Source organism: Ovis aries, chromosome 2 (genome assembly GCF_016772045.2).
Source record: "Ovis aries strain OAR_USU_Benz2616 breed Rambouillet chromosome 2, ARS-UI_Ramb_v3.0, whole genome shotgun sequence".
Taxonomy (NCBI): Eukaryota; Metazoa; Chordata; class Mammalia; order Artiodactyla; family Bovidae; genus Ovis; species Ovis aries.
This window is the reverse complement of record NC_056055.1, coordinates 167,743,297-167,887,475: the sequence shown is the minus strand read 5'-3', so window position 1 is coordinate 167,887,475 and position 144,179 is coordinate 167,743,297.

Sequence of the window (144,179 nt, the reverse complement as noted above, 5' to 3'; positions counted from 1 at the left end):
TGCAATAATTGAGTGAAATATTTTGGATCAATTTTCATTTGGAAACTACTCACTTGGTTAATTATAGATAAGAGGATGAGAAGTTTCAACAGCATATTGAAAATATCAGATATTTTGGTCTATATCCTTCCAGGTTAATATGAGAAATATTTATCAAGATTTTTATTGGTAGTTTTTCAGCCAAGGCTTTCATATTTACTGTTTTAGAAGCAACATGTTTTATTGTATATACTCCAAGGTTTATTCATGAATATTCTCCATGGATTAATAGCATAAAATAATTAGACTAAATAACAATAAGAAATCCTCTGGACTTCACATCCTGGTGGTAGGACTTTTAAGTTATCAACCTTATGAATTGGACAAGTCTCAGATTCTTTGGGCTTTCTTTACCTGTCAACTATAAATGATACTGTATAATGCTACTCCTCAAACTTAATATGAGGATCAAAATAAATACTGAATATACGAGTACTTTGTAAAATGCAAAAACATATGCAAATGTCAGTCATTATATTATGATATTCTTCGACTATTTCAATGAGCTGCATAATGTATAATACATGTCAAAATGTGTATATTTTATGTTATACTTATGAATTGTATCTCTGTATTCATTTGTATATGTACTGCTGATGGACATCTAATGTCATGGCTATGTACATCATAATTATAATGAGTGATGTCATATGTGTTTTGTTAGCCATATGAGAAATGTATATTTTTGAGATTAGTTGTTTTGTCAGTTGCTTCATTATACAGAGTGAAGTAAGCCAGAAAGAAACACCAATACAGTATGAATGCCATTCTAACATGTATACTATCATGTGAACAAATAAAAAGTATAAAATAAGAAAATGAATAAAATCTTGTGAACAAATTTGAAATTCAAGGATTGATTTATCTAAAAAGTGAATCACTGAGGCTTCTTTCCATCAAACTGACTACAATACCTTTCTCTTAACCCTCAGGTTCAAAAATACCATTCTTTCATATCTCATAAACATTGCTTAATGATGTACTCAAATAAAAGAAAGAATTCAATAAATGAAGTGATGAGTCTGATCCATGAAGAGAATTGCAGAGTTCTTAAAAAAAATCTACTTCTAGAGAAATGGATTCCAGCATCAGACAGTTATCAGTTAACAGTTTCCAGAAGTTCAAATCCAGTGATTAGCAACAAAAATCAGAGGTGAAAAATAGATTTGTAAAACCTCATAGTTTTAGTGAATTTTTTTCAAATGAATAAATGATTAAAATGGCTCAATGAGGATCACACACAAAAGGGTGAGATATAATGACTATCTGATCTGTTAAAAGGAAAAAGCTTTTAAACTAATCGATCTTTTCCACAATTTATGTCATAGCTTTTAAGATGATCCCATCTTAAATGGGGCAGTGACAAAGAATTATGTATCTAATATGCTTGCTCATTGGATAGATTTTCAGTACCCTAAGAAAATGCATTTAAGAGCTTTCATTTTTAAAGGAGACTACACATTGAATTCTTGTAGATGATATTATGCTTAGTTTTATCCTTATTATTGCTAAGGGTTAGAAAGTAGGAAATTGAGACCAATACCTTTTGTTGTTGTTGTTGTTGTTGTTGTTGTTGTTAGGCTTGATGGGCAATCATGTAGTGATCATTTAACCTCCATGTGCTTCACTGTTAGCATTCCTCAAAGAACACTAATGTATGTCACACTAATGCTTGCCATCCATCTACTTCATGGTTATATTACAAGGGTTAACTAATAAGGCTGATAAGCACTTTGCAAATTCAAAGCACAAGGCATAAATGCTAAGTAAGCTGAACAGAAAAGATCCACCTTATGGTCGACTGATTTGAATCATCAATGATTATGGATCTCATGAATACTTTCTTCCATTCTACAATAAAGCGAAGTCATATTGGTATTGTTTTAAACTTACCTTGAAGACATAAGGAATAAACACTTTGCATCATTTCTTACATAAAAATATTATTCAAGTGTTTTAGTTTTCAAGATATGTTACAATTATGGCATTTTTATATAGGATTATAAGGTGTTTATATTCCTTTGCTGTGATATTATCTTGTGGTAGAATATGTCATAATAACATAAGAATAAAATACTCTAATAGGCCAGAAAACCAGGGTGGCTAAGAATAAGTTTCCTTTGGCTTCTAAGAAACAATATCCTAACCATAGGATAAGATAGATAAGCTCTGGGGAAAAGAGCAGGTTTCTGCATCTGGATTTAATATTCAATCCTAGTCATACCTACTTTAGTTGGCTGTCAAGGAGGAGAGTAATTAGCACCAGAGTTGATGGGAGGTTTTGTGATGCCAATTTTTGTCTTTTAAGAACTGGATTAAACTCAAAATCATTTCCCACATTCTGCAAAATGAAATGCTTGACGATGTCTCAGCAAAGTCACAGATGAAATAATTCCCATCAGACTTTGACAATGACATGACAACTAGAGGTGGACAGTGAAGTGCAAAGCAGGGTAATTATCTAAGGTAGTACAGACCAATCACACTTTGCTATGTGGATTTGTCTGCCTGGGCTGCCACAACAAGGTACTAAAGACTGGATGGTTTAAATAGACATTTATTTTCTCACAGTTTGGAGCTTAGAAGTCCATGATCAAAGTGCAAGGAAATTCAGTTTGAGAGGAAAGTTCTCTTCCTGACTTGTAGCCAGTTACCTTCTTGCTGTGTCCTCATGTGGCCTTTCCTCTGAACTCGTGTAGAAACAGAGAGAAACAGAGCTCTGGTGTCTCTTTTCTCACAGGGATAGTTCCGTCTGAGTAGTCCGCCTGCTTCCTCATGATCTCATTTAGTCTCAAATACCTCGCGAGGTATCTGAGACTATCTCCAAATACAGTAACGCTGGGGGTTAGGGCTTCGAAATATGCATTTTGGGGGAAACAATTCAGTCTATAACACTATAACGTATTAGATAACTGATGCTCAAATGTTCTTTACTTCACTGTTCTAGGTAATTTCAGAACCTAGTATCCCTGTGTACTTTATGTGTGTAGCCTAAGCATGCTGCTGCTGCTGCTGCTGCTAAGTCGCTTCAGTCGTGTCCGACTCTGTGTGACCCCATAGACGGCAGCCCACCAGGCTCCCCCGTCCCTGGGATTCTCCAGGCAAGAACACTGGAGTGGGTTGCCATTCCCTTCTCCAATGCATGAAAGTGAAAAGTGAAAGTGAAGTCGTTCAGTCGTGTCTGACTCTTTGCGACCCCATGGACTGCAGCCTACCAGGCTCCTCCATCCATGGGATTTTCCAGGCAAGAGTACTGGAGGGGGGTGCCACTGCCTTCTACTAAATTATTCCTCTTGTATTAATTTCCTAAATAATGTTTGTTCTAATTGAAAAACAATTATATAGTGAAGAACAGTATATTAAAATTAAGCTATCTATAAGCAGCTGTTGAGAGACAGTAAAAAAGCCCCTCCTTGATCCTTCTCAGGATCAGTCATAGAGCCAGCTGGAAAAACTGACTGAGTGATACAATAATAGGAATGTCACTTTTCTCACTCCGATAAGTAACACATAGTATGTGGTTTTCTTGAAATTTAACCAGAAAGAACATAATTTCAGCCCATAATCCTGACTAAAATAAAAACCTTTTATGATGTAAAAAAGTACCACCCAAGAAACCCTAGCATTGATTTAAATTATGAAAGATATAAGAATACTATCCATTCTTCAGCTTTTGAACTCTAACATCCTCATCTGAACCCCAGAGCAGCATCAAGGGTCTTTGAAGATGAAATTAAGTTAAGGATGTTGAGATGGAGTCATCCTGGATTAGAGTGGTCACCAAATCCATTGCCAAGTGACTTTATAAGCAGAGGAAGATTCAGAGAGCAGGTTACATGTGGATGGAGACAAAGATTATAGTGATAAAGCCACAGCCAAGGAATGCATGGAATCACCAGAAACTGGAAGAATAAGGAAAGAATTTGCCCCAAGAGACTTCAGAGGTAGTGTAGCTCTGCTAACCTTGATTTTGGATTCCTGGCTTCCAAACTATTGAACAATAAATTCCTGTTGTTTTAAGCCTCCTAGTGTGTGGCAATTTATTACAGCAGCTCTAGGAAAGTCATATAATCAGCGAGCTAGATAAATGATTTGGTAATAGATACCATGGCCATGAGCCATGGATGAAAGAGTCCAGAGGAGAACTGCATTAATCCTGTGCCCAGGAGCCAGGCTGATTACAGGGTCCTCATTGGCCAGTTAACTAACTGCCCAGGTGTCAAGCATGTGAGAACTTTGGCTTTTGCCAAAAGCCTCCATGAGGAATCCCCAGAGGGGGCATGTCCTTGTTCCAGATTTTGAACTTTGCTTTGTTGCTCTCTGTCACCAGAGTGTGAAAGTTTAGTAGAAGGGTAAGCCGAAAGTATTATATTTACAATGATTACAAAATAAACCAGCTTCTCTGAGCTGCTTCAGTACTTACTATAGCACAAACCAAGAACAGGGTAAGAGTTAAGAGTTAAAAGGATATGTGTAAAGGATATGAAAGTCCCTTGGACTGCAAGGAGATCTAACCAGTCCATTCTGAAGGAGATCAACCCTGGGATTTCTTTGGAAAGAATGATGCTGAAGCTGAAACTCCAGTACTTTGGCCACCTCATGAGAAGAGTTGACTCATTGGAAAAGACTCTGATGCTGGCAGAGATTGGGAGCAGGAGGAGAAGGGGACGACAGAGGATGAGATGGCTGGATGACTCGATGGATGTGAGTCTGAGTGAAACTCCAGGAGTTGGTGATGGACAGGGAGGCCTGACGTGCTGCGATTCATGGGGTCGCAAAGAGTCAGACACGACTGAGCGACTGAACTGAACTGAACTGAAAGAATATGAATAGCTACCAGAAACTGAAACTTACCCGGGGAAATACTGTACAAACCTGAAAAGCACTGATCCTTTGAGATGTCATGACCAAACAGATGGAGTGGAACTTGGCTATATGGGCTCAAGAGCGGTAAAAAGAAGAAATATCTTTAAATAAGTAAAAACATCATTTTAAGGTCAGTGCAGAGGCATATTCTGCTTACCCAGACAGTCAGCTCACTTGTTCCTACACTCCGTGTTTCTGCTTTAAGACATAGTTGGGAGGGATGAGGAAAAATCTCAAGGGTAATCTGTCAAAGAGTATTAGGGGACTTTCACTAAAAAAAAAAAAAAAAAAGAAAAGAAAAATAGGTTTCAAATTTCACATTTAGTAACTTAAAAGAATATTTTTGCCCTTCATATGTCCTAGAGACATTAAGGAATAACACACATGCAGTAGATTCCCACATAAAACCATCTGCACATCTACTTCTAACTTCTAAAAAGTTAACTTCTACTTAAAACACATAGAGTAAATCTATTTGTGACCCCCCCCGCCCCTGCTTTTTTTTTTACTTTGGTTCTACATAGCTGCTGTTCTGGAGCCTACCTCTAATCTTATGTGTCTTGTATGCCTTCAAAAGGCATTAAAAAAGCCATAGGGCTTGTTTCTGTCCAGAAATTATCTTAAAGTCTATGAGAGTCCATGCTGTATAGCTCAACTGTTACTCCCAGCACTGCCCTGAGGATGCAAGGAAAATAGATTTCTTTGTTCCCAATTGATTTCACCCAATTCTTAATAATATTCCATTTGTCTATAACATTTTTATCTTTTAAAAGAAACTTTCAAGTTTTTCTCATTTCATTCTCACAAAGGGTCAAGTTCAAGGCCAAACTGTTCTCCGTATTGCCAGCTGGCTCCTTAAATTTATGGCTTTGACTTTCCTTGTGCCACTAAATATTGGACAGGGAAGTTAAACAGGGACTTCTTAAGACTAATTATTTCTGTGCCAGGCAATGGCAACTCACATTCTACTATAATTTGTTCTTCTCACATATGAGAAAAGAAACAACTTTTGCTCATTAAGTGAGTCCTAACTTGGACTTAATATGTCAGAGGATCAATCTGATTAAGAAACAGAAGTAAATACATGACTATAGGAGTGATTCTGCGGTGAGAAACAGACTTTGCCAATTTTCCCATTACTCCTTCCTTTCTAAGGAAAGTGTTATCTGGGACCTTTACTTGCCATTAGGGCGAATAAAGCCAGGCATCATGTATCACATTTTTAGGAAGCAGTTTGCTGTAACATCTTGCAATATGCTTGGATGTCTTGGATATCAGAAGACCAACCAGAAGGTCAGAAACTGAAAATTGTTTTGCCGAATAGTTTGAATGACTGTCTTAAGGTTATAAAGGTAAAATGTTATAATTTTTTTTTGTATATGGCAACCTTTAGAAGTGAAAATATAATGGAAATGAAAGTAGAGAGAGCAGCGAAAGTCTGATTTTGCCTTTGTATTGTTATGTTTTAAGCACTCTTTCAAAAATCTTAAAACTGATATTTTAGAATGTTCCAAATGAAATGAAATACTTTCAAAGTTTTGTTTTTGCTTAAGACTACAGATATATCTAAGATAAAACTTAGGATTCCCTGAGAAGTTAATTGTTTTGTCAAGATAACTAAAATATTATTCATTTATATTGGTATAGAAAATTATAAGAGTCAGAGTAGATGGTACATATTTGAGACCAAAATATAAACTAGATCAAAAATTTAATAGTTCAAAAAATAAATGGCCCAGAAATAATCTTATAAATAGAATATAGAAGATAAAACTTTTTCAAAGTCTTATGATACAAATGCTATGAAATCTATTTAATCAAATGGATATGCTTCCTCTACACTGGACACTTACTATGTAAACTCTCCAAAAGGTAATTCCATTTAGGATTAAGAAACAGGTCACAGATGGGAAAATATCTGCCTTCAAATTCTTGGGGAGAGCATAAATAGTGACTTTGGAATGAAATTTAGCAATAAATATAAAGAGTTTTTAAAATGTTCATACCTTGACATCCAGGAATTATCCTCCAAGAAACTAATTATAAAATAATCCAAAATATAATTAGGAACTGAAAGCCTTATAAATATCCAACATTAGGGAATCACTTAGCACTTTATAGTACATGTCACATAATTACACAATGTAATTATATGTAATGGAATACTAAAAGTATGCATATGCCTTGCAACTTTCACAACATGACCAATGCTTATAACATAATATTTACAAAATATTAGAAAATGAAATTGCATGAAACATATGACTCCAGATAAAATATTTTAACAATTTATATTTGTGATAATGGAATTATAAATGACTTTTGGAAACTATTGATTGACTTTCATTGCTGAAGTTTGCCAATAACTTAATTTGTAAATTACTAGAAAATTCTCTGGAAAATAATGGATTTCATGTATAAAAATTCCTTTGAGAGTTAAGCTTGTAAGTATCAGGATAGTGAGAGTGAAGATGACCAATTTTAACATACATTAAATAGACTTCTGAAATACTGCTTCAAATTCTATAGAAAACTGAACTTACCAAGGGGGTTTTCTCAGAGTGAAGCAACAGTTCATAGTGGCCTTTTATTTCAAATCTCAAGTCTTTTCAGAAGTGGCAGATCTGTCAAAATTCATGACTGTACTTTAGCCCTCACCAAAGAACGATTATCCCTGAAGAATAATCTTGCTGTGACCATTCAGGAACCTAGTGCTCTCCACAATGCAAGAAAGAACTGTGTTGACTGTTTTCCATTTGCAATACTTTCTGAGAAACTGTATTTAGGTTTTTGAACATGAAGCTTTCACAATACAAAGAAAAAAATCTGAATATCTGATATGATATTTTAAATGCTTTATTTTACATTATTAAAGGACTCATAGACAAACAAAAGACTCACTAAACTGTACAGGTTAACATTTTCTTATTAGCTAGGTGAGAAAGTTTCCAGGAAGGAAAGGAAATATGTGATTGGAAGAAGATGAGAAGCCAGGAAGTTAGAGGAAGCAAGCTGAGTTCCCTAGCTGTGATGGCAAGGAGACATCACAACATTTTAATCTAGATGTCATATCTTTCCTTGCTAAAGTGCTATCATGGGATGCATTTGGCTCACAGTAATGTAGGACAGGGGCTTCCCAGATGGCACTGGTGGTTAAGAACACACTTGATGGTACAGGAGACATAAGAAATGGGAGTTTGATTCCTGGGATTGGGAAGACCCCTGAAGGAGGGCATGGCAACCCCCTCCAGTATTCTTGCTTGGAGAATTCCATGGACAAAGGAGCCTGGCGGGCTACAGTACATAAGGTCACTAAGAGTTGGACACGACTGAAGGGACTGAGCACACTTGCAATGGAGGACAGACTGAGTAAGACCTCTTGCTGAAAATAGATTCCATATCCAAACAAGGAAACCGAGAAGAAATTTCAAAGGAAACCAACAAGACTTAGTAAAGAATCTAGAGGTAGTAATATGGGAAACAATTCAGTTCAGTTCAGTTGCTCAGTCATGTTCAACTCTTTGCGACCCCATGAATCGCAGCACGCCAGGCCTCCCTGTCCATTACATAGTTCTAAATTTGAAGCCAAGAAGAAGGAGTAATTATTTGAAAATCAGATAAGATAGCTACCAGAATAGGACACATGAAAGGAGACAGAAGCTTTTATCTGCTGTGATCTGTCCAGGAGAATCAGTAAACTTACCTTAGTCTTCCTTATCTCTCATTGACCAAATCTCAAGTCTTAAAGAAAGAAAACTTGTTAATACAGTCAACAAAGTTTAGCCTCAAGGGCACAGAACAAGATGGTGAAGGAATGGTGAGTAGTTCCAAACAATTAAGAATGATTCAGCCCACATATTTTTAGTGGCAATACTTTTTTAATTGAATCCTCACCCTCCTTCCTCACAGGATAAATTACAGCTACCAATAAGAATAAAAATCAAGTATTGTAACTGGAAAATAAGGATTGATAAACAGCATGAAATGGCAAAAAGCTAGGACACTGAAAGATGAACTCCCCAGGTCAGCAGGTGCCCAATATATTACTAGAGGTCAGCGGAGAAATGAGTCCGGAAAGAATGAAGAGATGGTGCCAAAGTAAAAACAACACCCAGTTGTGTATGTGACAGATGATGGAAGTAAAGTCTGGTGCTCTAAAGAACAATATCGCATAGAAACCTGGAATATTAGGTCCATGAATCAAAGCAAATTGAAATTGGTCAAACTGGCAAGAGTCAACATAAAATTTTAGGAATCAGAGAACTAAAATGGACTGGAATGGGTGAATTTAATTCATATGACCATTATATCTACCATTGTGGGCAAAAATCCCTTACAAGAAATGAGTACCTATCATAGTCAACAAAAGAGTCCAAAATGCAGTACTTGAATGCAATCTCAAAAACGACAGATCTCAAAAACAGAATGATCTCTGTTCATTTACAAGGCAAACCATTAGAAATGATGGTAATCCAAGTTTATGACCAGACCAGTAATGCTGAAGAAGTTGAAGTTGAATGGTGCTATGAAGACCTACAAGAACTTCTAGAACTCACACCCAAAAAAGATGTCCTTTTCATTATAGGGAACTGGAATGCAAAAGTAGGAATTCAAGAAACACCTGGAATAACAGGCAACTTTGGCCTTGGAGTAGAATGAAACAGAGCAAAGGCTAATGGAATTTTGCCAACAAAATGCACTGGTCATAGTAAACACCCTCTTCCAACAATACAAGAGAAGACTCTACACAAAGACATCACCAGGTGGTCAATACCAAAATCAGATTGAGTATATTCTTTGCAGTCAAAGATGGAGAAGCTCTATACAGTCAGCAAAAACAAGAACAGAAGCTGACTGTGGCTCAGATTATGAACTCCAAATTCAGACTTAAATTAAAGTAGGGAAAACCACAAGACCATTCACCTATAATCTAAATCAAATCCCTTATGATTATACAGTGAAAGTGACAAATAGATTCAATGGATTAGATCTGGTAGACAGAGTGCCTGAAGAACTATGGAGGGAGGTTTGTGACATTGTACAGGAGGCAGTGAACAAGACCATTCCCAAGAAATGCAATAAGGCCAAATGGTTGTCTGAGGAGGCCTTACAAATAGCTATGAAAAGAAGAGAAGCAGAAGTGAATGCAAAGGATAAATGGAAAGATATACTCATTTGAATGCAGAGTTCCAAAGAATAGCAAGGAGAGATAAGAAAGCCTTCCTCAGGGTTCAGTGTAAAGAAAAAGAGGAAACAATAGAATGGGAAAGACTAGAGATCTCTTCAAGAAAATTAGAGATACCAACGGGATTTTTCATGCTAAGATGGGCAAAATAAAGGACAAAAATGGAATGGACCTAGCAGAAGCAGAAGATGTTAAGAAGATGTGGCAAGAATACACAGAAGAATTATACAAAAAAGATCTTCATGACCCAGATAATCACGATGGTGTGATCACTCACTTAGAGCCAGATATCCTGGAATGCAAACTCAAATAAGCCTTAGAAAGCATCACTAGGAACAAAGCTAGCGGAGGTGATGGAATTCTAGTGGAGCTATTTCAAATCCTAAAAAATTATGCTGTGAAAGTGCTGCACTCAATATGCCAGCAAATTTGGAAAACTCAGCAGTGGCCACAGGACTGGAAAAGGTCAGTTTTCATCCCAGTCCCAAAGAAAGGCAATGCCAAAGAATGCTCAAACTACCACACAATTGCACTCATCTCACACACTAGCAAAGTAATGCTCAAAGTTCTCCAGGCCAGGCTTCAACAGTATGTTAACTGTGAACTTCCAGATGTGCAAGCTGGATTTAGAAAAGGCAGAGGAACCAGAGATCAAATTGCCAACATTTTCTGGACCATAAAACAAGCAAGAGAGTTCCATAAAAACATCTACTTCTGTGTTACTGACTATGTCAAAGCTTTTGACTGTGTGGATCACACAAACTGTGGAAAATTCTGAGAGATATGGGAATACCAGACAATCTGACCTGCCTCCTGAGATATATGTGTGCAGGTCAAGAAGCAACAGTTAGAACTGGACGTGGATCAACAGACTGGTTCCAAATTGGGAAAGGAGTATGTCAAGGCTGTATATTGTTATCCTACTTATTTAACTTATATGCAGAGTACATCATAAGAAATGCTGAACTGGATGAAGCACAAGCTGGAATCAAGATTGCTGGAGGAAATATCAATAACCACAGATATGCAGAAGACACCACCCTTATGGCAGAAAATGAAGAAGCACTAAAGATTCTCTTGATGAAAGTGGAAGAGGAGAGTGAAAAAGTTAGCTTAAAACTCAACACTCAGAAAACTAAGATTATGGTATCTGATCCCATCACTTCATGGCAAATAGATGTGGAAACAGTGGAAACAGTGACAGACTATTTCGGGGTGCTCCAAAATCACTGCAGATGGAGACTGCAGCCACAAAATTAAAAGATGCTTGCTCCTTGAAAGAAAAGTTATGACCAACCTAGACAGCATATTAAAAAGCAGAGACATTATAACAAAGGTCCTATTAGTCAAAGCTATGGCTTTTCCAGTAGTAATGTATCAATGTGAGAGTAAGACTATAAAGAAAGTTGAACACCGAAGAACTGATGCTCTTGCACTGTAGTGTTGGAAAAGACTCTTAGAAATCACCTGGACTGCAAGAAGATCAAACCAGTTCACCCTAAAGGAAATCAATCCTGAATTTCATTGGAAGGACTGATGTTGAAGCTGAAACTCCAATCCTTTAGCCACCTGATGCAAAGAACTAGCTCATTGGAAAAGACCATGATGCTAGGATAGTTTGAAGGTCGGAGGAGAAGAGGACAACAGAGGGTGAGATGGTTGGATGGCATCACCGACTCAATGGAATGAGTTTGAGTAAGCTCCAGGAGTTGGTGATGGACAGAGAAGCTTGGAGTGCTGCAGTCCATGGGGTCACAGAGTCGTACATGACTGAACAACTGAACTGTACAAATATGAATAAAAATTAAGTATTTTAACTGGAGTAAAATGAATAATGAGAACTTAGGAAGAGAGATTAAAAAATGATGTTGCTGGTATCTTATCTATTTCAAGAGTTCTGTTGGCAGGTTCATTCTCTGCAGTAGGAAGTAAAAGAGCCAGAATATGGTGGAAAAAAATTTTTATTGAGTTTTGGTGAGATTTTAGACACAAGCAGAATACCTTCAAGAACCAGGTGACAAAGTGTGGCTAAAAATTGGGGGCCAAGATCTCAACAGCTCTTCTTAGAACCCAGACAGTTCAATAGAGTGTTTCATAGTTCACATTTTTGTTGAATTGTTCATGGCAAGCAGAGTCCTCAGTAAGACTTCACTAGTAGTTTACACAAGGTGAAAACAAGGCATGGTTTGCAGATTAGGGCAAGCAATATTTGATGACTGATTTTGGCAAAAGATGCCATTACAAAAGAGCAGCGACGGAACTGAATACCGAAGAAGAGCAGCTACAGAAATGACTCAATGAGACTTCTGTGACATAGTCAGTTTCTGGAAAAGGTAATTCATTTAAAATAGTATCTTTAAAGCATTGATAGGACACAGATACAGAGGGAAGAGTATGTAAGGGCATGGAAAGGTGGCATTTATAGGTGAAGGAGAGGTCTCAAAACAAATACTGACAGCACCATTTTTCATGGCCATACCACCCTGAACACACCTGAGCTTGTCTGATCTTGAAAGCTAAGCAGAGTCAGGCCTGGTTAGTACTTGGATGGGAGACAACACCTGGATCTTGGACTTTCAGACTCTGTTACTGTGAGGAAATAAATTTCTGTTTTTCAAGTTATTCAGTTTTGGTATCTTGTTATGGCAATCTTGCACTCAGCGCAAGCAGCTGGGATGGCCGGTGCACCCAGCACGGCCGAGAGGAGCTACCCCAAGTCCCAGATCAGGGGCAGCGGCTGAGAGTGCCAGGCTGCAATGGCACAGGAATGGCTGAGAAGAACCACCCCACGTACGAGGCCAGGGTCAGGGGCTGGGAAGATCAACCCACATCCAAGGAGTGGTGGCTGCGCTGGTGCAGGAGGGCCTAGAGGAGCTATCCCACATTGAAGGTCAGGAAGGGCAGCGGTGAGGAGATACCCTTCATCCAAGGTAAGGAGCAGTGGCTGCGCTTTGCTGGAGCAGCCCTGAAGAGATTCCCCACGCCCAGGGTAAGAGAAACCCAAGTAAGATGGTAGGTGTTGCAAGAGGGCCTCAGAGGGCAGACACACTGAAACCATCCATACTCACAGAAAACTAGTCAATCTAATCACACTAGGACCAAAGCCTTGTCTAACTCAATGAAACCAAGCCATGCCTGCAGGACACCCCAAGATGGGCGGGTCATGGTGGAGAGGTCTGACAGAATGTGGTCCACTGGAGAAGGGAATGGCAAGCCACTTCAGTATTCTTGCCTTGAGAACCTCATGAACAGTATGAAAAGGCAAAATGATAAGATACCAAAAGAGGAACTCCCCAGGTCATTAGGTGTCCAATATGCTACTGGAGATCAGTGGAGAAATAACTCCAGAAAGAATGAAGGGATGGAGCCAAAGCAAAAACAATACCCAGCTGTGGATATGACTGGTGATAGAAACAAAGTCCAATGCTGTAAAGAGCAATATTGCATAGGAATCTGGAATGTTAGGTCCATGAATCAAGGCAAATTGGAAGTGGTCAAACAGGAGATGGTAGAGAGAATATCGACATTCTAGGAATCAGCGAACTAAAATGGACTGGAATGGGTGAATTTAACTCAGATGACCATTATATCTGCTACTGCAGGCAGGAATCCCTCAGAATAAATGGAGTAGCCATCATGGTCAACAAAAGAGTCTGAAATGCAGTACTTGGATGCAATCTCAAAAACGACCGAATGATCTCTATTCGTTTCCAAGGCAAATCATTCAATATAACTGTAATCCAAGTCTATGCCCCAACCAATAACGCTGAAGAAGCTGAAGTTGAAGGGTTCTATGAAGACCTACAAGACCTTTTAGAACTAACACCCAAAAAAGATGTCCTTTTCATTATAGGGGACTGGAATGCAAAAGTAGGAAGTCAAGAAACATCTGGAGTAACAGGCAAATTTGGCCTTGGAATGCCAAATGAAGCAGGGCAAAGACTAATAGAGTTTTGCCAAGAAAATGCAGTGGTTATAGCAAACACCCTCTTCCAACAACACAAGAGAAGACTCTACACATGAACATCACCAGATGGTCACCACCCAAATCAGATTGATTATATTCTTTGCAGCCAAAGATGGAGAAGCTCTATACAGTCAACAAAAACAAGACCAGGAGCTGACTGTGGCTCAGATCATGAACTCCTTATTACCAAATTCAGACTCAAATTGATGAAAGTAGGGAAAACTGCTAGACCATTTAGGTATGACCTAAATCAAATCCCTTATGACTATACAGTGGAAGTAAGAAATAGATTTAAGGGCCTAGATCTGATAGAGTGCCTGATGAACTATGGAATGAGGTTCGTGACATTGTACAGGAGACAGGGATCAAGACCATCCCCATGGAAAAGAAAGGCAAAACAGCAAAATGGCTGTCTGGGGAGGCCTTACAAATAGCTGTGAAAAGAAGAGAAGCAAAAAGCAAAGGAGAAAAGGAAAGATATAAGCATCTGAATGCAGAGTTCCAAAGAATAGCAAGAAGAGATAAGAAAGCCTTCTTCAGTGATCAATGCAAAGAAATAGAGGAAAACAATAGAATGGGAAAGACTAGAGAACTCTTCAAGAAACTTAGAGATACCAAGGGAATATTTCATGCAAAGATGGGCTCGATAAAGGACAGAAATGGTATGGACCTAACAGAAGCAGAATATATTAAGAAGAGGTGGCAAGAATACACGGAAGAATGGTACAAAAAAAGATCTTCATGACCCAGATAATCATGATGATGTGATCACTAATCTAGAGTGAGATCTTATCCAGGAGTAAATAAATTGGAGGAAAAATAAAACTTTCTTTGCTTATCCTGGGTGAAGACCTATGCACACAATGTTAAGATTATGTTGCAAATCTACATTTATGCTAGACACCTTTATGAAAGTTGATTCCAAACATTATGCACTACTCTTAGTAAGTACTTGGAAAATTCTGGAGAATCAAACTGAAAGCAATTATTCCCATTAATATATACTATGTCATTTGATCATTATAGAAGCTCTGCAAAATTCTATTTTATAATTATATAACATCAAGATAACTCCCCAATTTCTTCCAGCTTATAAATAAAAGAGCTTGAAATTCAATTGAACCACAATTGAAATTTGAATTTGAATTGAAATTTGAAATTTGAATGAACCACATATGTCTGCTACCGAAGTCCATACAGATTTAACTATGTTTGACTTTATTCGCTTCTACAATTTGATAAGTTCTCAATAAGCAGTTTTAAAAAGAAAAGTGAATACAGCATACTAATGCATATATATGGAATTTAGAAAATGGTAATGATAACCCTGTATGTGAGACAGCAAAAGAGACACAGATGTATAGGACAATATTTTGGACTTTGCGGAAGAGGGAGAGGGTGGGATGATTTGGGAGAATGGCATTGAAACATGCATATTATCATATGTGAAATGAATCGCCAGTCCAGGTTCTACGCATGAGACAGGATGCTCTGGGCTGGTGCACTGGGATGACCCAGAGGGCTGGGAAGGGGAAGGATATGGGAGGGGGGTTCAGGATGGGGAACACATACACACCGTGGCAGATTCATTTCAATGTATGGCAAAACCACTATAATATTGTAAAGTAATTAGCCTTCAATTAAAATAAATATATTTACATTAAAAAATAAATAAAAATAAAAGTGATATACAATGACTCCACAATTAAGAATATTAACTGAACAGAGCTTTAACATTTTAATAATGTGACTATTTAATTAATTCATAAATCAATATGCCACTTACTATGGTTTGTTTAAACAACAAAAACAACTATTAACATCAAAAAACTCACAGTTTAGGATGATAACATTTTATAATGTGATACATTTAAAGAACAGCTCAGATAACTCATAAAACACTTTTTTGAGGAGTATTCACATGGACTAAGACAAGAAAAGGTTTAAACTAATTTGAAAGGCATGGAAGATTTGCCAATATCTGATAAAATATAGAATTTATATTAGAAAGTCTAGATGTTTGAATATATTGCAAAATGCTTTTTAAAAAGAAAATTAAATGTATGGCAAAACCAATACAGTATTGTAAATTAAAATTAAAAAAAAAACTAAAAAAAAGATATATTGGACATTAGAAATATCTCAATCAAGCATTTGTATTTAAAAAGTAAAATGCATGACTTGTGCTTTTTAAAAGATCATTTTCTGTGGAATTAATACATCATTTAGGAATAGGAAAGTATTTAATTTTGTGCATAATCTCTTTTCACCCTATCTTTAGTTTTCAAAGCTATAAAATAAAGTTATGTACATGTCAAATATTACCACATATATGTTTACATTCTAATAATATTGAAGCTAAGAAGTCACTCTCTTTACTATTACACAGCAATATAACAAAGGCATACTTATATCTTTCAAAACTTTATTTCTTAATTGGTGTTTAGCAAATCAGTACATATACTTGTGTTTATGCAAATCAGTACAACCTGATAGATATTATCAGGTTTTACACACCAAAAATGCACTGAAAGATTTCAGAGTCAGTAACTCAGTAAAATTGAATTAAACAAACTTTAAAAAGTGCACCTCTTAAATATATTTAGAATATTTCACACAGAATTGTGAATTGTGACCTTCCCTGAGAATGTGTCCTCTTCAGCTTTTCAAAACATCATTTGAATCTGAATATTTTTGTAAGATCTTCTGATATCCTAACAAGTTTAACTGTATATTAATCAAAGTGGTAGTTTTGAATTCCATACCAATTATAAAGTAGTTTATTAAACTATATAAAATGTCACTAAAATGACAAATTCTGCTGACAAAACAAGCTTAATTATTTAAAGATATTTGGACTAAGATGGCTAACATTATCATAATGCCAAAGACAAATGGAACCAGAGTTGTGAAATTTCATAATACTTTTCACAGATTTGTAGCAGTTAGAAGTAACATTTACTTCTATACTTCATTGACTACACTAAAGCCTTTGACTTTGTGGATCACAACAAACTGGAAAATTCTTCAAGAAATAGGAATATCAGACCATCTCACCTGCCTCCTGAGAAACTGGTATGCAGGTCAAGAAGCAACAGTTAGAACTGGACATGGAACAATGGGCTGGTTCAAAATTGGGAAATAAGTACATCAAGGCTGTATATTGTTAACCTTCTTATATTCAGAGTATATCATGCACAATGCCATGCTGGTTGAATCACAGGCTGAAATCAAGACTGTCAGGAGAAATATCAATAACCTCAGATATGAGGATTATACCACCCTAATGATAGAAAGCAATGACGAACTAAAGAGCCTGTTGATGAAGGTAAAAGAGCGTGAAGAAAAGCTGGATTAAAACTCAATATTAAAAAAAAAAATGAGATCATGTTAGCCAGTCTCATCACTTCATGGCAAATAGATGGGGAAACAATGGAAACAGTGAAAGACTTTATTTTCTTGGGCTCCAAAATCACTGCAGATGGTGCCTGCAGCCATGGAATTAAAAGATGCTTGCTCCTTGGAAGTAAAGCTTTGATAAACCTAGACAGCATATTAAAAAAGCAGAGACATTACTTCATCAAGTGTCCGTATAGTCAAAGCTACGGTTTTTCCAGTAGTTGTGTAAAGGTGTGAGAGTTGGACCATAGAGAAGGCTGAGTGCTAAGAAATTGATGCTTTCTAATTGTGGACCTGGAGAAGACTCTTCAGAGTCCCTTGGACAGCAAGGAGAGCAAACCAGTCCATCCTAAAGAAAATCAACCTTGAATATTCACTGGAAGGACTGATGCAGAAGCTGAAGCTCTAGTACTTTTCCCAACTCAGGAGAAGACTGAAGGTAGCAGGAGAAGGGAACGACAAAGGATGAGATGGTTGGATGGCATCACCGATTCAATGGACGTGAGTTTGAGCAAACTCCAGGAGATAGTGAAGGGCACGGAGGCCTGGAATGCTTCCACGCAGTCTCAAACTGAATGAATGAACAGCAACGACTACAGTGAGAATGAGATACCTCAGGTGAAAAGTTTAAGGGAATATAAAACTCAGTAATCAGAGGAATCATATGTAATTAAATATTTTAAAAAAAGTTAATTTGAAAGTCTATAATAAAGAAAATATCAAAATTTTAAATACAAATAGAATAGCATTACTGAATTCTCCTTTTGTGTTAGGTTTTAGTATGACTGATCATGGTACTGATTCTTTGCCATGGTTTTCTCCACAGTTTAGGTAAAAATGACCTAAAATAAATTGTTTTATATTAAGATTTAAACATAAAATTAGTCTCATGGAAAATAGCATCGAATTTGCTGGATTCCCCATTAGTGATCTTATTTTTATTATTATAGTAATGAGAAAAATGCAACTAACAATAAAAATCTCTGAAAGTTTTTTTTTAAGGGGAAATGACAAATCTAACTTTTCCACTGATTTTTAGAAAGTTTCCTTCAGTTTCAGAGACTTCTTTCCCAAATTATTTGTGTGCTTTCAAACCAATATGCATTGGGAAAACTTATTTATATTGGAAGGATAAAAATCTCATTATCCAAAATCTATCTTTTGTGGCACCAGTTATTACAATAGCTTAAGTTTAGTGGTTTTGACAGAATATTTATGCTATTTTGTAGGTAACTAGAACACATGGAAAATTTCTTCAGTAACATTTGGTTGGCGTCTGGTGGCATTAAGGAAAAAAAAAAATCTAGAACCTATTAAGGCAGTCATTTTCAATTTGCCCACTAGAAAAATCTGTTTTGTGCAGATTGTGTATTTACTTGAGCAGTATAACAGATGTAGAGTATATTTTGCCTTACGCTATTTTTCCTTATGTTTAATTGTAACTTAGAGCCAGAAAGAAGATGTAAAATACAATGAAGTAGGGGAGAAAAACACATTCAGAAAAGCAATTTTGATCATAAGCATGTGGTATCTATAGAAACTGTTATTTTGGAAAAGGGTTTGCCATTTCAGTAATCGAGTTAATGAAGATTTCATTTAGACCTCTATTTTAACATAGTAATTTCAATACATACTACACTTTATGCAGTTGAGCTGTTATATTGCTAATTAGGATTTTCAGAGTATTGGAATAAGAAATTCTTTTATCTCACAGGGAACAAACAAAATACTTAATATTTGAGATAAACATTTTTTTGTTAAATTTAGAAACAAACTACATTATTGTGGAGAGAAATTTTGATGAGTAGATTCCTCAACGACAGCCGTGTGTTCTACCTCTCCTAGGAAAGGCAAGCATAATCCATAAACCTACCAGACCTGGCTATATTCTGGGAGAATATAAAGGTTTTAAGTTAGTTAGAGGAAGCATCCTTCAGTTTCTGAAGCTAAGCACCATATGGAATATTACAACATTTCTTAAACAAACATTGAAAAAAAACAACAACAACAAAAAAACTAAGTGGGAGGAAGAAGAAAAGGAAGAAAAAAAGCTACATGGTTCATTCCAAGCTGTTTTCTAACTTATTCATAAATTTCTGTATACCAAGCGAACAGTTTTCTGAGACTATGGATTAACTAACCCTTTCTTCAATTTGTATGCAAAATTTCTATCTATTATGTACAATCTTTACTGTTACTGCGAGAAGAAGAATTTCCTATGTCACAGCTCCGTGTGTTCTAGGTAGTGGCACTTGAGGGCCTGAGCCCTGATCTACCACCCATCTTCCCACCACACTCTGACTATAATGCGTGTGTGTCAGTTGCTCAGTCGTATCTGACTCTTTGCGACCCCATGGACTTCAGCCCACTAGACTGCTTGGTCCATGGGATTACTCCAAGAAGAATACTGGAGTGGGCACACATTCCCTTCTCCAGGGGATCTTTCTGACCGAGGGGTCGAACCCCAGTCTCCTGCATTGCAGGCAGATTCTTTCCTGTCTGAGCTTTCAAGGAAGCCAAGCTATAATAAAACAAGGTAAAAGGATGATGCTTATTGAATCATTTTATCCTCACCTTGATTTTCCTCAGGTCAAACACAAAGAATGAGTTTTCTACAATGCCAAGTGTGATTCTATTAATATCTTCAAATTAAACTGCATTATATCAATCACCTTTATCATTTTCAGAGTGAGCTGTAGTTGGATTTACCATTTCAATGTATTAATGTTATCCTTCCAATAAATTAATATGGCTATCACAGAACAAAAAAAATAAAAAGCTATCTTTATGAGAACACTGAGAGAATATAGTTGGCTCTCTGTAGTCTTGAGTTCTACATCTTTCTATTCAACCAACAATGGATTAAAAAAAAAAAAAATTCCAAAAGAGAAATTCCAGAAGTTGCCAAAAGCAAAACTCTAATTTGCCACTGCAACAATTATTTATATAGCATTTACATTTTATTATATATAATAATCTAAAGATTATACAAAGTATACAGAAAAATATGCAATAAGTTGTATGCAAATATTATACCAGTTTATACAAGAAACTTGAGTATCTTAGAATTTTGGTTTTATGTGAGTCTTGAAATCAATCTCCCACAGATACTGAGGGGCCAACACACTGAGAAGTATATTTTCCCATCTGTGTCATCATTTCAGAGGGCCACTATAATTTCTTAGAGAGATTTTTAAATATATTTTTCTTCTACTTGGTACCTCAGTTTAAGAAGTTATATTTAGCAAGAGTTTTCAAGCCAAAGGATTTATATAAGCATGCTGCATGATGTAAATTCAATAATCCAGAATGCATGTGAATGACAAACAGAAAAACAAAATAATATGTTTCAAATTTAAAAGAGCCATTGGAAAATATGTCCCAGGACAGACTTTCAATTCTCCTGTTACCCTTTCTCTTTCTGTGATGATAATTTGGTTTTTCTTCTCCTCTGTATTATCCCACTGTTCCCTCTTGATTTCTATTTACATATGAAGGGCTTCCCTGGTGGTTCAGATGGTAAAGCATCTGCCTGCAATGCAGGAGACCCAGGTTTGATCCCTGTGTTGGGAAGATCCTCTGGAGAAGGAAATGGCAGCCCACTCCAGTTCTCTTGCCTGTAAAATCCCATGGATGGTGAGCCTGGTAGTCTATAGCCCACGGTGTCACAAGGAACTGGACTTGACTGAGTGACTTCACTTTCACTTTTTCATGATAGCAAATCTAATATCCAAGCTGTACAAATCTAATGTTCTTGCTGCCAAACGAGTGGTCTTCAGGAAATTATATTTAAGCTAGCTACCACCAACAAAGGACACTCAATTTTTTGGAGGTTTGATTTATTGCCCTCACTGTGTCCATATAGTCAAAGCTATGGTTTTTCCAGTAGTCATGTATGGATGTGAGAGTTGGATCATAAAGAAGGCTGAGTGCCGAAGAACTGATGCTTTTGAACTATGGTGTGGGAGAATGCTCCTGGGAGTCTCTTGGACTGTGAGGAGATCTAACTAGTCACTCCTAAAGAACATCAATCCTGAATATTCATTGGAAGGACTGACACTGAAGCTGAAGCTCCAATACTTTGGCCACCTGATGTGAATAGCTGACAGATTAGAAAACTCTGATGCTGGGAAAGGTTGAAGGCAGGAGGAGAAGGGGACAAGATGGTTGGATGGCATCACTGATTCAATGTACATGAGTTTGAGAAAGCACTGGGAGATGGTGAAGGACAGGAAAGCCTGGTGTGCTGTGTTTCATGGGGTTGCAAAGTGTCAGAGAAGATTGAGCAACTGAACAACAACAGCAACTATGCAAAAGAAAAGACCTGTTCTCCACTCTTTTCAAAAGAAAATTTCTGTTCACTCTAAATGGTGGACATTGAAATATTTCTTGTCATTTTGGGCTGAATTTACAACAATAACCAAAAGAAATCATAAGGATTGAAAATATAATATATATAGAATATATTTATTGATTTAACTATTTACCTTGCCAGGCACTATGCTAGCCTATGAAACATAGATTTAATTATGTTTCATATAACACCCTGGAGGAACTCAGCTTTCTTGGTCGGAGGGGGGAAGCATGTATTGGTTAGGGTCCTGCTGGAAATAAATGTCACAATCAAAAAAGTGAATGACGAAAGTTTAATGAAGGGACTACCTGAAAGGGAATGGGCAGAAGAGAGAGCAGGTGAGTAGGGCCAATTAGAGCAGGAAGCATTTAACACCATGTACTAGATAAGCAGAAGAGAGTTGACTTGAAGGGGCAAAATGAAAATATCCACATAGCACCAGAAAATTATATGGTAAGTAAAATATGGAACTGCGTAGAAAATTTTAAGAGTCATACAGCATTGGTGGGTAGGGACTGAGAAGTGGATAGAAACAGATGGGAATAGTATCACTGTATGATGGTCCCTGGGGGTGGTGGTTTAGTCATTAAGCCTTGTCTGACTCTTGCAACCCCATGGACTGCAGCCCACCAGGCTCCTCTTTGTATGGAATTTTCCAACAAGCATAATGCAATGGGTTGCCACTTCCTTCTCCAAGGGATCTTCCCAAAGCAAGGATTGAACCTGGGTCTCCTGCATTGCAGGCAGATTCTTTCTCAAACGAATCAGGGAAGTCCTATGATGATCTCTAACATTATCCATAAATACTGTGTACTGACTTCACTTCTAGTTCAGGCACAAGGTGGTAATACTGATCAGATCATGACTTGTTTTACATTAAAACAATAGAACAAATAGTATTGTATTTTTTTTAATATAGGATAGTTATTTTTGGATAGATACTTTTCTTTGCAATAAACCTACCCAAAATAGTAGCTTCCATAAATTCTCACAGTAGCTTTACCTACCAGAGTCCCTGTCATTTGCCTCTCTGCAACCCTCTTTTGCATCCCAAGGTGAATACTTATTTGAACAATGTTAAGTAAGAATATGGGAGTGATTTTATTCAAATAACCAGAAGTTCATCTCTTTTGTTCTCTGATTCTAAAGGGATTACTTAAATAACCTGTTATAGACTGAATGCTTGTATCCTCCTAAAATGTATATGTTGAAATCCTAACTCCAAATATGACAGTTTTGGGAGATGGAGCCTTTAGGGAAGTATGAAAGGTCAAGGAGGTCTTAAGAACAGAGCCCTCATTTAGCAGCATTAGTGTATTTTCAAGATGAAACCCTAGGGAGCTTTACTTTTCTCTCTCCCTCCCTCTCCCTTCACTTTCTCTCTTCACCATGTGAGCACACAGTGAGACAACAGCACCTGCAAACCACAAAGCAGAGCCTCTTAACAATGATCTAATCAGCCAGTACTTTGATCCCAGACTTTTTCACTTCAAGAACTGAGAGAAAATAAATTTATGTAGTTTAAGTCACCTAGGCTGTGGTATTTTATAATGGCAGCCTGAGCTGCTAATATAGAACCAAAAAAGTCTGCTAATATATTGGCTTATATTCTCTATTATTTTACTAAAAAGGAAAGAATGAGGGGAATAAAAGAACCAAAACCTAAATTCTTAACTAGAATTTGGATTAAAATCAAATATGCTTTGATCAGGGGAAATTTCCTTGAGTAAGGTTATGGCCTCTGTTTTAAAGAATGAAAAAGAGGTTAGTTAGGCCAAGATGAAAAAAAAAAAAAAGCCGGGGGGTGGGGGGTAGGAATCATTTTATGAACCAGGGTCACATGAAGAAGACATAAAAGTGAAAACAGTATAATGACTCAGAAAAACAATATAATAGCTCAGAAAAATAAGACGTGGATGAAGGAAGAAGTTTGAAGCAAAGAAGGATGGGGGATGAGGTCATTTGGGAGCCGATCAACTGGTTAAAGAATATTTGAAAAATTGCAATATAAATATCTACTGAAAATCTTTGAAATATAAAGATTTGTGGGTGTTTGTTCTTTGTGTGTGCTCTGATCACAATTGCTTATGTGGAACTTAGAGGACTCAGTAAGAAATACTACCATATAGTTTCTATTTTTAATAGAACGTCCTAAGTTGGCCTTTGTCCGAAATTTCCTATTCATTGTATGAGAGAGAAAAGCCTTGGCACATAAGAAGGTCAGCTTCAGACATTTCCTGTGTAGTTATTTCAGCAAACATCAAAAACTCCCTGCAGATTAAATATAGTATTTATAAAGGGGGTATATAGGGAGGGAATATACAGCAGTAGAAGGTAAAACTCAAATTAGTTTACTCTTAGGCTGGAAAATTCGCCAAAATTTTGATCTTGGCTTTTATTTTTGAAATAGAGTCCATAATAATAATTTCCAATGAATGGGTTATTTCAAGAAATGAAAACAACCCAAAATGTTGTGTTAGGTAGTGAATAAACAAAAGTGCCACACACAATGATGTTTATCTAGAAGCATGGCTCCTTTTTCAAGAAATTTGTGTGCTTACCTTCTGGTTAAAAAATAAATAAATATTTAATAACATTTTAATTATACTAATAAACATATTTCAAACATAAACATTTCTAAATTAAAGAAGATCCTTAAAATTGATAAAGCTTACCAGGCAAAAGTTACAATTTAGCTATTATTGCCTCAGCAAGCCTGAAATTAATCATAGTTGTTCATATGGTCCTCACATCAATTGAGTTATGTGCATTATTTGTACTGAATGTGTTGCACTTAATTGCAGCTTAAAATAACTCCTAAAATTTTGAAACTGTGATCCAGCATGGAAACAAAAATGTGTGTGAGTAGAATAGTATGGCAATATAGCAGATTAATATATGATTAAAAAAGAACTCCATGGCAAGACAGAAGAAAAGTTTATTAGCAATAGCTGTTGAAAACAAATTTCAAGTGATTTTTTAAAGCATTGTATTACATGTGAATTAACTATATTTCTACTTTCTTGATGTTCCTTAAAAGAATAAGGAGGTGAATGGATGGCATCACCAACTCAATGGACACGTGTTTGAGCAAATTCTGGGAGATAGTGAAGGACAGAGAAGCCTAGCATGCTACAGTTCCTGGGGTCCCAAAGAATCGGATACAACTTAGCAACTAAACAATGACAACTGATGATGTCTTAGATGTATTGAAGTAAAAGTACGAGATTTTTTTCCCCCTAAACTGTGTTATTATAAAAAAACAATTATAACCAGCTTTTACAATGTCTGGGACCATGTTTGAAAATTTAAAAATAGATATCACTCTATGTAGATGGTCTTAAGAAATAACAGAAAATTATCCAAGCATTATTTTTACATTGTAATACAATTCTGTCATTGTTATGGTTTAGTTGCTAAGTCATATCTGACTCTTTTGCAACCTCATAAACTGTAGCTTCTCAGACTCCTCTCTCCATGGGATCTCCCAGGCAAGATCACTGGGGTGCATCACCTTTTCCTTCTCCAGGGGATCTTCCTGACCCAGGGATCAAACCCACATCTCCTGCACTGGTGGGTGGATTCTTCACTACTGTGTCACCTGGGAAGCCCAATATAATTCTGGAGTTGCTAAAGTAAACAAGAATTTAGCAATGATTTTAAAATCTGAAGTCTAGATACATGGTTTGTTTATGCCAAAGAGATACATGATGCTTAGGGAAAACAAAATACTGGAAAATTAAGAAACAGTAAATTTGGAAAACTCAGCAGTGGCCACAGGACTGGAAAAGGTCCATTATCATTCCAATCCCAAAGAAAGGCAATGCCAAAGAATGCTCAAACTACCACACAATTGCACTCATCTCACATGCCAGTAAAGTAATGCTCAAAATTCTCCAAGCCAGGCTTTGGCAATATGTGAACCATGAACTTCCTGATGTTCAAGCTGGTTTTAGGAAAGGCAGAGGAACCAGAAATCAAACTGCCAACATCTACTGGATCATGGAAAAGGCAAGGGAGTTCCAGAAAAACATCTATTTCTGCTTTATTGACTATGCCAAAGCTTTTAACTGTGTGAATCACAATAAACTGTGGAAAATTCTGAAAGAGATGGGAATACCAGACCATCTGACCTGACTCTTGAGAAACCTGTATGCAGGTCAGGAAGCAACAGTTAGAACTGAACATGGAAGAACAGACTGGTTCCAAATAGGAAAAGGAGTACATCAAGGCTGTATATTGTCACTCTGCTTATTTAACGTATATGCAGAGTACATGAGAAATGCTGGACTGGAAGAAGCAAAAGCTGGAATCAAGATTGCTGGGAGAAATATCAATAACCTCAGATATGCAGATGACACCACCCTTATGGCAGAAAGTGAAGAGGAGCTAAGGAGCCTCTTGATGAAAGTGAAAGTGGAGAGTGAAAAGGTTGGCTTGAAGCGCAACATTCAGAAAACGAAGATCATGGCATCTGGTCCCATCACTTCATGGGAAATAGATGCAGAAACAGTGGAAACAGTGTCAGACTTTATTTTGGGGGGCTCCAAAATCACTGCAGACGGTGACTGCAGCCATGAAATTAAAAGATGCTTACTCCTTGGAAGAAAAGTTATGACCAACCTAGATAGCATATTCAAAAGCAGAGACATTACTTTGCCAACCAAGGTCCGTCTAGTCAAGGCTATGGTTTTTCCTGTGGTCACGTATGGATGTGAGACTTGGACTGTGCAGAAGGCTGAGCACCGTAGAATTGATGCCTTTGAACTGTGGTGTTGGAGAAGACTTTTGCGAGTCCCTGGACTGCAAGGAGATCCAACAAATCCATTCTGAAGTAGATCAGCTCTGGGATTTCTTTGGAAGGAATGATGCTAAAGCTGAAACTCCAGTACTTTGGCCACCTCATGCGAAGAGTTGACTCATTGGAAAAGACTCTGATGCTGGGAAGGATTGGGGGGTAGGAGGAGAAGGGGACGGCAGAGGATGAGATGGCTGGGTGGCATCCCTGACTCCATGGACATGAGTCTGAGTGAATTCTGGGAATTGGTGATGGACAGGGAGGGAGGCCTGGTGTGCTGCAATTCTGGGGTCGCAAAGATTCGGACACGACTGAGCTACGGAACTGAACTGAACTGAACTGAACTGATCACCTATACTTGCATTGATGATGATGATATCTCAACAGTGCGGAATCATAGGATCTAGCCTGGGTAGCTAAGTAAATACCACGTGTTTTTATACAATCTCTTCTTTCTCTCACTACAAATCTTAGTTAAAATAGATAGAACAGAGAGTCTGTTACCAATAGGACAGAGTGAATGCTGGATCTTCGCACAAGTATCAGTTATAAACTCTGGTTCCGTTCTTATGCAAATGAGGGTTATATACTCTGAACAAAATATATTAAACTACTATCTAGGGCTCTGGAAAGTTTTAAAGTAAAGGTAGTCAAATATTGAAAGTAAGTCAAAATTTGGAGTAACAAAAATATATTGAAGTAAATTTCGCAGTTTTATTTTTGTTCCCCTGAGGGTGGCCATAAATTTCTGACCATGATGGCAGAGTATGAGGGGCACACTTTTGGAAAAAAGAGTCTAAATCTGTTTGCTTGAAAAATCAATGGAAGGAATTCAGGACAATAAAATTCTGCTAGAGATTTAGGAAAACCCTAGAAAGGAGACAGCCAAAAAAGAGGGGAAAAGTCCATGTGTATCAGCCCAGATTTACAGCTGACTCCAAATCTGCATGGGTCGAACTGAAAGCAGCTTTCTGCTAGGGCTGAAAGCACCGAACTGAGATGTGAACTGCCATATAATCACTGCATGCCATTTTAAAGTTTGAGTTTAGGCAATTTAATTGCCCAATAAAACAAAAACATGCATACTTTGGGTGGATATATGGAGAATTCATGGTCTACACAACATAATATATAAAGTGTTCAGGATAAAATTGACATCCTTAACATACAGGAAGCAAGATTGTATTACTCTGTTTTAAGAATAGGCAATAAACTTGTGCAAAACTTGAGATGACCAGGAAGTAGAATTATCAGAAGCTGATATAAATATGTTTAGTGGTCAGGTAAAGTAAAATATGAAGAAAGCTGAGCACCAAAGAATTGCTTTTGAATTGTATTATTGGAGAAGACTCTTGAGAGTCCCTTGGACTGCAAGGAGATCCAACCAGTCCATTCTAAAGGAGATCAGCCCTGGGTGTTCTTTGGAAGGAATGATGCTAAAGCTGAAACTCCAGTACCTTGGCCACCTCATGCGAAGAGTTGACTCATTGGAAAAGACTCTGATGCTGGGAGGGATTGGGGGCAGGAGGAGAAGGGGACGACAGAGGATGAGATGGCTGGATGGCATCACTGACTTGATGGACATGAGTTTGAGTGAACTCTGGGAGATGGTGATGGACAGGGAGGCCTGGCGTGCTGCGATTCATGGGGTCGCAAAGAGTCTGACATGACTGAGCCACTGAACTGAACTGAACTCAAAGTAAAATATGCTCATGAAAAAACGGATAGGAATATTAGAAAAGAGGTAGAAAATATAAGAAATAACCAAATGTAATGTCTAAAGAAAAATAACAACATTTAAAATAAGAAATATACTAGCTTTACTTATTAATAAAAGAAATAGAAGAAAAAGTAAAATTGAAGGAAGATTATATATATAAGTATAAATATATAAATATATATGTATATAAATTATCCATTGAGAAGAATAGATAAAAGATTACAAGATGTACAAAGTTTTAGAAATCTAAGCAAGGTTAATCAAAAAATTCTCCTTTCTCAAAAGGGGATGAGAGAAAGACTAAAGATAACAATATATTTGAATAAACAGAGGCAGGAAAGTCTCCAAATGTGATAAAACATATAAATTCACAGACTTAAGAAACTTAGTCCATTAGTGCAAGAAAACTATTAAAACCTAAATTAGATAAATTTGAAAAAATTCACATCTAGGCATATAAGAGTCGTATACTAAAAACTAATATGAAAATAAAATTTTGCAAAACAATAAAAAAGACAATAGAAAAATTACATATTAAGCATAAGGAAAATACAGTCTAAACCATTATAGACTTCTAAAAAAAAACATGAAGAATATAAGATAACTGAAAACCTTTGAAGGGACTGAAAGCAAAACAAGACAAACAAAAAACAAACATTAACAAAGAAAGAATTCTGTGTTCAGTGAACATATCCCGCAAGAATTAGGTTTATAGGCATTTTTCATGTAAATGAAAAATTAAGGGAATTTGCTAACTTCAGACTGATACGGAAATACAGTCTAAAATAAATTCTGTAGGTTGAAGAAAAATGATAGCAGAGGACACTTGAATACTCAAGAGAAAATAAAGAGCATTAGAAATAATAAACGTGTGTAAATAAAGCTATATTTGCTCCCAATTTATTTAAATACATATATTTGCATAAAAGGTATATTTTTGCATAAATACATGAAAAACATGGTGATGCCAATGAGAGTTCCAGAAAAACATCTACTTCTGCTTTACTGAGTATTCCAAAGCCTTTGACTGTGTGGATCACAACAAAATGTAGAATATTCTTCAAGAGAAGGGAATATCAGACCACCTATCCTGCCTCCTGAGAAATCCATGTGCAGGTCAAGAAGCAATAGTTAGACATGGAACAATGGGCTGGTTCCAAATAGGGAAAGGAGTACGTCAAGGCTGTATATTGTTACCCTGCTTATTTAACTATATGCAGAGTACACCATGTTAAATGCTGGGCTGGAAGAAGCACAAGCTGGAATCAAGAATAACAGGAGAAATATCAATAACCTCAGATACTCAGATAATACCATCCTTACGGCAGAAAGTGAAGAACTAAAAAGCCTCTTGATGAGGGTGAAAGAGGAGAGAGAAAAAGTTGGCTTAAAACTCAGCATTCAAAAAATGAAGATCATGGCATCCAGTCCCATCACTTCATGGCAAATAGACAGGGAAACAATGGAAACAGTGACAGACTTTCTTTTCTTCGGCTCCAAAATCACTGCTGATGGTATCTGCAGCCATGACATTAAAAGATACTTTTGCTCCTTGTAAGAAAAGTTATCACCAGCCTAGACAGCATATTAAAAAGCAGAGACATTATAACAAAGTCCATCTAGTCAAAGCTATGGTTTTTCCAATAGTATGTATAGATGTGAGAGTTGAACTATAAAGAAAGTTGAGGACCGAAGAACTGATGCTTTTGAACTGCGATGTTGGAGAAGACTCTTGAGAGTCCTTTGGACAGCAAAGAGATCAAACAAGTCAATCCTAAAGGAAATCTGTCCTGAATATTCAATGGAAGGACTGATACTGAACCTGAAACTCCAATCCTTTGACCACCTGATGCGAAGAACTGACTTGTTGGAAAAAGACCCTGATGCTGGGAGAGACTGAAGGTGGGAGAAGGGGACGACAGAGGGTGAAATGGTTGGAAGTCATCATTGACTCCATAAACATGAGTTTGAGCAAGCTCCAGGAGTTGGTGATGGATGGGGAAGCCTGGTGTGTTACAGTCCACCAGGCTCCCCTGTCCCTGGGATTCTCCAGGCAAGAACACTGGAGTGGGTTGCCACTTCCTTCTCCAATGCATGAAAGTGAAAAGTGAAAGTGAAGTCGCTCAGTCTTGTCCAACCCTCAGCGACTCCGTGGACTGCAGCCCACTAGGCCCCTCCACCCATGGGATTTTTCAGGCAAGAGGACTGGAGTGGGGTGCCGTTGCCTTCTCCGAAAATATTCTTAACTTGAATATTTTACTTTTAAATCTGTATTTTTCTTTAAGAAAAAATAACAAACTAATATTTTACCTCAGGAATCTAGAAGAAGAAAAGGGAAATAACTCCAAGGCAAGAAATAATAAAAAATGAGTAGAAGAACCCAACTAGAAGAAGAACAATAAAGAAAATTAACTGTTTAAAAGCTGGTTCTTTGAAAATAATCAATGAATTTGACAAAGAACTAGCTGGATCAATCAATGAAAATCAGAGAATATAAATCACCAGTATCAGGAAGAAAACAGGATTGTTACTAAAGTTCCTATGGACTACTAAAGATCCTGAAGGGACATAAAAGAATATTATGAACAAGTTTATACCAATGAATTAGCAATTCATATGACAGAGAAAATTCCTTCAAAGACACAGGTTCAAGAATCACTAAGGTACTAACAGACAAACTGGATAGCTATCTTTAGGTCTACTAATGAAATTTAGTTCAAAGCTACAAAACTTTTCCACAAAACAAACAGAAACACACATTAGCCCTCTAAACAGAAAAAAAAAAATCTCTCTAAACTCAGATGATTCAATCAGATGATGGCAAATTCTATCAAATACTTCAGGAAGAAGTAATACCATACAGACAAAAAGTGTTTTACACAAACTCTTCCAGAGACTAGAAAGGCAGAGTAATATTTTCCAATGAGTTTTATAAGAACAACATTACCAAAAGCAAAAAATTTACAAGTAAATAAACCTGCAGATCATCTATACCCCTAATAAACATAGGCACAAGTACTCACAGAAGATATTAGCAAAGCAAATACAGCAATATATACATATATTTAAAGAAAGATAATGAACAAGTGGGATCTATCCCAGGAATGCAAATATTAGGCCAATTTGAAAATGAATCTCTAATTTATCATAATAATAGAATAAAGATAAAAGTCTGCAAGCCAATTTAATAGATGCAATAAAAATCTTCAGAAAGATACATTAAAATATCTCAGAAAAGTAGTAATTAGTAAGAACTTCCTCATTCTGATAAAAAGAATTAAAAAAATACACTAGCTCAGAAACAGTCATAGAGTTTTAACATGATTGTAAATTCAAAATACTAGTGATAGAACACTAGGACAATGGAAATACAGTCAGAGTGTCTTAGAGCTTTTCTTTGTGTACTATGTTACTTCAGTCTACTCAGAAACTAACACTTCAGCTAACAAGTACTCATGCCATATATATTCTAGACTTAAGATACCCCACACTCTACTAAGTTTTCCTCACCTATAAAAAGATGACAGTAAAGAATTTTAAAATTAAAAAGAAACAATATTGTTTATCTCACAATGCTTTGGTAGGATGAAAGGAGTTAATTTATGAGAGAGGCTTAGAATAGTACCTGACAATTCCCTGGTGGCTCAAACGGTAAAGCGTTTGCCTGCAAGGCGGGAGACCCGGCTTCGATTCCTGGGTCGGGAAGATCCCCTGGAGAAGGAAATGGCAATCCGCTCCAGCACTCTTGCCTGGAAAATCCCATGAACGGAGGAGCCTGATAGGCTACAGTCCATGGGGTCCTGAAGAGTTGGACATGACCAAGCGACTTCACTTTCACTTTCACATAGTATTTTGTGTATTATTTATTATTAAAACTGGGCTTCCCTGGTGGCTGAGACAGTAAAGAGTTTTCCTGCGATGCTGGAGACCCAAGTTTGATCCCTGGGTCAGGAAGATCCCTAGGCGAAGGGAATGGCAACTCACGCCAGTATCCTTGCCTAGAGAATCCATGGACAGAAGAGCCTGGTTGCTACAGTCCATGGGGTTGCAAAGAGTCGGACATGACTAAGCAACACAGAATAATATTATTAAATATATAACATCTTATGAAACTAATCATTTTTATATTATAACTATAGATAAGAATCCCACATATTATGTTTTAGCCAGAATGTTGACATTTTAATGTCTCCTAACTGTTATTTTTGGGGAATATATCGTCACTCAAATTGATTTCATTTAAAATGATTATTTTATTTATTGTAATAAGGGGATCTCCTGAGTAAAACTTTAGTGACACAACTTCAAATATTCATAATATTTATATTTAGTTGATAACAACCTGTCTGAGCTGTAAAAACATTTTGTGGAGCCCAATACCATACAACGAACAAAGCTAGTGGAGGTTATGGAATTCCAGTTGAGCTATTTCAAATCCAAAAAAATGATGCTGTGAAAGTGCTGCACTCAATATGCCAGCAAATTTGGAAAACTCAGCAGTGGCCACAGGGCTGGAAACTATAAGTAAGGTGAAAAGACCGCCTTCTGAATGGGAGAAAACAATAGCAAATGAAGCAACTGACAAACAACTAGTCTCAAAAATATACAAGCAACTTATGCAGCTCAACTCCAGAAAAATAAATGACCCAATCAAAAAATGGGCCAAAGAACTAAATAGGCATTTCTCCAAAGAAGACATATGGATGGCTAACAAACACATGAAAAGATGCTCAAAATCACTCATTATCAGAGAAATGCAAATCAAAACCACAGTGAGGTACCATTTCACACCAGTCAGAATGGCTGCCATCCAAAAGTCTACAAGCAGTAAATGCTGGAGAGGATGTGGAGAAAAGGGAACCCTCTTACACTGTTGGTGGGAATGCAAACTAGTACAGCCACTATGGAGAACAGTGTGGAGATTCCTTAAAAAATTGCAAATAGAACTGCCTTATGATCCAGTAATTCCACTGCTGGGCATACACACCTAGGAAACCAGAATTGAAAGAGACACATGTACCCCAATGTTCATCGCAGCACTGTTTATAATAGCCATGACATGGAAACAACCTAGATATCCATCAGCAGATGAATGGATAAGAAAGCGGTGGTACATATACACAATGGAGTATTACTCAGCCATTAAAAAGAATACATTTGAATCAGTTCTAATGAGATGGATGAAACTGGAGCCAATTATACAAAGTGAAGTAAGCCAGAAAGAAAAACACCAATACAGTATACTGACACATATATATGGAATTTAGGAAAATGGCAATGATGAACCTGTATGAGAGATAGCAAAAGAGACACAGATGTATAGAACGGACCTTTGGACTGTGAGGGAGAGGGTGAGGGTGGGATGATTTGGGACAATGGCTTTGAAACATGTATACTATCATGTAAGAAACGAAGCGCCAGTCTATGTTCGATACAAGATACAGGATGCTTGGGGCTGGTGCACGGGGATGATCCAGAGAAATGATATTGGGTGGGAGGTGGGAGGGGGATTCAGGATTGGGAGCTCGTATACACCCGTGCCGGATTCATGTCAATGTATGGCAAAACCAATACGGTATTGTAAAGTAAAATAAAGTAAAAATAAAAGAAAAAATAAAAGAAAAAAGAAAGGTCAGTTTTCATCAAATCCAATCCCAAAGAAAGGCAATGACAAGAATGTTCAAACTGCCACACAATTGCACTCATTTCACACACTAGCAAAGTAATGCTCAAAATTCTCTAAGCCAGGCTTCAACAATACATGAACTGTTAACTTCCAGATGTACATGCTGGATTTAGAAAAGTCAGAGGAACCACAGATCAAATTGCCAACGTCTGCTGGATCATCTAAAAGGGAAGAGAGTCCAGAAAAACATATGTTTCTGCTTTATTGACTATGCCAAAGCCTTTGACTGTCTGGATAGCAATAAACTGTGGAAAATTCTGAAAGAGATGGGAATACCAGACCACCTGACCTGCCCGCTGATAAATCTGTATGCAGGTCAGGAAGCAACAGTTATAACTGGAAAAACTGTTTGGCTCCAAATAGGAAAAGGAGTACGTCAAGGCTATATATTGTCACTGTGTTTATTTAACTTATATGCAGAATACATCCTGAGAAATGCTGGGCTGGAGGAAGCACAAGCTGGAATCAAGATTGCTGGGAGAAATATCAATAATCTCAGATATGCAGATGACACCACCCTTATGGCAGAAAATGAAGAACTAAAATGCCTCTTGATGAAAGTGAAAGAGGAGAGTGGAAAAGCTGGCTTAAAGCTTAACGTTGAGAAAACTAAGATCATGGCATCTGGTTCCCCATCACTTCATGGAAAATAGATGGGGAAACAGTGGAAACAGTGACAGACTTTATTTTGGGGGGCTCCAAAATCACTGCAGATGGAGACCACAGCCATGAACTAAAAAGACGCTTACTCCTTGGAAGGAAAGTTATGACCAACCTAGATGACGTGTTAAAAAGCAGAGACATTACTTTGCCAACAAATGTCCATCTAGTCAAGGCTATGGTTTTTCCAGTACTCATGTATGGATGTGAGAGTTGGACTATAAAGAAAACTGAGCACCAAAGAATTGATGCGTTTGAACTGTGTTGTTGGAGGTGACTCCTGAGAGTCCCTTGGACTGCAAGGAGATACAACCAGTCCATTATAAGGAAATCATTCCTGAATGTTCATTGGAAGGACTGATGTTGAAGCTGAAACTCCAATACTTTGGCCACTTGATGGGAAGAACTGACTCACTGGAAAAGACCCTGATGCTGGGAAAGATTGAAGGCAGGAGGAGAAGGGGAAGACAGAGGATGAGATGGTTGGATGGCATCATCGACTTAATGGACATGAGTTTGAGTGGACTCTGGGAGCTGGTGATGGACAGGGAGGCCTGGTGTGCTGCAGTCCATGGTGTCGCAAACAGCACATGACTGAGTGACTGAACTGAACTGAACTGAACTGATATCATAGTAGTCTTATTTTCAATAACAATTGACAGAGAAGATTACATAATGACAAAAAAATAATGTTCAGTATAAGAATGCACTAATGAATTTTCATTTCATTCATCAATATATGGAGTTTTGAATAATAAAGGGTATTGAGTAATTATAAGATGTGCTCACTCACTTCATATAACAAGTTTATAATGTAAAGATTGTTATCTGCATTTTGTAGATGAAAAGATGTAAATTGGGGCAACTTGAGTAATATGTTCAGTGCCTCACTCCTAGAGGAGATAATGGATTCAAAGTCAGATATGGCTGATTCCAAGTACATTCATATGCTGTGTCTCATAGTGGTGTTCCAGATGTACTACTCAGTAACACTGGAACCAAAATGTGCTGCCTGTACAGAATCCTTGCAATAGCTGAATTCCCCAAGTGCCTGAGTCCCACAGTCTGAGAAGTGGTGTTTTGCACTGCTGAGCAGTGCATGCTTCATATGCTGATGCATTGTCTGTCAGAGCTTTACAATAACACACGTGACTGTCGCTTTCCTGGCTTCCTGCACACTGGTAAAAGTCATCCCTGAAAGCCTGCTTACCTCTTACTCTCTTGAGAAAACCAGGATATTGCCCCCTTCTGAGCTATACTTACTATTTTCTGTTTCTTCACAACATACTTTTTAATACTATAATGTCCTAGTACATTCAGTCTTTCCCTTGGAAATTAATTGCATACTAGCAGCAGTTCCATCCTTCCCCATTGATTAATTCCCTCCCTTTAAGTCTCTGTGATTTATTCTAGTCATGTTTGTCATTAACTAAGATTTTTAAAGATTATTTAAAAAAAAAAATCTCTTCTGTAGGCACACCCTGACAATCAGAGGTGCACATTTACTCTTTCTAGCTGACAGAATGCAGTACATGCTTGAAGTATGGGACATTTTTTTTTTCTGTTCAAATTAGAAGTACATTATCAAAGTAATAGAAAAAGCTAATAGACTATAAAAATTTTTAAACTAGAAAACATAAATCCCTCCGATTCTTACTTTCATCTCATAATAAGTAAATTTAAAATGGAAAAATGTGACTAAATTTTTATCTCACAGTTTATATTTATTTCACTAACATTCACCATGAATAAGAGTTCCAAATTCTACACATACTTGCTTATATTCATCAGAGTTCAACATGGAAACTGAAACCTCTCAATTCCAAACAGGAAATTTGTGACAGATAGTGTAAGAGCTGAGAAACCAAATGGCCTGGTTAGGTAATCTTGAGATGAGTAACAGCAGGAAGTTACTACTACCACTCCTCAGACTGGACTGGTAGCATGCCCATCCCACGTGAAGAGTAGCAGGGGTAAATATTTAGAATGGTGGTCGTGGTGGGAGGAGTGTTTTTTTTTTTTTTTTTTTAATGTCACTGACATTGTTTAGAATTGCTAGCTCATGGTTATAGAAAACATAGGCTGACTTTTCAATTCAGTTCAGTTCAGTCGCTCTGTTGTATCTGACTCTTGTGGCCCCATGGACTGCAGCACACCAGGCTTCCATGTCCATAACCAACTCCCAGAGCGTGCTCAAACTCATGTCCATCGAGTCGGTGATGCCACCCAAACATCTCATCCTCTGTCATCCCCCTCTCCTCCTGCCTTCAATCTTTCCCAGTATCAGGATCTTTCCCAGTGAGTCAGTTTTTCACATCAGGTGGCCAAAGTGTTGGAGCTTCAGCTTCAGCGTCAGTCTTTCCAATGAATATTCAGGACTGATTTCCTTTAGGATAGACTGGTTTGATCTCCTTGCTGTCAAAGGGACTCTCAAGATTCTTTTTCAGCATCAAAGTTTGAAAGCATCAGTTCTTCGGAGCTCAGCTTTCTTTATGGTCTAACTGTCAAATCCACAATTATTACTGGCAAAGCAATAGCTTTGACTAGACAGACTTTTGTTGGCAAAGTAATGTCTCTGCTTTTTAATCTGCTGTCTAGGTTAGTTATAGCTTTTCTTCCAAGGAGCAAACATCTTTTAATTTCATGACTGCAGTCACCATCTGCAGTGATTTTGGAGCCCAAGAAAAGAAACTCTTTCACTGTTTCCATTGTTTCCCCATCTATTTGCCATTCAGTGATGGTACTGTTTTTTTATATTTCTCCTGGCAATCTTGATTCCAGCTTCTTCTTCATCCAGTCCAGCATATAAGTTAAATAAGCAGGGTGACAGTATACAGCCCTGACTTACTCCTCTCCCAATTTGGAGCCAGTCTTTTGTTCCATGTCCAGTTCTAACTTTTGCTTCTTAACCTGCATACAGATTTCTCAGAAGGCAGGTCAGGTGGAATTTTTAAACTAAAAAATTTAAAAAATTCTTAAAATTTAAGAAATTTCCATAGTTTGTTGTGATCCACACAGTCAAAGGTTTTGGCATAGTCAATAAAGCAGAAGCAGACATTTTTCTGGAACTCTCTTGCTTTTTTGTTGATCCAGCAGGTGCTGGCAATTTGATCTCTGGTTCCTCCGGCTGACTTTTAGTTGGTTTCAATCTGCTTTTTAAATTTTCTTTACCCAGATTATGCAAAAATCCTCAACAAAATTCTAGCAATCAGAATCCAACAACACATTAAAAAGATCATACACGATGACCAAGTGGGCTTTATCCCAGGGATGCAAGGATTCTTCAATATCTGCAAATCAATCAATGTAATTCACCACATTAACAAATTGAAAAATAAAAACCATATGATTATCTCAATAGATGCAGAGAAAGCCTTTGACAAAGTTCAACATCCATTTATGATAAAAACTCTCCAGAAAGCAGGAATAGAAGGAACATACCTCAACATAATAAAAGCTATCTATGACAAACCCGCAGCAAACATTATCCTCAATGGTGAAAAACTGAAAGCATTTCCCCTAAAGTCAGGAACAAGACAAGGGTGTCCACTTTCACCGCTACTATTCAACATAGTTCTGGAAGTTTTGGCCATAGCAATCAGAGCAGAAAAAGAAATAAAAGGAATCCAAATTGGAAAAGAAGAAGTAAAACTCTCACTGTTTGCAGATGACATGATCCTCTACATGGAAAACCCTAAAGACTCCACCAGAAAATTACTAGAACTAATCAATGAATATAGTAAAGTTGCAGGATAAAAATCAACACACAGAAATCCCTTGCATTCCTATACACTAATAATGAGAAAGTAGAAAAAGAAATTAAGGAAACAATTCCATTCACCATTGCAACGAAAAGAATAAAATACTTAGGAATATATCTACCTAAAGAAACTAAAGACCTATATATAGAAAACTATAAAACACTGATGAAAGAAATCAAAGAGGACACTAATAGATGGAGAAATATACCATGTTCATGGATCGGAAGAATCAATATAATGAAAATGAGTATACTACCCAAAGCAATTTACAAATTCAATGCAATCCCTATCAAGCTACCAGCCACATTTTTCACAGAACTAGAACAAATAATTTCAAGATTTGTATGGAAATACAAAAAACCTCGAATAGCCAAGGCAATCTTGAGAAAGAAGAATGGAACTGGAGGAATCAACTTACCTGACTTCAGGCTCTACTACAAAGCCACAGTCATCAAGACAGTATGGTACTGGCACAAAGACAGACATATAGATCAATGGAACAAAATAGAAAGCCCAGAGATAAATCCACACACATATGGACACCTTATCTTTGACAAAGGAGGCAAGAATATACAATGGAGTAAAGACAATCTCTTTAACAAGTGGTGCTGGGAAAACTGGTCAACCACTTGTAAAAGAATGAAACTAGATCACTTTCTAACACCGCACACAAAAATAAACTCAAAATGGATTAAAGATCTAAATGTAAGATCAGAAACTATAAAACTCCTAGAGGAGAACATAGGCAAAACACTCTCAGACATAAATCACAGCAGGATCCTCTATGATCCACCTCCCAGAATTCTGGAAATAAAAGCAAAAATAAACAAATGGGATCTAATTAAAATTAAAAGCTTCTGCACAACAAAGGAAAATATAAGCAAGGTGAAAAGACAGCCTTCGGAATGGGAGAAAATAATAGCAAATGAAGCAACTGACAAACAACTAATCTCAAAAATATACAAGCAACTTATGCAGCTCAATTCCAGAAAAATAAACGACCCAATCAAAAAATGGGCCAAAGAACTAAATAGACATTTCTCCAAAGAAGACATATGGATGGCTAACAAACACATGAAAAGATGCTCAACATCACTCATTATTAGAGAAATGCAAATCAAAACCACAATGAGGTACCATTTCACACCACTCAGAATGGCTGCGATCCAAAAATCTGCAAGCAATAAATGCTGGAGAGGGTGTGGAGAAAAGGGAACCCTCCTACACTGTTGGTGGGAATGCAAACTAATACAGCCACTATGGAGAACAGTGTGGAGATTCCTTAAAAAATTGCAAATAGAACTACCTTATGACCCAGCAATCCCACTTCTGGGCATACACACCTAGGAAACCAGAATTGAAAGAGACACATGTACCCCAATGTTCATCGCAGCACTGTTTATAATAGCCATGACATGGAAACAACCTAGATGTCCATCAGCAGATGAATGGATAAGAAAGCGGTGGTACATATACACAATGGAGTATTACTCAGCCATTAAAAAGAATTCATTTCAATCAGTTCTGATGAGATGGATGAAACTGGAGCCGATTATACAGAGTGAAGTAAGCCAGAAAGAAAAACACCAATACAGTATACTAACACATATATATGGAATTTAGGAAGATGGCAATGACGACCCTGTATGCAAGACAGGGAAAGAGACACAGATGTGTATAACGGACTTTTGGACTCAGAGGGAGAGGGAGAGGGTGGGATGATTTGGGAGAATGACATTCTAACATGTATACTGTCATGTAAGAATTGAATCGCCAGTCTATGTCTGACGCAGGTTGCAGCATGCTTGGGGCTGGTGCATGGGGATGACCCAGAGAGATGTTATGGGGAGGGAGGTGGGAGGGGGGTTCATGTTTGGGAATGCATGTAAGAATTAAATATATTAAAATTAAAAAAATAAAAATAAAAAAATAAAAATAAAAGCACATGCATAACTGGAAAAAAAAATAAAATAAAATAAATTTTCTTTACCCAGATTATCCCCGATTTTCTGCAACCAGTTGTACTGTTGATGCTATGTTGCCCACTGGATATGACATGGTGGAAACATGATAGATGGAAGAGAGATCATCCGAACTAGGAATCATGAGCTGGAATTATGCAGAGCCAAGTAGGCAGTGTCGCTCAGTGAAGCACTGCTCTAAGGAGTCAGAGAGGGAAGAAATAACGATTCTCCTACCAGTTCATTCCTTTGGCAAATTTAGCTAGAAAGCAACTGATACGAGTGTTTGGAGTCAGTCCCCTTCCAATGAAGAATGAAGAGGAGAAAGGGAAGGGATGCACTTGGGAGCAAATGGGCAAATAACTATCACACCTCAGATATGAGATATTACCCAGTCTTTTAATCTTTCCACTCCAGGAGGGAAATATTACTTTCTTTTATTTGTAGCCAGTTCAGACGATTTAAAATGTCCATTGGTCATTTGTTTTCTTTCTTTTTCTTTTTCCTTTTTTCCTGGATTATCTGCTTGTATTATTTGAGACTTCTGTGGGGAAATGTTTTTGAGATCTTTTGATAGTTTCTTTATCTCCCTTATTCATTACTTAATAACTTTGTCATAAATAAGGATTTTGCCTTTTGACTTTGTCATTTTTATTCAGAAGTTTTAACTTTCATCTTGTCATGTATACCGATCTTTGCCATTATGTCATTCTGTACCCCAATATTATAAAAACTGTCTTGTTTATTCATTTTGTACTTCAACAGCTTCATTGTTCTGCCTAATTTCTTAATCCTTCTGAAATGGATTCAGAGATAGTGTAAGTTAAAGTTTAAAGTTAAATTTTTAAAAATGAGTATCTAATTTCCCAAACACTATTTATTAAATTATTTTTTGATCACATATTTAAACTATATTTAACATGTTAAAGGTTAATAAACTTAGCCTAAAAATTTCCTTCATTTTATAAAGGTAGTAACTTAAATCTTTGGAGAATTAAAAATACTTCCAAATAAACAAACATGTCGTTGATATAATAACATTAATTTTAGTTTCATATTTCCATTTCAGATAAGCCAGCTAACATTGTTGTCATTAACCCTGGATTACTTTCACTGTTTTCTTTATATTTTCATTCTTGCATAACTAGACAAAAGTTATATTTAGTGATTCCTTATGATTCAACTATAAATATAATAAAATTCTGATTATGAAAATGACATTAATTAAACAAAATTATTAAAAATTACTATGGTAATTTCAAATATGTTCACAACAGCTAACATCACACTTAATGGTGAAATCTTGTAAGCTTTCCTCTTAGATCAAGAACAAGTCAGCATGCTAACATTCACTAGTTCTATTTAACACGGTATTGCAAGTCCTAGCCTGAATAATGAGACAAGAAAATGAAATAGCAGGCATTCAAATTGTAAAGGAATACGTAAAATGATCCCTCTTTACAGATGACATGGTTTCATATGTGAAAAACCTTAATGACCACACCAAAAACCTGTTAGAATTAATTAATGAATTCAGCAGTAGCAGAGTATAAAAATCAACAAATAAAAGTCAGTTACTTCCATACACTAAAGTGAAGTAGCTCAGTCGTGTCTGACTCTTTGTGATCCCATGGACGGTAGCCTGCTAGGTTCCTCCGTCCATGGAATTGTACAGGAAAGAGTACTGGAGTGGGTTGCCACTTCCTTTTTCAGGGGATCTTCCCAACCCACTGAATGAACCCGAATCTCCCACATTGCAGGCAGACACTTTGTCGACTGAGCTACCAGGGAAGCCTCCATAAACTAACAAATGAACAGTTTGAAAAAAGACAGAAAATAACCCCATTTAAATGGCAAAAAATAGAACAAACAACCTAACTGAATCTACAGACTCAATGAAATTCCAATCAAAACTCCAATGACATTCCTTTTAGAATAAATAAATATTTGCAATTTTTTAAGGAATCTCCACACTGTTCTCCATAGTGGCTGTACTAGTTTGCATTCCCACCAACAGTGTAGGAGGGTTCCCTTTTCTCCACACCCTCTCCAGCATTTATTGCTTGCAGATTTTTGGATCGCAGCCATTCTGACTGGTGTGAAGTGGTACCTCATTGTGGTTTTGATTTGCATTTCTCTAATAATGAGTGATGTTGAGCATCTTTTCATGTGTTTGTTAGCCATCCGTATGTCTTCTTTGGAGAAATGTCTATTTAGTTCTTTGGCCCATTTTTGATTGGGTCGTTTATTTTTCTGGAGTTGAGCTGCAGAAGTTGCTTGTATATTTTTGAGATTAGTTGTTTGTCAGTTGCTTCATTTGCTATTATTTTCTCCCATTCAGATGGCTGTCTTTTCACCTTGCTTATATTTTCCTACACTGTTGGTGGGAATGCAAACTAGTACAGCCACTATGGAGAACAGTGTGGAGATTCCTTAAAAATTGCAAATAGAACTACCTTATGACCCAGCAATCCCACTGCTGGGCATACACACCGAGGAAACCAGAATTGAAAGAGACACATGTACCCCAATGTTCATTGCAGCACTGTTTATAATACTCAGCCGTTAAAAAGAATTCATTTGAATCAGTTCTGATGAGATGGATGAAACTGGAACCAATTATACAGAGTGAAGTAAGCCAGAAAGAAAAACACCAATACAGTATACTAACACATATATATGGAATTTAGGAAGATGGCAATGACGACCCTGTATGCAAGACAGGGAAAGAGACACAGATGTGTATAACGGACTTTTGGACACAGAGGGAGAGGGAGAGGTGGGATGATTTGGGAGAATGGCATTCTAACATGTATACTATCATGTGAATTGAATCTCCAGTCTATGTCTGACGCAGGATGCAGCATGCTTGGGGCTGGTGCATGGGGATGACCCAGAAAGATGTTATGGGGAGGGAGGTGGGAGGGGGGTTCATGTTTGGGAATGCATGTAAGAATTAAAGATTTTAAAATTTAAAAAAAAAAAAAAAAAGAATAAATAAATAAATACTTCTAAAATTTCTTAAAAAATTCTTTTCAAAGTACACCAAGTAGCCAAAACGATCTTGAAAAAGAAAAATAAAGCTGAAGGACTTGCATTTCCTGATTTTAAAATGTATTAAAAGCTGAAGTAATCAAAAGATCCTTAAAATCACTAATAGTTAAGAAAATGCAAATAAAAACTTCAGTGAAATATGACTTTATACCCACTCAGTTCAGTTCAGTTCAGTTCAGTCACTCAGTTGTGTCCAACTCTTTGCAACCCCATGAATCACAGCACTCCAGGCCTCCCTGTCCATCACCATCTCCCGGAGTTCACTCATACTCATGTCCATCAAGTCAGGGATGCCATCCATCCATCTCATCCTTGGTCGTCCCCTTCTCCTCCTGCCCCCAATCCCTCCCAGCATCAGAGTCTTTTTCAATGAGTCAACTTTTTGCATGACGTGGCCAAACTATTGGAGTTTCAGCTTCAGCATCAGTCCTTCCAATGAACACCCAGAACTGATCTCTTTTAGCATACACTGGCTGGATCTCCTTGCAGGCCAAGGGACTCTCAGGAGTCTTCTCCAACACCACAGTTCAAAAGCATCAATTCTTCGGTGCTCAGCTTCCATCACAGTCTAACTCTCACAATTACACATAACCACTGGAAAAACCATAGCCTTGACTAGAAGGACCTTTGTTGGGAAAGTAATATCTCTGCTATTCAATATGTTATCTAGGTTGGTCATACTTTTCCTTCCAAGTGTCTTTTAATTTCATGGCTGTAATCACCAACTGCAGTGATTTTGGAGCCCAAAATATAAAGTCTGAAACTGTTTCCACTGTTTCCCCATCTATTTCCCATAACGTGACAGGAACAGATGCCATGATCTAAGTTTTGTGAATGTTGAGCTTTAAGCCAACTTTTTCACTCTCCTCTTTCACTTTCATCAAGAGGCTTTTTAGTTCCTCTCCACTTTCTGCCAGATAGGTGGTGTCATCTACATATCTGAGGTTATTGATATTTCTCCCAGCAATCTTGATTCCAGCTTGTGTTTCTTCCAGCCCAGAGTTTCTCATGATGTACTCTACATATAAGTTAAATAACCAGGGTGACAAGATACAGCCTTGACGTACTCCTTTTCCTACTTGGAACCAGTCTGTAGTTCCATGTCCAATTCTAACTGTCGCTTTCTAACTGTCGCTTTCTAACTTGCATATAGGTTTCTCGAAAGGCAGGTCAAGTGGTCTGGTATTCCCATCTCTTTCAGAATTTTCCACACTTTATTGTGATCCACACAGTCAAAGGCTTTGGCATAGTCAATAAAGCAGAAATAGATGTTTTTCTGGAACTCTCTTGCTTTTTTAATGATCCAGCGGATGTTGGCAATTTGATCTCTGGTTCCTCTGCCTTTTCTAAAACCAGCTTGAACATCTGGAAGTTCACGGTTCACATATTGCTGAAGCATGGCTTGGAGAATTTTAAGCATTACTTTGCTAGCGTGTGAGATGAATGCAATTGTGTGGTAGTTTGAATATTCTTTGGCATTGCCTTTCTTTGGGTTTGGAATGAAAATTGACCTTTTCCAGTCCTGTGGCCACTGCTGAGTTTTCCAAATTTGCTGGCATATTGAGTGCAGCACTTTCACAGCATCATCTTTCAGGATTTGAAATAGCTCAACTGGAATTCCATCACCTCCACTAGCTTTGTTCATAGTGAAGTTTCTAAGGCCTACTTGACTTCACATTCCAGGATGTCTGGCTCTAGGTGAGTGGTCACACCATCCTGATTATCTGGGTCGTGAAGTTCTTTTTTGTACAGTTCTTCTGTGTATTCTTTCCAGCTCTTCTTAATATCATCTGCTTCTGTTAGGTCCATAACATTTCTGTCCTTTATCGAGCCCATCTTTGCATGAAATTTTCCCCTGGTTTCTTGAAGAGATTTCTAGTCTTTCCCATTCTGTTGTTTTCCTCTATTTCTTTGCATTCATCGCTGAGGTAGGCTTTCTTATCTCTCCTTGCTATTCTTTGGAACTCTGCATTCAGATGCTTATATTTTTCCTTTTCTCCTTTGCTTTTTGCTTCTCTTCTTTTCACAGCTATTTGTAAGGCCTCCCCAGGCAGCCATTTTGCTTGTTTGCCTTTCTTTTCCATGGGGATGGTCTTTATCCCTGTCTCTTGTACAATGTCACGAAGCTCTGTCCATACTTCATCAGGCACTCTGTCTATCAGATCTAGTTCCTTAAATCTATTTCTCACTTCCTCTGTATAATCATAAGGGATTTGATTTAGGTCATAGCTGAATGGTCTAGTGGTTTTCTCCACTTTCTTCAATTTCAGTCTGAATTTGGCAATAAGTTTGTTTATGATCTGAGACACAGTCAGCTCTCGGTCTTGTTTTTGCTGATTGTATAGAGCTTCTCTATCTTTGGCTGCAAAGAATATAATCAATCTGATTTCGGTGTTGACCATCTGGTGGTGTCCATGTGTGACTCTAAATAAAACAGGAAAAACAGATGTTGGTGAAGATGTGGAGAAATGGAACACTTGTGTAGTCTTGGAATAAATTTAAATTTAGACAGCTGCTTAGTAAAACAGTATAGCCGTTTTTTAAAAAAATAATTAACATGATGTAGCAATTCCACTACTTGAAGAAATATTTATATATTCTCATTTGTAGTAAAATTATTTACAATAACTAAAGATGTAGGATGTATCTAGAGCAGTCAAATTCATAGAGACAGAATGTAGGATGTAGTTTCCAGGAGCCTGGATGAATGAGGAATAAAAAGTTATTTTTAATTACAAAGAATTTATATTTTGCAAGATAAAAAGAGTTATGGAGACTGATGGTTGAAAAAAATGTGAAAGTATTTAATACTCCTGAATCATATACTTAATAGACCTACAATGGCAAATTTTATGCTAGATATTCTTATCATGATTAAAAAATACATATTAATAAAATGATGATAAAATTCTTTGACACTGAACCTATTGAGAAATGAAGCATTTTTATTCTCCATTTGAAAACATGTTGGGTTTATTGAGCAACTTGTGATTTATAGAATGCTGAGAAGTGATGCTGTATGACTTTAGAAAGACGATAAAGCTTCCATCAGATTCTATTTTTGACATACGTACCTTTAGATCTCTGCATCCATACTCTGAAATAGCCCAAGAGGTCTTGATTAAACATGTTGTCCATTTTCTAGACTATAGTGTGGTCTGTAAGTGAGAAACCTTTTGTTAATAAATCTTTACTCACCGTTGTGAGTGCAGTCATAGGAGAGATCCACAGAGAACTATTTACTTTTGCTGGGTCAAACCTCAGGACCATGAATAATATTAACAAGTGATTACCATTATTTTATACCACTATGCCACTTTGTGGCAGTTTATTATGAGAATTATATAATCAAAACAACTGCCAAGAGCAGAACCTATGGAATCGGAATGACTGGTATTTGAATTTCAACTTTACTATTTACTAGCTACATGTGATTTTAGACTTGTCACTTTATGTGTAATTTGAGGATAAAAGTACTTACTTCATAAAATCAGTTTGTGTATAAGTGAGATATATGTAGAATACGTCTTACAGTATATGGAGCATCACAAGCCTTCAATATTTTATAATAATGGTTAATATTGCTCTTATTAGAATTAGCATGAAGTGTTGAGTGTATCCTTGTTAAAAATTTACATGTGCATTTCTGATAAAATAGGCTTTCCTTAATGAAAAGAATTTAAAATTTCTAATACCAATCATAATCCCCAAATTTAATCTGAATTCCATTCCAGTTGAAGATAGGGTTTTCAAACAATATAATTCTTCTACATTTATTGCAAGGCACAGAGATAAATTAGATTTTATAGATTCTCAGTTTCTATTTTCTACAAAAATATTTAGAGATTCTTAGATAGCTGAATTTTCCAAGAAAGCAATTCATTGCTCTTTGTGGACACCCAAACTTCATTAGCAAAATTGTATTCCTCTTAGCATTAAACTTTATAATTAAGTTTCATGCATTTAAAAGTCGGCCATTCATTTAAATTTGGAGCAAGGAGAAGGGAAAGGTTTCCTCCAGAGCAGTTGTATTGTTGTATTCGTGGAACATTATCAGTCTCATATTTTTGAAGGCTTGTAAATTATAGAGCCAAGTAAATTATAGAGCCAAGCCACTGAAATTATTGCCAAGTATGTAGAAATGATCTTTGTATACAAACTCTATGTAGACTGAGAAGTATCTTTCTGGCCCCACTGCAATGCAGTGCTAATGGATCTATTTTCTTCCAGTTCTGTTAAAATATGATATGTTTACTGCCACTTTCTTTACAAGCCAAAAGAATCATCTATAAGGAGCTCAACTATAAAAATTATAATCACCAGCAAATTTTTCTTTAGCACAGGAAACACTATTTTCTAGTTTCCTGCTGATGGTAAAAGACTAGAATTGAAACAGTACTGTTTCTGTGTGGTTATGTAAAATGTTATGACTAAAAATCCTATTAAAAATGCCTGGGGATTGCATGCATTAAATAAGTTTGCATTATTCCTTAAAGCTTTCAGGCTTCCATGTCAAATTTTTAGCACACAAAAGATTTTTTATTAGATGATCTCAGAAAGGGACGTCAACTGAATGGCACAAAGATTCTATTTTTGTTTCAACATGAGATTTGAGTCTATGCCACAGTAAGAGAACAAGGAAGTTCCATTTACATTTCAGAAATAATATTTGAAACAAAGACACTGACAAGAGAAAAATGGTTGAGAAGCTGTACTCCTTCTAATAGTGTTTATGTAAGTCCGGTGGAAACCATTTACCTTTAAGAGCCACATAAATGCTTTGCAAACACCCTTAAAGTTTGGTAGAAAATCACAAAACCTTTGTTATATTTTGTGACAGTGATAGGTGAATGATAAACCTTTTTGCTATGTAAGGAACTCTGAAGCAAGAATAAAGTCTCAACTTTTAGAAAACCATCCTTTGCAGACATCCTTTGCTGTTGCTAATGTGCAAGCTATTACATCTGCCAAATTTCTCCTCAAGGTATGGCAGTCCCACGTTTTCACTGCTCAGTTCATTCACCATTGTCTAATTAACAGTCATTCTTCACTTTTCTGGCTTTTTCTTCTGCATCTTGCTTTCTATAGCACAGCCCCACATAGTCAGTGGCCCTGTAGCAATGATCATGAAAAGGTCTCCAACAGATTTTGTGAAAATCCTGAGACCAGCCAGTTCATAATCTGTCCTTGTCCCACCCTCCACCTCAAAAGGACTGAAGGTGCTCCCTTCTGCCTTCATTTCACAGTTCTGGTCATGCTTATGTTCTTTAAGGACACAGAAACCACTATTCCCTTTCCAGTCTGTCTTTAAACTGGGGAGGGGACAGTAGAGAAAGGGGTGGAAAAGGGCAGGATCAAGAGATACAACAGGTAATACATAACTGCTTTCTTGAATCCATTGCAGTTATCATCTCTAGCATTGCTACAATGATTGCTATTCAAATAAAAATGTTTTCAGAACAATGATTTTTAATGTCTCAGTTTATGCATAACAATGGAAGTTTCTATAAGTTCAGATAATAGATTTTTAAAATATCTCTGAATTTCTTTTTTTATAAATTCTAATAGGACAAACAAAAACACAGTAAATAATGTTTTTAATACTTTTGGGGGTTAATAGATTAGCTTTCTATGGTTGAAATTTATTATAGAGTTATATTTTTCAAAAATACCAGTATTTTCATAAATGATAGTTCTTTATATAGCTAATGTTTTTAGTATGCATGCATGTTAAGTCAGTTCAGTTGTGTCCAACTGTTTGTGATGCTATAGACTGTAGCCCACCAGGCTCATCTATCCATGGGATTCTCCAGGCATGAATACTGGAGTGGGTTGCCACTTCATTCTCCAGGGGATTTTCCTGGCCCAGAGATGGAACCCACATCTCTTATGTCTCTGCATTGGCAGGCAAGGTCTTTACCACTAGCACCAAAGTTTTTATTATATTTTGTGTTTATTTGAAATTGAGCTAGAAAAATATCTGTTGATACTGCTATAGCCTAAACCACCTGCATATCTCTAGGTCTTTTTTTTTCTTTTCTTTTTATTAAAGGAGTACTTAGTAGGAGTAAATGTTTCATGATACATGCCAGCTTCCACAAGTCTTTGGGCCTCCCAGCTCAAGCAGTGGTAAAGAATCCTCCTGCAAATACTGGTGACATAAGAGATGAGGGCCAGATCTCTGGGTCAGGAAGATCTCCTGGAGTAGGAAAGAGTAACCAACTCCAGTATTTCTGCCTGGAAAATTTCATGGTCAGAGGAGCCTAAAGGGCTATAGTCCATGGGGGTCACAAACAGTTGGACATGACTGAGCAACTCAGTACACAACACTCAAAGGGCATGAGGTCAGGTGTTCATCTTCATTTGTTTCAATAGCGTTAACCTTAATTCTACATGATTAAAGATTTATTGACCATTCCCCTGCCCACCAGAGTAAGACCTAGTTTTACCCACAGCCAATCCTTCCCTTCAAGAAGTCTTCACATGGCCTCTCATCCTCATCCATCAGAGGGCAGACAGAAGAAGCAAGAACTAAATTTATGCAGCCTCCAGAACAAACACCACAGTCTGAGAAATCTAACAAAAATGATCACATGGATCACAAGTCAATCACACGCAATTCCATTCAGGGCCAACCAAGATGGACAGGTCATGATGGAGAGTTCTGACAAAATGTGGTCCACTGAGAAGTAAATGGCAAACTACTTTAGTATTCTCACCTCGTGAATGCCATGCACAGTCTGAAAAGGCAAAAAGGTATGACACCAGAAGGTAAGGACCCCAGGTCACTATGTGTCTCATATGCTACAGGAGAAGAGAGGAGAAATTGCTCCAGAAAAAATGAAAAGGCAGGGCCAAAGCAGAAATTATGCTCAGTTATTGATGTGTCTGGTGGTGAAATTAAAGTCCAGTGCTGTAAAGAATATTGCATAGGAATCTGAAATGTTAGGTCCATGAATAAAGCTGAATTTGACATGGTCAAGCAGGAGATAGAAAGAGTGAACATCAACATTTTAGGAATCAATCAACTAGAAGGAATGGAGTAGCCCACACAGTCAACAAAAGCATCTGAAATGCATTAATTGGGTGCGATCTCAAAAATAACAGAATGATCTGTTTGTTTCCAAGACAAATCATTCAACATTACAGTAATCCAAGTCTATGCCTCAACCACTAATGTTAAAGAAGCTGAAGTTGAATGGTTCTATAAAGACCTGTAAGACATTCTAGTACTAACACCAAAATAAGACATAGAGGATTGTAATACAAAGGTGTGAAGTCAAGAAACACCTAGAGTAACAGGCAAGCTTGGCCTTAGAGTACAAAATAAAGCAGAGCAAAGGCTAACAGAGTTTTGCCAAGAGAACACACTGGTCATAGCAAATATGCTCTGTCAACATCATAAGAGATTACTCAACACATGGGCATCTCAAGATGGTCAATACCAAATCAGGTTGATTATATTCTTTGTGGCCAAAGATGGAGAAGTTCTATAGAGTCACCAAAAATGGTACCTGGAGCTGACTTGAGTCTCAGTCCATGAGCTCTTTATTTCAAAATTCAGGCTTAAATTGAAGAAAGTAGGGATAACCATTAGGCAATTCTGGTATGACCTAAATTCGATTCCTTATTATACTATGGTGGTGATGAATAGATTCAAGAGATTAGATTTGATAGACAGAGTGTCAGAAGAACTATGGATGGAGGTTTGTAGCACTGTACATAAGGTGGTGACCAAAACCATATCCAAGAAAAAGAAATACAAGAAGGCAAAGTCGTTGTCTGAGAAGGCTTTACAAATAGCTGAGAAAAGAAGAGAAGTAAAAGGCAAAACAGAAAGGGAAAGTTATACACAATTGAATGCAGCATTCCAAGGAAGAGCAAGAAAAGATAAGAAAGCCTTCTTAAGTGAACAATACAAAGAAATAGAGGAAAACTACAGAATGGGAAAGACTAGAAATCACTTTAAGAAAATTGGAGATACCAAGGGAACATTTCATACATATATGGGCATAATAAAGAACAGAAAGAGTCTGGACCTAACAGGAAAACAAGAGATTAAGAAGAGGTGGCAGTAATACACAGAAGAACTGTACAGAAAAAGGTCTTAATGACCAGGATAATTACTATGGTGTGGTCACTCACCTAGAGCCAGGAATCCTCGAGTGTGAAGTCAAGTGGGTCTTAGGAAGGATTACTATGAACAAAGCGAATGGAGGTGATGGAATTCTAGCTGAGCTATTTCAAATCCACAAAGATTATGCTGTTAAAGTGCTGCACTCAATATGTTAACAAATTTGGAAAACTCAACAGTGGCCACACGACTGGAAAAACTTAGTTTTCATTCCAATTCCAAAGAAATTGAATGTCAAAGAATGTTCAAACTACCATACAGTTCAGTTCAGTTCAGTTCATTCGCTCAGTCGTGTCCAACTCTTTGCCACCCCATGAATCGCAGCACGCCAAGCCTCCCTGTCCATCACCAACTCCCGGAGTTCACTCAAACTCATGTCCATCGAGTCGGTGATGCCATCCAGCCATCTCATCCTCTGCCATCCCCTTCTCCTCCTGCCCCCAATCCTTCCCAGCACCAGAGTCTTTTCCAAAGAGTCAGCTCTTTGCATGAGGTGGCCAAAGCACTGGAGTTTCAGCTTTAGCATCGTTCCTTCCAAAGAACACCCTGATCTCCTTTAGAATGGACTGGGTGGATCTCCTTGCAGTCCAAGGGACTCTCAAGAGTCTTCTAAACTACCATACAGTTGTGTTAATTTCACATGGTAGTAAGCTAATGTTCAACATCCTTCAAGCTAGGCTTCAGCAGTACATGAACCAAGAACTTCCAGATGTACTAGCTGGATTTATAAAAGACAGAGGAATTACAGATCAAATTGCCAACATCATTGCTTCATAGAGAAAGCAATGGAATAAAAAAAAAATCTACTTCTGCTTCACTGAAGATGCTAAGGCCTTTGACTGTGGGTAACACAACCATACATGGAAAATTCTTGAATAGATGGGAATATCAGACCACCTCACCTACCTTCTGAGAAATCTGTATGCACGACAAGAAGCAACACTTTGAACCACACATGGAACAATGGACTGCTTCAAAATGGGGAAAGGAATATGCAAAGGCTACATATTGTCACCATGCTTATTCATCTTATATGCAGAGTACATTAGGTGAAATGCTGGGCTGAATGAATCACAACATGGAATCAAGACTGCATGGAGAAACCTCAGCTACCTCAGATAAGCAGATGATATCACTCTAGTGGCAGAAACTGAAGAGTAACTAAGGAGCTTCTTGATGAGGGTGAAAGAGGAGAGTGAAAAAGCTGGCTTAAAACTCAGCAGTCAAAAAACTAAGATCGTGGCATCCAGTCCCATCACTTCATGGCAAAAAGATGGGAAAAAAGTGGAAGCAGTGACAGACTTTACTTTTTGGGGCTCCAAAATCACTGTGGATGATGACTGCAGCCCTAATGTTTTGCAGTCCATGGTATTCCAATTAGTCAGGCACAACTGGGCAATTGAACAACAACAATGACATAGCTTGCATATAATAGTAAAGGACCACTGTGTTTGAGAAATAATACCTTCTTTATTTTTCTCCCTACACACTCTGGAGTTGCACTGTATTTTCTACCAGGTTGATATATGTGTTACTCATATCTGCTTATACATTCCTGCTATAAGTGCCTCTTATTGTCAATGACTCTCTCTGAAGGTAATAAAAATATAAAATGCATTCATCAAATAATCACCTAAGTATGCTATTAAAACTAAATGAGGTCATCTCTCACTTAGGAAGACAGAGGCTGCACATTCGTTCTATGCACTGAGGCAACTTGGAAACTAACATTTCACAGAATGGCCACTATTATATTATCAGAGGAACTTTTAAGTGGGTTAGATATTTTTAAAGACTTACCATGGGAGTGGATGACTTAGATGGCTTATCTCCTGGCTTTTACAGGAAGCGTATGATATTATATTTGGGTAACTGAAAATGAAATGAAGTTAACAAGATGAATATAACAAGGGCAAACAAAATCTCAGTAGTCATTTAAGAGATACAGGCTATCACAGCAAAGTAAGAAGTGAGTGTTTCTAACCAGATTTGAAACATATTATTTCATATTACTGTAGTTATGAATCTTTCTATCTCATGAGGAGGGCATGAAATTGAAATCTCTTTATTTTTCTTAATTAGTTGAGAGTTTTAAAAAAATTGCAGAAAAAGGGGAAAATTGAATCTTACACAACTACTATTGTTTTAATTGTGTGTAAATACTTGCATCTACTAAATGAAGTTAGACTAAAGCTTTCATTGGCTTGAACTCAATTCCTTGGTTAATTTGAATACATATCTTACAATGGGTTTTCACTTGTATTACTTTGACCCTATTAACAGTTAGGTAGGTGAAGTACTAATTAACTAAACAAGTGAAGAATATTGTCTGAATTCAAGACAGTATATGATTCATGGCAAAGCACGACTTGCTAGAGATAGCACTAAAGTGCTTCCATGTGGGAAGAGGAGGCATATGAGTTTATTACAAATCCTCATTTAAAAAAAAATAGTCTCCTAAATGTTCTACAGATGTGTCATGCCATAATCTGGATGGAGTTTAGCACCATCATTCCATAAATAAGAAAAAATGTTTTCTTTAAGTTAAAATACTTTATTCACTTAACAAACCTTTATGGATCATCTACTGTTGAAGTGAAAGTGAAAGTGAAGTCAGTCGTGTCCGACTCTTTGTGACCACGTTGACTATAGCCTACCAAGCTCCTCTGTCCATGGGATTCTCCAGGCAAGAATATTGGAGTGGGTTGCCATTTCCTTCTCCAGGGGATCTTCCTGAACCAGGGATTGAACCTGGGTTTCCCACATTGGAGGCAGACGCTCTAACCTCTGAGCCACCAGAGAAGCCATCTACTGTTTACAAGGTCATATTATAAATCTTGTATTAATAAAGATGAACAAAATATAATCAATCTGCGAAGAAGTTAGAATAACAATCTGAATTTATATTATTTCTACATATGTTATTTGATTTGTCTTTCCAACAGCACATCATGCTCATCGGAAAAATAGGAGAACAAAGATTCAGAGAAGATAAGTGATCCATTCTCTTTTACCTGTTAAATGCAGAATCAAAAATCACAATTTGAGCCTCTACATTTCTTTTAACTAAATATACTTTCTACTATGTAATTCATCGTGGTAGGCTATTGATGTTACAGGTATTTATAGAATATTTATAGAATAAGCTGCCACTTCATTGCTATAAGTCAATGCCATTTCTTATATCAAGTGAAAGTGAAAGTCGCTCAGTCATGTCCGAGTCTTTGCGACTCCATGGACTAATTCTCCAGGCCAGAATATTGGAGTGGGTAGCCTTTCGCTTCCAGGGGATAGTCCCAACCCAGGGATCAAACCCAGGTCTCCTGCACTGCAGGCAGATTCTTTACCAGCTGGAGTGGGATACTGCAATGGGTAGCCTATCCCTTCTCTAGTGGATCTTCCTGACCCAGGAATCGAACCAAGGTCTCCTGCATTGCAGGCGGATTCTTTACCAACTGAGCTATGAGGCTATACTATGTCTTGGGGATGAGCCAGATCATCCTTATATTTCTCATCTCCTATTGTCTCTGGTTCAGATGAGCTTAAATCCTATCCAAAAAGTGAAATGTTAACCTGTGACTTTTCTAACATTATATATAAATGAAGACACTGAAAACTGACTTAAAACACTCTCTTTTCCACTAATATTATATAAGAAAAATTTCTGATTCCTAAGAACTTTTACATTTTATATAAAGGAATCTTTTAAAAATGAGTATATATTTTTTTCTAAAAACAAACAAACAAACAAACAAACAAAAACCTCTATTAGGGAGCTCCAGTATTAGAGGCAAACATGTAGAGGTCCCAATTTTCGACATCAATTGTCCAAACTAATGAAACCCTAGAATTTTAATATGCATCCTATTTTTAAATACTACAAAAAATTTGTCTGAGATAAACAAATATATATCCTTCTCAAAATTATTTAAGAATACAGCTTATAGTAAAACAATTTAAATATATAAGAACTCAAGAGAGAACAAGATGGCAGAGGAGTAGGTGGATGCGGAGTACATCTTTCTCCATGGATACATCAAGAATACACCTTCAGACACAAACGTGCATGCAGAACACCAGCTGCGAGTGGACAGGAGGACCTGGACAGTGGAAAAGATTGTAAAGAACCATGCAAAACTCGGTAGGATAAAGGAACTAGGGGGAAAAATAGGAGTGTTAATAGGACTGGACCAGCCCTCGGTGGGTGGGGGAACAGAAGCAGGGGTCCGATCCCCACAGGGGGGCAATTGTCTGAGTCAGAGAATAAATATTTAAGGCTGAGAATGAAACAGCTGCTCTGTGGCAGCCTAAATGGAATGAAAATCAGACAGTACTTGCTGCAGCCATACATATGCCAGGAAAGAATGCGAGTCTCCTGGAAGGGGCAGCGGCTGGGAGCTGCAGTTTGATTGTGGAGCAATCTAAGGGTGAGAGCTGCTGTTGACTGTGGAGAGACAGATCAAGGGGATGTGAGAGAGATGATGGTGGGAAATGCCAGGCAGGTGGAGGAAAGCCAGGCAGCCATGGAAACAAGTGGATACTGATAAGTCACGTGTAGGGGGTGGGGCCATCACCATAGCCTCTCTCTCTCCACATGCCAAAATTGGCAGCTGAACAATAGAGAAGCTGGCCCATCAAACACCTGATACATTGAACTACACAGTAGGACCCCATCCAGGGTGCCCCTTTAAGTGCCTGACATGCCAGTATACAGAGTAGGACCCCAGTCAGGCGGGGCTCTCTATGTGCCTGACATGCTGAACAACAGAGAAGGACCCCAGGCAAGGGGTCCCTCTAAGTGCCTGAACGGGCAGAGCTACGGAGAAAGACCGGTCAAAGAGACCTGATTGCCAGCTACAAGAGGCTCCAAAAAAGACTCTGATAGGGCCATAAATCCTGCCATGGAGGCAGTCTGTGTCCCTGAACACTTGTCACAGCCAGGGTCCGCACAAGCCAAGCAGCTGCACCACCTCCACGCTCAACTCTCACTGGGGCAGAACTGCCACAAGCAAAAAAGAAAAAGTCTTGCGCTTATGCACACAGGGTTGCTTAGGTCCTGACTCTTTGTGACCCTGTAGATTGTGGCCTGCCAGACTTCTCTGTCAGAGAGGGGGTTCTCTAGGAAAGAATACTGGAGTGTATTGGCCAATACTGGTTGCCGTGCCCTTCTGGGGCACTATATTCCTACTACCCTAGCCACCAACCCCCCTGAGTACCTGGAGCTGCCAGAACCCCTTGGACTAAAGCAGCTGCCCCACTTCCACACTTGTCCCTCACAGGGGCAAACCCAAATCCTACAGGGCAGCCTCAGGACCTAAACCCCAGTTGCCGACCCACATGTAGATGTGGTAATAAAACCACAATTGAAAGCCAGGGGCAGTGTGGCTAATGAGAAGACCCAAAACCTTCCCACCAGCTGTACAAGCTGAAGATTAAATCCACATGATCAACTAAGCAGACTCTGTGTCTATGGAATATATAAAAGGCCACTGAGAACTCCAACACACTAGCTCTGATAGCTATGGAAATTGCAGGCAAGAACACACAGGAGTAGGGCCAGATTAGAATCTGAACAACCTCCACAGCAGGTCCAGAGATCAATACAGTGTTGGAGGGCATCCTACAGAGGTAAGGTGGACTGTGATTCCCAGCACAGGAAAGGACTCTGACAGGAGTGACTGGAAGAAAAACATTTATTATTCTTATTTTTTCACTTGTTCTATAGACTCTTTTGGATTTCCTTTTCTTTTTTATTCCCCCTTTCTTCCCCCTCTGTTGTAGTTGTTGATTTTATTGGCAGTAAGAAATCCAAATAAGCTTTTGAGGTTTTGTTTGTTTCTTTTTTCTCAGTCACATTTTTTTTTTTTTATTGTCATAAACCTCTGCCTCTAAGTTGGGCTTTTGCAGTTCTTTGAAAATTTCCTCCTTTTTTCTTTTCTCTTTTTCTAATTTTAATTTTTTAAACTTATTATTATTTTTTCCACATCTATTCTTTTGTTTGCTTTTCCTACTATTCTTTTCCCCTTTCAGCTAATATTTAATGTATATAAATCTTCTTTATCTTCCTCTATTTAATTTTGTATATCTATTCTTTCTTTCTTTTCTTTCTCTCCTTTCCTCTCAATGTATTTGTTAGTTTTATTTTCATTGTTATATTTCCCAATTGGCACCTTGCATTCGTTTTGTTTTCCAGTTTATGCCTTTTAATTAGTTTCGTTCTGGTAGATATACTTTTGGTTTCCTTTGTTCTCCAGGTCAATCTATTGTATTTCATTTGTGTCGGACTCTAGTGATTTTGCTTATGGGTGTAAATGTAAATGTGTATATTTGTCAAACTTTCTACTGTTGTTATAAACCTCTGCCTCTGCATTGGGGTTTTGCAGTTCTGTGACATTCCCCCACCCCCCGACCCCTGACCCTTTTCTTTCTTCTTCTGTTTTTTCTCTTTTCCCTTTTTTTTTATAATTTTGATTTTTAAGTTTCTTAAACCTATTACATTTTTCTACATTTATACCTTTGTTTGCTGCTAGAGTCCAGCTCCAGCAGCCAGGGAATGTCTGAAGGGGTGAGTGGTGTCGGTGGATGATGATGCAGTCTCTGACTCACAGTAGGGAACTACATGTTTATTTCAAGCTTCAGGTTCTCTTTTGTACTTTGACAAAAGCATTAGGTTAGAGGTGTTTTTAGTTTTCCCCACCCAGATTTACTGTACTTAACTTGTGATTACATTGTAACTCATGCTACATTCCTCAGTTTATTTCTTATCTTTCTAAATTCTGTTTACCCCTAGCATCTTAAGATTACTATCTCCTAAAAAGGCTTCTAGCTATTCTTAATTATTCTTAAACTCTAAACTCAGCAATCTTCTTTCGCCATAAATATTTCCCTCACAAATAGGTCTCAGATAACAATCCTTCCCATGTCTTCAAGCTGTGGCCTATGTGCTCATCCTGGGACATTCTTTGTAAAGATCCTTGAAAAAATGTCAATGATTACTTTATAGATTATTTTCTGGGTGCAACTGTAGAAGGTTTTGTGCTTTCTCATGCTTCTCTCAAGCACCTTAACATTCTTTCCAGCCAACCCAACCAAAGAAAGGAGAGAACAAGTCAGAATCACAAGGCCTAACTCCTTCATCTCGGGGCCATGCCTGTGAGATGAGGAGAGGGGTTGGGGCCATGCCTCCATTTTGTCAGTAATGCCTAATGTGGCTAGCAACAGTTTGCCTTTCCTACTGTTCTATTCCCCTTGCCCTTAATATTTAATGTATATAAATCTTCATCTACCTCAATTAAATTTTGCATATCTATTCTTTCTTTTTTTCTTTCTTTCCTTTCCTCTCAACATATTTGTTAGTTTTATTGTCTTTGCTTTATTCCTCACTTGGCACTTTGCTTTAGTTTTGTTTTCCAGTTTGTGCTTAAGTTACTTTTGTTCTTAACTGGTAAATATAATCTTTTATTTCCTTTATTTGCCAGATCAATCTACTGTACTTTATATTTGTTGGATTGTTTTCACTTTGCTCAAAAGTGTATATGTATACGTGTATATTCTATTATTTTAATTATTATTTGCCTGATTTTGTAACAGCCATTTGTCTGGGTTTCATCTTAGGTTTCTCATTTTTGTATATTTGTTTTACTCTCCTTAAGGCCATAACAAACCACTTGTGGAATGTTCATTCCTCACCAGAGATCAAACCCTGAGCCTTTGGAGTGGGAACGCTCACTCCAAGACCCTAGAACAGCAGAGAAATAACCCTGGGGGTATCAGATAGTGAGAACTCACATAAATGAAACCAGTTGAATACACGACCCTGCATCACCCAACTACCAGTAGCACCCGTGCAGGATGCCTCATTTGAACAACAAACAAAACAAAAATACAAACCCAGTCATCAGCAGATGGGAGTACAATCTCACTCAGCCTTGCCTATCAGGAAAAACAAACAAACAAACAAAAAACTCAGCACAAATCTCACCCTATATGAAGCTCACACAAGCCACTGGACCAATCTTAGGAGGGAAGAAACCAAAAGGAAGAAAGAATTCAATCTTCTTCAAGGAAAGAATTCAACTTTCTTTGAAGCTAGGGAAATGGAGACCTCAAACACAATGACTTAAAAAAAAAGAAAGAAAGAAAGAAAATGCAGAGAAATATTGCACAAATGAAGGAACAAATTAGAAATACAGAAGTCTAAATAAATGAAGAAGAAATAGGAAAAATACCTGAAAAAGAATTCAAACTAATGATAGTAAAGATGTTCAAAAATCTTGAAAACAAAATGTAGAAAATGCAACAATCAATTAACAAAGACCTAGAAGAATTAAAGAACAAGCACAGAGACAAACAACACAATTACTGAAATTAAAAATACTCTGGAAGGAATCAATAGCAGAATATCTGAAGCTGAAGAATGAATCAGTGAGCTAGAAGATAAAATGATGTAAATAACTTCTGAAGAACAGAATAAAGTGAAAAAGAATGAAAAGAACTGAGGACAGTCTCGGAGACCTCTAGGAGCATAGCAAATGCACCAACATTCAAATTATAGGGGTCCCAGAAGAAGAAGAGAAAAAGAAAAAGTATAAGAAAGTTTTTGAAGAGATTATAGTTGAAAATTTCCCCAAGATGGAAAAGGAAATAGCCAATCAAATCCAAGAGACATAAAGAGTCTTATACAGGATAAAACCAAGGAGAAACACACCAAGACACATTAGTTGGATTAGAATCCAACTGCTGCTGCTGCTGCTGCTGCTGCTGCTGCTGCTGCTGCTAAGTCGCTTCAGTTGTGTCCAACTCTGTGCAACCCCATAGACGGAAGCCCACCAGGCTCCCCCATCCCTGGGATTCTCCAGGCAAGAACACTGGAGTGGGTTGCCATTTCCTTCTCCAATACATAAAAGTGAAAAGTGAAAGTGAAGTCGCTCAGTCGTGTCTGACTCCTAGCGATCCCACGGACTGCAGCCCACCAAGCCCCTCCATCCATGGGATTTTCCAGGCAAGAGTACTGGAGTGGGTTGCCATTGCCGTCTCCAAACTAACAAACACTAAACACAAAGAAAGACTATTAAAAGCAGCAAGGGAGAAGCAACAAGTAACATACAAGGGAAACCTCATATGCCTAACAGCTGATCTTTCAGCAGAAACTCTGCAGGCCAGAAGGGAATGGGAGGATATATTTAAAGTACTGAAAGGGAAAAATCTACAACCAAGATTACTGTACTCAGCAAGGATCTCATTCAAAGTTGATGAAGAAATTAAAAGCTTTTCAGACAAGCAGAAATTAAGATGATTCAGTACCACAGCACCAGCTTTACAACAAATGTAAAAGAGTCTTATATAGTTAATAAATACAACAGAAGAAAAAAAATATCTACATAATCAACCCCAAACAATTAGAAAATGGCAATAGGAACATATATAACAATAATTATTTTAAATGTAAATGGATTAAATGCTCCAAACAAAAGACACAGACTGGCTGAATGGATACAAATACAAGATCCATATATATGCTATCTACAAGAAACCCCTTTCAGACCTCAAGACATACAGACTGAAAGTGAGAGGAGAGAAAAATATATTCCATGCAAATGGGAAGCAAAAGAAAGCTGGACTAGCAATCCTCATATCAGAAAAAAAAATAAACCTAAAAATAATAATGATTACAAGAGATAAGGAAGGACACTACATAATGATCAAGGGATCAATCCAAGAGGAAGACATAACAATTGCAAATATCTAGGAGCACCTCAATAGATAAGACAAACACCAACAGACATAAAAGGAGAAATTGGCAGTAAGACAATAATAGTAGGAGACGGTAACACCCACTCACACCAATGGACAGATCATCAAAACAGAAAATTAATCAGGAAACACGTCTTAAATTATACATTAGATGAAATTGTTCTCATTAATATCTTCAGGATATCCCATCCATATTCAGAAGAACACACCTTCTCAAGTACACATGGAATATTCTCCAGGATAGACCACATCTTGGGTCACAAATCAAACCTCAGTAAATTTAAGAAAATTGAAATTGTATTAAGCACCAGCTCTGATCACAGCACTATGAGACAAGATATCAACTATAAGAGAAAAACTGTAAGAAACTAAAACGCTTGGAGATTAAACAACATATTTCTAAATAACCAACAGGTTACTGAAGAAATCAAAAAGGAAATAAAAAAATTTCTAGAAACAAATGACAATGAAAACACAACTGAAAACCTGTGGGAAGCAGTAAAAGCAGTCCTAAGAGGGAAGTTTATACCAATAGAATCCTAACTCAAAAAACAAGCAAAACATCAAATAGACAACCTAACTTTACACCTAAATCACCTGGAAAAAGAAGAAAAACAAATAAACAACAACAACAACAACAAAAACCCCACCAAAATTAGTAAAAGGAAAGAAATCATAACAATCCAAGCAGAAATATATGAAAAAGAAATGAAAGAAATAATAGCAAAGATTTATAAAACTAAAAACTGATTCTTTGAGAAGATGAAATAAACAAACCCTTAGCCAGACTCATCAAGAAAGAAAGAGAGAAGAATCAAATCAACAAAATTAGAAATGAAAAAGGAGAGGTTACAACAAGCAATGCAGAAATACAAAGGATTATACGAGACTATTACAAACAACTATATGGCAATAAAATAGAAAATCTGGAAGAAAGGGACAGATTCTTAGAAAAGTTCAATCTTCTAAGACTGAGCCAGAAAGAAATCGAAATTATGAACAACCCAATTACAAGCACTGAAATTGAAGCTATGATCAAAAATCTCCCAAAAATAAAAAGCCCGGGACCATATGGCCTCAGAGAATTCTATCAAACATTTAGAGAAGACTAATGCCTATCCTTCTAAAACTCTTTCAAAAAATTGCAGAGGAAGCAACACTTCCAAATTCATTCTACAAGGTATCCATAATCCTGATACAAAAATCAGACAAAGACAACACCCACAAACAAATAAAACTACAGGCCAATATCATTGATGAACATAGATGCAAAAATCCTCAACAAAATTTTAGCAAACAGAATTCAGCAACATATCAAAAAGCTCATACACCATGATCAAGTTGGGTTTATTCCAGGGACGCAAGGATTCTTCAAAATATGCAAATCAATTAATGTGATATAGCATATTAACAAACTGAAAGAGAAAAAAACATATGATAATCTCAATAGATACAGAAAAAGCCTTTGATACAATTCAACACCCATTTATAATTAAAACTCTTCAAAAAATGGGCATAGAAGGAAACTAGCTCAACATAGTAAAGGCTGTATATGATAGGCCTACAGCAAACATTATTCTCAATGGTGAAAAAATGAAAGCATCACCCCCTAAGATCAGGAACAAGACAAGGGTGTCCACTTTCCCCACTATTATTCAACATAGTTTTGGAAGTCCTAGCTACAGCAATCAGAGAAGAAGAAATAAAAAAGAATCCAGAACGGAAAAGAAGCTAAGCACTCTCTGTTTGCAGATGACATGATACTGTACATAGAAAACCCTAAATGTAGCATCAGAAAATTACTAGAGCAAATTAGTGAATTTAGCAAAGTTGCAGGATACAAAATCAATACACAGAAATCACTTGCATTTCTATATATTAACAAAAATCAGACAGAAAAATTAAGGAATCATCCCCATTCACCATTGCAACAGAATTAAACATCTAGGAATAAATTTACCTAAGAAGATGAAAGAACTCTACACAGAAAATTATAAGACACTATTGAAAGAAATCAAAGGTGACATAAACATATGGAGAGATATTCCATGTTCTTGGATAGGAAGCATTAATATTGTGAAAATGACTATTCTACAAAATGCAATCTACTAGATATGCGATCTGCTAGTAGATTGCATAGTGCAATCTTTGCAATCTTTCTACTAATCTAGTAGAAATGCAATCTACTCTGCATAAATCTAGATTTAATTCAACCCCTATCAGATTACAATGGTATTTTTTCACAGAACTAGAACAAAAATTTCACAATTCATATGGAAACACAAAAGACCCCAAAATAGCCAAAGCAGTCTTGAGAAAGAAGAAAGGACCTGGAGGGACTGGGCTTCCTGACTTCAGGTTATACTACAAAGCTACAGTCATCAAAACAGTATGGTACTGGCACAAAAACAGAAATATAGACCAATGGAACAAGATAGAAAGCCCAGAAATAAATCCATGCATCTATGGGTACCTAATTTTTGACAAAGGAGGCAAGAATATACAATGGGGCAAAGACAGCCTCTTCATTAATTATGATGGGAAACCTGGACAGCTACATGTAAAAGAATGAAATTAGAACACTACCTAACACCATTCATAAAGATAAACTCAAAATGGATTAAAGACCTAAATGTAAAACCAGAAACTATAAATCTCTTAAAGGAAAACAGGCAGAACACTCAATGACATAAATTAAAGCAAGATCCTCTATGACCCACCTCTTAGAGTAACAAATAAAACAAAAGTAAACAAGTTGGACCTGATAAAACTTAAGAGCTTTTGCAGAGAAAGGAAACTATAAGCAAGGTGAAAATACAACCCTCAGAATGGGAAAAAATAATAGCAAATGAAACAACTGACAAAGGATTAATTCCAAAATAAAAAAGCAGCTCATACAACTCAATACCAGAAAAACAAACAACCCAATCAAAAAATGAGGAAAAGACTAAACAGACATTTCCCCAGAGAAGACATACAGCTGGCTAACAAACACATGAAAAGATTCTCAACATCGTTCATTACTAGAGAAATGCAATTCAAAACCACAGTGAGATATCACCTCACTCTGGTCAAAATAGCCCTCATCAAAAAGTCTACAAACAATACATTTTGGAGAAGGTGTGGAGAAAAGAGAACACTCTTGCACTGTTGGAGGGTTTGTAAATTGATAGAGCCACTATGAAAGATGGTATGGAGATTCCTTAAAAAAACTAGGAATAAAAGCACTATATGACCCAGCAATCCGACTCCTAGGCATATATCCTGAGGAACCCAAAACTGAAAGAGACACATATATCCTATTTTTCATTGCAGCACTATTTACAATAGCTAGAACATGGAAGCAACCTAGATGTCCATCAACAGATGAATGGATAAAGAAGTTGTGGTATATATACACAATGGTATATTAATCAGCCATAAAATGGAACATATGAGTCAGTTCTAATGAGGTGAATGAACCTAGAACCTATTATGCAGAGTGAAGTGAATCAGAAAGAGAAAGATAAATACCATATTCTAACACATATATATGGAATGTAGAAAAATGGTACTGAAGAATTTATTTACAAGGCAGCACTGGAGAAACAAACATTGAAAACAGACTTATGAACATGGGGAGAGGTGAGGAGAGGGTGAGAGGTATGGAAAGAGTAACATGGAAACTTACATTACCACATGTAGAAAATAGATAGCCATCGGGAATTTGTTCTATGGCTCAGGAAACTCAAACAGGGTCTCTGTATCAACCTAGAGGGGTGGGATGGGGAGAGAGGGAGTTTCAAAGGGGAGGAGATATGTATACCTATGGCTGATTCATGTTGAAGTTTGACAGAAAACAGCAAAATTCTGTAAAGCAATTATCCTTCAATAAAAAATAAATTGATTTTAATAAAAAGGAAAAGCATTTCCAGAAACAAGAGAAGATCATTTGCAAAGCTGGAAAAAAAACTGGAATCAATAAATGGTTTGAGAGTCTTCTCAGAGAAGGAAAAAAAAGTTCAGAGGAAGAATTCATAACTATCTTAAACATAAAATGTGTAAGATAGCAATGGTCAGAAATACCAGTGGGCAACCTGAAGAGAGAGACAAGGACCTTATCTCTGGTGACTGGAGACCTCTCCCTGAAGTTTTTAGATGTGGCCACAGACTCCTATTGTATTGCTAGCTAGGGATTTGGGTCTTTTCTTGGAGAAATGCATCTGAGATGCCAGGGAGAGCCTTACCCACTACACAACTAACAAACATACCCTGCTATTCATTCAGATAGAGCAGTGATACAAGCAGAGAAACATAAAGTCAGATCTTCAGTGGCTCTGAAATTCTCCAGAGAATACTAAATAATTTGAGAGCCTGAGCAGAGATACCCAGCTGAAAAAAAAAAAAAAAATGAAGGAAGAAAATTGGGAGAGTAAACAGCTGAATGTTTAGGAAAAACCAACAGTGTTTGGTTGTCTGAGTCAATATTCCTTAAACAGAGGTGCAAATATAGATTTAATAGATTCAGGGATTTCCTCTGTATTAAAAGTCATATTTAATAGATCCACAAAATCTCAATAAATACATTTTAAACTTTTAATCTTGTTTCAGTAAATATATTCTGAATAAATTAATAAACAACTTCTGAATTTAAAAAAAAATAAGGAACTCAGGGAGCACTGTACTCACACACTGTGCTTAAATCTACTAGGAAAAGCATATCATCCAACATACAACATGATAGGGGAAATTCTGCCCAATGTGTATAGAAGCATAATAAGATGCTAATAGGTAGTAAATCTTATATGTTTTTGACAAAAAAGAAATAATAGAGCCCAATAAATGGGTCCAAAGAACAAGAAAAAATAAGTTGAATTGGCACATTTTTAAAAATATCCATTTTTAGTATGTGTGCTTTTATCAGCAGCACATATACTAAAGCTATTTAATCAAACTATAGACATCTAATGGTACTATCATTGACTATGCCAAAGCCTTTAACTGTGTGGATCACAATAAACTGTGGAAAATTCTGAAAGAGATGGGAATACCAGATCACCTGACCTGCCTCCTGAGAAACCTGTATGCAGGTCAGGAAGCGACAGTTAGAACTGGGCATGGAACTACAGACTGGTTCCAAATAGGAAAAGGAGTACATCAAAGCTATATATTGTCACTCTGCTTATTTAACTTATATGCAGAGTACATCATGAGAAACGCTGGGCTGGAAGAAGCACAAGCTGGAATCAAGACTGGCGGGAGAAATATCAATAACCTCAGATATGCAGATGATGCCACCCTTATGGCAGAAAGTGAAGAGAAACTAAAAAGCCTCTTGATGAAAGTGAAAGAGGAGAGTGAAAAAGTTGGCTTAAAGCTCAACATTCAGAAAACGAAGATCATGGGATCTGGTCCCATCACTTCATGGGAAATAGATGGGGAAACAGTGGAAACAGTGTCAGACTTTATTTTTTTAGGCTCCAAAATCACTGCAGATGGTGACTGCAGCCATGAAATTAAGAGACGCTTACTCCTTGGAAGGAAAGTTTTAGTATATTGAAAAGCAGAGACATTGCTCTGCCAACAAAGGTCCATCTAGTCAAGGATATGGTTTTTCCAGTGGTCATGTATGGATGTGAGAGTTGGACTGGGAAGAAAGCTGAGCATTGCCAAAGAACTGATGCTTTTGAACTGTGGTGATGGACAAGACTCTTGAGAGTCCCTTGGACTGCAAGGAGATCCAACCAGTCCATTCTAAAGGAGATAAGCCCTGGGTGTTCTTTGGAAGGAATGATGCTAAAGCTGAAACTCTAGTACTTTGGCCAGCTTATGTAAGAGTTGGCTCATTGGAAAAGACTCTGATGCTGGGAGGGATTGGGGGCAGGAGGAGAAGGGGATGACAGAGGATGAGATGGCTGGATGGCATCCCTGACTTGATGGATGTGAGTTTGAGTGAACTCAGGGAGTTGGTGATGGACAGGTGATGCAGTTTATGGGGTGGCAAAGTCAGACACCACTGAGTGACTGAACTGAATACTAATGTTAGTACCATTATAAAATGCATTACAATGGTAACTACCCAAACAGAGATACAAACCTTTGAAAATACTACAATAAGTTTTTAACCAAAATGCAAGGGAAATCACACGAGAAATAAACACAATAAACAATAAAAAATATTTTTAAAAGTGGTAATAATCCAACTTCAAGGCAAGAGATGCAAGAGACATGTGTTCCATCCTTGGGTGGGGAAGATTCCCTGGAGGAGGAAATGGCTGGCAACCCACTCCAGTATTCTTGCCTGAAAAATTCCATGGATGGAGGAGCCTGGCAGGCTACAGTCCATAGATTTGCAGAGTCAGACACAAATGAAGATGAGCATGATAAGTAAAAACTAACAATAAAATATATATGTGCTCAATTCACATATTAAAAACCTATGAATGTTAGAGAGTGAAAATTTTATGAGATATATATGTGTATATATATGTATATCTAGATATACATATGTGTATGTATATATTACATATATATATGCATATAGTACCAATATATTGTCTCATGAAATTTGTAAATTAATAATGGGAAAAATATATACTGTAGAATAGAGAAACCTGAAAGACACAACTTTAAACAAATGAATAAATTTCACATTACCAATAATCAGCTAAACAAATATAATGTGCCTTCTTACAAAAATAACAGAAAAATAAAGAAAAATATCATATCTATGGTATTTCAACTAAAAATGTAGATATCTAACCATGAGGAAGCACTGAGCAAACCTAACTGAGGAATAGCAAAACATTGGCTGACACTACAAATACATCTTAATCAAGAAAAACAAAAATTCAGGAAATGTTCCAGATGAAAAAAATTAATAAAGCACAAAGAAACTAAGGAAACACACAATGTATGATCTTGCACAGGGAGTTTTTAAAATTTCTTTTTCCTCCCCATTACTTTTCCTATTTGCCATTCCCCACCCCTCATTAAAGGAGGATTGGCTCAGAGGTTAAAGTGTCTGCCTCCAATGTGGGAGACCTGGGTTTGATCCCTGGGTCGAGAAGATCCCCTGGAGAAGGAGATGGCAACCCACTCCAATATTCTTGCCTGGAGAATTCCATGGGCGGAGGAGCCTGGTAGGCTACAGTCCATGGGGTCGCAAAGAGTCAGACACGACTGAGCGACTTCACCTTCACCCCCATTAATGTCCTACTCCTTCTTCCCTTTCTTTCCTTTTACCTCTTCCTTCTTCATCTTCTTTTATTAGAAAGACATTTTTAAGGCACAACTAGAATAAGATGTACAAATTGTTTACTAGTATTTTATCAATGTTATAGTTCCTGATTTTTGGACTAGTTCCTGATAATTGGACTAGTCAACACATAGTGGAAGGATAGAGTTTTCAACAAGTTATTTTGAGAAAATTGTATATTCAAGTGAAAAATAATGAGTAATGACCTTGATTTCTTATATTATACATAATGAACTCAATAAAATGACAGATTTAATTTATAAATAAATGTAGAAAACAAGTGAAAATCTTCATGATCTATGATAGGCAAAGAGTTCTCAGACATGACCAAAAAGGCATGATCAATTTTAAAAAAAGGTAATAATAGTTTGTACATTACATATGTGTCTGTGCTCAGTCACTTCAGTCATGTCTGCCTCTTTGCAATTCCATTGACTATAGCCAATGAGGCTCCTCTGTCTGTGGGATTCTCCAGGCAAGAATATTGGAGTAGGTTGCCATGCCCTCTTCCAGGGCATCTTCCTGATCTGGGGATCAAACCCAAGTCTCCTGCAGCTCCTGAATTGCAGGTGGATTCTTTACTGCTGAGCCACTGGGGAAGCCCAGATTGTACATCATCGACTTTTAAAACTATTGCTCTGAAAGAACTCTATTAAGAGAATGAAAATACAATCCCAGACTGTAAGAAAATAACTTCAATTTCATATTTTTCAAGACAAAGCCTTGTATCCAGAATGTACAAATAATTCCCCTGAATTCAATAGTAAGATAGACCCTACACCAAAAAGTTATGTGGAAGGCAAATACAGAAAAGAAAAAAAAAAAAGTTTGATGCTATTAACCATCAGAGAACTGTGAGTAGAATTTTATGGGTATAATTACACATCTATTTGAATGGCTAATTATGCAATGTACTATTGAGGATATGGAGCAACTACATAGATATCATATTTTGCTTATGGGGATTGTAAAATGCTATAGCCACTCTGGATAACAATATGGAAGTTTCAGTTGCTGATGATCCAGGAAGTGTGAACACCCATACTGCTGGGTGTTTGTCCTAGAGAAATTACAAACTAGCTTCACAAAATAAATCTATACATGGATGTGCATAGTAGTATAACTTGTATTAGTTTCAAACAACCCAAATGTCCTTCAACAGGTTAATGATTAAACATTAAAATATGAATATCATGAATGTCATTCAGCAATAAAAAGGAATGACTACTGATGTATGCAAAAACTTGAATATATCACAAGGGAACATACTGAGTGAAAAAAATAAAAGTCAATCTCAAAGGATTACATTTCATATGATTCCATTTATAGAATAAGGCTTTATTAATGAGAACAACTGTTGCAGGGGTTAAAATTAAAGGAAAGATATAACCTTCAAGGGGTAACACAAAGAAGTTTCTATGTGATGCTGGAACAATTCTATATGCCAAATGGTTACTCAAATTTATAGATACAATAAGTTTTTACAAAATATGCAACACCCTGCAAATAAAGAGTGCGTGTATAAGCTGGTAAAGTACAAATGCCACCTGTATTTGAATTACTAACAGTTTATTGATGTTAATTCCTTAGTTTTGAGAATGTGTTAGGGTTATATAAGATAATATCACTGGAAAAAGGAGTGAAGCACATACAGAAACTCTCTGCATTCTTTTTAAAAATTTATGTGAGTCTTAAAACATTTGAAAATATAAATTATATTAAAAAAGTAAATACAAAGGGGGAAATATCTCTATAAGTACTTGTACTGTAATTTTTTTATTAAAATATACCATCTTTAATTAAAAATAATAATACAAAATTTTACACATACATATCCCTTAGCCAAAAATTTTACTAAAAAAGGGCACACTTTACTAGATAAATGTATTAATTCTTGTCATTATAAAAATGCTCCACTAGCTCCATTGTAATTTAAAACTTTACTAAATATATTATCCAGTGCAACCAGAAAAGAAGAAACAATTAGAGGCAAATAAGTTGAATGAAAATTATTTTCATCTGCAGGTGATTTGACAGTTTATCTAGATAACGTCAGAAATTTAATGACAAAACTAACACAATGATCAAATAATGTTGAAGGATCCAAGTAGTTAAAGAATCTAAAATAACATATAAAACTCAGTAGCTTCCATATATACAAATAATGGGCAGTTAGAAGATACAGTGGAAAATAAAATAAATACTAAATACTTGTGAATAAACTTAATAACATATTTGAGAACCCTAAAATGAGAAAGTTTTGAAAACACTAAAAAAAAACCACACAAAAGTATGGTTAAATAATGTTTCATGTAATTATATATGACAGAACATTATAAAACTATAAAAAGAATTAAAAGATTCATCCAAAGTTAAAGATCCAATAAAATGATTACTTTCAGGATATGAGTTACATTAAAGTATATGTGGAACAGACATTCAAGAAAAGCTAGGAAGGCTCTAAATTGGATACCAGTGAGAGGAAACAAGGCCTACAAGCTATAAAATATACTGCAAAGCCTCAAGAAAGAAAGTAGTGTGAAACTGACCATGAATAGTTAGATTACTGGAAAATTCTTTAAGAAAGTTCAAAAATAGATTCTAATATATAATAAACTTTTAGTAATATGAAGATGATCAGCTCACATTAATGAGAGGCAGAAAACACTAAAAAGAAAGGGTTGAGACAAATGGATAGAAATTTGGGAAAACATAAGTGGGCACCTATATCCAAATCATTCAACCACAATGCTCCAAAGGGATCAGAGATCTGGATGTCAAATTTTTAAAAAGAATTTCAGAAAGCAAGGATCAACCTTTTTACTTGTGATCTAAAATACAGCTGTACTAAAAGAAAGAACTGATTTATCTGGTTACATTTACAGTGATAACCAAAAAACTGAAATCAAAAGGCAAATGACAAAATCAAAAGACAAAAAAAAAAAAAAGTCAGAAGAAAATACTTGTATTGTATATAAAAGATTAATCTTAAATTGTAAAGAACTCACACAAACATTGCAGAGGACTAAACACATGGGCTTCCCTGATAGTCCGGTTGGTAAAGAATCTGCCTGCGTTGCCGGAAACCCAGGTTCAGTTCCTGGGTTGGGAAGATCCCCTAGCAAAGGGATAGGCTACCAACTCCAGTATACTTGACCTCCCCTGGTGGCTTAGCTGGTAAAGAATCTCCCCGCAATGTGGGAGACCTGTGTTCAATCCCTGGGTTGGGAAGAACCCTTGGAGAAGGGAAAGGCTGCCCACTCCAGTATTCCGGCCTGGAGAATTCTGTGGAGTGTATAGTCTGCTACTGCTAAGTCACTTCAGTCGTGTCTGATTCTGTGCGACCCCATAGATGGCAGCCCACCAGGCTCCCCCGTCCCTGGGATTCTCCAGGCAAGAACACTGGAGTGGGTTGCCATTGCCTTTTCCAATGCATGAAAGTGAAAAGTGAAAGTGAAGTCGTTCAGTCGTGTCCAACTCTTAGCGACCCCATGAACTGCAGCCCACCGGGCTCCTCCCTCCACGGGATTTTCCAGGCGAGAGTACTGAAGTGGGTGCCATTGCCTTCTCTATGTGGTCACAGAGTCAGACAGGCCTGAGCAACTTTCACTTTTCTTTCCTTCAAACATATGAGAGAAAAATGAAAAAAAGCCATTTACAAATATTTTAGAAAAATATGTGCTCAAGTGGCTCTTAAACCTGTGAAAAATACTCAACTTTATTCAAATAAGAAATAAAAATCAAAATTATGTTAAATATTATTTATTGCCTATCAGATATGAAAAAGTATCAGAATGCTCTATTGCAAAGTGTCTGAGAAAATTTTATATTTTATTCTATGATGATGAAATTCAAGGAATTCCTTGGAGAAGGAAATGGCAACCCACTCCAGTGTTCTTGCCTGGAAAATCCCAGGGACAGGGAAGCCTGGTGGGCTGCTGTCTATGGGGTTGCACAGAGTTGGACACGACTGAAGCGACGCAGCAGCAGCAGCAGCAGCAGCAGCAGCAGCAGCAGCAGCAGCAGACATACTCAACAAAGCCATGTATTCTTATACAAATATATTGTAAATGGAAAGTCTGTTTAACATATAACAATATATATTACAACAAATGTAGTATCATGTAAGTACACACATATACACACATAATTGTATATACACTTTCTATCTATGTTACTGAGAAGCACTAGAAACAGAAAATACCAAGAAGAATAATCACATTTAGATCTAGATTGAAGGGCTCCCTAAGTAAAATCATAAAAAGAAATAAAAATAAAAATGTATGGATGTATAATATTTCAAAGAAAGAGGGTGATGAGGGAAGGAGGGAAGAAGAAATAGAAGAAAGAAGAAAGACTGACATAATTTAAAAAACAACTTGTTTGAAAATCTTAATAGAATAATTGATTCAGGCAAAGATCATCAATGGATACAAAATCATTGGATAAACACAGCTGTAAAATAGGTTATCTGCAAGATTTCAAAATATCAGCATATGTGTCATTTATTGAGAAGAAACAGCTGCTTTAGAAATGCAGACACGATATATACCACCTTAGTCAAATAATCATATTTAGCTTCACTAATAATGAAACACACCCGTATCATTTGACTTTCGATGTGATGAAATGAGAAGTATGTATCATTACCTATGTAGCACCTTGCTAAAAATGTATAGCTTGTAGTAGTCATAGGGAAGCAACAAAACCTAGACTGTGTGATATACTAAACACAAGTGAATTAAACTCTCAAAAGTGTTGAAAATATGAAAGGCAAAACTAATCGGGTGACTGGTGTAGATCAAAGGAAACAAAATAATCATAAAGTATAATTTTGTTTGATTTCTATGAAGAGGTGCTGAAGGTGCAAAGGAACTAGTGGCTTACAAGAGAATCATTGAAATATTTACCAAAATGTGAATATAAGCTCTATATTGGTAACAGGGGCTTCCCTGGTGGCTCGGACAGTAAAGAATCTGCTTGCAATGTGGGATATACAAGGGTTCGATCCCTGGGTCAGGAAAAGTGTTCAAGTATTTGGATGTGATAATATTGAGATTTTGCAGAAGACTGTCCTTTTCTTAGCAGACATTTTCTGTGATATCCAATGAACATAGTATTTTTCATAACTTCAACTTAATTTCAATGGTTCAAACTGACAAAAATGAGAAATACTACATTAATATCAAGAGATGCTAGATTTAAGTAAACAACATTTGAGTGTCTAATGAAATGTTCTTTCAAAGCTTTTCTGAAATTTTGAAAATTTCTTAAAAGCTGGAAAAATCAAATATAGGTACTGAAACCTTTCAAAATTTTTGGTTGTTTAGATTTTGATATTCATTGGATGTAAAGTTATTTCAAATGATTACTGTCATCAAGAAAATTCTAAAATTGGAGATACTAGATAGTAATCATAAGGTTCTCTTGATTCTGTTTTAATAGCTTACACTATTTTTTGAAAGTAAGTACATATTTTATGAAACTGATGTTAGTATTCAGATTGGGATTTTAAAATTATAAATTATTAGTATACTTATAAAATGTTAATTATATACTGAACTAATACAATTAATACAATTAATAATTTCTATATTAATTTAGAAAATAGTTTCCATCTGACATTTTCTGAATTTTCCTATGTAAAATTTTGTAATTTTAAGTTTTTCTCAGTAAGAAACTACTGGAGAAACACTAAGAGAGTCAATTTTGAAATTAAAAAGATAGGTTTTATATATATACATATTTATGTGTATATATATGTGTATATATATATATGTTATGTGTGTATATATATATATACCTTTCAAAGCAAACTGTATCTTATGCAGAATATACCCTATGTAATTGAAATATTTTCCAAAAATTAAGACCTTTTGATTTTATTGCATTATGGCACTCTCTATAAAGATTACTTGCTTGTCAATAATTGAGTATATAAAAATTTCTTTCATTGTAACTCCAAAGTGTGAAATTTATTGATCAATCAACTATATGTAGAAATATCCAAAGTACTCAATGGACATCAATTTGTGTTTTATAACTTTTTTGTGTAGAGTTAAATGTTTCAGTGTTCCCTGGATGTAATATAAATGGGTTTCCATTTCCTATTATTCAAGATATCCTAGTGTGATGATTTAAACATTACTAAATTTTAAAAGTTAGGGGCTTACATGCACACATGTGCACATACATTCTATAGCATTATTGCACTGACATGCATGACGTACATGTCTCCTTAGTTGGGTCTGACTCTTTGTGACTCTATAGACTGGAGCCATGGAATTTCGCAGGCAAGAATACTGGATTCGGTTGCCATTTCCTACTCTATAGGATCTTCCTGTCCTAGGGATCAAGCCCTCATATCATGAATCTCCTGCATTAGAAGGAAGATTCCTTACCACTATACCACCTAGGAAGCCCCTATTGTCGTAATGTCCTAATTTAAGAATTGTTCCAAACATGTTTTGTTCACACATGGCCTCCTAATCACTGTATGTTACCTTGTGCAGCAAAAGATGTGATAAAGTTAAGGTTCTTGAGAGAAGGATATTATCATGGACTATTTAGGTGCCCCCTAAATACAATCACATGCATCATTATACCAGACAAGTGGAGAAGATTTTAAGACACATACAAATCAAATGATATGTGAATATGGAGGCAGAGATTGGGGCAAAGCAACTACAAGCTAAGGAATGTCAACAAGAGCTAAAAGAGGCCAAAAAAAAAAAAAAAAGACTTTAGACCTCTGGAACTATGAAAGAATTAATTTCTGTTGTTTTAAGCCATCCAATCTAGTTTTTAATAACTTATGATAGCATCCCTAGGAAATTCATATTACTGGATAACTTAACCAGGATAGCTAAAAAAATCACAGAAAATGGATCAGTGTATGTGATGATAAACCAACAAAAACTATCCAATCTGGAGAACACAGACAAAGATGACAAAAGAAAAGATTCAGAAATTATTTGGAAAATACAAGCATTCTAACATATGTGTAATTTGGGGTCACAGAAAGAGACAACTAGGTAAAATGACAAGACTTTTTGAAGAAATAATGTCTAAAATCGCCCCAAACTTGTTTCAAAAATTTATAGATTCAAAACAGCTTGATAAACTCCAGGAAGGTAAACATAAAAAGAAAAGTTTCTAGACACATTTAAATTATTAAGAGTAAAGTCAAGATGAAAACTCTTAAAATCAGAGAGAAAAATGTTATATTACATACAAGGGACAAGACATTTTTACTTTTTAACAAAAATAAAAGCCAAACAGCATTGGAATTACATAAAATTCTATAAATCAATCAATTTTTATTTAATAAAGATGTCCTTAAAAACTGAAACTGAAAGACATTTCACTATAAACAAAATTTTTCTGAAAATGTATTACAGACCTAATGTCAAAGTTAAAATATTTAACCTCTACAGGAAACTGAAGACAACATATGAATTGAGTATTCTAAAAATATTTCTTAGAATACAAAAGATTTGAACCACAGGAAAAAAAATTCAAATTAGACACAGTTAATTTACAATTTTTGTTTTTCAAAACAAACATTTAAGAAAACGAATAGACAAATCACAGATTGGGTAAAATTAATTGTATATCAAATTTAAACAAAGCTTTGTATCCAAAATAATAAACACTTACACCACTGAATAAGAGTTAAGACACTACACAAAAAAGGTTATGAATGTAGCAAGTAAGTTTATGAAAAGATGTTCCGCAAAATTGCTAATGAAGAATATGCAAATTAAAGGCAGACTGAGATGCTACCATAGACTCACTATTTAGAATTAGAAATAGGCAAAGGCATAGCACTCTCTGATATAAATCACAGCAGGATCCTCTATGATCCACCTCCCAGAATACTGGAAATAAAAGCAAAAATAAACAAATGGGATCTAATTAAAATTAAAAGTGTCTGCACAACAAAGGAAACTATAAGCAAGGTGAAAAGACAGCCTTCTGAATGGGGAGAAAATAATAGCAAATGAAGCAACTGACAAACAACTCATCTCAAAAATATACAAGCAACTTATGCAGCTCAATTCCAGAAAAATTAAGGACCCAATCAAAAAATGGGCCAAAGAACTAAATAGACATTTCTCCAAAGAAGACATATGGATGGCTAACAAACACATGAAAAGATGCTCAACATCACTCATTATCAAAGAAATGAAAATCAAAACCATAATGAGGTACCACTTTCACACCAGTCAGAATGGCAGTGATCCAAAAGTCTACAAGCAATAAATGCTGGAGAGGGTGTGGAGAAAAGGCAACCCTCTTACACTGTTGGTGGGAATGCAAACTAGTAGAGCCACTATGGAAAACAGTGTGGAGATTCCTTAAAAATTGCAAATAGAACTGACTTATGATCCAGCAATCCCACTGCAGGGCATACACACCGAGGAAACCAGAATTGAAAGAGACACGTGTACCCCAAAATTCATCACAGCACTGTTTGTAATATCCAGGACATGGAAGCAACCTAGATGTCCATCAGCAGATGAATGGATAAGAAAGCTTTGGTACATATACACAATGGAGTATTACTCAGCCATTAAAAAGAATACATTTGAATCAGTTCTAATGAGGTGATGAAACGTGAGCCTATTATACAGAGTGAAGCAAGCCAGGAAAAAAAAAAAAAAACAGCAATACAGTAGACCAACACATATATATGGAATTTAGAAAGATGGTAATGATGACCTTGTATGCAAGACAGCAAAAGAGACACAGATGTATAGAACAGACTTTTGGACTCTGTGGGAGAGGGAGAGGGTGGGATGATTTGGAAGAATGGCATTGAAACATGTATACTATCATGTAAGAAATGAATCGCCAGTCTGTATTTGATACGGGATACAGGATGCTTGGGGCTGGTGCATGGGGATGATCCAGAGAGATGATATGGGGTGGGAGGTGAGAGGGGGGTTCAGGATTGGGAACTCATGTACACCCGTGGCTGATTCATATCAAGTATGGCAAAACCAATACAGTATTGTAAAGCAAATAAAGTAAAAATAAAAATTAAAAGAAAGAAAGAAACAGGCAATATCCAAATATTGTCAAGAATGCAGAGGAACTCGAGCCTTCATACACTGATGGTAGGAGTACACACATATAAATTATACAGTCATTTTAGAAAACAGCTTGGCCACTTTTACAAATAAAGAACATATCCTTATCATATGATACAGACATTTAATTACCAGGAAATAAACATACATCCAAAGAAATATTTGTGTGTGTAAATTTATAGCAGCATTATTCCTAACAGCCAAAACCTGAAACAACCAAGATGTCCATCAACATGTGATAGATAAATGCAATGTTGTATATCCATACCAAGGTTAACAACTGGACAACTGAATAATCGTTCCTTAAACTCAGCAGACTATAAATTCATAACATAAATTCTATAATAGACAACACAAAAATAAAATTTAACTTGATAAACTGTCATAAATGTATTCTAAGTTCTTGTAACTAATAAACTTTCTCACATGGCAATAATCAACACAATTTAATTAACACACATGTACAAACATACATGTAAAGAAATCTTCCTTGTGAACATAAAACAAAATGTATGATGTTATCTCCTAGATTCAAGGGACTTACATATTAAGATTTTCCCCTATTGATCTGAATCTTTCCCAGGAGGAACTGCTTTTGGTGTGCAACTTCTATATGATAATTACTGGTTTAGATTCTATACATGCATGATTAAGTTAACACTGACTTTTATAAAATGTGCAAGTTATAATAAATATTATACACATGGCCTTAAAATAGCAATGACCTTGGTGGTCAAACAGAAAGCAGACAAACTGGAATGTGAATTGGGCATCACAGTATGTTATTTTCTTTTGTTTTTTTGGCTTTTGTTCTCTTAAATATGACACTAAAGATACTTTTATAATAGTCACCAAAATGCAACTATCAGGACCTAAAATTCAGACCATCTGTGTTGACATGGCTTAACTGTTTGTTTTGGGAAATTACTGTAGACCAATTTATCTGGACAAACAGTTTACTTTTGGCAAAAATCTCTCTAATTAGGACAACTGTTGATTTAAGAAGGCCTCATATATCTCCTAGTTCTTCTCTAGAACTCTACATTCAGTTGGATATATCTTTCCCTTTCTTCCTTGGGTTTTGCTTCTCTTTTTGCCTCAGCTATGTGTAGACTTCTCAGACAACTTTTCATGCCCGGATGGGCATGATAAAGGAGAGAAATTATAATGTTCTAACAGAAGAAGAAGGGATTAAAAAGAGGTGGCAAGAATACACCAAAGAACTATACAAACAAGGTCTCAGTGACCTGGATAGCCATGATGGTATATCACTCACCTAGAGCCAGATATCCTGGATTGAGAAGTCAAGTGGGCCTTAGGAAGCATTACTACCAACAAAACAAGAGGAGAGGATAGAATTCCAGCTGAGTTTTTTAAAATCCTAAAAGATGCTGCTGCTAAAGTGCTGTACTCAATATGCCAGCAAATTCAGAAAACTCAGCAGTGGTCACAGGACTGGAAAAGGTCAATTTTCATTCCAATCCCAAAGACAGGCAATGCTAAAGAATGTTCTAACTACCATATGATTGCCCCAATTTCATGGGCTCAAAAATCCTTCAATCTAGGCTTTAGCAGTATGTGAACTGAGACCTTTCAGATATACAAGCTGGATTTAGAAAAGGCAGAGGAATCAGAGATCAAATTGTTAAGGTTTGTTGGATCATATAGAAAGCAAGTGAATTCCAGAAAACAAAACAAAACAAAACAAAACTACTTCTGCTTCACTGACTACATGAAATCGTTTGACAACAAACTGTGGAACATTCTTAAAGAAAAGGGAATACCAGACCACTTTAGCTGCCTCCTGAGAAACCTGTATGCAGATCAAGGAGCAACACTTATAACTTTACATGGAAAAACTGACTGGTTCAAAACTGGGAAAGGAGTATGATAAGCCTGTATATTGTCACTCTTTTTATTTAACTTATATGCAGAGTACATCATGTTAAATGCCTGACTGGATGACTCTGCATGACTGGAGAGGACTCAAACTGGAGTCCTCCAATCCTCTTGAGCAGGACTCAAGCTTCCCAGGAAAAATATCAACAACCACGGGTATGCAGATGATATTACTCTAATGGAAGAAGGTGAAGAGGAACTAAAGAGCTTCTTGATGAAGGTGAAATAGGAGAGGGAAAAAGCTGGCTTAAAAAAACTAAACATTATGAAAACTAAAATCATAACATCAGGTCTCTTCACTTCATGACAAACAGAATGTGAAAATGTGGAAGCAGTGGCAGATTTTATTTTTGGGGGGCTCCAAAATCACTGCAAACTGCAGCCATGCAATTAAAAGACACATGTTACTTGGAAGGAAAGCTATAATAAACCTAGCAGCATATTAAAAAGCAAAGTCATTCAAAGCTGTATAGCCAAAGCTATGATTTTTGCAGTAGTCATGTACAGATCTGAGAGATGGACCATAAAGAAGGCTGAGAACTGATGAATTGAGGCTTTCAAACTGTAGTATTGGAGAAATCTCTTGAGAGTCCCTTGGACTGTAAGGAGACCAAACCAGTTGATCCTAAAGGAAATCAGTCCTGAATTTTCATTGGAAGGATTGATGCTGACGCTGCAGCTCCAATATTTTGGTCACCTGATACAAAAAGCTGACTTACTAGAAAAGACTCTGATGCTGGGAAATATTGAAGGCAAAATGAGAAGGGGGTGACAGAGGATGAGATGTTTGGATGACATCACTGACTCAATGGGCATAAATTTGAGCAAACTCTGGGAGATAGTGAATGACAGGGAAACCTGGTATGGGCTACAGTCCAAGGGGTCACGAAGATTTGGACACGACTTAGCGACTGAACTACAACAACAAAATTGGGACAACATATGGCTCATCGGGCCAAACAACTCACTTTTGAAACACCAATGTATTTATTAGGTCTTACTTCAAGCCTCTTGATGCTGTGCATTCAAATGCTAAACAGTTTTATCACAGATTTTCTCCATCTTAGTTACTCATTCCTGCCCAAACCTCAAAATTTTTTAAATATTACCCACTGACTGCCTCATCCTGAAAAACTTTTAATACTCTTTCAATGTAATGGTTTGTTGCAGCAGGCAGTCCTTACAAACTTTGGCTTAAGTATTCTATTTAAAATGCATGAGAATTTTCCTATTGTTTTTTATTTGTTTGTTTGCTTATTCTCTGAGAGTGTGACTTAGTAGTAGATCTCACTATCAAAATTCCATTGAATTTGCTAGATCTCTAATTTCAGGCAGCCAACCAATAGCATGGGAGCCTAAGCCATGAAGTATGCCAACAACATATATAATCAACCATTGTTCTTTCATAATTTAAGTGTATGTCTCCTCCAAGCCAGATGCTAGTATTTTTAAAAATATGTATTTCACATCTTGAATCTAATTTGTATATTTCTAAGTGGCAAAATTTAACCAGAGATAATTTTAAATTACAATAGGATTTAGGAAACTTATAAATAAAACTGTTCATTTGAGAGATATCTTAAAAAGGGAACAAAATTCCAAACACGTAGTGATCTCCACTTTTTGATTAGTATGAGGGAGCTTCTAAATTCTATACTTTTATAACACTGCATCCTTAAAATTTCCCTTAAAATAAGTAGAATCTGGGAAAATGTTAAGTTCATTCTCTCAGGCCTTCCACAGTTACTTTCATCCTACTCTTGCTCTTCCGTTATGTAAATGCCCCTCCGTACACTCTTTCTACACGCCTCTTCCTAACCCACTTTCTTGTAGTTCTGGGGGAAAGAGATTCACAAAGATAAACTGTCTGTTAAAGTTAATGCCAATTCAAAACAGGGCAAGCCCATTATGATTGATTTTAAGCCTTAATCTCAGCTGGGCTGTAAACCATTGTTAAAGACTTTAATAGACAAGATAGAAATAAATTGACAGAACAATGTAGGATAGATCTAGAAATACATAATCAAGGGTTCCCTGATCTGTATCAATAGGTTCATGTGTTACTAGGAACCTCATAAGCAAAAATTTATACAGGAAGGAAATAATGAAGGTGACCTAAGATCCCGGTTTGTTTGATTCTTCATTTTGTATACAAACATCTCATTGTTGCAGCACTGTTTATTGAAAAGACTAGTCATTTTTATTGCATTGCCTTTGACCTTTGTTTAAAAAAATCAGTTAATTATGGGAATCTGCGGAGAAGGCAATGGCACCCCACTTCAGTACTCTTGCCTGGAAAATCCCATGGATGGAGGAGCCTGCTGGGCTGCAGTCCATGGGGTCGCGAAGAGTCGGACACGACTGAGCGACTTCACTTTGACTTTTCACTTTCATGCGTTGGAGAAGGAAATGGCAACGCACTCCAGTGTTCTTGCCTGGAGAATCCCAGGGATGGGGGAGCCTGGTGGGCTGCCGTCTATGGGGTCACACAGAGTCAGACATGACTGAAGCGATTTAGCAGCAGCAGCATGGGAATCTGTTTCTGGCTTCTATTGCCTTGATCCATGTGTCCATACCTCACCAATCCAATACTGTCTTGATCACCATAAATGTATAAGCAAAAGACACATTTTTAAATCTTAACTTTTCCATAGATCGTGTAAGTTTAACTTGAGTTTTCCCACAAAATGTTTGCATATTTAATTTTTGCCTGCCTGGTTTCCTTACATGGGAATAGGTTATTAAGTTTAGCTTGCATTCCTAGAATATAGTGGGTAAAACTGAACCAAGAGGAACCATCCTTCACTTTAGAAGATGAGTAGGAACATACTGAAAACATTTGCAAGCAATGATAGGACCATATGGTGGGGGGAAGGAAAGAGGAGGAAAGAAGCCATTGTGGGGCACTGTGAGAAAAGGAAGTAAGGGTAATTTAGCATGTGCAATATGGACAAGAAGAGGAATAGTACTGCGGTAAAATATTTTACTCTCCTGACATGTTCTGTCTTCCAAGGATAACCTATTGACATCTAACCAAGCAAGTTCACAGTATGGATGAACATAATACACATAGGATGCAACAAATCCTTATAGCAACATTTCCAACCAGAGTTTTCTTATGTAAAAAAAGATTCATGAAATAGAAAAGATTTTAAATGGTACTTTTTCTACAAACATAGCAACCAGATTGCAGAGCTAAAGTCCTTCTGTTCCACTGATAAATGTCCCTTTACAGAGATTTGGCTCCCATATGGTCATTCTATCTCCATCACCCACTTTCCCAAAAGAAATAATACAGGCTGCTGATTTCTTTCCTCTATCCTGAATATATTTAGCTTTCTTTTGCAGTACTTCACACTGAGAGTCCAACTCTGAGTCAAGCTAGAACAGCTTCATCTCATTCATTTTGCATGAAACTCTCCTACATTTTTTTTAATATTAAGGCAATTTGGAAATACTTTTGTAATAATTTCACTTTTATGATAAACAATTTCACAATAGTTTTCAAAGAAACAATTATAAATGTCCTTCCATCTACTTTATTATTTTTTTTATTTTAGCTTCTTTCTCTTAACTCAGCATAGCTTGAGTTTGAGCACAGACTCCATTTTTGCTGAGTTAATATCTTTAATTTGTTCCAATTTAGTCCCTGGACAGTCTTTTTCTTACTTATTATGTAATTCTTTCAAAAGACACTAGTTTTTATGATTCTAGGAATTTTCGAATTGCTCTAATTTTAAAAATCTATGAATGTCTGATAGCCACTAGCTATAGATCCAACTTAAGTACTGAATCTTAAGTGTTCTGTGGTGGTGGTTTAATGGTTAAGTCGCGTCCACCTCTTGCGACCCGATGGACTGTAGCCTGCCAGGCTCCTCTGTCCATGGAATTTTCCAGGCAAGAATACTGAAGTGGGTTGCCATTTCCTTCTCCAGGAGATCTTCTCAACCCAGAAATTGAACCTGGGTCTCCTGTATTGTAGGCAGATTCTTTATGTACTGAGTTACAAGGGAAGCCCTAAGTGTGCTGTATGGGTATTTGCTAGGTTGCTTGCACCCTACTAAGCAGAGTACATGCCTAATCCTACTGATTTAAAAACTCTGTAGACATCACAAAATGGCCAAATAAAATAAATCACACTGCTATAAAACTCTAGTAATCTACTCTTGTAGCTTTGCAGTGTCCCATTACCATTAGGATTTTAAGTCATAAAACATACAGCCCAGCTGAAGTACATATTTGGGTCTGGAGATCTTTATTTAGATGTTCTCTCTCTCTGGAGTTTTCCCTTTCTATTTCTTTCTTCTTTCCTTTTTTCATGCCTTATTTCCTTCTTTCACTTCTTTCCTTTTCCCTCCCTTCCATGTATCTTTCTATACAAAAAAGAAAATACAAAAACCACATTTGTAGTTCTAAATGACATGTTACTGGCTCTTCCTTTAGGATTACATTGGATATCACTGCTTGTTCTATTCTGATGGCCTGTTTACAAATTCAAAACTGTATAAACTGAATCAGAGATAAACTTAAAGCATAAATTCAATATCAAGGACAAATGCATGAATACCCCCATATACATACTATACATACACACAGAGGAGTATTAACCTGGACATTCCAGCATTGTTCCTAAGAGAATCATAACCAAAATGAAGATATTTACAAGTTTTGATATAACTATTTTAACGATAAAGTTAACTTAGTAAATATTTTAAATATATATCCTCTCTGTCAAATTTTGGTTCCACAAAAGGAAACAATAGCTGATTTGTTACACTGACTATTGGAAAATAATGTTCCATAACTTTGGATTTAGAAGCATTAAAAAATTCTTCCTGGATCATCATTTCAGTGATCATATTGCTTTTTGAAAATGAAGATATGCTTGTATTTCAAAACATGATGCATTTTCTTGGACTGCTGGTGCTATGTTTATCAACAGGTTACATCTGTGAGGAATCAATTACCATAATACCTACTATAAAGACATGCATAAATCAATAGAGGGTTCATGATCCAATCATGGATGACAATTCCACAAAATAAGTCTATATGAGTGTTAGAAATATGTCTTTACATATTGCAAATATGTCTTTGCTTTTACCTCAAGCAAATTTAGGCAATTTTTAAAGAATAAGAATATATTTTATACTATTGCATAATGTCATTCAGTGCTAAACTTTATTCTTCACCAATCATTTGCTCTCATGCCCCAAGGGAAAATTTATTGTCTATGTCCTAAACTCTCTGATCTTGAATTTTCAGAAGAAATTTAAGTGACTTAAATAGAGGTTAAAGGATTTCTTCAGCTTTTGTGAAGAAAACAGAGCATCTGAATATGTATAGCTTCCTAATTGAAGCAGTCAGTTTTGACAGCATAGGGGAGACCTGAGTAGCTGCCTTCATAGTTTTGATTTAGGCAGTGATTTTTGACTTTAAGCAAAACTCATGGTTGCAGGTCGTGTCTTTTGCTTGGGGTTACAATAACCATCAGAGCAGTTTTTCCAAGAATTACTTTTGGAAGCCTCACAGTGCATAAGCAACTCATGGTTCCCAAGGTAAGACAGAAAGAGAGCAGAAAGGAAAAGAAATTGAGTATATGGGGGCCAAGTGGGAAAGGGGTAAAAGATAGAAGGCAAGAAGGAAAAAGGTGATGCTCTATTGTGTTCATTTAGTCCTTTTACATCTTATATTTTGGCTCTCTGCCGCAAATGTGAATAGGCAGTCTTCTCTGGTATATCTCCCCATGTTGATCAAATCATGTATTTAAATGTCTGGAACAGTTTAGTTATGTAGAACTTTAAATGGATAAGAGGGGAGTGGCCAAAAAAAAGACCACTTAAGTATTTTAAACTGCTCCCACAACTAGTCAGTTGAGCTATCTCACCAGAAAAGATAATTACGTGAGGGTGTTGCTTTGCTATGTTAGTTTCACTTGTTTTAGAGCCCTCATCCCTTTCCCAAGAATTTCACACAGATTTCAAATAAATAAGCAAAATTTACATTATATTAAAAATTAACAGATGGTAAGAAAGAGAGGAAACCTCAGAAAGAGGTGGGAAGCTTTTATTTTTCCTTTCTCTAAAATGAAGATGGTCAAAGGAAAAATCCAAGAATTGACTTGCGATATGCCAGGATGGAGAGTCCTTAGCTAAGGAAGGGACTTAGTTAAGGATCCTTAGCTAAAGAAAGGAAAATTAATGAGCCTCAGATAGAAGAGATGAGACCTCATAAACTCAGCAATAGAGGGTACATTGAGTAATGTACTTATAAGTTAACCCCACTTCAAAGAGTGTCCTTTATTTTATTTTGCTTTTTATTTTTTAATATACATTTATTTACTTTAATTGGAGGTTAATTACTTTACAATATTGTATTGGTTTTGCCATACATCAGCATGAATCCGCCACAGGTATACACGTGTTCCCCATCCTGAACCCCCCTCTCTCCTCCTTCCCCGTACCATCCCTCTGGGTCATTCCAGTGCACCAGCCCCAAGCATCCATTATTATGGATCGAACCTGGACTGGTGATTCGTTTCATATATGATATTATACATATTTCAATGCCATTCTCCCAAATCATCCCACTCTCACCCTCTCCCACAGAGTCCAAAAGACTGTTCTGTACATCTGTGTCTTTTTTGCTGTCTTGCATACAGGGTTATTGTTACCATCTTTCTAAATTCCATATATATGCATTATTATACTGTATTGGTGTTTTTCTTTCTGGCTTACTTCACTCCGTATAATAGGCTTCAGTTTCATCCACCTCATTGGAACTGATTCAAATGTATTATTTTTAATAGCTGAGTAATACTCCATTGTGTATATGTACCAAAGCTTTCTTATCCATTCTTCTGCTGATGGACATCTAGGTTGCTTCCATGTCCTGGCTATTATAAACAGTGCTGCGCTGAACATTGGGGTACACGTGTCTCTTTCAATTCTGGCTTCCTCGGTGTGTATGCCCAGTAGTGGGATTGCTGGGTCATAAGACAGTTCTATTTCCAGTTTTTAAGGAATCTCCACACATAAACTTAAAAGCCTCTGCACAACAAAGGAAACTATAAGCAAGGTGAAAAGACAGCCTTCAGGATGGGAAAACATAATAGCAAATGAAGCAACTGACAAATAACTAATCTAAAAAATATACAAGCAACTCCTGCAGCTCAATTCCAGAAAAATAAACAATCTGATCAAAAAATGAGCCAAAGAACTAAGTAGACATTTCTCCAAAGAAGACATATAGATGGCTTAAAAACACATGAAAAGATGCTCAACATCACTCATTATCAGAGAAATGCAAATCAAAACGACAATGAAGTACCATTTCACGCCAGTCAGAATGGCAGCGATCCAAAAGTCTACAAGCAATAAATGCTGGAGAGGGTGTGGAGAAAAGGCAACCCTCTTACACTGTTGGTGGGAATGCAAACTAGTACAGCCACTACAAATAGTGTCTTTTAAAAGGATTGTTGATAATTTGTTTTATTTCAATAAAAAACCATATAACTAAAATTGGTCATTGCATCTATTCTGCTAAGTATTAATGATTTATGATATTTTGACATTTTGTCTTTAAGTAATGACAGGTGGCACTCTGCTTTAATGGAAGGGATGATATATCATTTTATTTATAGAACTCACTACCACTTGATTTTTTTTTTCTGTAGATTTCTCTGAACCAAAATGTGGGATCCAGGATACAGAGTTTTTGCTAATTTCTTTTACAGTTATATTCCTAGGACACATTGTAGGCATTCAATAATTTTTAATTAATGAATAGCAATCATAATATCTTTTTCATGCTACATCTGTAAATCCAAGATTTATTTCAATAAAAACAAACCATACACAGAACTTTCTTAAGTATGGAAAGGTGTGTGGATGCCTTGAAGGCTCCAAATAATGTTTTCAGGATGGATCATTTCAGGAGAAAAATATTCTGATTGTACTGGGACCTCAAAAGTGTCTCAGAGTGCCTCATGCATTCTCAAATAACATCAGAAATCTGTTACACAATCAGAGCTTTGTGTCAGGTACTGGGAATACACAGATTCTAAGTTAGTATCTATTTCAAACAATAGTTCTAAAATTGCCTCAAAATTATTAAAATAATCTGTGAAAAAAGAACTATAAATGAGATGTTATCATAGTTTATCACCTTCAAGCCAACATATTGAAAAACAGAAATGGATACAGTAAATGACCTAAAGCAGATCTTTATAAGAAAGTGGCTATCAGAATTCCTCTGTTCACATTCAGAGAGAAAACTCTATGCTATCTCCTCTTCTTATAAGGACTTCAGTCTTATGGGATTAAGGCCTTACCCTCATGACTTAACCTTTCTTAACTCCATATAGACCCTGTCTCCAAATCCAGTCATGCTGAGGATTAGAGCTTTAATGTAGGAATTTTGAGAGAATACAATTTATTCCATAGCATACTCCATGATAAAAAGAGTTAAATAAATGTTTATCTATGTCTGTTCTAAGTAGCTCCTGATATGCATGTAAGAGATTGGAAAAGTCTTCTCTGTGACATTTGGACAACCTAAAGTTTCTACCATGAGTTTGTTTTCCCAGTACAAGACCCATAATATTATCTTATGTTAAACCCTACCACATGCACAGCAGGGAATGCAGTCATGTTTAATACAACCCAAGCTATCAGACTTTTAAGGAAAATCTGTTTTCAGTTTATGAACCATATGAATGTGTTATCTATTCAAAAAGTAAAAACAAACAAAAAAGCCTCCATAAAAGGGTTGCAAGCAAGAGCAAGCTCTATTTCCTATTGTGATTATTAGGGAAAAGGCTACTAAAGATAATCAGAATAATTAGACAGGATGTTAGGCTATGCTACATCAAGATTATAAATCTCAGTATTTTAATGTAGGAAAGCTGTGTTTCTCAAATATTATATGGATTAGGTAACAATCTAGATTAAATGTCCATCTGGTAACTCAAGAATTCAGGTGTCTTCTGTATTTTGATGCTGCCATTATGGGATATTAAAGAGTATGGCAAAGGAACAGAGACTGTGGAAGACTCATTATTCTCAAGTAACTGAGACCAGAAGTGATATACTTTACTAACTTCTAACAAGCCATTGTCTGCTGCTGCAGCTACTGCTAAGTCGATTCAGTTGTGTCCGCCTCTGTGCGACTCCATAGACAGCAGCCCACCAGGGTCCCCTATCCCTGGGACTCTCCAGGCAAGAATACTGGAGTGGGTTGCCATTTCCTTCTCCAATGCATGAAAGTGAAAAGTCAAAGTGAAGTCTCTCAGTCATGTCCAACTTCTAGCAACCCCATGGACTGCAGCCTACCAGGCTCCTCCATCCATAGGATTTAACTACTAATTCATAGCCCCAATTTAACTGTAATGGAATCTAGAATAAATACGGAAGCATGCACAACATTTCAGATACTCTTTAATCTATGCTGAATTGGGTTTCTTATAACTGCAAATACCACACTATATTTAATAAAAGGAGGTATCTCCAAAAATCATTAATGTAATAAGACTGTGGATTTTCCTCAGTCATTTCAATCAAAATGCCCGTCATGATAAAAGTCATAAAATATATTTGGAAGACTGTTGTTTCCACTTCATTTTTGTTCATCTATACAACAAAAGTAATTATTTCCTAATAGTGACAGAGATGGATTAAGGTAAATTCCAGACATTAAAACTGTGGTCAAGGAATCCATGCCTTATAAAATCAGTCTAAATACCCTCATAATAATAGGATTTAAAAGAATCCCTTCCAGTATAACAGGCAAAGAGTATCATGCAGAGAGACTCTTCCTATTTGGGGGAAAAAAAAAAAAAAGAAAACTCTCCAGAAATCAACAAAAGAAGGAGAGCTTTTTGTTGTTTTGGTTTAATTTTCTTTTCATTTGCTTTTCTGTATTTATATTTATTAGGATTTTGCAAAATTATTTTAAAGGATGTGGTATTTTCATTAGATAATTTTTTCCTACAATTTCATTTAGGAAACTGCTATACAGTATACTAACACATATATATGGACTTTAGAATGATGGTAATGATAACCCTGTATGCAAGACAGCAAAAGAGACACAGATGTATAGAACAGACTTTTGGACTCTGTGGGAGAGGGAGAAGGTGGGATGATTTGTGAGAATGACATTAAAACATGTATAATATCATGTAAGAAACGAATCACCAGTCTAGGTTCGATGCAGGATACAGGATGCTTGAGGCTGGTGCACTGGGATGACCCAGAGAGATGGTATGGGAAGGGAGATGGGAGGAGGGTTCAGGATTGGGAACACGTGTACACCTGTGGCAGATTCATGTTGATGTATGGCAAAACCAATACAGTATTATGAAGTAAGATTAAATTAAAAAAAAAGAAAAAAAGAAACTGCTATATACTTCAGTGATAAACATGTATCTAGTTCAAATTAGTTTTTACCTTCATAAAGAAAAATCATAACTTAATTAACACTCTCAACACTTCCTTTGCTGTAATTCTTTGAAGGATTGGTTCCCAAATAGTAATGAGCATCACAATCATTTCACATCTTGGTCATTAGATATTTCTGGGATCTACCCTAGAGTTTCAGATTCAGTTGGTTTGGGTTGGGGTCTGAGAATCTGCAATGGCAACAAGTTAACGGATAATGCTGATACTGCTTTCTGGGGACCACATTTGGAGAATAACTGTTATAAATTATACGATATTCAGGTCATTATTTAAAGGTTCATCTAAATCAGCTAGCTCTTACACATGGCATGTCTTTCCAGAAAAAAAAAAAAGGGGGCATTGTTATTTATTTTTTTTAATCTCAGCATCTACCAACACATTGAAAAATGACAGATACTGATTAAGATTTTAATGAATGAAGCATCTATTCTATATCCTTATATCATCACATTTAAAAAATATACATAGCCAGAAAGAAAAACACCAATACAGTATACTAGTACATATATATGGAATTTAGAAAGATGGTAATGATAACTCTGTATGTGAGACAGCAAAAGAGACACAGATGTATAGAACTGTCTGTTGGACTCTGTGGGAGAGGGAGAGGGTGGGATGATTTGGGAGAATGGCATTGAAACACGTGTAATATCATATATGAAATGAATCGCCAGTCCAGGTTCAATACAGGATACAGGATGCTTGGGGCTGGTGCACTGGAATGACCCAGAGGGATGGTATGGGAAGGGAGGTGGGAGGGGGGTTCAGGATGGGGAACACGTGTATACCCGTGGCAGATTCATGTTGATGTATGGCAAAACCAATACAATATCATAAAGTAATTAACCTCCAATTAAAATAAATAAATTTATATTTAAAAAATACATAGTAATTCTTAAAATTTATTTCAGATATTTCAGGAGAAGACTTTTGAGAGTCCCTTGGACAGCAAGGAGATCAAACCAGTCAATCCTAAAGGAAATGAACCTTGAATATTCACTGGAAGGACTGATGCAGAAACTGAAGCGCCAATAATTTGGCCACCTGATACAAACAGCTGACTCATTGGAAAAGACCCTGATGCTGAGAAAGACTGAAGGCAGTAGGAGAAGAGGTCGACAGAGGATGAGATGGTTGGATGGGTGGCATCACTGACTCTATGGACATGAGTTTGAGCAAGCTTTGGGAGTTAGCTAAGGACAGGGAAGCCTGGTACGCTGCAGTCCATGGGGTTACAGAGTCACACATGACTGAGCGATTGAACAACAACAATAAAAATTTATTTCAATTACTCATAATAATAGATGATAAACCAAGGTGCTCATTGTACCAAGGTTTGTTCATCATACTAGACTCAGATAATCCCCAACTTTATGCTATTATGTGAACTGAAAGTGAATCATTTGCATCTCCATCAGGATAATCAATTATAAACTATTCAAACTTAAATTGAAGAAAGTAGAGAAAACCACTGGGCCATTCAGGTATGGCCTAAATTAATCCCTGATGATTATACAGTGGAGGTGACAGATAGATTCAAGGGATTCGATCTGATTGACAGAATACCAGTAGAACTATAGATGGAGGTTGATAAACATATACAGGAGGCAGTGACCAAAACCATCCCCAAGGAAAAGAAATGCAAAAAGGCAAAGTGGTTGTCTGAAGGGGCCTTACAAATAGCTGAGAAAAGAAGTGAAAGGCAAAGGCGAAAGGGAAAGATATACCCAATTAAATGCAGAGGTCCAGAGAAAAGTAAGGAGAGATAAGAAAGCATTCTTAAGTGAACAATGCAAAGAAATAGAGGAAACAATAGAATGGTAAAGACTAGAGATCGCTTCAAGAAAATCAGAGAAACCAAATGAAAATAACATATAAAGGTGAAAATAATAAAGGACAAAAAGAACAAAGGCCTAACAGGAAAACAAGAGTTTAAGAAAAGGTGGCAAGAATACACAGAAGAACTGTACAAAAGTGTCTTAATGACCTGGATAACCACGATGGTATGTTCAATCACCTAGAGCCAGACATTTTGGAGTGTGAAGTCAAGTGGGCTTAGGAAACACTACTATGAACAAAGCAAGTGGGGGTAATGAAATTCCAGCTGAGCTATTTCAAATCCTAAAGGACGATGCTGTTTAAGTGCTGCAGTCAATATGTCAGCATATTTGGAAAACTCAGCAATGGCCACAGAACTGGAAAAGTTCAGTTTTTATTTCATTACCAAAGAAAACCAGTGGTGAATGTTCAAACAGCTTTTCAATTGTGCTTATTTCACATGTTAGCAAGGTAGTGCTCAAAATCTTTCAAGCTAGGCTTCAACAGTACATGAACTAAGAATTTTCAGATGTACAAGCTGAATTTAGAAAAAGAAGAGGAAGCTGAGATCAAATTGCCAACATCCATTGGATCATAAAAAAAGAAGATAATTTTAAAAAAATTCTGTTTCATTGACTATGCTAAATCCTCTGACTGTGTGGATCACAAAAAACTATGCAAAAGTTATAAAGAGCTGAGAATATCAGAAAACCTTACCTGCCTCCTGAGAAACCTGTATGCAGGTCAAGAAGCAACAGTTAAAACTGGACATGGAACAATGGACTGGTTCCAAATTGGGAAAGGAGTAAGTCAAGTTTGTATATTATCACCCTGATTGTTTAACTATTATGCAGAGTACATGATGCAAAATGCTGGGCTGGATGAAACACAAGCTGGAATCAAGATTTCCAGGAGAAATATCAACAACCTCAGATATGCAGACAATGCCTTCTAACTTCAAGTAGCAAAGAAGAACTAAAGAGTCTTTTGATGAGGGTGAAAGAGAAGAGTGGAAAAGCTGACTTACAACTCATCATTCAAAAAACAAAGGTCATGGCATTCGGTCCCATCACTTCATGGGAAATAGATGGGAAAGCAGTGGAAACAGTGACAGACTTTATTTTCTTGGGCTCCAAAATCATGGCAGATGTTGACTACAGCCTTGAAATTCAAAGACATTTGCTCCTTGCCAGAAAAGCTATGACAAATCCAGACAGCATATTAAAAACAGAGACATTACTTTGCTGACAAAGGTTTATACAGTCAAAGCTATGGTTTTTCCAGTAGTAATGTGTGCATGTGAGAGGTGGGCCATAATGAAGGTGGAGCACCACAGAACTGATACTTTTGAACTGTGATGCTGGAGAAGACTCTTGACAGTCCCTTTGACTGCAAGATCAGACCAAACTTAAAGGAATCAGCCCTGAATTAGTCATTGGAAGGACTGAGCTGAAGCTGCTGCTTCAGTACTTTGGCCACTTGATGGGAAGAGCCAACTCATTGCAAAAGATTCTGATGCTAGGAAAGATTGATGACAAGAGGAGAAGGGGGTGACAGAGATGGTTGGAGGGCATCACCAACTCAAAGGAAATGAGTTTGAATAAACTCTTCCAGATAGTGAAGGACAGAGAAGCCTGGTGTTGCAGTCCACGGAGTCAGATAAAGGCAGACATGACTTAGCCACTGAACAGTGATAAGGTATTAAGATCAAACATTTCTATAAGGAAAAGGATGGAAGCAGTAATGGATAAGTGAAGGAGTTTGTGGCAATACAATGTCAACATAGTTCTTAGTTAATCCCACAGGAAGCCTTGAAGTTTGGAAAGTTCTTCAATGGTTTGCCATGTTGAATAGAGGGGGTTGAATACATATTAAGTAGTCATTATATTTAAGCTGCCCCTGAGAAAGGAAAGTGACTTGGGCAAGGCAGCTGTCTCTAATTAAGGTCAATCTCCAGAGAGCTCAAAATAAACATTTCTGTATGTATGTGTGTATATACACACACAAATATAAGCCCATATACATATGGGCTTCCCTCTCAGTTGGTAAATAATCTGCCTGCGATGCAGAAGATCCCCAGAGAAGGGAAGGCTATCCACTCCAGTATTCTTGCCTAAAGAGCTCCATGGACACAGAAGCCTGTCAGGCAACAAGAGTTTCAGGGTCACACACCACTGAGCAACTAACACTTTCACTTTCTTGTGTGTGTGTATTATTTAATATCAAACAAGTAGTGTTTAATAATAAACATTTAGCATATGTAATAAGTAATTAATATTCAGGTATATAACTGTATTTTAAGTTGAGATATGTAGCTAAACTTTAACTTAAAGGAAAATGCCTTCTGTTATTTATATGTGCCTATAGGAAGTATTTTTTTTAATTGACTACCTAAATGTTGACAATTAAAAGCCTAATATATCCTTTTCCTGGGACTCAATGGACATTAAAAAACTAACACTGACTTTTTTACAACTATCTCATGCACATGGTTAAAATGTTAAACATTTTCATATTTGTTATTGATGTCATTTTGTCTAGCAAGTCAGTGATAGTTTTATTTGCTATCTAGAGTCACTACTGGCTTCGGATGGAAAACGGTGCAAAACAGAAAGTTTCCTATACACAGTAAGACACTAGCCTATTTTGGGTACCTACATTAAGTGGTCACTATGATGGCTTTACTCCAGATGAAACTCAAACTTCTCTAGCTTCATAACAATAGATTGAAGAACATGAATAACAGATCATCTCAGGGAATAAGTGTCATAGAATCAAGAAGCCATGCTATCAAATGTTACTATAATAACAAAGAGAAAGGGGGATGTTGTACATTACAACCTAACCAGATAGAAATAAGAAGCATTAGATGGGCTGTACTTCAGTATGCCTCTTACTGTAATGGGAAGCATTAAAACAAATCTCTCCGTACGGAGGTAGGTGTAAATGTATTCCCTATAGTAACACTTAACTCATTTACTTAACACTCAGACTCATTATTCACTTACCAGCATATGCTTATTGGATGTGTACTCTCAGTTCAGTTCAGTCGCTCAGTCGTGTCCGACTCTGCGACCCCATGAATCGTAGCATGCCAGGATGCGTACTACTTACTGAAAATATTAGTGACTAAATGGAAAAAGTTTTTATACATAGGTGAACAGAGTCATTGTTGGGTACAGAGAGAATAGAGTGTTTTTCCTTTTAATCTTTTCATATGTCTATTTCTTGTCTATGCCAAAGCCTTTGACTGTGTGGATCACAATAAACTGTGGAAAATTCTGAAAGAGATGGGAATACCAGACCACCTGACCTGCCTCTTGAGAAACCTATATGTAGGTCAGGAAGCAACAGTTAGAACTGGACATGGAACAACAGACTGGTTCCACATAGGAAAAGGAGTACGTCAAGGCTGTATATTGTCACCCTGCTTATTTAACTTGGATGCAGAGTACATCATGAGAAATGCTGGACTGGAAGAAACACAAGCTGGAATCAAGATTGCCGGGAGAAATATCAATAATCTCAGCTATGCAGATGACAGCACCCTTATGGTAGAAAGTGAAGAGGAGCTAAAAAGCCTCTTCATGAAAGTGAAAGTGGAGAGTGAAAAAGTTGGCTTAAAGCTAAACATTCAGAAAACGAAGATTATGGCATCCAGTCCCATCACTTCATGGCAAATAGATGGGGAAACAGTGGAAACAGTATCAGACTTTATTTTTTGGGGCTCCAAAATCATTGCAGAATGTGACTGCAGCCATGAAATTAAAAGACGCTTACTCCTTGGAAGAAAAGTGATGACCAACCTAGATAGCATATTCAAAAGCAGAGACATTACTTTGCCAACAAAGGTTCATCTAGTCAAGGCTGTGGTTTTCCCAGTGGTCATGTATGGATGTGAAGGATGGACTGTGAAGAAAGCTGAGTACAGAAGAATTGATGTTTTTGAACTGTGGTGTTGGAGAAGACTCTTGAGAGTCCCTTGGACTGCAAGGAGAGCCAACCAGTCCATTCTGAAGGAGATCAACCCTGGGATTTCTTTGGAAGGAATGATGCTAAAGCTGAAACTCCAGTACTTTGGCCACCTCATGTGAAGAGTTGACTCATTGCAAAAGACTCTAATGCTGGGAGGGATTGGGGGCAGGAGGAAAATGGGACGAGAGAGGTTGAAATGGCTGGATGGCATCACCGACTTGATGGACGTGAGTTTGAGTGAACTCTGGGAGTTGGTGATGGACAGGGAGGCCTGGCGTGCTATGATTCATGGGGAGGCAAAGAGTCAGACACGACTGAGTGACTGAACTGAACTGAATTGATATGTCTGTTTTTGTTATTTCTAATGAAAGTGAAAGAGGAGAGTGAAAAAGTTGGCTTAACGCTCAACATTCAGAAAACGAAGATCATGGCATCTGGTCCCATCACTTCATGGGAAATAGATGGGAAACAGTGGAAACAGTGTCAGACTTTATTGTTTTGGGCTCCAAAATCACTGCAGATGGTGACTTCAGCCATGAAATTAAAAGATGCTTACTCCTTCAAAGAAAAGTTATGACCAACCTAGACAGCATATTCAAAAGCAGAGACATTACTTTGCCGACTAATGTCCGTCTAGTCAAGGCTATGGTTTTTCCTGTGGTCGTGTGAAGAAGGCTGAGCACCGAAGAATTGATGCTTTTGAACTGTGGTGTTGGAGAAGACTCTTGAGAGTCCCTTGGATTGCAAGGAGATCCAGCCAGTCCATTCTGAAGGAGATCAGCCCTGGGATTTCTTTGGAAGGAATGATGCTGAAGCTGAAACTCCAGTACTTTGGCCACCTTATACAAAGAGCTGACTCATTGGAAAAGACTCTGATGCTGGGAGGATTGGAGGCAGGAGGAGAAGGGCACGACAGAGGATGAGATGGCTGGATGGCATCACTGACTCGATGGATGTGAATCTGAGTGAACTTCGGGAGTTGGTGATGGACAGGGAGGCCTGGTGTGCTGCGATTCATGGGGTCGCAAAGAATCGGACACGACTGTGTGACTGAACTGAACTGAATCTAAAATAAATAAACCAAATATTACAAATCTTCCCTCCTTCAAGTTTTCATCTTTAACATTCTTCTAACTATCGTGCCTTTCACTTTAAGTCCTATGTTGACTCTAGAGAATTTATTGTATTTTATGATTATCCATGTTCAAAATGTTTAATAGGTCTTCATTGCCAATGTGATAGTAAAATGTTTTGTTTGAAAGTACTTTATATTCTCATGACCTGTCACAACCCCAACACATAATTCCATTTAACTTTCAATTGTGGTCCTTGAAAGTGAAGCCATGGCATTTGTTTGCTCTCTTATATCACTTTTGTGGTTGTTTCTCATAATTCCTCTGTCAAAGATGTTTCCTGTATGTAGCATGAATGGCTACTCACGCTTCCTGAACTCATCTCAAATGTTATCTTCTCACTGTGATATTCTTACTTCTTTAGGCTTATTCAGCTGGGTCCCACCACTGTGTTGCTATGACATGATAAACACATCACTTTTATCATATGTTTCTTTTTCCCTGTATATTGTAAGTTCCTCATGATTAAGAGCATGTTTTCCCCATCTTTGGCTCTCCTAGGCCTATATTTATTGGTATCATGTAAGCACCTCATGAGAGGAGTTGACTCATTGGAAAAGACCCTGATGCTGGGAGGGATTGGGGGCAGGAGGAGAAGGGGATGACAGAGGATGAGATGGCTGGATGGCATCACCAACTCAATGGACATGAGTTTGAGTGAACTGGAGTTGGTGATGGACAGGGAGGCCTGGCATGCTGTGATTTATGGGGTCACAAAGAGTTGGACATGACTGAGTGACTGAACTGAACTGAACTCAAGCACATTATGTATGTCTATTCAATTAATGTCACAAAGAATACTAAAAGTCTGTGATCTAACACATTTTGTTTAAGCTCATATATAGCAGTTACAGTATTTCTGAGGACTAAAATTATATATTTACTCTTGTTATTCACAATTAAAAACTCTGACTACATATGTGTCTCTCTGGGAAGTAGCTTATTTCTAAGTACTAGGCAGTAGTAGAAAACTATAGAAGATGAAATTGAAATAAAGGAAAGGGAGGGCTTGGGGTTCAAAAATAATTCAAAAAATATTCCTCAAACATTGGTTAGGTTCAAGGCATTGTGCTTATTTCAAGTAGAATTCCATCCCTGCTTTTAATGCACTTATATGAAATTTGAGAGGCAGTGATATCAGGCTTATCAACTATAAAAGATTATTTTTAAAAAGGCCTGACACTGGTAGGCAATCCAAAAATAAATGATAGAAAAATCATGAAGAAAATAAGCAATAATTTGAATATTTTATATTTATCTTCATTTATGAAATATTTTAAAATCTTAAGTGAATGGGTAATTGTGACACTTTTGTTTTAACTATAATGATCAAATAAGGCTTTGTATATGCATATATCAGGAAGATAGCATAGGTTAAAGTTTTAAAAATTGATTTTTATCAACTTCAGTCAATGCAAATAAAAATATAAAATACTCTCAAGTGTATATCTAAAAATATGACAGATTATTATTGTATTCAGCTTTAATTATTATATTTTTCAGCAAAACAAAGTAGGGGCAGACAGGCAATTATAGATATAAGTAATTCTTTAAAAAAATTTTTTTTGAAGTGAGAGTTTAATTATGAGGAGATAACTAGAAATGTTATGACCTGAATTCAAATTAATATTTGATTAAATTTCACAACACAGCATAGAGCTATAACTGGAATGAACAGTTTGATGAATTAAAATTACTTAGCAATAGATTTTAAACTAAGCAACTATTAAATTGCTTATTTCTTAGGATTTAATATCAGGTGCCAGAAGATTAGTATAAATTTTCCACAAATACAAGCCTGGTAGACTTTCAGAGACTTGGGACTGTGGCTGAACAATTCTTGATCGCAATTTATACTAGCCATACCCTTTTAGATATATGATGATGCTTTATATACCTCTGCAAATCACTAATGGTACTGAAAACATAAGCAGTTAATGTTCCTGATCTATATTTTTAAAGGCCAAAGGGAGGAAAGTTATAGTGTTAAAGTTAAGTGTTAAAAACAATATAATAACATTTAGCATTGGAAAATGTGAAAGAAACAAATATGGCCAACATTTGGAAGAGAATCATTCTGAGCCAGAGGGAGGAATTTCCAGTTAGCAGATCATGACAGACATCCTTAGTGGAAGGTAAGCTTGGGAAGGAGAAAGGAAGCTGGGCTGGGGACTCAATGGTAATTTAAATCATTACATTCAAGACACTGTGCCAGTTGCTACAAGAGTACAATCCCTTCTTCACTGTGTTTGTAAGAAAATAGATAGGCATAAGTAGGCTGATGAAATGTAACAGAGAATGTGGTGAATGCCTTGACAAAACTAAAATTTATAATGTACTTTAAGATATATCTCACTCTATGGACAAATGGAAGGGATGACCAAAACCTTTAAGGAGGGAGGTACCTTTGAAATAGTCTTAGCATAATTGGTTCAGGTATTGGTAGTGATGAATGGGATAAAGGCCAAGAACCTAGTTCTTGGTTGATGAATGCAGAAGTTGGTTGCTAGTTGCTTGATAAATGTGGAAGTAGCCCTGAAAACTTAATCTGGGGGGCTAAGTTGTTTGTTTTGGTTTTTTTTCTTCTTTTTTTAAATTGTGATATTTGTTTTATTTTATTTTATTTTTTTTATTTTTAAAATCTTTAATTCTAAAATACCCTAGAGAATGCATTGGTTGGTTCCTGTTTTGAATGGCCTAGAATGGTAGGTTAATAAATTTATGCACCAGCCAAAGCATGCTGCAAGTTTCTGAGCCAGGTAGTAATATGATTGGTTATACATTTGGATGATTAATCTACTAGAGACACATAGGATTAATTCTTGTCATCACTTAGAATCTCTAATATTTCAAGTAAAAGTCCGGCTAACATAAAGAAGTCTCCATAAGATCTGTCCTCATCTTAATAAATGCCATAGATAGGAAAAGTATACCAAATTGGTGTTAGCTTCAAACTGGTATCTAAGAGAATTTTTACCAATTGGCATCTTCATGTATAAGGACAAATGACAGGTTCAAATGAAGTTGTTCAACTGGCAGAGAAAATAAATCTTTGTCTATATGGACTAGAAGCTTTCTTATCCATATAGTCTGCTGATGGACATCTAGGTTGTTTCCATGTCCTGGCTATTATAAACAGTGCTGTGATGAACATTGGGGTACATGTGTCTCTTTCAATTCTGGTTTCCTCGGTGTGTATGCCCAGAAGTGGGATTGCTGGGTCATAAGGTAGTTCTATTTGCAATTTTTAAGGAATCTCCACACTGTTCTCCATAGTGGCTGTACTAGTTTGCATTCCCACCAACAGTGTAGGAGGGTTCCCTTTTCTCCACACCCTCTCCAGCATTTGTTGCTTGCAGATTTTTGGATCGCAGCCATTCTGACTGGTGTGAAGTGGTACCTCATTGTGGTTTTGATTTTACTTAATAATGAGTGATGTTGAGCATCTTTTCATGTGTTTGTTAGCCATCCGTATGTCTTCTTTGGAGAAATGTCTATTTAGTTCTTTGGCCCATTTTTTGATTGGGTCGTTTATTTTTCTGGAGTTGAGCTGCATAAGTTGCTTGTATATTTTTGAGATTAGTTGTTTGTCTGTTGCTTCATTTGCTATTATTTTCTCCCATTCCGAAGGCTGTGTTTTCACCTTGCTTATAGTTTCCTTTGTTGTGCAGATGCTTTTAATTTTAATTAGATCCCATTTGTTTATTTTTGCTTTTATTTCCAGAATTCTGGGAGGTGGATCATAGAGGATCCTGCTGTGATTTATTTCTGAGAGTGTTTTGCCTATATTCTCCTCTAGGAGTTTTATAGTTTCTGATCTTACATTTAGATCTTTAATCCATTTTGAGTTTATTTTTGTGTATGGTGTTAGAAAGTGATCTAGTTTCATTCTTTTACAAGTGGTTGACCAGTTTTCTGGGGGGCTAAGTTTTGATCTTCACTCCACCAACTATCTATTGAATTATGGATGAGTCATTTAGCCCTTGTAAATCTAGTCTTCTCAGTGACACACAAAAGAAACTGAATTGGAAAATTGTGAAGATCATACCTATTCTAAAATACCCTAGAGAAATGAACAAATTATTGTTTGAATCTAATGTAGGTTAAGAATTTCTTTTATTGAATTCAATAGAAATTTGCTAAAAGTTTTCTGAGCCAGGTAGTAATATGATTAAGGTTATACATTTGGGTGATTAATCTACTAGAGACACATAGGATTAATTCTTGTCGGGGGATCACTTAGAATCTCTAATATTTCCAAGTAAAACGTAAGGAGGAGCTAACAGAAAATAAAGAAGTTGAATCCATAAGATCTGTCCTCATCATTAATTAATGCCAATAGAATAGGAAAAAGAAATGAGACCAAAAAAAGTAGATAGCTCCCAAACTTGGTATCTAAGAGAATTTTTTACCAGACCAAGCAAGGAAATCTTTATGTATAAGGACAAATGACACAGCTTTGGAATGAAGTTGTTCAACTAGCAGCTGAAAATTAAATCTTTTGCTCTCAAGATATGGACTAGAAGAGGGTTTGCAAACTCAAAGGCATACAGGGACTACTGAAGTACTAGGCTATTTTCAAAATAATAAAGCTAGCATTTGTGGTAAAATTGTTCAAAGTGATAAATAACTTCTGTTGGTTGTCCTTTGCAATTATAGACCCTGCTTTTCTAATTTAACCCAGAAATACATAGATGGCTTCCCTTTTTAAAATTACCAATAAGGAAACTACTCGATATAATTTATAACTGTGCATGCATGTTCAATTGCTCAGTTGTGTCCAGCTGTTTGTGATCCCATGGACTGTATCTCATCAAGCTTCTCTGCTCACAGGCTACTCCAGGCAAGAATACCGGAGTGGGTTTCCATTTCTTTCTCCAGGGGATCATCCCACCTTAGGAGTCGAACCCATGTCTCCTGCATTGGCAGGCAGATTCTTTACCACTGAGCCACCTGGGAAGCCCTAAGTAACTGTGGGGCTTAAACAAAACATGACTCTAAGCCACACTGGTATACAGACTGCTAAATATAAGTTTGGGAGCACTATATTAACTGTTCAGAATTAGTATAATGATAAAAATGAAGTAAATTGTGGGAAAGGGTAGACATTTTCAAAAGAACAGTTTAAGGAAGGAAGTCTAAGAATATAATCTCAAATTATTTTCATAATTAAAATGTCAAGTAAAAGAAAATAGTGGCCCCTACTTACAGTGAGGTTGCCAGAAATGAGAAAAATATGAGGATATTACTCAAAGAGAATAGAAGGAAAAGAGACAAAGATAGACACAGTGTCCACCAATGGAAGGAATTTGAATTTTACACAATAGAAGAGACCCTAGTAGATCGAGACAAGAGGGCAAAAGGGAAAGGGCATAAAGTATCTGCCTTATTATTTATGCATTCTCTATATTTTTTCATTTTATGTTTTCAAAAGCCTGCGTTGTTTCCTAACATACTTGTTGGATTGAATAGGATGCTCAATGTATCCACCTTTCATCCAAATACCTGCAAGATATTTACTTTTGGTAACTGACAATTATGAAATTACCGTCCATTACAAGAAGACAACATGGCAACAAAGACTTGGAAGATTTAATTGTTCATTTGTATTGTCAGGTAGACAAGCAAGTCCACAATCATAGCTGTATTAAGACATGTATAAGTGAAAATGGAAAATGAGTTGACTGTTTAGTAGATATTTTAAAGCATTCCTAGCAGCCATGCTTTAGGTCTTCCCAGGTGACTCAGTGGTAAAAAAATCTGCCTGCTAATGCAGGAGACACAGGAGGCGTGGGTTAGATTCCTTTTTGGGGAAGATACCCTGGAAGGAGGAAGTGGCAACCCACTACAGAATTCTTGCCTTGGAAATTCCATGGACAGAGGCACCTGCTGGGCCTCCGTCCATGGGGTCACAGTCGGACATGACTAAGCATGCACACATAGCCATGCCTTATCCACTGACGCCAATAATTCATTAAACGACCAAGTGGCTGTATCTTGCTGGACACGTCTCAGTCTCCGCTGGTAAGAAATCAAGAGTCTCAATTGTTGATAAGTTTTATATTTTCTTTGAAAAGAAACAGTTCCTCGAACAGATGGTTAACTGCAAGATTTTACGACATTTCTCAAATATTCTTTGTAAACCATCAGCAGTCACATTTAATTTTGTCTATGAGGAAGGAGCAATAAGTGGATGATGAATCAGGCATCATTAACCGTAATTTAAGATAAATCAAATGCAACAATGTCTTGAATAGCAATAATAAGATATTAGAAAAGTTTTCTTTTAAAAAGATTTTCCAAGTGTGCAAAGAACTGTCAAGGAAGTATTAGAACATGACAATAAACAATATTAAGGTGGGTTGCAAAAACTGATATATATGTGAGTGTGTGTGTAGGGGGGTAACTTGTATTTGAAACACATTACGCACTCAATAGGGCTTCCCAGTTGCCTCAGTGGGTAAATAATCTGCCTGCAATGCAGAAAATGCAGGAGTTGCCAGTTGATCCCTGGGTCAGGGAGATACTCTGGAGGAGGGCACGCCAACCCACTCTAGTATTCTTACCTGGAGAGTCTCATGGACAAAGAAGCCTTACATGCTACTGTCCATAGGTTTGCAAAGAGCTGGACATGACTGAAGCAACTAAGTAAGCACCCAGAGACACAGGCACTCAATAAGTACTGCTGTTGCCTAATTTTTCTACTCTTGCGCTCAATATTTGTCCTGAATATCTTCTGACAGTCATCTATAGATCCCAAGAGACCTACCTGCCAACTCCTGCCAACTCTTTTCTTCCCTGTTTTTCCTACCATTCTTGTAGACTCACTAACCATGTTGTTTTCCTTGTCTGGTCTATTATTGATTGATTTCTTACAACTGTTCTGTTGTAAGAAAAACAGCTGCTTATAAAAAACACTCAATTTTCCTTCATGATTTAATAAGCTTTTTCTTCTAGTTATCTGCAGCTACTTATTAAATACCACCCCCAAATTAGTGTTCTAAACAACCATTTTATCTTGCTCTTCATGAGTCAGGAATTCAGACAGGGCTCAGGCAGGGAGACGTGTCTCTGTTCAAAGAAGTCCTGATATCTGAGGGTAACTGGAAACTTTGAGGCTGGAATCATTTGGGAGGTATCTTTGCTCCTGACTGATACCTGGCATAACTCAAAGCCAGGGCTTAGTTGAAACTTTTGACTGGAACACCTACTCTTGTCATTTATATATGCCATTTCTATTCATTTCCGTATAGAAATAATGAGCTTCTTATTACAAGGTGTATGGGATCTGAGAGTGTCTGGAGAACAAGAGTTCAAGAGATGCCAGAAGAAGCTGCATGACATTTTAGGACCTAGCCTTAGGAGTCACAGGCTATAACTTCCACTGTCTTCCATTCAGTGTACAAGTCACAACCCAGATTCAAAGGTAGGGACATAATAGGTGGATGCATCAAACTTCTTGTGGTTTTTTAAAATCTACCATTTCAAATTACCAAATTTTGTAGAAAAGTCATGAAAAATTCCATGGGAGTGTTTGTGAGTCAATAATAAGTTAGTAAAAAGGCATCTGAAGAGAAGAAAATGATGTGTGGAAGAGATGCACGTGATCATGGATGCAAATGAGTTTGTGAGTTTGTAATAATCAATTGTCATTGAATCATACTGTATAAAATATGGGTAAGCAGTAGATTTTAAGGGGCCATTTATGCCATATTAAAAAGTTGTTACAGTACACTATAAGTAATTGCAATAACTGAAGAACATTAAGCATGGGAAAAACCTGCTCCTCACTACATATTAGTCCTACTTCTCTGGCAGAACTGTGGAGAACAAATTTATTATAGGATGAGAATACAGATAAAATGACTTAGCTTGAAAGCAACTGTAGTGGTTCAGAGGACCGTGAAACCAGCCTGATCTTCTTTTAGAAAAGGGAGAATCAGAACAAGAGAAACTGAGGAAGTTGAATTTAGACAGTTTAAAAATCAGTTAATTATTTTGATGAAGTTGGCCAAAGTGAAGGAACACATTACAGACCACCAATAGGTGGATGGTTGACGATTATTGTCCTATTTATCCAAAGTACTGATGATGAGCAATTATTTTCATAATATATTATATTTAAAACACCTCTGAACTCATAGACATATCAATCTTTTTTTGGATAAGTCAATAATATTGATCTGCTCAACCATTTGAGGCTTTCTTTATTTAACTAATTATGTAGAAACTGATGGCCATGTACATATTAGTTAATAATGAAGAGAAGTGGTGTCTATAAAAGTACTTAAAATGATCCATAGGTAGCTTTTATATCCATTAATGACAGCAAATGTCCAGTATCATTCAGGTCTTGAACTTAAACTTACTGAAACCATAACAAATAAAATAACCTAATCCATGATATCTACTAAGATTTATTATCTATTTTGTCATGTTGGCCTGTGTTCAGGTACATTGAGAAGTGAGAAACTAATTTTTTGTTTCTATATTCTTTTAGAAATCTGCTCTTGAGTATGGTTGGATTCAGTACCACTTTAAAATGGAAAGGTTGTGGGCTTGAATAGAAAAAGAGGGTTGTTTTTAGAATAATGAAGTGAAATTGAGACATAAGCCATACTTTAATGTCAGATAATTATGACAAACAAGAATTCTAAGAGTTGTTTTCACATATATTAATTTTTATAGGCTTTCCAGGTGGCATAGTGGTAAAGTATCTGCCTGCCAGTGCAGGATATGCAGGAGATGTGGGTTCAATCCCTGGCTTGGGAAGATCCCTTGGAGTAGGACACAGCAACCCATTCCAGTATTCTTGCCTAGAAAATCCCTTTGACAGAGGAGCCTGGTGGTCTGCAGTAAATGGGATTGTAAAGAGTCAGACATGACAGAGCACAACAACAAAATTATTACAGCAAAAATGCTGAATTAAACATCCTTACATATAAAACATTGCTCACTGGTCCTATGCTTATCAGTTATTTTTCCTTAGGGATGAAAATGAAAGAACCTTTAATTCTTAAGTTAACACTTTAAAAAGGTGCTTATCATGGAATGTTCAGGTAGTATTTTTATCATGTTGCTTCTAGCCAAGTGCAGCATGAGCTGTTGTTGCAAACATGAACAAAGATCTATTGGCAGCGGGGGTTCTGGCTGCTTGATTAGTTTATACAAAGCAAGAAACCATAAAAACATCTACTTAAAGCAACATTATTTGCCCTACTATTAGATATGGCTAGAAAATCAGATCATGACTAAAAGTGGGAAGCTATATCTGTTTTCTTAATAATAAAGCTGTTCTGTATTCACTGTTTTTACTTTCAGATTTTACTATTACTCAGTTATGGTGGGGCCAACAGATCAGGAGATAGTGTTTTTTTGCTCACAGTGTCCTAGAGGTGGAGGTATGCCATAGATGCAGGGGCCATCTGGGGAAGCAACAAGTTCAGTAAGGAGGCAGAGAGAACAGGGGACAGGAAGAAGGCAGGGACAAAGCATTCCCTGGTGGTCTCTCTGAAAAGGAATGGACAAAAGCAGAGTAAAGAGGTGTAGGATTGGCTATTCTGGATCATCTCAGTGGGTTCCAGGTTGCAGCAGTTTTTTGATTGTCTGGTGCCTGGTCCCACATGATTAAAGGCAGAGGAATAATGGCTTGGACTATAAGAGTGCTGTGAGAGGCTGATACAAGAGGTGGATGGAGCATGGGCTCTGGGTTGGCCTGTTTGTATATGAAACGCACATTTGTATGAACGATTTTATTGTCTCTAAGAACTGGCTAGCCCTGGGAGGAGCAGTCTCTCTAGGATCGCAAAGGCTCCAGATATCAAACTTTCAGAAATATCCAAAATAAAAAGCCAAGATTAATACATTCTTCAATTCCAAAGCCTCCATCTTTATTCACCCCCAAATTACAAAAAAAAAAAAAAAAGGCAAGACAAACCTGTTTTTACTTAGAACAAGCTCCAACTTGTTAATCTCACTAACAGACTGAAAACTCCTGGGTTGATGCTATTCTTGTTGCTAAAGTTGAGAGAGAGAAGAAACTAGAAAATGCATAATTGTCAGTTGCTTGTGTTTTCAGAAAACTTTAAAACATGTCATGAATTCAAAAAATAATATTTAATGTAAATGAGTATTTTTTTCTTGATTATCTAGTGGGATGAGTATAAACTAGTGTCGGGGCTTCTCTGGTTGTCCAGTGGCTAAGACTCTGTGCTCCCAATTTAGGGGGTCTAGGTTCAATTCCTGGTTGGGGAACTAGAATCCATATACCTCAACAAGAGTCTGTAAGCTACAACTTCTTTGCATGCCACAAAGTAGACCTGGCACAGCCAAGTAAATTAATTAATTAAAATAAATATTTAGAAATACCTTAAAAAAGAATATAAGCTAATATAATCTGGGAGAATGAGAATTTAGAAGGAAATTCAGTGTGCCCATCTTCCTTCAAAGTAACATAACATATACAGAAGAGGAAAATCCACTTCACTCTGAAGCCTTATTATATTTCTATTTAGAAGACTATGTGACTTGATTCTTTCTTTGATGGTGTGTGTCCAAAAATACAGAATAATCTACTGATTTACAACTTCAGGGTAAAATAGGCCATGAGTAGGTTGACTGTTTGGGACCCACTACAAATTCATACCCTGAAACCTAATATGCCTTGTGATGGTGCTTGTAGGTGGTGCTTTTGGAAAGTGCTTAGGTCATAAAGGCAGAGTCGTCAGCAAAACTCTTCAACTCTTCTACCAGTTGAGGCTATGGCAAAAGGAATGAAGCATGGATAGGAAGGAGCTTTCAGAGATACTGTCTCTGCCAGTGACGATCTTGGACTTCTCAGCCAACAGAATTGTGAGGAGTAAGTGTTTATTATTTCTAAATCACCCAATCTATAGTATTTCTTTTAGCAGTCCATAAAGAATAAAAGAAGGTCCTAAATTCAATGTTTAGATTGGAATTTTAGGTTTCTTCTGTGTATTTTGAAAATTCTTTGGGGTTTTTCTACAATTATCTTTAAAGATTTTGAAGATGAATTTTATTTGTATCTAACCAATAACTTTCTCTTTTTGATATTCTTGCCAAGAATGAAGTAATTCATTTCTTTTAATTTTAAGCTCTACTGTAGTATTTTTAGTACACAAAACTATATACAATTTTTTAGTTTGGACATACAAATATACTTAATACAATACCAAAGCCACATTCCATCATTTTCAGAAGTTTCCTTGCGTCCCTTTATTATTTATTTTCTGGTAAGAAAAATTAATATGAAATCTTCTCTCCTAACACATTTTGAAGTGTATAAGCTCAACATTCAGAAAAGGAAGATCATGGCATCCAGTCCCATCACTTCATGGGAAATAGATGGGGAAACAGTAGAAACAGTGTCAGACTTTATCTTTTTGGGCTCCAAAATCACTGCAGATGGTGACTGCAGCCATGAAATTAAAAGATGCTTACTCCTTGGAAGAAAAATTATGACCAGCCTAGATAGTATATTCAAAAGCAGAGACATTACTTTGCCGACTAAGGTCCGTCTAGTCAAGGCTATGGTTTTTCCTGTGGTCATGTATGGATGTGAGAGTTGGACTGTGAAGAAGGCTGAGCGCTGAAGAATTGATGCTTTTGAAGTGTGGTGTTGGAGAAGGCTCTTGAGAGTCCCTTGGACTGCAAGGAGATCCAGCCAGTCCATTCTGAAGGAGACCAGCCCTGGGATTTCTTTGGAAGGAATGATGCTAAAGCTGAAACTCCAGTACTTTGGCCACCTCATGCAAAGAGTTGACTCATTGGAAAAGACCCTGATGCTGGGAGGGATTGGGGGCAGGAGGAGAAGGGAACGACTGAGGATGAGATGGCTGGATGGCATCACTGACTTGATAGACGTGAGTCTGAGTGAACTCCGGGAGATGGTGATGAACAGGGAGGCCTGGGGTGCTGCGATTCATGGGGTCGCAAAGAGTCGGACACAACTGAGCGACTGAACTGAACTGAACTGAACTGAACTGAATACCATATTGTTAATCATAAGCACCATCTTCTACAAGTCATCTGCTGTAACTCTTGCCTGAACTATATTTCACAGCAAGAATATGGTTTCTGTATTTAGATGAACCAAAACGTCCATAAGCATCCAGCTACTCATCAACTGTCTGCTGAATTTCAAATTTTATCAATTTTTAGGCTTAGCTATTGTAGTCATAACATGATCAATGCTCATTGTAAGATCTATAATTATCCCTGTAAACCTTGAAGACTAATTTTAAACACACATTTCAATTTGGTTGTTCCTGAGATAAGAATAGTAAGATATAACCATGGGGTTTTCAAATCATGAACATACATCTTAACAGTGCACAATTACAGCCTAATCCTGCAGTCAATTAATAAATTGGTTGAAATAGCAGTTTGATTAAAATCTCAGATGTGCTAATTCACTTTCCTGGTGCTCTTTAATTAAGGCTTTAATACAGTCTGCAATTACCTGCAAATTTTTTATTGGTCTTAAATATTTGTGCTTCTACCCTTAACTTTCAAAACTCCTTCAACTCACCAAAGCATAAGAATAACCACTCTAAGAAATTAAGTTAAAGCATAAAGAAAAAGAAAACAACACTTTTTTCTTTAATCAGGTGAACAAGTACTACATGTCTTTAAAATGCTTGTGGAAATTTAAGCTGCAAATGGATATTTTTTCTGTAAGTTATGGTATGTTTTCTGTTGTTTTTGCTATTGTAGAAAACATTAGTTTTGGTGAATGAAGCAACATTCTGTGGACATTTTCCATGAAAACTATTTTGATATTAATTGAATTTTAATATAGAATACTTAACTCTCAAATTTATGCCTTCTATGTTAATTTTTAATTTTATTAGAAATACTTTATTTCACTTTGTTCACAACTACTATTTTTGAGCCTTTTTTCTGTATAAGGCTTTGTTCAAAGTGCTTTACATAAACTCTGTCATTTATTACTCTAATAACTGAACTCAGTAGATGCTGTTGTCATCCAATTTTAAAGAGAAGAGATTTAAGAATTACAGATTTAGGTGAGTAGTCAAAGTAACATGCATGTAAATAGCAGAATTACAACTGAATGCCAGGTGTGTTTGATTCTGAAATTTGTCATCTTAACTATAGTAAGATTGTTTCAGTTGTTTGAATTTATTGATGTTTTATTAACTATACCCACATTTGTATGTATATTAGTAAAAGCACTCATGTTTAAAATCTCTGGTGTGTGATATGATATATTTCTAGTGCACTTCCAAATACAAAGACTAATTTATTGATTACTTATTTTAGGTGGGAATATAAATAATGTCTTGATAATGTTTTGTGGTGAATCATGCCTTCACATTGAAAGCTTCACTTTGAAATTAAAAAGAAACAAAAAACTCAATCTTTCTTCAAAACAAATGATCAAGTACAGCACAGGTCTCAGTCTGAGACTTTCTTTTTAAATAAGTAAATATCTACACATTGAAAAAAACTTGTAGCAAAATACCCATCCCAGATTTGCTTGACATCCAAAAGCAAATCCCCTCCCACCTATCCTCAAGTGTTCTTTTAGAGGAGAACTGAGTCTGTTGCTAAGTAACATGAATAAGATTGATTCAGAAAACCTCAAGAATGCTGTAAAAATATACACTATGACACATACTGAAAAGTCCCAAGGAAATATATATATATATAAAATGTTCCCTGTTTAGTTTAGAAGCTGTATTTATTGGCTAGTAAAGATTTCAAGTTTGGGGAGTTACCAGTTGAGAGACATTCTCACATATTCATTGATTCAGAATAGAAAACGTTTATTTTATGAAATATATAGAGACTAGAATTACAATTATAATTGAAAATTTTTAAAAGTACACATGTATTTTGAAGTCATCTATATAATGTAGGAAATTAGGTTTTAAAATGCATTAGTAGTTATTTTTGCATATACTCTTGAAGTAAACTCACTGCAACAATATTACTATAAGAAGTTAGAGAACAACTTAAAAATCACTTTGTATAGTACAATATATTTAAAACTCATTTGTACCACAGTTTTTTTTACATATGTTAATAGTTTCCAAAATTGCATTATTATACGTCACATAAAAATTGTAGGCCAATTCAAACCCCCAAAGCATTTGGGGGTTGAGGGGATGGTGAAAAACAACTTTGAAAAATGACACCAGTGTTAAGTTTGGAGAATAAATATTGATAATAACAAGAATTTTTCCAAAAAATACTTAATAAGTAGTAGCTTGTCTGTCTAGGTATTTGAATGATATAATAATTTAAGCAATATGGAAAAATTACAAAGATTGAAAAATAGAACAATGGAATAAAATATATATTTTAGAAAAGATCTAGTTGTAGAAAATATCTGCCCAAAAAAAAGAAAAAAAAATCACATGCCTCTTACCTTAAGTTACTTACTTAAGTTACTTAGACCACATTTAAATAACATTTAAATAACTAGGAAAACAAATAAAATAATTCTAAATTGATCTCTTTACACACAGATGACAGCTATTTGGATTATAAAATCTATCAAAATATTTAGAAATGAAACAATTACTTTTCAAAATATTGATTTTAGATTTATATGGTAATATCTATCTGAGCCTGAACAATGGAATACCTGTTATTTAAACATTTCAAAAACTTTTTTTAAAGAAGAAACAAAATTTTCCTGAAAACTTTTCCATGATGAGTAGCTTATAATATATTATAATAGTAAAGTCTTGGAACTAGAACCTCAGAGAATATACATTATCTGTTATTTTCCTAACCACATCTTCCTTTTCTATTGACACACTTCTCTTCCCTTTTGTTTACTACTTTCAATTTTGATTGTGTAATTCACTGTGCTATATCATTTTACTTCTTCACTGTATCAAAGACAGTAAAAACTAAGTTCTATTCTTTAGTCTTTAAGAATAAATTGCATGTTCTCTTTTCTTAAAGTGCTTTCCATGTAGCTGGTCCATCACCACATTTATGTTAAATAATCAGAAAGTAATAAAAGATGACATCATGCATTTAAAACCACATTTTCATGCTGAGGCGTGTAGAGTCATTGTTATTTTGAAGAATGGATATTGAGCAAATAGAGAATTATTAGACAATATAAAATGTGGAGGAATTTATGGACCTTCGCTGTAGAATCTTAGGATTTATAAATGCCTATCACCTACCATGGGCATTTGTTAGAATGTACTGACTTTTTCACAGTAAGCAATGTGTAACTAACGTATTTTTATATACTTTTGTAATTCCCCACTTGTTTGGTATAAAAAACTTTATTTCTTCATGTCCTCTTATAATCAGGGTATCTTGAATGTCCATTAATAAACTTAACTATAATAAACTTATAAAATAAACAAATGGATAATCAGTAGCACTGAATCTAGTAGAACTAAATGTCATGATAGCAGTTTTAAAGAACATATAATAAATTCAGAGACTCTCCTGTACCTAATAAGTTTTTGAGTTCACAAATGCCAAATTTCAAAAATGATATTATACCAGGAATAGGGACAGCACAAATACTAGTTGACTGAACCAAGGAAACACATTCTTAGATAAGAATTCTTACTATGCCATTGTAAAGTCAGATATGCAAAGGAAGAATCAGCCTGAATTACTGAAAATCATGAAAACGAAAATATTGGGTAGGAAATAAGGAAGGTTACAAGTTACAAAAACTTTAAAGAAGAATGTGCAGAAACTTTGGATACACTTTAAGATAAAAAGGAATAATCATGAGCAACACAGAATGAGCACCTGGACCTGGCAGAAACAAAAGAACCCAACTGAATGAGAGAAAGGATGGTAAGAGACAAAGATATATTATTACCTTGTGTAAGTGCTGACTGAAGAGAGAAAATGTATATATTTTGATTAACATAATTAGGTCTCCTCCTCCATAATAAAAGTATTGGGCACATCATCTTTAGAAAATTTAAATACCTGATGATGTTCATTCTTTTGTAAAATAGAGATGTACCTAGAACCCAATATTACATGTGTAGCTACCAAACATACTAAAAGAATCTGGCTTCCACATGATCCCAATTAATAGGAAAGACTATGTATTAATTACTCTCAAGTGTGAATGCCAGTTCCCCTATTTTAGAAGGGACACAGTACAAAATTTTCATATCTTCTCTAACCTCTTTCTATTAAGAATAGCAATAGCAATTGAAATTAGCATGGCTATCCTACCTTGATTCAGCCCTCACATTTCCTCATCTGGACTGGTGTAAGAGCCTGCTAACAAGATTCTCTGCCTTCTTGTGATCCAGACACTACATTGTGCTGGGTAGTCTTTCTGAAATAGAAATCTGACCATGTCATTCTCATGAAAAAACAGAAAAATCATTCACTTCACAAAGTAAAACTCCTGCACATGACATCCAAACCCTTTCTCAATCTGTTCATTTAGCTCCTAGTATATTTGCACACTCTTGTTTTCCTCTGCTCCATTTGCTTTGTGTTTCAGAAAAGTGAAGTTCTTATCCATTGCCAAATTTCATGCCATTTCCACCAAAATGAAAAAGCAATTACTCTTCACCCCAGCTCCTGGCAGGACTTTCCATTCTTAAATTATCCATCTGGTGAACACCAACTTCTGGCGGTGAAGGATTTAGCTAATATGTTGTCTCCTCTGGGGAGTCACCAGGTGCACCAAGGCTCACCTGTCCTAGCAAGGTTTGGTGCATCCTCTTTAGGTTATAAATTAAATGTTAGTACTTGGAAGATAGTTTTTTTATATTATATTTTGTATGAATAGAGCTGAGCATTTGGTAGGTTTATAAGAACTTTGTTAACTGGGTAAATAAGTGAATAAGACTCAACATTTATGAAAACTCTGGTGACATCTTTTTCACATACTATGAAGATGATTCAGATTTCAGAAATTTTTATAACTTTAATTCTCTATGTAAACTTCAGCAGCATTAATCTTTTTCTTCTGAAACAAAACTAAACAACTCTGCTACTCTGCAAATTATTTTAGATATAGTTATAATCCTGTCCAGAGTTAAATTACTACAGTTATTTTTCCATCAAGAAGTAGTTAAGAACCAGCCTTAAAAACTTTTACAGTTCAACTAAAAGTTGTTCACAAATTAAAATTTATACCCTTAACAGATACAGTTCTTTAGATACTCAGTTTTCACTTAGAATCATTTGCTCTAAACACATACTTCTATCTATCTGTCCAGTGATTATTAAGTGACTAATATTTAAATTTGGTGAAGAATAGAAATGTTAAAATTAATAATTTATACTTTCTAAGAATTGATAGCTTGGACTATTAGTATCTTTTCCATTTTATAATGAAACAGGAATGATAGTGACTCTGCCTTTCATCTCCTCTCCTCATGACAGGGCTTCTAATCCTTCAAACATACCTTGAATGCCACTGGGGGGCATACACACCGAGGAAGCCAGAATTGAAAGAGATACGTGTACCCCAATGTTCATTGCAGCACTGTTTATAACAGCCAGGACATGGAAGCAACCTAGATGTCCATCAGCAGATGAATGGATAAGAAAGCTGTGGTACATATACACAATGGAGTATTACTCAGCCATTAAAAAGAATACATTTGAATCAGTTCTAATGAGGTGGATGAAACTGGAGCCTATTATACAGAGTGAAGCAAGCCAGAAAGAAAAACACCAATACAGTATACTAACACATATATATGGAATTTAGAAAGATGGTAACAATAACCCTGTATGCGAGACAGCAAAAGAGACGCAGATGTATAGAACAGTCTTTTGGACTCTGTGGGAGAGGGTGAAGGTGGGATGATTTGGGAGAACGGCATTGAAGCATGTATAATATCATACATGAAACGAATAGCCAGTCCAGGTTCGACGCATGATATTGGATGTTTGGGGCTGGTGCACTGAGACGACCCAGAGGGATGGTACGGGGAGGGAGGAGGGGTGGGGGGTTCAGGATGGGGAACACATGTATACCTGTGGCGGATTCATGTTGATGTGTGGCAAAACCAATACAATATCATATTGTAATTAACCTTCAATTAAAATAAATAACAGACTGGTTCCAAATAGGAAAAGGAGTACGTCAAGGCTGTATATTGTCACCCTGCTTATTTAACTTATATGTAGAGTACATCATGAGAAACGCTGGTCTGGAAGAAGCGCAAGTTGGAATCAAGAATGCCAGGAGAAATATCAATAACCTCAGATATGCAGATGACACCACCCTTATGGCAGAAAGTGAAGAGGAGCTAAAAATCCTCTTGATGAAAGTGAAAGAGGAGAGCAAAAAAGTTGGCTTAAAGCTCAACATTCAGAAAACAAAGATCATGGCATCTGGTCCCATGACTTCATGGGAAATAGATGGGGAAACAGTGGAAACAGTGTCAGACTTTATTTTTGGGGGGGCTCCAAAATCACTGCAGATGGTGACTGCAGCCATGAAATTAAAAAACGCTTACTCTTTGGAAGAAAAGTGATGACCAACCTAGATAGTATATTCAAAAGCACAGACATTACTTTGCCAACAAAAGTCCATCTAGTCAAGGCTATGGTTTGTCCAATGGTCATGTACGGATGTGAGAGTTGGACTGTGAAAAAAGCTGAGTGCCAAAGAATTGATGCTTTTGAACTGTGGTGTTGGAGAAGACTCTTGAGAGTCCCTTGGACTGCAAGGAGATCCAACCAGTCCATTCTGAAAGAGATCAGCCCTGGGATTTCTTTGGAGGGAATGGTGCTAAAGCTGAAACTCCAGTACTTTGGCCACCTCATGCGAAGTGTTGCCTCATTGTAAAAGACTCTGATGCTGGGAGGGATTGGGGGCAGGAGGAGAAGGGGACCACAGAGGATGAGATAGCTGGATGGCATCCCTGACTCAATGGACTTGAGTTTGAGTGCACTCTGGGAATTGGTGATGAACAGGGAGGCCTGGCGTGCTGCGATTCATCAGTTCGAAAAGAGTCGGACACGACTGAGCAACTGAACTGAACTGAACTGAACATTTACTTCATTCTTAATCCTTATCCCTCCTACTGAAGTAAGAATCAGAAAGGGTAGATGTTGCTTAAGATGTCTGTTGCAAATATTACCCAGTATTTTTTTAAATGTTGTTACAATTAGAATATTCCCTTTTCTACTTTTTTGCCTGTATCTTTTCTATTTTTAACATGATAGATAATTCTTATGATGATCAAGTTTTAGCCCACATATTATTACCCTTTTAAATATTATTTAATTGGTAGAGCAAAAAAAGAAAAAAAAGGAATTATCTCCTCCACTCTTAGGTTACACTATGCTTCTATTAATTCATCCTAAGATTGTAATACCCATTTATTGACAACCATAATTCTTATTGGCTCATATTTAACTTGCAGTAAAATAAGACAGTGTTTACAATTAACTAGTAATTGTTTTGAAATATAGAGACTTTCATTAATCAAGGAAAGCATGCATTATCTTTAGTGTACCCTGAGAATATAACAAGGCAAGTATCTCCTTTTTAAATTACATTTATTCAATCACTGATTTATCCATTAGCCACTTTGGGGGCATCTATTCCATGTGTATTACAGAAGAAGTTCTCTACAAAGTGGTTAGACAGCTAAGTCAGGTAATTGAATAAAAATATTCAATCATCCAAAGGAAAGCTTTTATTTTGTATTCTGTATAAGAATAGTTTGTGTTTAATATGGTATACTATATATAAATTATTTATCACAGTTTTACATTACAGAGAAAGGTAATAAAAAAGTTATTGCTAAGAGGAAAGACAAAAGAGCTGTTCAGGGATGACAGTCTATTGAAAAAGGAATCCGACAGCATTAAAGATACACATTCAAGATAATCTCACCAGACACGAAGGCAAGGATCACTTTTTTTCCCTTCCCCCTTTCTTGCTTGTGAGCTTTTTTTCAGAAGATAACACACCTTCTGTTCAACTGTAAAAACATTAAAATTTACAAAGAAGACTGCTTAAGAATTCCTTTCTGATTCCCATCTTTCACCTTTTATCCCATACTAATATTTATTAACCTATCCAGAATATCTGATCCATCATTATTTATGTACCACAAATTTAACCTGGTTCTGCAGTAGCAATGTCAACAGTATTAGCAGGAAGTATTATGGATTAAAAGCAAAGATTTTGAGATAGGTCTGAGTTCTTTGACTTGCTTAACAATTTTAGACATGTGGCTTGACCACAAAAAATATACATTTCTTTATCTATAAAGTTGAAGGATAAACACCAACTCATCAAGTTATTGTGAAGTTAAATGAAGTAAGTTCTTAATATATAGTAGCTGTTTTAATTATTACTATCATTATTATTCTTAGTATCCAGTGTAAGGAAGACATTTATTCCATTGTCTCTCTGTCCTTTTATGATGTCTATCTAGTCAGTAAGCTTCGTTATGTGCATATCTATTGATTTCTTGTCTCCCTTGTTTCCATACTTCTCGGGCTAGTATGCCTCTTTTTCAAATAGGCCATTCCTATCATTTTCATCAATAACTTTCCTCAGAGTGGTGCCATGTTCTTACATGTCCATGGCTACATGGTCACACTTAGTTTACCAATAGAAATATCAATTATGTTTAGCAATTCATCTTAAACCATGCATATTACTTTATTTCAGCTTTTTTATTTTCTTGGTTTGGTTTTGTGAATCTAGAAGAATACCATGCCCAGTGTGTCCAATAAGCATTTTATATTTCTTAAATAAAATTTTTAAATATCAAATAAGTGATTGAGCATATTTATTAAGTATAGTTTCAAAGAATAGGGAATAAGTCTTAGGATCAGACTGTGCCTTGTTACTTTTTATCCTTCTCTATACTCTGCAAATCTGAAGTAGCCTTCTTTAGCTAAAATAATTTCCCCCTTTACCGCAGCCATGTGTGAATCATATAGTACACTAAAATACAATACTTAGAATTTTATTTGTATTAATTTTGATATATAAACCATCAGTAAATTATAAAGATTTTAGCTTTTTAAAAAATTATACATATTTTACTTATTTTCATATTAAGCAAGAATGATATGAATTGTATGGACAAGAGGTTTGAAGACACAGGGAAATACGAGGATAAAAGTGAATTTTTAAACCTTTGTCTAACAGTATGTTCTACTCAAATTTTTGCCTTTTGTATTTCATTTACAAATTAGAAAAGGACCAAAGTCCACGTGAAATATGAACAAGGTTGAGGTTTGACAGTTATTTGATAATGACTGATTGGTGACTTTATCATCAGCAATTTGATCACTGTTTTCCAGTTCCCACAATCTGCATGTCTAGCTATCCAAGGAATGCTGCTGAAGCAGGCTGTCTCCTTTCTTTGTCCCATCTGCTGTTTTTATTTTTACTCACTAATTATGAAAATTAGGTCTAGGAAAATGAAAAAAAATTAATATGCTAAAGCTACAGTAAGTTTTTCATCAATATATGAAAAAGGGGTTGGTCATATGATATAAGAACACTGGGCAATATCTCATTTGACCAAGGTTCTTATTCCTGATTTATCACCAATTAGTTGAGTAACACTGATCAAGTACCTTGTAACTTCCCTACTCTGAGATTATATTACTTAAAAGGGCTAGCTTGGTGCAAATTATGGATAAAGCAAAATACTAATACCAGATTTTAAGAAATTACTCTCATACAGGTCTAGTGATGCAAAAACACATTTGTTTTAAAAAGGATTCTGCCTAAATTTGATACAGGCATAGCGGTAGACACATGGGCCAATGGAACAAAATAGAGAGGCTAGAAATAATTCCATACATAAACAGTCGACTGAACCTTGACAAGGGAGCCACGACTATACAATAGGGTAAAGACTGTCTCTTCGTCAATGGTCTTGAAAAACTGGATATCCACATGCAAAATAATGAAACTGAACCCATATTATATATTATACAAAACATCAAAATTAGTAAAAATAATGACTAAAATTGCAAAACTTCTAGAGGGAAATAAGAGGAAATCTTTATAACATAGGTCTTAGTAGTGATTTCATGGATATGACACCAAAATTACAGGGAGCAAAAGCTCTGCAGAGAAAAAGATAATCTACAGTGTGAAAAATAACCTAGAGAGTGGGAAAAATATTTACAACTCATATATCTAATAGGATTTTAACATACAAAATGTATAAAGTAATCCTAAATTCAACAGCAAAAAATTACACACACAAACACAAGAACAAAAACCGAAAAATCAACTAGACAAATAAAAACAATAAGTAACCATTAAAAAATGAGCAAGGGGTTTGAATAGGTATTTCTTCAAGACATACAACTACCAATAGGCATATGAAAAGATGCTCAACATCATTAATTATTCAGGAAATGCAAATTAAAATCAAGTGAGACCACCTCACATATGTTAGGATAGTTATTGTAAAAAGAAAATTAAAACAAAGAGAAAACAAAGCAAGTTAGTCAGTATAGAGAAAAACTGGAACCCTTGTACACTGTTGGTGGTAATGTGAAATTTTGCAGCTGCTATAGAAAACAACATGAAGGTTCCTCAAAAAATTATAAAGAATTATCACGTGATCTAGCAATCTCTCTTCTGTGGATATGTCCAAAGAAAATGAAAACAGAATATCAAAAAGCTATCTGCATCTCCAAGTTCATTGTAGCATTCTTCCAAACAGCCAAGATGTAGAATAAGTCTAAATTTCTATCAACAGATGAACACATAAAATATGGTACAGACATATGATTGAACATTATTTAGTTTTAAAAAAGAAGGAAAGGCTGACATGCCTGACACCATGAACGAAACTTGAGGACATTATAGGAAGTCAAATAAGCCAGTCACAGAAGAACAAATATAGTGTGATTTTATTTATATGAGGTATTTTAAATAATCAAACTCATGGCAAAATAAAGTAGAATGGTGGTTGCCAGGGGCTGAGGGAGAGAAGAAAATGAGAAGATGCTATTAGATGGGTATAAAATTTCTGATATGAAAGATGAGTGAGTTATAAAAATTTGCTGTGTAACACTATATATATAGTCAACAACGCTGCATTGTACACTTAAAAAGTTGCTAAATAAATACTAGGGATATAATGTACAATATAATGACTATAATTACTACTGCTGTATATGAAAGTTGTTAAAAGAATCAATCGTGAGAGTTATTACCATGATTTTTTTTTCCTTTTACCCTCCCACTTTTATTTATTATATATATATAAAATGATGGTTGTTAACTAGGTTTACTGTGGTAACCAATTCACAATAAATCTAAGTCAAATCTTTACGCTGTACACCTGAAACTCATACAGTGCTATAGGACAATTATATCTCAAAGAACCCCCCCCCCAAATATAAAAACACTGTTAGAAGGTGAATCTCATGTAGTGCTCCTACCATAACTTTTTAAAGTTAGAAAATGGAGACTAAGCCTAGTGCCACTAGGAAGAGCCCAGGTTCAAAATAAAAATTCTGTCTATAGAAACAACTAGACTAAGGTTACATTAATTGCTTAGTTCCATATAATTTTTAAAGTGCTATCTCATATCTAACAATTTTCCATCATGCCTTCTCAAAGTTATTTGGAAGTCACAGAAGAAGTAAAAGATTAAACTGGAGCGTATCGGAATCACATAGCAAATATTTTTTTGTCCTCATGAGCATTCCTTCCAGATAAAACAGATGATAGAAAACATGGTTGACTGAGCCACTTGCCAACAGATTCAAGAAATTAGGACCCGATGTTCACAGAAGAAACAGAGCAGTGACTGGTGGTGAACCGGCCAGTGAAGGACTTCCGGTGCGCTAGAGAGAAATCAGAATTTATCTTGAAGATAGGCTAGAGCCATTGGAGAGTGTTTAAAGTAGAAGGATAACAGAAACAGATTACATTTTAGAAACATTGTTTTTGCTGAAAAACATTTTTTAAAACAGTTGCAGAAAAACCAACATTAGGCTCCAGTTTCATACTGGATGCTTGGGGCTGGTGCACTGAGACGACCCAGAAGGATCCTACGGGGAGGAAAGAGGGAGAGGGGTTCAGGATGGGGAGCACGTGTACACCTGTGGCGGATTCAGGTTGATGTATGGCAAAACCAATACAATATTGTAAAGTAATTAACCTCCAATTAAAATAAATAAATTTATATTAAAAAAAAAACCAACAGTAAAACTGGAAAATTAGATAGTAAGGAGTTCTTATTAACCCTTGCCTTATAAATCCAGATAAGATATGATGTTCTATACTGAGAATTGGGAGTGGATATATAAAAATTAGGAGAAAAGAGAGTCTTAGGAAGCAAAATGGACAAAATTAGATGATTAATTTATCATGCTCAGTTCAGTTCCTTTCAGAATATTTCCTTTTCCCCATTCTTCCTTTGAACTTTAGTTATGAAGTACACTTAAAATCACCTTGGTAATTATAATTATTATCATGTAAATTATTACAAAATACAAAAAAATTAAATCAATGTTCATTCTGTTGAAAAAAAAATATTACTGACATAATGAAACACTGCACTAAGGTGTTATTATAGGAAATGTGTTTTTCACAAAGTAAAGTCATGATATTAAACATCAGCAAGCAACAATGAAGAAAAACATGAGACTGAAAAAACATTGTGATGAGTAGTCATGGCAAAATTTAATCAAAGCAAAAGCAAAAGAGAGTTTTATGGTTGGTTACACTACGATGATATTGGGTGGGATTTTTTAAAGCTGTAAATTCTGAATTCATACTTAGTATGTAAATAGAAACGATTGAAGGTCCTTGAAATATGATGAAAGTGATGCTTTTGGAAGAACATTCAGTTTTTGCAAATAAGATTTGCCTATATATTGAGAGAGTTGACTATATATTAAAGACATCTCCAGTTTTACTGTAAATTTTATTAGAAGATATAAGCTGTATGTAAGAAATTGAATTTATTTTCAAAATGGAATTGTTTAAAATGCTGCCTAGTGAATTAATCTCTGATTATAATTATCATATAATATTTATATTTTCCGGACCAGGCAATGTAAATAGCTACATTTCCTGCCTTTTAGAGTTGTTGGGCTTAAAATGGATGACAAAAACAATAAACATAAACATGGAAAAGCAGCCAAATGAATCTTCACTATACAGAAATCCTGAGAGGCAATGACTCGAAAGAAGGTAAGTTGAAAGAAAATACATTCAATAAGGAAGGGACTATATTTTATACGTGTCCTTATGTAGGAAATTAGATACATTTCAGGAGAAATGAGACAAGAATTAGAAATGTTCTTTGGGTACTCCATTCAACATTCCCAGTGTCTATGATGATTTTCATTGTGGAGCATTTTCATATCTATTATCCTTCTTTTTAAATTATTTACATATCTTAAAGCTATTTACGTATTATACATATTTACAATCCAACTCCCGTGAGCCAATCCAACAGAAATTCTACAGAATTCCAACAGTTTCTATAGAAATTGAATATCGATACTAAACCTGAAAACTAGATGATTAAAGTTTCTCTTTGCTTTTTTTAACTTTTCATTTTGTTTTACTATTTAATTAATTATTTCTGGAACATTTGCCTCTAGACATTTTATTCTGTGTATGTGCTATTCAGAGTGCTTATTCACAAATTGTAATTAGCATATCTTTCTTTTCCCACTTAAATATACATAGGCCGAAAGTCCTATATTCTGACATGTTCAGAAATGAATTGTTTTATCCTGTCTCTCACACAGTCCCTGCAAACCTTTTCTCAAGGTCATGCCTTTTCCTCAAACCAAAACTTCAGCGAGGGTTTAAGAAGACATATATAATCTCCTGCTCTTAATGCAATTCCCTATCTCCTCTTAGATTTTAAAGTTTCACTTCCTCACATCATTCTTTTCTAATTACTTGTGTTGTTGTTTAATCCTAAATCAAGTCCAACTCTTTTGCAACCCCATGGACTGTAGTTTGTCAGGGTTCCCTGTCCATGGGATTTTCCAGACAAGAATACTGGAGTGGGTTGCATTTCCTTCTCCAGGGGATCTTTCTGACCCAAGCATCCAACCTGGACTCTTTTGCATAGGCAGGGTGATTCTTTACCACTGGGCCACCTAGGAAACCTCTGGTTACTATCAACATACAAATTGTATACATGTCTTCCCTCTTTTTAATCTATTTTCTCAAGACCTTTCTCATACCCTTTGCTTCTTTGCATTCTAAATCTTCCCTTGGTGGAATATTCTCTTCACCAGAGAATAAATATGAGCAGGAAGAATTAGGACCTTACATGTTAGCCACTGTCATCTTCTTTTTAAATGTTGAAATATGAAAGTTAATCAACTGCAGGAGAAGTCTGTACTGACTGTGTTGAACCCTGTACCTTTAGTGTCAAGCATATAATCTTGTGTTTGAAGTGTCAGGTATATAACACTGCACCTTCTCTATAAGACACATAACTCTGTACCTGCAGTTTCAGTCGTGTTAACTAAAGCTTGCTTGAGTTTGTCTTGCTGTTTTAGAAGAGAGTCTGCAGGACTCTACACGGGATGATATTCATTACCCACAATTAATATTCAAAGCAATTAATATTTGTCTATGTCTGAACCAGGTAATATACCACTTTAAAAGAGCTCAGTATGTTTTTATTTTCTGTTTTCCCTTTCCTATCAGTATGCATGAGGAGTATGTTTCGGCTCTATATTTAACTTCAATAAATCATAAAACTTTGGGGTGTCAACTTTCTGAGTTTGCACTTTATTCTGTTGACACTCATTCACAATTCTTTAGCATGATTGTTTCTACATTTTAAATATTTCCCCTTTCTTTTTTTCAGCACAAAGGGCCATATCACAAATACCTTCTCTTTTTCATCTTTGCTCTATACTGCTTTCAATAGTGGAATCCATTTCACTGAGGAGTGTTCAATCCATAATCAGAGTGGAAGCTAAATGGGCTGGGTGACTGCACTTACTTCCCTTGTCACTTTCATTTCTCTCCCACCTACCCATTCAGATGGAGGACGCAGTTATACTGGCAAATAGTATATTTTAGCACCCAAGACATCATGCAGCAGATTTTTGCATTTTTTTAAGAAGGACAAAATTATTTTTGTGTCAAAATGTGATAAATAGTTATTTTATGTTCTCTTTTAGAAAAAAATTGAGATTTCTCATCAGTCAATTGAACATCTATGTTTTTATTCTTGAAAGTTGACTGCTTCTACTCTAAAAATCTGTCAGTGGAACAAACTGATACAGAGGTATAGTCAAAATTTAATTATGCTAAATGGAGCTTTCCAATTCCAAATCTTTCCTTTCTGGTCCCCTGAATTTTGACACTATTTCAGGTGTGAAAGTGTGTTAAGTCACTCAGTCGTGTCTGATTTTTTGTGAACCCATTGACTGTAGCATGCCAGACTCCTCTGTACATAGAATTCTGCAGGCAAGAATACTGGAGGGGTTGCTATTCCCTTTTTCTTCAGGAGTTCTTCAAGACCCAGGGATTGAACCTGGGTCTCCTGTATTGCAGGCAGATTCTTTACCTTCTGAGCCACCATATCCATTCCAATAGATTTGAGAAAATCATATTAGAGACTTCAACGTCTCTCAAGTGGGCATCTGGAGCTATAACACCTAGGACAAAGTGTCTTTACCTGCCATTAAACATTGTACACACAGCCAGCGCCAGCTCAAGTATAGCTTTGAGATTTTCACATCTGAGAGTACTACCCACTTACAAGTTTTTCTCCTCCTGAATGTCGTTACATAAAGTATTAATGGAGCACTTCCTAAGAAACAAATTGTGCTCTGAGCTCCTTGGAACATCTTTTGAGGTAGATCCTATTATTATTTTCATATTACAGACAAACAATAACACAAGAAGTATTTTAACTTGCCTATTGTAAATACCTAGTTGGTGACAAAAGACATTTGATTACTAGATTGTGAAGTAAAGTGAAAGCCACTCAGTCATATCCAGCTCTTTGCGACCGCATTGACTATACAGTCCATGGAATTCTCCAGGCCAGAACACCAGGGTGGGTACCCTTTTCCTTCTCCTGGGAATCTTCCTAATCCAGAGATCAAACCAGGTCTCCCACATTGCAGGCAGATTCTTTACGAGCTGAGCCACAAGGGAAGCCCACTGGGTTGTGAGCTTCTTGTTAAATCCTCTACTTTGTATATATAGTAAAATTTCCTTAATTTTACTAAATGCAAATAACCCCAAATCCTAGGAACATGTATTACAATGAGACAATTTTATTTGCCGACAAAAAAGAGAATCAATTATTTGTTTTTCATTATGGAAACTCAGTATATTTTCATTCTTAAATTTATATATTATATATATGTGACATAATATTTTATTTAATCTTATAATATTGTTTAAAAATTTTAAGTGTTTATTATTTTTTCTCTTTAGATAGTAGGATATGATTTATTGTGTTTTCTTTCTTTACTTATTTGATAGCTGTAGCAAAAAGAAAGAAAAAGCTCTGCAATTCTACTGGAGATTAACATTTTGAAATATCAAATTGAGCCTACATTTCTCTTGGTGTCTCTGTTAAACTGATAATCATATGTTGACCCTTTTCAAAGAAGAATATAACACACACTTATTTACCTTTCACCCATAATTATTTTCCATTTTTATTACAATGTCATATTTTTATTTCAGTTTTACTTTACTTTTAAACTATGTATCTCTTTGTCCAAAAATTATTGTGACATTTGTGTTCAGTCTGTTTAAACATTAATCATCTTAAGTCAATGTTTAATTGTCTTCACACTGATTATGACTTTTCTTATCATGACTAACATATTAACTTCTTCACTTTGATGTTGCTTTCAAACAACAGCTGCATATTTCAAATAAGACTATGTCTGTGAAGGTCTTTTCCCCCTTGTAAGATTGTAAGAATTATACTGTTGAGCCATGTGTATTTGAGAATTTTCTTTTGTTTTTCCTTCAAACATAACAGAGTTATAGAGTTCTAGGTAATATTTCCTCTCAAAACTCTTCTGATATCAATGTCTTTTGAAATGATTGATTGATCAATGTCTATTGAAACTCTTCTAATATCAATGTCTTTGAAATGAAAAGACAGAACTTGAGATCAATGTATCTTAATCCATGTATTTAAGTTTCACCAGGTTCTCTGGGTATTCTTGCAGCTTACCTAAGAATGCTATGGATTCAATTTATTTTTCAGCTGAAGTAAGTTGTCCTATTGTCTTCACAGGTGGGTCATTGGTAAAGAATACACCTGCCAATGCAGAAGACATTGATTTGATCCCTGGGTCAGGAGACCCCAGGAAAAGGAAATGGAAACCCACTCTAGTGTTCTTGTCTGGAAAATCCGATGGACAGAGGAGCCTCTTGGGCTACAGAATATGGGGTTGCAAAGGGTCAAATGACATGACTTAGTGACTAAACAATACCAACAAGGTGTCCTGCCCCAACTCAATTTTTACCTCAAGCTTATGGTCATACATGAAGACCCTACACATGGACATCACCAGATGGTCAACACTGAAATCAGGTTGATAATATTCTTTGAAGGCAAAGATGGAGAATTTCTATACAGTCAGCAAACACAAGACCGGGAATGGACTGTGGCTAGGATAATGAGATCCTTATTGCCAAATTCAGACTTAAATAGAAAAAAGTGGGGAAAACCACTAACCCATTAAAGTATGACCTAATTCAACTCCCTTATGGCTAAACAGTGGAAGTGAGAAATAGATTTAAGGGACTAGATCTGACAGACAGAGTGCCTGAAGATCTATGGAAGGAAGTTCGTGACATTGTACAGGACACAGGAATCAAGACCGTCTCCAAAAAAGAAATGCAAAAAAACCAAAACAGCTGTTTGAGGAGGCCTTACAAAAAGCTGTGAAAAAAAGAGAAGTAAAAAGCAAAGAAGAAAAGGAAAGACATATCCATTTGGATGCAGAGTTCCAAAGAATAGCAAGGAGAGATAAGAAAGCCTTCCTCATTGATCAAAGCAAAGAAAGAGAGGAAAACAATAGAATGAAAAAGACTAGAGATCTCTTCAAGAAAATTAGAGATACCAAGGGAACATTTCATCTAAAGATGAGTTCAATAAAGGACAGAAAAGGTATGGACCTAACAGAAGCAGACTATATTAAGAAGGGATGTCAAGAATACAAAGAAGAACTGTACAACAAAAGATCTTCACGACCCAGATAATCATGATGGTGGGATCACTCACCTAGAGCCAGACATTCTGGAATATGAAGTCAAGTGGGCCTTAGGAAGCATCACTACAAACGAAGCTAGCGGAGGTGATGGAATTCCAGTTGAGCTGTTTCAAATCCTGAAAGATGGTGCTATAAAAGTGCTGTACTCAATATGCCAACAAAGTAGGAAAACTCAGCAGTGGCCACAGGACTGAAAATGTCAGTTTTCATTCAAATCCCAAAGAAAGGCAATGGAAAGAATGCTCAAACTACTGCACAATATTACTCATCTCACACTAATAAAGTAATACTCAAAATTTTCCAAGGCAGGCTTCAGCAATACGTGAACTGTGAACTTCCTGATGTTAAAGCTGGTTTTAGAAAAGGCAGAGGAACTAGAGATCGAATTAACAACATCCGCTGGATCATCGAAAAAGCAAGAGAGTCCCAGAAAACATCTATTTCTGCTTTATTGACTATGCCAAAGCCCTTGACTATGTGAATCACAATAAACTGTGGAAAATTCTGAAAGAGATGGGAATACCAGACCACATGACCTGTCTCTTGAGAAACCTGTATGGAGGTCAGGAAGCAACATTTATACTGGATGTGCAACAGCAGACTGGTTCCAAATAGGAAAAGGAGTACCTCAAGGCTGTTTATTGTTACCCTGCTTATTTAACTTATATGCAGAATACATCATGAGAAGTGCTGGGCTGGAGGAAGCATAAGCTGGAATCAAGATTGCAGGGAAAATATCAATAACGTCAGATATGCACATGACACCACCCTTATGGCAGAAAATGAAGAAGAACTAAAGAGCCTCTTGATGAAAGTGAAAGAGGAGAGTGAAAAGGTTGGCAAAAAGCTCAACATTCAGAAAACGAAGATCATGGCATCCAGTTCCATCACTTCAGGACAAATAGATATGGAAACAGTGGCTGACTATTTTTCTGGGCTCCAAAAGCACTGTAGATGGTGACTGCAGCCATGAAATTAAAAGATGCTTACTCCTTGGAAGGAAAGTTATAACCAACCTAGTTAAGTTCATTTCAGTTCAGTTCAGTCGCTAGTCATTTCCGACTCTTTGCGACCCCATCAATCGCAGCACGCCAGGCCTCCCTGTCCATCACCAACTCTGGGAGTTCACTCAGATTCATGTCCATTGAGTCAATGATGCCATCCAGCCATCTCATCCTCTGTCATCCCCTTCTCTTCCTGCACCCAATTCCTACCAGCATCAGAGTCTTTTCCAATGAGGCAACTCTTTGCATGAAGTGGCCAAAGTACTGGAGTTTCAGCTTTAACATCATTCCTTCCAAAGAAATCCCAGGACTGATCTCCTTCAGAATGGACTGGTTGGATCTCCTTGCAGTCCAAGGGACTCTCAAGAGTCTTCTCCAACACCACACTTCAAAAGCATCAATTCTTCTGCACTCAGCTTTCTTGACAGTCCAACTCTCACATCCATACATGACCACAGGAAAAACCACAGCCTTGACTAGATGGACCTTTGTTGGCAAAGTAATGTCTCTGCTTTTCAATATGCTATCTAGTTTGGTCATAACTTTTCTTCCAAGGAGTAAGTGTCTTTTAATTTCATGGCTTCAGTCACCATCTGCAGTGATTTTGGGGCCCAAAAAAATAAAGTCTGACACTGTTTCCACTGTTTCCCCATCTATTTCCCATGAAGTGATGGGCCAGATGCCATGATCTTCGTTTTCTGAATGTTGAGCTTAAAGCCAACTTTTTCACTCTCCTCTTTCACTTTCATCAAGAGGCTTTTATTTCCTCTTCACTTTCTGCCATAAGCGTGGCATCATCTGCATATCTGAGGTTATTGATATTTCTCCCGGCATTCTTGATTCCAGCTTGTGCTTCTTCAACCTCAGTGTTTCTCATGATGTACTCTGCATAGAAGTCAAATAAGCAGGGTGACAATATACAGCCTTGATGTACTCCTTTTCCTATTTGGAACCAGTCTTTTATTCCATGTCCAGTTCTAACTCTTGCTTCCTGACCTGCATATAGGTTTCTCAAGAGGCAGGTCAGGTGGTGTAATATTCCCATCTCCAACACAGACAGCATATTAAAAAGCAAAGACATCGCTTTGTCAGCAAAGTTACGTCTAGTCAAGGCTGTTGGTTTTCCAGTGATCATGTATGGATGTGAGAGTTGAACCATAAAGAAAGCTGAGCACAGGAGAATTGAAGCTTTTGAACCGTGATATTGGAGAAGACTCTTGAGAGTCCCTTGGACTGCAAGGAGTTCCAACCAGTCCATCCTAAGGGAGATCAGTCTTGGGTGTTCACTGGAGGGACTGATGTTGAAGCTGAAAGTTCAATACTTTGGCCACATGATGCAAAGAGCTGACTCATTTGAAAAGACCCTGATGCTGCGAAAGATTGATGGCAGGAGGAGAAGGGGACTACAGAAGATGAGAGGTTGGATGGCATCACTGACTCAACGGACATGGTTTTGGGAGGACTTGGGAGTTGATGATGGACAGGTAGGCCTGGCATGCTGTGGTTCACGGGGTCGCAAAGAGTCGGACATGACTGAGCCACTGAACTGAACTGAACTGATGATCACACATATACACATATATTGTAAATGTGTATATACATACATACATAATTATATGTATATATTATTTCTATCCTTTTGTCATATTATATTTTATATATATATATATATACACACACACAAACACACAAATTTTAAGTATATTACTTATATATTACAAATTAATATATGTACTTTTACAAAATGTTCATCTTTTCCTTTTCTTAATATCTTAACCTCTTTCTTCTGACTGTTGGGAAAACTACTCAAGATTGTATCCTAAAGTACTGATTGCATATTTCACATGTTTTACCTTATTTCTCTATCTCATACATTTGTTATAACTCTGTTTTTGTCATTTCTACTTGGTTTTACAACATAAGATTTATTGAAATTTGTTTAAAAAGTGTAATGCTTCCTAAAACTGTTTACCCCTTCATGGATTATAGCTTTGCTGTGATGAAGGGGTTGCATAACTCCATGAAGATATGAGCCATGCTGTGAAGGAACACGCAAGATAAATGGGTCATAGTGAAGAGTTTTGACAAAACCTGGTCCACTGGAGGAAGAAATTATAACCCACTGTAGTATTTTGCCAGGAGAACCTCATGTGAAAATGCAAAAATATATGATACCAAAGATGAATTCCCAAGGTCAGAAGGTGTCCAATATCCTACTTGAGTGCAACATGAAAAGTGACAGAAGGATCTCAGTTCATTTCCAAGGAAAATACTTCAACATCACAATATTTCAAGTCTGTGACCCAAACACTGATGCCAAATAAGCTAAAGTTGACTGGCTCTATGAAAATCTACAACAACTTCTAGAACTAACATCAAAATAAAAAATGTCATTTTAATCATCAGTCAGTTCAGTTCAGTTGCTGAGTCGTATCTGACTCCTTGCGACCCCATGGACTGCAGCATGCCAGGCTTTCTTGTCCATCATCAGCTCCCAGAACGTATTCAAACTCATGTCCATCAAGTCAGTGATGTCATGCAACTGTCTCATCCTCTGTTGTCCCCTTCTCTTCCTACCTTCGATCTTTTTCAACATAATGGTCTTTACCAATGAGTCAGTTCTTCACATCAGGTCGCCTAAATATTGGAGCTTCAGCTTCAGCATCAGTCCTTCCAACAAATAATCAGGACTGATTTCCTTTAGGATTGACTGTTTTCATCTCCTTGCAGTCCAAGGGACTCTCAAGAGTCTTCTCAAACACCACAATTCAAAAGCATCAATTCTTGACAGCTCAGCTTCTTTATGGTCCAACTCTGACATACACAATTATTATAGGAAAAATCATAGTTTTGACTAGGCAGAACTTTGTTGGCAAAGTAATGTCTCTGCTTTTCTATATGCTATATAGGTTGGTCATAGCTTTTCTTCCAAGGAGCAAGCTTCTTTTAATTTAATGGCTGAAGTCACCATCTGCAGTGATTTTGGAGACCAAGAAAATAAAGTCTCTCACTGTTTCCATTGTTTCCCCATCTATTTGCCATTCGTGATGGAATTGGATACTATGATCCTCGTCTTTTGAATGTCACATTTTAAGCCAGCTTTTTCACTTTCCTCTTTCACTTTCATCTATAGGCTCTGTTCAGTTCCTCTTCACTTTCTGCTATAAGGGTGGTGTCATTTGCATATATGAGGTTATTGTTATTTCTCCTGGCAATCTTTCTTCAAGCTTATGCTTCATCAAGCCCTGCATTTCACATGATGTACCCTGCATATAAGCTAAATAAGCTGGGTGACAATATACAGCCTTGATGTACTCCTTTCCCAATTTGGAACCAGTCTATTGTTCCATGTGCAGTTCTAACTGCTGCTTCTTGACCTGCATGCAGATTTCTCAGGAGGTAGGTAAGGTGATCTGGTATTCCTATCTCTTTAAGAATTTTCCAATTTTTTCTGTTCCATGCAGTGAGAGGCCTTGATGTAGCCAATAAAGCAGTACCTGTTTTTCTGGAACTCTCTTGCTTTTTCTATGATCCAACAGATTTTGGCAATTTGATCTCTGGTTTCTTGCCTTTTCTAAATCCAGATTGAACATCTGGAAGTTCTTGGTTCATGTATTGTTGAAGCCTGGCTTGGAGAATTTTGAGCATTACTTTGCTAGCATCTGAGATGTGTGCAAATGTGCAGTGGTTTCAGCATTTTTTGGCATTGCTTTTCTTAGGATTGGAATGTAAACTGACCTTTTCAGTCCTGTGGCCACTGCTGAGTTTTCCAAATTTGCTGGCATAATGAGTGCAGCACATTCATAGCATCATCTTTTAGGGATTTGTAATAGCTCAACTGGAATTCTATCACCTCTACTAGCTTTGTTCATAGTGATGCTTCCTAAAGCCCACTTGACTTCGCATTCCAGGATGTATGACTCTAGGTGAGAAAACATTGGTCATAGCACATATCCTTTTTCATCAACCCCAGTTACGACTTTACACATGGACATCACCATATGGTCAATTGTGAAGACTGATAATGTTCTTAGCAGCCAAAAACAGAGAAGCTCTATACAGTCAGCAAAGACAAGACCTGAAGCTGACTGTGGCTCAGATTAAGAGACTGTTATTTCAAAATTCATGCTTAAATTGAAGAAAGAATGGAAAACCTCCTGGCCATGTGGGCATGACCTAAATCAAATATGATTACACAGTGGAAGTGATTAATAGATTCAAGGGATTAGATCTGTCAGACAGAAAGCCTGATGAACTATGGCTGGAGATTCATAACATGGTACAAGAAGCAAAGATTTAAACCATCTTGAAGAAAAAGAAATACAAGAGGGCAAGGTAGTTGTCTGAGGAATCTTTACAAATAGCTGGAGAAAGAAGAAAGGCAACATGCAAGAGAGAAACGGATTAAAGATGTTCCCAACAGAATTCAGAAGTTTAGAAAATATCAAGGGGAGATAAGAAGGCTTTCTTTAAATGAACAATGTAAAGAAATAGAGGGAAACAATAAGATGGAAAAGACTAGAGATCTCTTCAAGGACATTGGAGAGATCAAGGAAATATTTCATATAAGGACGGGCACCATAAAGGACAGAAACTATAAGGACCTAACAGAAGCAGAAAATATTAAGAAGAGGTGACAAAAATACACAGAAGAACTATACAAAAAAGGTCTAATGACTCAGATAACGTGATGGTGTGATCACGTATGTGTAGCTGGAGTGTGAAGTCAACTGGACCTTAGGAAGCACTACTATGAACAAAGCTAGCAGAGGTGCAGGAAGACAAACTGAGCTTTTAAAAATCCGAAAATATGATGCTATTAATGTGCTTCATTCAATAAGCCAGCAAATCTGGAAAACTCAGCAGTGACCACAGGACTGGAAAAGTTCAGTTTTCATTCCAATCCCAAAGAAGGCCAATGTCAAATAATGTTCAAACTACCATACAACTATGCTCATTTTGGGCTGCCTTTTATGGGGTTGCACAGAGTCGGACACAACTGAAGTGACTTAGCAAGAAAGGTTATGCACAAAATCCTTCAGGCTAGGGTTTAGCAGTACATGAACCGAGAACTTCCAAATGTACAAGCCGGGTTTAGAAAAGGCAGAGGAACCAGAGATCAAATTGCCAGCATTCATTGGATCATGGAGAAAGCACCAGAATTCCAGAAAAACATCTACTTCTGTTTCATTGACTATGCTTTTTGACTGTATGGATCACAACAAACTGTGGAAAATTCTTAAAGAGATGGGAGTACCAGACCCCCTTACTTGTCTCTTAAGAAACCTGGGTGTGGTTCAAGAAGCAACAGTTAGAACCAAACATGGAACAATTGACTGGTTCAAAATTGGAAGAGGCGTATGTTAATATTGTATATCATCAATCTGCTTATTTAACTTCTATGCAACATACATCACGTGAAATGCCAGCTGAATGTATTACAGACTGAATTCAAGACTGCTGGGAGAAATATCAACAACCTCAGTTATGCAGTTGATACCACTCTAATGGCATAAAGAGGAATTAAAGAGCCTCTTGATGAGAGTGAAGGTGAAGACTGAAAGAGCTGGCTTGAAACTTAACATTCAAAAAACTAAGATTATGGCATCCAGACCCATTACTTCACGGAAAATAGAAGGGGAAAAAATGGAAGAAGTGACAGATTTTATTTTCTGAGCTCCAAACTTACTGGGGACAGGGACTGCAGTCATGAAGTTAAAAGATGCCTGCTCTTTGGAACGAAAACTATGACAGTTTATAAAAAGCAAAAAACATCACTTTTCTGACAATGGTCCTTATGGTCAAAACTATGGTTTTTCCAGTAGCCATGTGTGGATGTGAGATGTGGGTCATAAAAGAAGGCTGAGCACCAAAGTATTGATGCTTTCAAATTGTGTTGCTGGAGAAGATTCTTGAGAGTCCCTCTAAGAGATCTCCCTTACAAGGAGATCAGGGAAAAAAAAAAATCCTAAAGGCAATCAACCCTGAATATTCATTGGAAAGACTGATGCTTAATCTGAAACTCCAATACTTTGGCCCTTTTATATGAAGAACCAACTCATATTAAAAGACTCTGATGCTGGGAAATGCTGAAGAGAAAATGAAAAGGGGGCAAGCAGAGGATTAGTTGCTTAGACAGTATCACTGATGCAATGGCCATGAATCTGAGCAAATGCTAGGAGACAGTGGAGGATAGAGTAGCGTGGCTTGCCACAGTCCATGGGGTCAAAAGAGTCAGACTAAATGAGAACACCACCAAGCAAATATCACAAAGTTGAAAAATATAGTAATTTAACTAAAAAACAAACAAACACGTGCAATAGAGATATTCAGTGGACATAACTTAGGCAGAAGAAAAGATCAGAAAATTGAAGACAAGGTAGTGAAACCCATCTATAAAGAAGGACTAAAACAATAAAAAAGAGTGAAAACAGAAAAACAATCCTAAAGGCAATCAACCCTGAATATTCATTGGAAAGACTGATGCTTAATCTGAAACTCCAATACTTTGGCCAATACTTAAGCTTAACAGACTTATAAGACAGAATAGAAAAATAAAAATTGCACTATTGCATTCTTAGAAGAAGGACAAATGGAAATAAAGGTATGAAAACCTTGTTGGAATAAAAATGGCTGAGCATTCCCTAACATTGGAAAAACAAACAAAAAACAAGTATGTAGATCTGAAAGCGGAGAGAATTCAAAGTAAGAACTCAGTGAGACCCCAGCAAATTAAGAGAAAAAAAAAAAAGTTACACAAAAAGGAACATTTGTTACTATCAGCAGGGCTTCCAAGGTGGGGCTAGTGGTAAAGAACCCACCTGCCAGTGCAGGAGACTTAGGAGACAAAGGTTCAATTCTTGAATTGGGAAGATCCCCTGGAGGAGGAAATAGCAACTCACTCCAGTATTCTTGCCTGGGAAATCCCACAGATAGGATCATGACAGGCTACAATCCATAGGGTTGCGCAGAGTCAGACATGACTGAAGCAACTTAGTATGCATATAGCTATTGACAGATTTTTGAGCAGAAATTTTGAAGGCCTGAAATAAATGACATAACATATTTAAAAATATGAAAGTAAAAAAAAAAAAATCCTGACATCTAAGAATACTGGACTCAGCAAAATTATCATTCAGAATTGAAGGAGAAAGAGTTTTCTATTCAAGCAAAAGCTGAATGAGTTCATCACCACTAGACCTGCCTTATAAAATATGTTAACTGGATTTCTTCAAGCTGCAACAAAAGGATTCTAATTAGTAACAGAAAAATATATGAAATATATTGAGAAATATGTGAAAGTATCAGTCTCACTGGTAAAGGCAAATATACAGATAAGTATAGAATACTGTAATATAATGATGGTGGATCAAATAGTCACATTTCTAAAAATATGAAAGTTAAGAAAAATGTTACAAATAATTTTAAAAATAATATCCCTAAAGAATTTGTTGATAGATACCCAGTGTAAAATGTGGCATTATAAACACAAAAAAATGTGAGAGAAAAAATATAGGGATTCATTAGGCATTTGAAGTTATCAACTGAAAATAAACTATCATAAATATGTTTTGTGTAAATCTCATGATAATCAAACGGTGAAAATATGAGCAAATACACACAAAAATTCCCCAGAAAGAAGTTCAACCACACACTATAGCAAAGTATCAAATCACAAAGGAAGAGAGAAAAAGAGAAAGAAAAAAATATATAATTACAAAGCATCCAGAAAATAATTAACAAATGGCATCAATAAAACCATACCTATAAATACAAAACATGAGAGGCAATTAAATAGAAAGCAAAAAAAAAAAAAAAGAGAGAGAGAGAGAGAATGATTAATGAAACAGATATTTTTGATAACATTAGCAAAATTAACCAAAAAATTACCTGGGCTTACTAAGAAAAAAAGAAAGCAGACAAACAAAATTAGAAAGGAAAGAGGAGTCATTAGAACTGATAGCACATAAATAAAAGGACAATAAAATGCTAATATAAACAACTATATGCCAACAAATTGGACAAATGGGAAGAACCAGGCAAATTCATAGAAACATACAATTCATCAAGTATGAATCAGGAAGAAATAAAAATTATGAGCGGACTAGTTACTACTAAGAAAACTGAATCAGTAATAAAATAATTCCCAACAAATAAGATACCAGGACTAGATAACTTCGCTTAAAAATTCCATCAAACATCTGGAAAACAGTTTGAGGAATCAGGTTCCCTGACTTCAGACTATACTACAAAGCTACAAGTAATCAATATAGTTTGGTAGTGGCACAAAAACAGAAATATACATTAACAGTACATGATAGAAGTCCAGAGATAAATTCATGCACTTATGATCAACTATTTTCTAACAAAGGAGGCATGAATATATATGAACAGAATATAAATGGCAAGCAAATAAAAATGACTCTTCAATAAGTGGTGCTGTGAAAATTGGACAGCTACATATAAAAGGATGAAATTACAACACCCTCTATCATATTACACAAAATAAACTCAAAATGGATAAAAGTTAAATATATGTCTGAATACTCTAAAACTCTTAGAGAAAAACATAGACAGAATAGTCTCTGCTATAAACTGCAGCAAGATACTGTCTAATCCATTTCTTAGAGTAATGAAAATAAAAATAAACACAGGGCCAAATTAAGCTTAAAAAATGTTTGCATAGCAAAGGAAACTATAAACAAAATAAAAAGACAACCTACAGAATGGGAGCAAATATTTGCAAACAAAGTGACTGAGAAGGAACTAATCTCCAAAAATGTACAAAATGCTCATTCAGCTTAATATCAAGAGAAAAAACAACCCAATAAAAAGTTGGGCAGAAGATCTAAACAAACATCTCTCCAAAGAAGATATACATATGGTCAAAAAATAAAATAAAATAAAAGATACTCACCATCACTGATTATTACGGAAATACACATCAAAAGTACAACAAGGTATCACCTAACACCAGTCAAAATGGGCATCATCAAAAAATGTACAAACAATAAATATTGGAGAGGGTATGAAGAAAAGGGAATCCTCATACACTGATGGTGGGGATATAAATTGATGCAACCATTATTCATAACAGTATGAAGGTTCCTGAAAAAATTAAATATAGACCTAATGTGCTGCTGCTGCTGCTAAATCACTTCTGTGTGACCCCATAAATGGAAGCCCACCAGGCTCCCCGTGGTGGGATTCTCCTCCAGGGATTCTCTAGGCAAGAACACTGGAGTGGGTTGTTATTTCCTTCTCCAGTGCATGAAAGTAAAAGTGAAAATGAAGTTGCTCAGTCGTGTCTGACTCTTAGCAACCTAACGTATGATCCACAAATTCCACTCCTGGGCATATATATGGAGAAAATCAATTCAGTAAAATACAAATAACCAAGATGTTAACAGAAGCACTATTTGCAATAGCAAAGATAAGAAGGCAAATTAAATGTCCATCAACATAGGCGTGGATAAAGAAAATGTGGTACATAAATACAATGGAATATTACTTTGCAATAAAAAATGAAATGATGCCATTTGCTGCAACATGGATGGACCTAGAGACTGTCAAAGTGAGTAATGTAAGCCAGTCAGAGAAAGAAAAATATCATATGATATCTTTTTTGAAAAGTCTATAAAAATGGGACAAATAAACTTATTAACAAAATAAAAATAGTCACAGAAGTAGGAGACAAACTTATGATTACTGAAGGGGAAGAGGGATAAGGGATGGACTGGGAGACTTGGATTGACATATACATACTGCTGCTGCTAAGTCGCTTCAGCCGTGTCCGACTCTGTGCGACCCCATAGATGGCAGCCCACCAGGCTCCCCCGTCCCTGGGATTCTCCAGGCAAGAACACTGGAGTGGGTTGCCATTTCCTTCCCCAATGAATGAAAGTGAAAATTGAAAATGAAGTCGCTCAGTCGTGTCTGACTCTTAGTGACCCCATGGACTGCAGCCTACCAGGCTCCTCCGTCCATGGGATTTTCCAGGCAAGAGTACTGGAGTGGAGTGCCACTGCCTTCTCCATACACACTACTGTATATAAATAAATAAATAATAATAGTTATTAGTTATAATATAATACTATATTATATATATATAAAGTACTATATAATATAATATAACTAATAATATATCACACAGGGAACTATGCTCAATACTCTGTAATGGCCTACATGAGAAAAGAATCTAAAAGAAAAAGAGTGGTTTTTTATATATATATAAAGAAGGGGAGAACAGAGGATGAAATGGTTGGATGGCATCACTGACTCAACGGACATGAATTTGAGCAAGCTCCAGGAGATGGTGAAGGACAAGGAAGCCTGGCGTGCTGCAGTCCATGGGGTCGCAAAGAGTCGGACATGACGTGGTGACTGAACAACAACAATCTCTGATGAACACAGATGCAAAAGTCTTCAGTAAGTATGAACAAACTGAATTCAACTATAGATTAAAAGGATCATACAGCGCATCAAGTGAGATTTGTTACAGGGATTCAAAGAAGGTTTAACAGTACAAATCAATGAAATATGTCACATTAACAAAATAAAGGATAAAAATCATATGATGGAGGAAAAGTTCTTGATGAAATTCATCATCTACTTGTGATAAAAACTTTCAACAACCTGGTCAAAAAGAAAAATTACCTCAATATGATAAGGGTTACATATAACATATCAACAGCTAACTTTATATTCAATGGTGAAAAGCAGAAAGCTTTACCTCTAAGGTCAATAACAAGACAAAAATGCCCACTCTTGCCAATTGCGTTCAATATACCACTGGAAATCCTACTCAGAACAATTAAGTAAGGAAAGGAAACAAAGGCATTTGAATTGGAAAGGAACAAATAAAACTGTTTCTATTTGGAGATGACATTACACTACAAAGATAAGACCTTAAAACTCCTCTCAAAACTGTTAGAACTAATAAATGAATACTGTAAAACAGCAGAATACAAAATCAACATTAAAAAATCTCATTTTTATACATTAATAATGAAATAGCAGAAAGAACAATTTAAGAAATAAATTCCATTTATAAATGCATAAAAAATATAAAAATACCTTGGAACAAATTTAACTGAGGATGTGAAAGATCTGTACACTAAAGATATATGACATTAAAATTGTCACATTTTCATGTCAATTGACATAAAACTGAAAACACAAATAAATCAAAACATATTCTTTGTTCATAAACTGGCAAAATTAATATCATTAAAATCTCCATAATATCCAGAGCAAACTGCACTTTCAATACAATCCCTATCAAAATTTCAATGAAATTGTATAAACAATTCTAAAATTTGTATAGAGCCACAAAAAACTCAAATAGTCAGTGTAATCTTGAGAAGGAAGAACAAAACTGAAAGCATCAAACTTCCTGATTTCAAACAATACTACAATGCTACAGTAATCAAAACAGTATGCCATTGGCATAAACATAGACATATATCCTAATGAAACAGAATAGAGAGTCCAAAAATAAACTGATGCATGCATGGTCAGTTAATTTATCTCAAAGAACCCAGGAATATATAATGAGGGATGTCAGTCTCCTTCATAAATGGTGTATGGCAATTTGCACACTGACATGCAAACCAAAGAAATTAGACCGTTATCTTACACCATGCACCAAAATCCACTCAAAATAAATTGGATACTTGAAAATATGACCTAAAGCATAAAATGCCTAGAAAGAACAAAACAGTAAAAAAAAAAAAAAAAGACAGAAGTCCATGGTGTAGGCTTTTCAATGATATATTTGATACCATAAACAAAGGCAGCATAGGCAAAAATAAACAAGTGAGACTAAATCAAACTAAAGCAAAGAAATCCATCAACAATTTGATAAGGTAACATAGACTAGGAAAAAACATTTGCAAATTATTTATCTTATACAAGACTAACATCCAAAACACATAAAAAGTGTATGCAAATCAATAACCACAAAATCCAATTTAAATATAGGTAGAAATCTGGAGAGACATTTTTCCAAAGAAGACATACAAATGGGAAACAGCTTATACAAGAAAAGGAGATCAATATTATTAATCATAAGGGAAATGAAAATTAAAATCACAATGAGATATCACCTCACACCTGCTACAATGGCTATTATCTAAAAGATAAGAGATGGCAAGTGTGAGTAAGGATGTGAAGAAAACTCTTGTGCACTGTTAGTGGAAGTGTAAATTGGTACAGCCACTCGGTAAAAAAGTATGGAGTTTCCTAAAAAAAATTAAAAATAGAGCTACCATGTAATTCAGGAAGCCCACTTCTGAGTATATATCTAAGGAAAAAAAATCATAATCTTGAAGAGATACCTGCACACCCACATGTTCACTGCAGCATTAAATTTACAATAGCCAACATAGGCAAACAACCTATGTATCAGTCAATAGATGGATTAAAAATATGATATATCTGTATCTATAACTATACATATTTAATAGAATTTTATTAATTTAAAAAAGAAGGAAACCTTGCCATTTTTAATAATATAGATGAACCTATAGGGCATTATGATACGTGAAGTAAGCAATACTTACTTAGAAAGAGACAAATACTGTATGACCACACTTATATGGAGAATCTGAACTCATAGAAAACATATTTGTTATTGTCAGAGTTGGGAGTGATGGGAGGAAGAAATGGATAAAGGCAGCCAAAATGTACAAATTTCTATCCATAAGATAAGTCTTGGAAATGTAATGTACAGCATGTGGACTATTGCTATCAATACTGTGTTGTATAATTGAAAGTAGATCTTAAGAATTTTCATCACCAAAAAAATTAAAAATAAAAGTACCTAATGAGGTGATAAAAGGTTAACTGAACTTATTGTACTTTATTTCACAATATATACACATATGAGATCATCATGTTGTACACCTTAAACTAATATAAATTGGTGTCATTTATACCTCAGAAATGGATCCTTTGACTGTGTGGATCACAATAAACTGTGGAACATTCTGAAAGAGATGAGAATACCAGACCACCTGATCTGCCTCTTGAGAAACCTATATGCAGGTCAGGAAGCAACAGTTATAACTGGAAATGGAACAATAGACTGGTTCCAAATAGGAAAAGGAGTATGTCAGTGCTGTATATTGTCACCCTGCTTATTTAGCTTATATGCAGAGTACATCATGAGAAACGCTGGGCTGGAGGAAGCACAAGCTGGAATCAAGATTTCCGGGAGAAATATCAATAACCTCAGATATGCAGATGGCCCGTTATGGCAGAAACTTAAGAGGAACTAAAAAGCCTCTTGGTGAAAGTGAAAGAGGAGAGCGAAAAAGTTGGCTTAAAGCTCAACATTCAGAAAATGAAGATCATGGCATCTGGTCCCATCACTTCATGGCAAATGGATGGGGAAACAGTGTCAGACTTTATTTTTTTAGGCTCCAAAATCACTGTAGATGGTGACTGCAGCCATGAAATTAAAAGGCACATACTCCTTGGAACAGAAGTTATGACCAACCTAGATAGCATATTGCAAAGCAGAGACATTACTTTGCCAACAAAGGTCCGTCTAGTCAAGGCTATGGTTTTTCTAGTGGTCATGTATGGATGTGAGAGTTGGACTGTTAAGAAAGCTGAGTGCCGAATAGTTGATGCTTTTGAACTGTGGTGTTGGAGAAGACTCTTGAGAGTCCCTTGGACTGCAAGGAGATCCAACCAGTCCATTCTGAAGGAGATCAGCCCTGGGATTTCTTTGGAGGGAATGATGCTAAAGCTGAAATTGCAGTACTTTGGCCACCTCATGCGAAGAGTTGCCTCATTGGAAAAGCCTCTGATGTTGATAGGGATTGGGGGCAGGAGGAGAAGGGGATGACAGAGGATGAGATGGCTGGATGGCATCACTGAGAGGATGGACGTGGGTCTGAGTGTACTCTGGAAGTTGGTGATGGACAGGGAGACCTGGCAAGCTGCGATTCATGGGGTCACAAAGAGTCGGACATGACTGAGTGACTGAACTGAACTGAACTGAACAGAGAAGGCAATGGCACCACACTCCAGTACTCTTGCCTGGAAAATCCCGTGGATGGAGGAGCCTGGTAGGCTACAGTCCATTGGGTCACTACAAGTCGGACATTACTGAGCAACTCCACTTTCATTTTTCACTTTCATGTATTGGAGAAGGAAATCGCAACCCACTCCAGTGTTCTTGCCTGGAGAATCCCAGGGATGGGGTAGCCTGGTGGGCTGCCATCTATGGGGTCGCACAGAGTCGGACATGACTGAAGCGACTTAGCAACAGCATACCTCAGTAAGGCAGCAAAAAGTATAAACCATATATTAGAGCTAATGATTAGCACACTTTAATTTTGTACTTTGTGTTTCTGGATCAGTATTTTTCCCTTAAACTAATTTGTCTTTTTAGATGTGTTTCAATGGTACACATCAAAGATCTGAATGAGATCTATAAACTCTAAAGTAACATATAATTATTCTTTTTTAAAAAGTGCACTGAAATACATTAACTGCCTTTGAGGATACTGCTATACATAATATCTTGTTAGACTATATTTGATTGATACTGATAAACATTGTATTAAGGAAGAGTTCTATTTCAAACCTTAAAGCTTAATGACTGAAATTTCTTTCCTCCTTGTCCTGATTAAACACCAGAAAAATTATGCTGCTTGATTTTATTGAGGAAAATATTTCCTTCTGAGCCATTGTAAAACATCCAATGATTTTTAGAAATGTATTCATGAAAGCAAAATGGATCAATTTGCTAAAAATTAAATGAAGCAACACACAATCTAACCATCCGGGCAGAATGATATTTTGCCTATCTAAATGCCTCCTGACATTTTCATTGGTTAAGGAATTACTCCTCACTTCATGACTTAGATTTTCTTAGTGCTTCAGGAAAACAGCTGTTGAATCACTTTCCTGAAGTGACTATTTGAAAATCATAAATAAAGAAGAACTTGAAAGTACTCTGTATGTTCATTTGTAAATTATTTGGAAGTTTTAGATGAAAAAGGCATGCATTTTATGAACACTTTACACTTCCAAATACTATATGAACTGTTTTCATCACCACCATGTGAAAAAAAAAAAAACAATGAAAATGTCATTTGTAAGAAAAATCAATTAATGCATTAATATGTTCTTTCAAAAAAAGAGATACAAATCCTTTCAGTAATTTTCAATCTCATCCATTCCTTTCCCTCAGAAATGAACACTGTTCTGGGTTTGATGTGATACTTAAATTTTTCATATATGCTTAAGCATACATTATATACCTATAGTTTATTTTTAATTAAACACATGGTCAAGGCTATGATTTTTCCAGTAGTCATGTATGGATGTGAGAGTTGGACTATAAAGAAAGCTGAGTGCAGAAGAATTGATGCTTTAGAACTGTGATGTTGGAGAAGACTCTTAAAAGTCCCTTGCAAGGAGATCCAACCAGTCCATCCTAAAGGAGATCAGTCCTGGGTGTTCATTGGAAGGACTGATGCTGAAGCTGAAACTCCAATACTTTGGACACCTCATGGGAAGAACTGACTCATTGGAAAAGACCCTGATGCTGGGAAAGATTGAGGGCAGGAGGAGAAGGGGATGACAGAGGATGAGATGGTTGGATGGTATCACTAACACAATGGACATGGCTTTGTGTGGACTCTGGGAGTTGGTGATGGACAGGGAGGCCTGGTGTGCTGCGCTTCATGGGGTTGCAAAGAGTTGGACACAACTGAGCGACTGAACTGAACTGAACTGAACATGGTACGTTTCATGTCATAATTCACTTTACTTCTATTAACTTTCTATTTAAATGTACAGCGACTGAACTGAACTGAATACAAATGAATTGTAGGTTTTTTTTTAACTATTCTTCTGTTGGTACAGATTTAGGACATTTACTTATTTATTACTGTTTAGGTCTAACACTTCTTGAAACCTTAAAATCTGTGTCCTTATCCAAACTGGTTTAAATAAATTGACTACTTTACTTTTAACTAGAATTCGCTATATCAGTTCAACCAGGAA